This window comes from Chenopodium album, chromosome 2 (assembly GCF_948465745.1).
Source record: "Chenopodium album chromosome 2, dcCheAlbu1.1, whole genome shotgun sequence".
In the NCBI taxonomy this organism is placed as follows: domain Eukaryota; kingdom Viridiplantae; phylum Streptophyta; class Magnoliopsida; order Caryophyllales; family Amaranthaceae; genus Chenopodium; species Chenopodium album.
In genome coordinates, this window is record NC_137835.1 from 8,344,499 (window position 1) to 8,487,467 (window position 142,969).

Below are 142,969 nucleotides of genomic sequence, written 5' to 3' on the forward strand. Positions count from 1 at the left end.
TATAAATTTATTCCATCGGCATTAATTAAAACTCTATAACTTTAATTAAAAAAAAAAAAAAAAAACTCTTCATATGTATAACCTCAGCTCCCAATTTAATTCCATAACTTTAATTATCTATCATAATGTTTAATTTTCATCAAATACTCTAGTATTGTTTAACATTAATCCTTTTTATTAATTTTGATCAAACTTAATAATAAATTTATGATGTATCGGGGCATCATCCGGGCCAATAACTAGCTCAATATAAAACTCCTTCTCTTGTCTTTCTATACTTCCCTACACTTCTTTTGTCTTTCACAATTCTCTTTTCACCTTCAATTTTCAATTTTTCAGCAAATTACTTGCACAAGCACAACGTGAATAGACTGGAAATAGATTTAAACATTTGGAAGATTTGCAAAATCACAATGAAATTCATCATCCCAACAACAATCAAAGGCGTCAGCGTCGGCGTAGTCGTAATCACTGATTTTTCAAATGTTGTGTAAGTTAATATTTTGAGATTACTGTTGCATTTGTTGTGCTTCCTAATATTACTGTATTCTTGAGATTGCTATAATCTTATGATTTGTAATTATATGAAATTTCAATTATAATTGTATAATATAATGTATGATTGTTTTTCCAGGAATATTTCTGGGTCATCTTTGAAGGGAATTATTGCCCCTGAACTTGTTAGGGTTGGTGAGTAAGATGTATCAAATATGTATTGATTGATAAGATAATTATGAGTAAGATGAATGCAAGATAAGTAGATTTAAATTGGACACACAATAGTTAACGTGGGAAAAATTATCAAACGACGAGCATCGAAAAATAATCCACGAGAGTACCTTGAAAGAGAACTCTCATTATAGGAACTCACGATGGAGTAATACAGAGTAGGAATAGTGGATTAGGGAGATTGAATGTATGTAGAAACTCCGATCATAATATTATCTTAGATAGTGATATTTGTAGGTAAATTCTCTATAAGCATGGAGGGACACTCATAGAATGTATAGTATGAGAGTATCAGAATATTAAAGATATGTAGGTGGATACATATTCCAAATGATGCCCAACACTTTATATTTATAGGTGATGTAGGGAGGTGGAGGAAATGTGAAATTTTCTATACACAAGCTCTTCAAATTGTCCACATAAATCTAGAACTTTCTTAAGCATTCATTGCTCCTAGATCCTTCCACCAAGCTCCTTCAATTTCTCGATTATTTTGGAATTTTCTAGAAACCTTGACATCAATGTAATGAGTTGGGCTATGGAATTTGGGCCACACTAACCCAACCATTGGGTTTACTGAATTTCTTGCAAGAACTGTATGTTATTTGTTTGATAATTTTTCTATTGAATTTGCTTTTGATGAATTTGCTTTTGATGAACTTGGGAATCTATATGAATTATGAATTAATTTCATTTTCAGAACTCTTTATGGTAATCATTTGATTGGGATAATACCTAAAGAAATCGGGTTATTGAACAATCTTACTGTGTTGGATCTTGGGGCAAATCAGTTACCTGGGACGATTCCTCACGAGCTAGGAAATATGAGTAGCATTAAGAAGATGTATGAAATTATTTGGTGTCATTACTTGTAGTTTGTTGTGTTTTGGTTTGATTTTGTTTCTAAGTTTAGCCCTTTGTCATAAGCAGTAATCTACAGTCAAAATGACTGACTGGAATGCTACCTCATGATCTTGGAGACTTGAAGTCTCTTCAGGAGCTTCACTTGGACAGAAATAAGCTCCAAGGAACTGTGCCTGGTGCTGCCACTGCGGAGTTTAATCCCAACATGTGCAGAGTGCAAGTGTCGTTCACACAACGCAAATTTTACCATTAATTTTCCTGAGAAAACTATGGCTTGGCAAATAATGTCTATAAATACTACTTAGTTGCTTAGTGTGAAAAACAAAACTTGCACTTCTTGGCTATGACTGAAGAAGCATATGTCACTAACAGTTAATCTAACTGATTTCTAGAAGTTGTGATAATGATGATTAGGTATTATAGGGACTCTTGGGATAGCCCCTTATTATCTTAAACATTAATCAGTGGGGAATGTTGATTATTGAATCTTCTTGCATGTATGACTTTCAATAGTTCAGTGATGCTATCATAACAATCTATCATCTCTGAAAGCGGAAGCTTCTACATGCATGTACGGTGTAACCCAAGTGTCCTAGCACATACAATCTATCATCTCTGAAATTAATTCCTAAAATAAATCTAACATATACAATCTATCAACTCTAAAAGAAATTCCTAAAATAATTTTATTTATAATATGTTAGTTGTGAGACTTGTGTGATAAGGTACACCATCTTAATTTTTCTAAAAAAAAAAAAAAAAAAGGTGTTAAATACCACCATCGATCAAAATCGCCAACGTCTAGCGTGAATGGACAACCATGCCCTTAGTACTTCACCATTATCTTCCATCTTGCCACTGCACCAATCACTAACACCTTACCACCTTGATCGGCAACAACCACCACCACCCTAACCGGTAACAACCACCACCAACCTGACGAGTGATGAGCACCACCATGCACCCTGATCGGCAACAACCACCACCACCCTAACCAGTAACAACCACCACCAACCGGACCAGTGATGAGCACCACCATGCACCCTGTTCGGCAACAACCACCACTACCACACTAACTAGCAACAACAATTACTACAACCCTGACCGGCGACGACCACCACCATCACCCTGACCGGTGATCCACCACTTTCCCTTGCTAACGGGAAGGTGATGATTTTTTTTTTATTTTTTATTTTAGGCAACCGCGGTAACCGGAGGTCAAAACCTTGTTGGTTTTTGATAAAAGTAGTTAATATAAGTACATATTATTATTACGTAATATGACAAAAGTATTATTATTATTATTATTATTATTATTATTATTATTATTATTATTATTATTATTATTATTATTATTATTATTATTATTATTATTATTATTATTATTATTATAATATTTTTAAGAAAATATACTTTCTATAATTAGTAGTACTATTAATTTCCAATTTTATATAGTAATTAAATCAACATTTTGTCATGCATATTTTTTCTTTTGCCTATTTTACTTTGAATTTCTTCTGAAAAATATGGCTCAAGGAACACTTAAAGTTGTTCTTATAAATGCCAAAGGTCTTGAAAATTCTGATTATCTCAGTAAGTTGTGATTATCGATCTCTATCACATACCGCGTGATTATGCATAAAATCTATTCTTCATTTATGTATGTTTTTAACGATGGACTAATACGCAGATAAGATGGATCCCTATGTGATCCTGAGTTACGGAGGCCGGAAGCAAAATAGCAAAATTGCATCAGGTAATCTAGATCTTCATAAACAGGTTAATTATCTTTATTTCGACTTAAGAAAATCATCATTTATTCAACGATCAGAATGTAGATTAATTGAGTAACCTTTTATCAATTGTAATTTGTAGACGAGATTTGATCTAAACTTTTGGATAACACTTGGAGGCAAAATTCAACTAAACTAGCTAGCATCCGCACCTTTCATTTATTATATATAGTTTATATAATATTATCGATGTATGCATGCATGCAGGACAAGGATCTGAACCAGAATGGAATCAAACATTTACATTCGATGTGAATCATTCTGGTGGTTCAGATCTTACCTTAAAAATTTTGGACAGTGATTATGGTACAGAGGATGATTGTGTTGGAGAAGCTAGGTAAGTTTCGAAAATGTCTGATTTTTGGTTTAGTTTACGCCAAATAACTCATTGTTATGAGGCTTTCTAGATCAATAGGACTAATTTAACTACATTAACTTTGTAACGGAAGTATACCACTAGAACCAGTCTTACAAGAAGGCAGTGTTCCAACAGCATCATACAATGTCGTCAAAGGTCAAGAATTTCGCGGACAGATCAAACTCAGCCTCTTCTTCACCCACAAGGTGATAAACAATCTTCTGTAATTCTTCTAATCAAAGATGTCGAATGAGTTGTTAGGAGTTTATTGGTGTAATAATATTGTTAATCCTCTGTTCATCCATAACCAGGCTCACGATCACAGGGTAGCAGCACAAGAAGAAAGCTATGGTGGATGGGGAGACTCTCATTAGGCTGAGAAAAATTGTTCTTAGATATTTGCATTTTTTTTAAGAATGTAATTCGGTACTTCCAGTTGTTCTGAATGTCTTCTCAAAATAAAGAACCCAGTAGAAGGCAGCTATATAATAAGACATTTTGGAAATGATAAAAATAAAATATTATTCTCAATCCAACAGTTGAAGCAGCAGAAGATGATAAAACATTTATGTTACAGATGCAGCTGCAATACAATTTTAGTCAACAAAAATAATAGTAATACTAAAATGACGACATACATGAGCTAAGACATGGTAATGCAATGAAGAACCTCATAATCGGATGTGTACCATACTACCATATACATACAAAGACTTGACTTGTAGCAATGCCGAGTTAAAACAGAGGCATTATCGATCTGAAATGAAACAGAATCTTTTTAGAATGATAGCAGGCCGTGAATCAGCAGCATTCATTGCTCTTCCGATTCATCATAAACAAATACAAGGTTAGGGATATTACAAATGGTTAGAACTTAACCTAGTTGAAACCTTTGGGTAAGATACACTGTAACTATATATTACAAAAAAAAAATTACAACAGACACCTACAGAGCAACTATGATTACCATTAATTCTTAACCTGCTTGATTTCTGGCGAGCCAAATCCATTGGAATTTGGGATGTTGACGTCTTCAGGTAACTGGGGTACTTTTTTTGTTTCGTCACTTTTGCAGACGCTAGGTGCACATACATCAGGAAGACACTGATTGTTATCATTGTCTTCTGAAGTGCGGAGTTGATGTTGGATATAATCCTGGATAGCCAAATTATCATCAAATGGTATTGCGCCTGTAAGAGTTTTAAATGCAAATTCCAGGCATGAATCTGACCACAAGGGTGGTGGAAAGCAGTATTCAGGTTGAGGCCGTCCAATTTCTTTCTCAACGCTGGCCAGTTTCTCTTCAACGATTGGTCGCTCACTAGAGGTGTTCTCAACCTTGCTCCCATGTAAAGAAACCGGTGGATGCTCAAATGATTGCTGTATCTTAGCTGAAGACACTTCGACTTTCATACTTTCAGAGAAGCCTGGTGGAGCCTCCTCCAGCTGCAGATCACTGAGATCAACCAGAAGGGTTTCTTTTGCTAATATATTCCTGTCAATCTGGTTTGATGCTTCTTCATGAACAGCTGCAAGCACACTTTCTGAATCAACATTAAGTGGATAATGATTTTGTTCTTCAGATGTGAAGTCATCAATCTTAATCAATGTTTCTTCTTCAGTTGTAAGCAGAGTTTCTGAATTAACATCCATTGTACAATGCTTTTCTTCTTGAGATGGCAAGTCATCAATTGTGTTTGTTGGTTCCCCGTGTGTTGTGAGTATACTAACTGCATTAGCCACAACTGTCTGATGCTCTTCTTCTTCAGATACAAGCACATTTTGCTTATCAACATCATGGCACTTCTCCTGTAGCCCATCTGGGACCGATTCCAAACTAGGGATGGGTTTAGTTCTGGAGGGCTTTCTGCTTGTGGCCCGAAGAGTATGCTCAATGGGTATTGAGTGGAATACTACTTTAGCTTCAACACCAGCAAGTCGCTTGGAGGATCGGGAAGGCGCACTCACCAATTTCCTGGCACTTGTTTTCCTTTTGCTGGTTGAAGCTTTCCCATTACTACAGTCTTGAACAGCAAGAGGTATTTGGTTCTCCTCTGGCAATAAGTCCCTTGGAGCAGGAGACTCACTCTTTTCAAGAGTCGAAACTTCTGAACCATCATCTTGGACTTCTGATGGGGCATGTTTGGTCACACTTACAGATTCTTTGGTTCCAGAAAGCTTTTCCATTAATGGTTTGGCCACCAACTCTTGGGATTTGCTGGGTGATATGGGTGACAATTTACTCTGCTTAAGACTAGAAGCTCCAGCAGAGGCAGGTTTGCCTCTGGAGGATAACCTTCTGCTTTTCCTGCCTTCAACTTTTTTATCACCTGAATCTTCAGGAAGTTCTTGGATACTGTTGCTACTTGATTCACCGGGAAAGAGCATATTTCTGGTCCTCCTCTTTGGCGTTTCTTCAAGCTCACTTGATGTCTGATAATAGCAACCCCCAACAAATCGAGATGTCAGAACAATGAAAATTTGAAAACCCATATAAAACAGATCAGAACATAAAGCTCTCAGATAAACATTATTACTCGGCCTATTTATTTGTCAAGCTTCCATTTCTGAACAGCCTAAAATATTAGTCATGATTCAAAAAACAACACAGAAAAACATTTAGAATGTCACAGATCTAAATGATGATAAGGTCAAAGTGAAAGAAAAGGTGGAGACATCCTATTTGAGTAATTCAACATTTGCTTATTATTCTTCATTCCTTTAATTTAAATAGTAGTAGAAACAGGAAGTATCCACAAAAGTAGCCAGCATATATACAAAATAACCAGAATGACTTATAGTCTGTTTCCAGTGAAGGTGAAACATTCAACATACATTATCACCAGATATTAATGAGCTCAAAAGTGACTTATTAAGCTGACAAAGCTGGGGTATTTTTCCCCATAAGTTTCGTTACCACCAAGTCTTGTGAAGTGGGGGTATTAGAAATTTACAAGGGAAAAAAGATGTTTGGGGTGGAACATTGAAATGTAAGAGCTTATGAAGAAGCTAGCCTCTGTAATGAACATAACATCAAGCTAACATCTTATCCTGCTAAATGAACCAATGCAAGCAAACTCAGACATCCATGATCCTCATCCTGGATGTGCCTCCATCATGTATGAATCTACAGTCACTCATCTCAGTCTCCTATTTCATATGTGAATCTCCAGTTACTCATCAAGTCATCATCCTTGGTTTTAAAAAGTGCGCCTCGCTCCCAGGCTCTGGGAAATGGGCTTTAGCTAGGCGAGGCTCAGTCACCTACGGAAGGCCCGCGCCTCCTGCGCCTCAAAGCGCCTTTGGTAAGGCACACCTTTGCACCTCAAGGAAAATAACTAAGATTTAAGTTATAAATTGAAGAGTGATGGACATTTTTTCAAATTCAGACTATCTTAGCTTTACATATATCATTTATTTAATTTATTATGTATCTTTTTAATTGGTATTAAGTACAATCAAAGTAAAATATAGTTTGAAATAAATATATAAATACATGCGCCTTGCATACAAAAGGCGCGAGGCGTAACTGCCAGGACCATTTGCGCCTTGGTGCGCCTTGCGCCTTTTAAACTAAGTCATTATCTCAGTATTAATTAATTTCTGCAGGAAAAGTCAAGTGACGTATGCCAATTTTTGCATTTAAATGGGATAATTTCAAAAAATCCAAAACAGATGCTTTAACTGTTATCATCTAGCTTTGGGTAATCTCTATTATATACTCATTCGTTTAAGTTTTGTAACTGCAGAAGGATTTATACTTATCTCCAGTGTCCTAATTTTTTTTTTTAAAAGAAAAAAAAAAAAAAAAAAAAAAAAATCTGACTAGGTCTGTTATTAAGACTCACAACATACATAGATCTAAAAAGTGCATGGCCAATCATCACTAGCTAAACAACGCACAATGCAGATAAATCTTGTTCTATTGCTCTCCACTAATTGGTGAAACTAGTGGGCATTAATTTATATCAGAATAATATTGGTGTATGTGTCAGGAGGAGAGGTGGAATGGGTATAGTGAGAATGAAAGATGTTGGATGCATTGTAAATTTTACAATATCAAAACAAGGACAAAGGGCTCTGAGAGAAACTTCATTGATAATGTAATAAACATGTGCCAAATCAATACCTTACCACTTATGTTAAAACTAGTTTCTCTGTTTCAAAAAAAAAAAAAAAAACTGTTTCTCTCGTAATAAATTCAAACAGGTAGAGTTAATACAAGATCAGTAAAAATACTTTCAAAAGTTTAGTCAGATTCCAAAATGTTCAGATTAGCAGAAATGGAAAATAAATAAATAAATAAATAAAATAACTGGGATGAGAAATTGCTAAATATGATCTTTCAGAGAACTAGTGGAGGTGGTTGTGTGTTAGAGAGAAAGCATGTACATGTATGTATGTGTATTCTGGTTCTAAACCTTTTTCCATGATCTGCGCAGGTAATGGACAGTGAGCTTCAAGTGATGATTTCAAAACAACAAATCTCAGTACAAATGCATAACATTACTGACAGTGCCATCAAGTATGACACAAAAATATCCAAGAAGTCAGATGCAAGTGACACACAACATGAAGAAACAACTATCATATGGACATCGGCAACCTCATACTCCTAATTCCTTAATAACAAATGAGCCACGCATTCAAGAACCTTTCTTTTTGGGGGGGAGGGAGAGGAGGTAAAAGTATAAAGGACAGCAAACATTTATTTAAAACAGCAGAAAGGAAGTTGCAGTAATATCGGCAATATCAGAGGAGACTTACAGATGTCTTTCCATTTGCAGAATCTTCTCCAACAATGCTTCCAGTTTTCCTCTGATATGCATGCCTGCTAATCTCTCCAGTCTCCACATAACGTAAAACTTCTAACTTGGAGCGGAAGACCAGTCTACTGGCAGGATCATATAAGAACTGCAACAATTTCAATACATCCCCAGGCAATTTCATTAGAAATTAACAGTTCACAAGAAACATAATTTGAATAACATGTGTTATAAATAATGAGTTGAATAAGGATGGTATATATCACATTGATTTATACATCCCCAGGCAAATGCCTTTGAAGTCAAAAGGGAATCTATTTACCGGATCTCTCCTGACTACTTTATTTCCAAGCATCTTGATTCTCGTTTCCTTTATCCATCCAGACGGCAAATCTTCATCCACAGTTCTCTCTGTTACAACCTATAAAATTATCCAAGAACACAGCTATGGAATAGTTAAAAAATGCTCACAAACCATAACAGTTGCAGGCAGATGCCCCAAAATAAATGCAAGCAAGGCAAACCTTTAGATTTCCTGAAGAAAGACTCTTCCGAATACGTGTTTTTGAAATCTGCGACACCTTTGGCTCCAAATTGGATTTGCGAGCACTTACTGGATCAACTGACCTCTACAAAGATAATGCATTTATGTAAGTACCTCTGAGGCAAAGCACAGTTGAATGTTTCTTAGCACACAGAGTACAAAAGGCGCTTTTTAAAGATTTAAATATGCATACATTACTCCATAATAACCGTGATTTCAAAGCAAAAATTCGACATTTTTAAAAAAACAGCTATATCCTTTGAAGAGCCACATAAAACCTAAGAGGCTCTGGAGAGTTGTTTATGGGGAGAAAAGAAGATATATAGCATGTTTTCTGGCAGATACACACATTTTCAATCCAAATTCCTAATCAAATTTATGGTACTACAGAACACATGGAACCCAAAGTCCTACACAATAGTAAAGCTACAATATAGTATACCACAACAAATTCAAATAACATTGCAAGACTGAAACATGGGAGAAAGAATTTATATAGCAAGTTGCCCTGCAACTTTCATACATTTCTTAATTTTTTTTATTCAAGGTCCTTAAAATTTGTTTTTACATAGGGAATGCATGCAATGACAGTTATTCGGATTGTAACACAATAATAAAGCTGCAATACGTCATAATACGCAATATCAAATGAAACAAACCTTGTTGGAAGAGTGCCTGCTCCTTTTTCTGTCCTTCTGTTTAGATGTTCCACCAATGCATTGTTTACTTTTAAGATATCGCAATACCTCCGGCTTTGAATAAAATGTTGATCCAGTTGAAGGGTCGATATAACACTGTAAAGAGCTTTAAAGGTCAATAAGTTTCCCGTGACTTAAAAGATGAAAAGCTAACCAAAACTATATCAGTCCTCTTCTAGTTTTCTTGATTTACATATCACTAATAAGTAACTCAGCATCAAACAACCCCTTCAAGCAAGAGCCAGGCAAAGAGTAAAAGGTCCGTATTTAATTTTATTACAGGTGTGGAAACCTCTCAACAAGTAGTCATCAATATAGGTATAAGAACCTGTTAGATACTGATGAAGGGTGTCTCCATCGACTTTCCACACTTAATAGTTTTAAGAGGCAAGATGCAGAAAAGTGACGAGTAATAAAGTTGAAAGTTCAAAAAAAGCCACATAGCTTCATCACTTTAGAATCTTAAATAATAGGTACAGTACTTATATACATATGGAAGATTTGTTAATTTTAAAAGAGAGGAAGAAAAAGGTTTTGTAAAACTGGAGAGGACACACTTCCAACATAGCAGGTAGTTTCAGCTGCACAGCCATAGAAGCATCAACATAAGAGCAATCATAAGAGCATGAGAATACAATTCTAGATTCTTTCATATCCAACATACGAATAATCATGGCATATCGTAGGATATCTTATCATAGGATTCCTATACATGCATTAAGTTTCCAGAATCCAGAACACAAATTTTCTGAAGACAAATCTATAAATCACTGCTGATTAACAAAAGAAACAAACTTTAGATTCAGCTTCTATAATAACAAGTATAGTACCTTATACTCGGTTCCTTCTCTGACACCACTCTTCCGGATTCTCCTTTCTAAGTCCCAACCGGTGGGTAACCAGTCGAAATCATTTTCTTCAACACGCTAAACATGACATCAATCAATTAAACACAGTGCAAAGGCAAAAGCACACATGAAACTGATGATTATGAAACTCACCTGCATTTGTAACTCTCCAGATTTCTTATTAGCGTGCTCAATAACAGGCTGAGGCTTTTCATTGCTGACACATCCATCTCTAATGTATCGAAGCAAAGACGGTTTTGAATAGAACTTTTGACGAGTCTTTGAATTAATGAAGTACTGTATTTCAGACAACATGACTAACCTTAGCAAAGTGTAGTAGGTCAACATTAACACATACACAATATATATAACTATGAAATCAGAAACTTTTGTGTCTTTGATTTGAATTACTAATATTCGTGCACGCTTGATTGCAGTAACATGCTTCACAATAAATATAATTAATGCAAAGTTATTGTGTCTTTTACAGCCTTAATGGAAAGAGAACTGCCTACAGTGAATTTGAGAACTTAGATTGAATGACAAATAATAAGTATGCGAGCAAACATACATATATTTCAAAAAATTTCCAGCGACTTTTATTACTCAGAGGAAAAGAAACAAAAGATAAGCAAAGGAGGTGTGCTCACTTGAAAACTTCTAGCTGTATTGGCCGTAGTTTACCATACTTTTTATTAACAGATTGAATAGCTCATATGTTAAAGAGATATAAAACAAATATGAAATTTTGGTACTCTGTAACATGTTTTGGCAATTAGAAACCACATAAAAAGACAATTGTGCAAACTATTTACATATGAATACTAGATTTTTCACATTGAATCACTAAACAAGTGGAAATTAGTAATTTTCACAAACTTGGTTTTAAAATTAACCTAATATACTTCTTACTCACATGTTTTTCCCTCTCCTTTTTATCCTATTACCACTCTTTTAAACCCCTTGTTAATTTTATTTGTATACTCTTTCTGTTTCTCATTTTACAAGCTTGTTTTCCCAACTTTTATTCAATTCAAGGACTCCATGTTTCTTAACAAGCACCCATGAACGGTTCAAAACATCAATTTCCATGATTTCTACCATTGACCCATTCCAACATTTCCTCTTCTACCCTCAAGACTTCCAAACAGCTCTAAACGATACGAACATGGTACCACCACTTAGCCAGCAAGTGGCTAGCAAAAACCTCAAATCTCTCTCTACAAAGACAGCTGATGTCCATTTACAGCCCGGATTACTCTTATTCAACCTTACGACCCGCCCGCCGCACTATCCTCCAAAAATATATCATTGAAACCGGGAACTGAACTAGCTCAAATTCATTCCAAGTTCCCAAACAATCAAATACTTTATTGAATTTCTTCATATAGCTCTATAAACTATAGATCATGTAGTTAAGATGCAAAAATCATAAAACTGATTAACAAACTCAGTCATAGCTAAATTCTGATATCTTGCATGTAAATCAAATCTCAACAACTTCCTCGAAATCATCAAATACTTGATTTCAACTATCAATCACTCAATCAATAAAAACCAAAAAAGGGGGAAAACAACCCTAAATAATAACAAATCAAAAACCCTAATTGAACAAAGAAAAAACAAATTAAAAGAATTATAAAAACAAACCTTAACCTTGCGGCCATTTTTGGACTTGACAACGACCTTCCAACCAGGAGGAGGCCAGTCGGATTTGTTCTTCGACGCCATTGAAAGATCTTCAAGCTGATTTCTCTCTCCTACTGTAATTGATTTATGATTTTGTTTTTTTTTTTTTCCTGGATTTGTGAGACTGTTTGAGTAGGAGGAGAGAGAAAAACTAAATAAACAAAAACAGGGGAAATTTGGAAAATTACAATATAACGGAAAATTCGGAGTGTGTAAAAATAAATACTCGTAAGATATGGAGTAGTGGATAAAGTGAAGGAGGTCAATAAAAGACAGCAAAATTGTCCACGTGTACTTGGGATTTACTTGCCCTTTTTCGAGCATCAACTTTGTTTACCTTAGTGTACTTGTTACGAGTATTTCTTTGCTTTGTGGATCTATGCATAGATTTGGCAACTTTGAATTGCCATTTCTCAGCTTTCTTTCCACTTCCTCTAGAGTCAAGAGCTACACTCGAGTCGGGTCATTTAAAACTACGTGTCTTTGTTGATTGTGTTTAAGATTTTGTGTTGTGATAAGTTGGGCTTGTGATAACATTTTTATAAATGGGGTTTAAATTTGATGTATATACCGTGTCGTGTTAGCACCTCTCCATTTGCTAGAATTGACTAAGACGACTTCTTATGCTCATACAAAATTTGAAAATAATTTTCATGTTGGCAATACATGGGAAAGTGGAAAATGGTTTGATTTGGCACGAGTCTCCTACTAGCCCAGCACAACATTAGTGGCACAACAATGGGTCATGAATTGTGTATGGACATCATTTTCAAAATTTGACTAGACATCAAGCGTGATCATGACAAGTTAGCCCACAATTCAGCCCATTTATATCTAAGTAACTTATAAAAATTGTAAATCAATTAAGAGAGCTCACTAGTACACTATGATTCGACATTTGAGCTGGATCCGTACATACAAGGCTCCATATGAACCATATTTAAAAGATCAACCTAAGTGGATGAGTCTAGCGTATGACAACTTTTAATATAATTAGCATGAGCATTTGGGATGAGCATGATGCATCGTCCTACATGACTCAACCTATGATCAACTCTATTAGTTATCAATCTTATTAATCATTTCGTCAAAACAAATTCACCAATTTATACAACCCTCTTCTTCCAATTCAAATTTGAATAGGTCAAACCTAAATCTACATTATAAACCTGGGTTTGGTCCTAAATTCCTAATCAAACCCGACCTAGATCCGATTAATGACCATCCTACTCCCAAATGTACGATGTAAGAGATTTTTTTTCCTTTTATATTAAAAGATGACCAAAATGCTAAACATGAGGAGGATTAATAAGGCGCCAAAGCTATGGCAGTTTACAGTCCACTCGTTAATCTTCAAGCTCACAACCTCCATTGTTACTCCTCCTTCGCTCTTGCAATGCCATGCCTCTCCCTTCCATATTTCTCTCTCAACTCTTACTGTCAGTAACATTCTCTCTCCTCATCTTTATTCCTGCAATTTATTTCTTTAATTTGTATTAATAATCTATCATAATCTAAAATTTCTGTCAATTTATTAAGAATATAAAATTGATCATAAAATTCTACATTTGATAATACTTGGCCAAATATTGAATTTGAATTTGAAACTATTATTTGAGAATTATTCTTGTGTAAAAATATTAGGGTTGATGTTAAAATTGATTCCAATTTCAGCTCTAGAAATGAAGTATTGGGGTGGAAGAAGAAAAAGCGGTGTTTGTTTGGCTTCTTCATCACAGAATTCAAGTAATGATGTTGTACGAAAAAGGTGGGTTTGTTTCCCTAATTCTTAGCTTGTCATCTTAGTTTAAAATTTCAAGAAAAGTTGTTCTATTAATCTTAATTTAGTGATTGCATGGTAAATTGGATTATTTTCTAGTATAAAATGCTATGTATTGATTTATTGATGCAATGTACTTAATTTCTGATAAGAAATTGTAATTCTCCTAAAAATAAATTTATACAGGACAAATTAGTTTTGGTAAATTAGATTTTCCCTTGTTTGGATTGTGACTAAAATTTCATATTTATTCCGTTTTGTGTAAAAGAGTGAGCAAGCATAGTAGCATTGGTAGAATTTGATGACTTGATCTGGATTTGATTAGAGGAAACGAGGAAGAATAAAAGAGGAAATCAGTGGAGTAAAGGAGGTAAAAGAATGAGAGGTGAAGGGACTGAGAGAAAGAAGGGTGAGTTCTTGGAAAAAATCGCGGCTTTCTTTTATTTAAATTTTAGGAAAACATTTTTCACTCTTCGGATAAGAATTTTTTTACTGAATTTCCTATCGCTGTGTAAGGAAATTCAGAAATCATTTTCTCCAAGATCACTCCCTGTCCAACCAAATGTACCTTGCCTTAAATCTTTTCAAGTGTATTCAATTTTTAAAAGATTAAGGGCAACTCAAGTTGAAGTCTTGCATGCTATGATTTTCATTAAATTGGATATGTTGAAATTGCTTCCATTCTTCCATTTTGTCATCATGTCTTGCAACTCACTCAATTCAATAATGGGTTGATCTATCAAGGCATATAGCGAAGGCTAAATATAGACTATGTAGTCTGCTGTGTGAAAGTCAGTCCAGATCGAAAAACATGTTAGAAAAATCATGATCAACCTGATATGGAAAATGTAAATGAGGTTATCATGTTAGAAAAATCATGATCAACCTGATATGGAAAATGTAAATGAGGTTATTGACAAAAAAGATTTGTCGAATTCATAGGTCATTTTATTTGGCAAAAATATAGTGAGATTAGGGGCTAGAAAAAAGCTGTAAGAAATCAACCTTTTCTTCAGTTGTGTTGGCTGAACCAATGAGTAGTGTGCTTTTGGTTTGCAAACCTTGGTCCGTAAGAGATATTATTTCCAATTTATGGACTTTGTGTCTCCATTTTTCTATTGCAGGAAAGTTGTGGAACATTTATGTTTACTGAGAGCAAAAGAAGAATTATCTGATGAGCAAGAGAAAGATATGTTGGACAACCTTTATACGTCTCAGTATCATATGGCTGGCATAGTGGCAATATCTCTAGGTAAATAAACATTTAAACATTATAGGGACTACATGCTTACAGGTTTGTGCTTTGTTTCAGAATTAACTATCCTTATGGTTGATTTTTTTTTTTTTTTTTTTTTTTAAATAATAAAAATTGGGTCTGCTTTATTGTACTGCCCTCATCTTTTGCTCTCTATGTTTTTTTCTTGCTTTTTGTCCAGTTTCATTTTATCACTATTTCTCTCTTCCAATTTTTGTGGACGGTTCCTTATGATGATTCATGACAGTTGTACCCCAAATATCTTAAAACTAAGCCTTTGTTGTATTTGCTTTAGTGTACACAATCATTTTTTAAAAATTTATCATCAATTTTTTTAGCCTTCTGGTTTTTTTGTATCCCAACTGATGAATTGGGACTGTGATCAGTTGCTTCTATTTCCTTGTTCTTGCTTTGCCAAAGTATATGATAGCATTCCTATGAGGAAATCAGTACATTCTGATAGACCAGCTTATAGCAGATTGAATTTTGTTTTCTAGCTTGTTTGAAGCTTACAACTTGCCTCTACATCTTCTTATTTACTCCCCAAGAAACAGTATTCTACCTAGACAAATCATCAATTTCATTTTATATGGTTGATAGATAAACGTGAAACATATCATAGTTGGTTTATGCTAGTTGTATGACTTCTTGAAGTTATACTATTGATTCCTGTAGGACGGACCTCAGATCAGAATTCTGAAAATTATAGCCATGGTGTATTCATGCGTTTCCAGAGGAAGGAAGACCTTGCAAAATTTTATGAGAATCCTTTGTATTTGCGTGTTCTCAAGGAGCATGTTACACCTTTCTGTCATGTATGCTCTGCAATGTAAATTTCAAAGCTTATTTATTCCAACTTACCTTAACTTTATTTAAGCTGTCCTTTTACTTCTGGTTAGATTTACTGAGGTATTTACTGCTACTTAAAAGTTATTGTTACATTTTTACAGGATTTGCTATATGTGGATTTTGAAGCTGAAGTAGAAGATGATATCCTGGCCATTTTTCGGAAAGGAGAGGTTGGAATTTTGTGCCACCTACTATTAGTTGGCTATATAAGTAATGCACCAGTTTGAAATACTGGTCTCTGATGTTAATTCCCTTCTTTATATTTTGATAATTGAAGTTGTTTAGATTGACTATTGTGGCTTAGAAGGATACATAAAGCCAACTCTGATTCAACAATCTTATGTGATTGATAGTCTTGATGGCTATTTGAGTTTGGCAAAATCTTTTATGCTACTGTAGGGGTGACTTGTTGCAATTTCTAGGGGAATAACTTTTTGATGTATCAAAATAAACTAGTGCATAGTCATATGACTCATGCAGGTTGTATCAATAGAAAGATCGTTAAGATGAAAGAGGAAACGTGAAGGAGAAGGAGTAAAATCACTTCATAGTAGGTGATGAAATAGGATAGAGAAATAAAAAATGAACAACTACTAATGATCATTACTCCTCTTTAACTTTTTTTCAAAAAAATAGGATATAGTAGAAATGACATTACCTTGGTCCTTGGGGTTTTTATTTTTTATTTTATTATTATTTTTTTAATAGACTAGGCAAATCTGAGTCTGTAACATTCTCTCCTAAGACTTGCTCTTATCTTCAAGATGGTCACTAAACTGACTTATATCGTCCTGGGTAACAGGAGTTTAATTCCGGAGTGGAGTTTGTGATTCTGATTAAGTTTCATGAGAGTGCCTTAGATGGACCAGCAGAAGATGTGTTGACTTCTCTTGCAAACTTGGCCTTTGAATTTCCCTCCTTGATCGTCCAGTCTACTCAAGGTATACTTCAAACCTAATGCATTCCTCTGAGGGAACATGGAATCTTTTTCTGGAATCCAATATACCAAAGATTTTCAACAGGAAATGCTTCCTTGATATCAGATATAGACTCTCTCTTTTACAAACTCACAAACATATATAGTAATTTTTTATGTGCTTGCTTACCTTTCAGCTTTTTTTCTCAGGTAGTAATTTTAATTCTGAAAGCAAAGACTACACTCATGCAATAGTGATACGATTCCGCTCTGGTGAGTTTTCTCCACGGGTTATGTTATTCTGAATTATTAATGTTGGAGCTGACTTTTGATGTTATTTTGCAGTTGAAGCTCAGAGGATCTTTATGGAGAGTTCAGAGTATAAACATGTAAGACTATTTATCAATAATCAATATTGTTTAGTATGCAAATATCTGACTGGTGGAATGTAGTCTTCCAAGTTGATCTCTGTGGAACTCTTTGTGTTAATCAGTTTGTAAGATGGCTTCCTCCATTCTAGTGAAGTGAAAGCCAGACACTTTCAGAAGATCAATTTTTCATGAAGATGTTCTGTTTTGTTTGAATTCTTTCTTGCTAACCTTAGGATTCCCTTATAATCTTATTGATGGCCAAATGGACCTACTCTATGATGATTTACGTGATGGTTTTAATTTTCTAAAAATAGTAGTAAAAAAAAGTGAAAATTAGCTAAGCATGATACTAGAATTAAGCAGATATTATGACTTTCAGTATTTTCTTCTACTTCTACATTAAACTTTGTTCAACAATGACAGGTTATTATAGTACAGTGCAGTAACTTATCACCATTTTTTTTTTGTTGCAAACTATGGATTAGCAGTTGTGGGAATCAAAATTGCTGCCAATCAGCCAGAATACTCTTTCTTTCCATTTTCTCGTGGACCCAGTTGGCACTGAACTCATGTAGGGCAGCTGAATGTGCATTCTGATTATAGATGAAGGCATACTAATTCTGGTAATGGCAACTTCATATATCTGATCAGTTATCAATATATTCACTTGAAACCAGTTCTTTTATTTATTTATATATTTTTCTCTAGTGTTCATGGCTTCAGGCGGTTCTCCATAGCCCACATTTTGACACTTTCACTTGTGTCTTTTCAGTATGATTCGAAGATTTGAAAAAATATTTTCCTCATTCTGATGTGTCTCTCTGGCCTACGTAAGCTGGAAATCTTATCTTTTGCTTAAATGACTACTGACTTATTATCTGGAGCTTCATATTCGTGATTGGTTGGCTCTGAATAGCTACGTGTTGAATTTTTGCAGGTTTTTTCTTCATTAGAGTGATGATGTTTAACCTACTTCATTGCCGAATTTGGAAAGATACCCGGTGAATAATAGTTAAGTACATTCTAATCAGTCTCTTTTGAAGTTTCGTAATTGGAAAAAAGGGAATATGAAATAAGTTGCTGTCTTTGGTGGGTATAATACACAGGAATTAGGCTTTTTAAACTGGGGTCCTTGTCCTGTTACACTATTTGATTAAATGGCTATCTTTTCAGTCACAATCTGGTTTACTGTTTGTTTGAAACTAGGAAAAGAATTTAATTGTAAGTTTACGGAGTATAACGCAGTGATTTCCATTCATAAAAAATACTCAGCCTTAGACAATTAGATCTTAGCGACTTTTCTTTTATTCCCTCTTTTTATCTTTTTTTTTAGTTATCTTTATTGAGTATAATAGTATATGACTAATTCAATGTGCAAACTTTGATTACATCCATTTATAGTTTTATACTATATCTTTTACTTTTGAAAATTTTGTAAATTGAGCCTACATATATTTACATGTACCAATAAATGAAAAGAAACCATTTATGTCTTAAAGATGTCTATATCACTGAGTCATCCTTTTATTTTTCTGCTAATATGCTAGACCCTGCAACTAGAGGTTAGACAGTAACGCTTCTACTGACTACGGTACGTAGTTGAACTTGTGACTTTGAGGTCAAGTCTTACTCCCCCCGGGCTCTTGGAAGAGGGATCTCCATTTCCTATCCCCCAGAACACCCCCCCTCCCCTCCCACCCCCCACTCAAAACCGTAGACAAAAACCGGTCTGAGGATTCCCCACATACGGTCCAGAACCAGGCCGCTTTTAAAGTAATATAGTAATGCTTCAACGGTTTTGCCAACTATGTTATTGAATGCAGGAAATGTTGGTATACTAAAAGGCGGCCCCTCTCCCTTGATCATTAACTGAAAAATTCAGTTATATATCATGTTGGTGTGCTTAAAAACCTGACTTTCTGCACACTACCTCCAATTTTTTAATTTTTAAAATTTTTTTTATAATGTAAAGAACTCACTAAAGTTGTCCATCTCTTGTACCTTCATCATCCTACATATAAATATTTTAGTATTATATTTGTCACTATTACATTATCAGCACCTCCACTTCCTCTCCCCATTCCCTCATTAAAATTATATTCTAAAAGGAATTGGTAAATCATAAGGAAAAAAACAACAGATATTTTATTATAAATGTATTCTCATAACTTTTTTGAGCTATAAATGATTGATTTGAAAAATTAAATTAAAATATAAATATAGAGAAATTTATACACAGGACAACTTTGCAGCAGATTTCTGTAGGATACAAAAAATCCAAAATCCTTTTAATGTAGTACAGTATAAGCTTGTAATAAATACAATACACTATGTATATGGATGTATACAGAAATAAAGAATAAAACAAAATCCATGCTACTGAACTATCTATGAAATAAGAGACGGAAAAAAAAAAAAAAAAGTATATCTAAACAGCTAACTTCTTGTTATAGCTAGAGCTGATCAATTATGGAGGGGATTCGGACCGCCTGGAACGGTTCGAAATGAATCCCAATAAACCTGTTCGTTGCTGTTGGATCCCTTGGGAGCATTTGTAAGGAACTGCCATGAAGCTTCAGAGCTTGGCTGCTGCGTCTGTGGTTGTTCATTGCTCTGATCCTTCAGTATTCGCCGGCAACTCGAAAGATGGAAAGAGAGAAAGATGATGAAGACTAGGATTGGAATCCTTGTAGTTGTATGAAGTCCCATGAAAGTTGTTGTGGTTTGAGTTAGCCTGGAAAAGATATGATGAAGTGCAAAAGAAGTTGGTTTGAGTTTTTAAAGAGTTTGCTAAAAAGAGGTGGTTATAAAAGGTTTATAATATAGTATGTGACATGAGACTTCCTGTTACAGAAGATAGGAGCCAAAATTCAATTAATACAGGTCTAAAATTACAAAACTACCCATCCCCATGTCACCAAATCAATTCTCATTATACATCGGCAAAGGGTAACACCGTCTTTTCACATCATTAGAGTGTTAATGTAAACAAGAACAACCCATTAGTCAAACTGAGAACCAAGAGTTGACTCTTGACATAATTAATAGGAGTAAGATTAATTAATTAATTAATCAACCTAATTAATATCGATTAGGTGGCACGTTATGCCGACACGCGGCAGAGTAATAACATGTCGTTGTACCATGCCGTATCACATGTATTTGCCGTCTAAATAGACTGTACAGACGGCGTATTAATCGTTGACAATACCACTTGTAATAAGTTTTTATAAACTTCTTTTTCTTAGTGTTTTACCATCATGTTCATGTTAGTGCTCACATCTTCAAAGTTTTCATCATAGTTTATAGATTTGGTTTTTGACGGATAATAAAGGTAAGGAAAAGCCGGTGCTTACCATTTTATAAGTTTCATAGTTTGGGAACAATCTTCATGCGGTTGGCAAAACATGTCTATCGACTATTCATGCCAAATTTTCATTGTTTTTGGCTCCTTAAGTTCACATGTGTGTGAATGTAGATAGGAGAGAGAATTGTTATTATTATAGGTAAATCGGATCTAGAGCTTACTAGACTCTGAGTTATTAGTGTACTCGAGTACTCGATACCTGAGTCCAAGTTGACGGGTTTGGGATGCTCCCTAATCCTTACCAATACTGATGTAAATACATACAAGAGTCTTAGTTAAGTTGGATCAACTTCTTTACCAGCTTTTATGGTAGCTATCGTAGAAGAAATATTCCGTGAATAATTTTATTTCATTTTTATCATCTAATTAATATTGTCAATTTTTTATAAATGTAAATTTTATATTAATCATTAATTATAATTATTGCTAGTAATATGTGATGATATCGTAATTATAATTTTAACACAAATTTAGTAATTACTTTAGGGTTGCCAATAGCAAAATATGACCATAAAATTTTATCGATACTTAATTGTTTGAAAGAGAATTATTTTCTCCCGTACACCCTTGTGTACTCCATTTCTTGAGAGCATAATACATTGGTGGGAACATATGTGGAATACGGTTTACCCCTTTTTTCTCTCTTTTTTTTGACAATATCTTAAACTATTATGGTCTTACACTCTAACATAAACGAATAATTTAATCAAATAACATTTTCATAATATATAATATACTACATACTTCGTATTAGGTTAATAATGATTCCCAATTATAATGGAAGATACAAAAATAAGTTTATTAAAAAAATGATGACAGATTTCAAGCTCAAGACTAGAATACAATATCTTAAAACATAAGGTAACAAAATATGAAGCATGTTTTCATGACATTTTCTTTTGCGTCACCAATGAAAAAAGTCAAATGGTATTCTTAATTAATTTCTAGTTATCGTAATTAAGATTAGACTTTCAATTAAATACAGGTATGATTATCAAATCATAAGAGTTTAAGTCTTGCAAGTTTAAGCAATTTGAATGAAGCCAAAATAAAATAAGGAAATATTTAACCAACCAAAGTAAACTAGTCAAATATTGTAATTCAAGCACGTATCTCTTGTTTAATTATGTATGTCGGATCAACCTTTGTCCTTTTAAACCGCGTGATTATTTGATTAAGTTTACTACTAATTTGAACTAGTTTGTTAATTAATACCACAATTATTTCATGCATTATTACTTGGCAATTAATGTGATTATGTGAAGAATTGTCAAGAATAGGCATTAATTAATTAAATTACATCCACATATGGATATAAAAATATACCATAAAAAATATTAATATCCAACCTAGTGTACATAAATAGGTGCGCTTAAGGGTTTTTTTTTTTCATTTGATGTTTTTTAAATGAACAAAATCATCATATAAGCAAAAGAAATACATAATATTAGGGCAACCCACCCTTGATACATCGGGTGCAAGTAAGAATTTTCAACTAGCTTGTCAAAAAAAAAAAAAAAAAAAAAAAAAAAAAAAAAAAAAAAAAAGGTAAGAAGAGAGAGAGAATTTTCAGCTAGTTTTTATGTTTTATTTTTAAAGACGCGAATTTTCAACTGGTCATTGAGCTAGCTAATCTAAAGCTTGAAATGTTGTTTATGAAAAAATTTCATATTTGAATATTTAAAATCAATATTCTTTTTTCATACCTAATTTAAGTAATACAAGTACTTCATATCATTTTTAAGGATTTGGATGACTAAATTAAATCTCTGTCTCCATAGACCATAGTCTAGCGCGGGTCCATTAGCACAATTGATGACAAATTGCAAAAAGAAACAAAATCAACTAACACACTGATTACTGAACAAAAGAGAGTTATTATGTCAATGCAATAGCTACCCTTATGTAAATAAAACAAGTCCTAGCCTTTGTATATTTATAGACTATATATAGTGATTGTAGTGCAACCATGGCATTTTTTTAATGCTACACAAAGCATGCCATACTAATGTCACAGGAAAATTTACTAATGAACAAAACCAAAAATGGACAAATGAGGAGAAATTTATTGGTTTAGTGCCAATGTGTACAATACATTACAATAAGACTTTGTTACAACCGTCTTCGATGCCCAAAAAGGGTAATATTGGAATTTGGATCATCCGAATAAAGAAGGGGGAAAGCGAAATTAATCTGATAACTTGATATTGAAATCTCAGAGATGGGCAAGAGCAACACATTTGACATAGACAATTAGACATAATGCAACAGTTACAAGAGATCAGATGAGTATGAGCATATGACATTTTAACTGAGCAATCAACTGAAGAATGTACAACTAACTATTCCGTATTAACTGCTGAACTTCCAAAAAAAATGTCTCCATTCAGAGCTCCTAAACGGACCTAAACTGGTAAAAGGGCCTAAAAGTGGCATATTTCATCTTCCTGTCATAGAGTTGTGCATACAATCAAAACCGTCGCCGCTGTCTTCTTTCTTTAGTTTGAGGATAAGGTTAATTTCCACTTCAATTGCAGCATGGGAGATTTTAGCCATTTGCATTAAGCTCAGCTTCCTTCTTGCTTACGTGCCTCCCCCGGCCAACTATCAGGCTGAGGAATTTGGCTTCTTCAGTTCCCTAGTTGTATTGAATATCTTTGACAGCACTTCCAGGCTTTAAAAAACTGAAGCAAGGTTATCCAAGTACTCTGAACATTGAAGTGTGCTATTTCCTTACACGAATTCCAGGAATATCTTTCAAACCCATTTTTACAACTGTTTTTCTGAAAAGTGCAGGAGGTTTCTCCAACCCAATTGACTCGCAAAATTGGTTTGCCCAATTCACGAGTGAGGTCTTATCCCTGCCTGTTTCCCTAAGAGAATTATAGTAACCAAGCCAAGCATGGTACGCAGCTTCTTTCACACTAGTATCAATCTTTGCCATTGAATCCACCATCTGCAAGATGAAAATAACCCAAATGAGAATTGTAGTACTATTTCATATCCAAAAGAATAATGAAAAACCAATGTGAAAAATACCCAAATGAGAATTGTAGTAATAATTCGATTCCAAAAATGATGTAAAACCGATGTGAACGAAACCGGAGTGAGAATTGTATTACCCATCTTTCTTTTTTCTTATTCCCCCTCTCCTTCAGGATCAAGACTTCAAGATTATTCTCGACTTTAAAACCGAATTTTTAACACAGGCCTCACCAAAAAAATGATAGCAAACAAAGGACCACCTTAATCCACAAGGAAATAACGCTTGTATTATATGTGACTCTCTTTCTTCCTCTATTTTTTTAAGCACTTTCAGTTTTCCATTGGAAGTTTCCTGTTTACATTCCCCTTCTTTATAACAAGGCACTCAGTCCTTTTTCTCCACAAATGATTTCTTTCAAAATGGCTTTAGGAACCATATTTTTGCATTATATTTGGCCCAGAAACATACACTACTTGGATATAACAATAAAGTCAATAACCTTCTATTCACTTCATGACAATATTGCCTTCATCTAGCCTAGTGCCCCACCTCCCTCCTTGTATATAGGTTTTATATGTATATATGCAGTAGCAAGCACCACACACAACATAAGGCAAAGAGACTCAAACAAGTTCATATTATGTTTATCTTTGTTACTAATGATGGTTGGATCTGGTTAAACAAGTGAAAATGGAAAATGGTATATTCTATGGACTGATTTGCATAATTATATTGTGGGCTCATGAGTATGGGATAGGTTATTTAGAATCATACATATTATTGGGAAAATATATGTTGAAAATTACCTTGTTTTTTTTACTCCTATTTATGACTTTATGAGCTAGTATCTTGTATTTTGCTAATAGCACCTGAATAGACGTATTATTAAGTTAAGACCTCATCACCGAATTCTACGGAAAAAAAGTCAAGCTTACAATACATGTTCCATTTGTTTTGGTTAATAAATTAAAAAAAAAAAATCAGCAAAAGAACTATGACTCAGCGTGTGTGAAGAGGGTGAGAGGCTGGAAAATGGAATAGCAACAACACAAAAGGGGGGGAGGGGGGGGGGGGTTTGCACTTGTAAATTCTTAAACCTATTCCTATCAATTCCCCAAACAAGGAATGGACAATATTTTTCAGAAGCCACTCCCACAGATTCAACGCCACAAGGCCCACAACAAGCTAATTATTTCACCCCCCCCCCCCCCCCCCCCAAATTAAAAATTTATTTTTAAAAAAAAAGGGTACTAGTTCACAAAAAGAGTGACTAGTTTGACTACTTGACTAGTAAGGCATTTTTTTGATAAATTTCCTAACTAATATTTTATTATTACTTTTATTACTATAAAGTTTCTATACTGTTAGTCTAATCAACTTGTATAAGGGCTTCTTGCAATAAATTGTGGAGTTGAATTATATGAGAAATTGAGAATAATAATTTGAGTATAATTTGCTTGCGAAATTTAGAAGTGATCCACAAACCTTTATACGTAGTATTTAATACGGGAATGAACTAAATTATTGTGTGGTTACTCAGATTAAGAGTATTCTGAGAGCATCCCATCAATGAGCATTTTTTTTTTGCTGATGAGCAAAAATGGTAGAAGATGTTCCCCATCAATGAGCATATTGAAAAATGCTCATGAGCAAAATGAAAATTGCTCATAGGATGAGCATTTTTTAAGATGAATAGTAATCATGTGGGGTCCACAATGCAAGTAAAAAAAGAATTAAAAATAATATAGTAGAGAGAATATAAGAGGGTATTAGTAAAAGTAAGAGAGAAGATGTACTAGAGAGAGAATGGGGAAGAATTTTTTTTTTTGATCATTGGTGGGATAAAAATATGATCACAAAAATGCTCATGGGTTGAAAAAGAGAGAAACTGGGTAGAGAGAGAATGAGGAAACCAATTTTTGCTCATTGTTGGGAATGCTCTGAGGAAGTCAAAATCCTAATCAAGAGCGTAAGTTTAATAAGTTCTCTATCTTAATCCTATTAGGAACAGCAGAGAGTCAACATGAATATGCCCAGAATTCATAAACCAGAGAATTATTTTCCACATATGTAATACTCCGTACTCAGATTAAGAGTATTCTGAGGAAGTAAAACTCCTAATCAAGAGCGTAAGTTTAATAAGTTCTCCATCTTAATCCAATCAAGAACAGCAGAGAGTCAACATGAATATGCAGAATACCAGAATTCATAAACCAGAGAATTATTTTCCACATATGTATTTACCTCTTGGTCAAAGCTTAATAGTAGTATTTATGTATTGCAGCAGAATACTACAAGAAAGAAATAAAACCTTTGATCTTGCATATTGGTCAACATGTGGTGCAGAAGACCTTTCAACAGGCAAGTCCTTTATGTCTTCCAAGAAATATTCTTCCCATGGAGCAAGCAGCAAAATGCCTTCACCATCTTTTCCTTCACGACCAGTCCTCCCAAGGCGATGTACATATTGCTCCCTATCAGAGGGAGATCCAACCTGGAAATATCCACATCTTCATATATAATAGTTGCAAAGTTGGGATACAAAATAATAATCTACTCAAAGGCCTATCTGCCCAAAAGTACATGCTAATTTTATCGACCATATATCGGAGAAGGCTTTTTACTAGTCTAAACTGGTCAAAGATTCCAGATTCTGACAAGGTCAAGATACATGTTGAGTTCCTAAGCTGACCCGACTTGGTAGCTTAAATTGAGCCTAACCTGGAAATATTGGGTTAAGGTTGAGATTTCCAAAGAGGTAATTTCATAGAGGGCACAAAGGACTGCTTATTATATAGTATAGCAATAATCGATTTTTATATTTAGTAAATTGAGGTGAGGCAATTTTAAAGAGGTGGAGCAGACGCACACTATAAAGCACAGAAAAATCCATATTGCCTTAGTGCACGTTATATTTTGGTCATTAGTCAATAGACTAAATCTATAAAAAAAAGCTTATATGAAACTTTAAAAAGAATAGAAGTGGCTATATACAATATACCTGAATAACCAAAGTAACATCAGGATAGTTTATTCCTCTAGCAGATACATCAGATGAAATTAAAATCAGACGTTTTGATTGTTTAAACTCTTCAACTGTACGAGTTCGGTAAAGTTGAGGCTTTCTTGAATGCAATTCCCTAACATTTAAACGCATTTCACGGAAGAGAAGGTACATAAGTGAAGTCACCATTCCAGTCGTACAGAAAACGATAACCTGGAAGCAAGTTCAGCACTCCATCACACATCAGAAACAGGTTGCATATGTACAGTGTACTGATCAAATTCAGAAAAGCAGAACACCTCCTTACCTTGTAGTCTGGCATTTCTGCAATATGGTCCTTCAAAAGTTGGTATACTACATGAAAATGCACATCATGGGGAGCTATTATATAAGTCTGCTTCACCTACATAAAGCACTCATCTATAATAAATAGATAAACCCTTCCCTAGTTCCCTTACAGCAATTGCTAAATTTTAAAAATAGCACAATGATGTTTATCATATTAATACTCAATCAAACCAATTGGCATTAACTTCAAAAATTGAGAAGATAGCAATAAACTAATTTAATCACATGCATGTTGGCCTCAAATGAAATTATGGTGCACCAATGAAAGATAGCAATAAACCTCAGCTGTCAAACAATCCCTCCACTAGGTTGTATACAGGCATTCATGGAAAAGAAACATCAATTTCTAATCCAGTATTGAAGGGAACCAATCCTACACAATACACATGGATGCATCCGTGCACAGTTTAGGAGAGGTCAAGGACACGATGTGGTGAAAACAATGAGAATATAGTTATTGCGGTATACTTGTAAGAGGGCAAACATCAAGGATGAGTAAGTGAGGTGGGGATTTAAATTCTGTAGGCCAGCCAAACATTAGTGGAAGAAAAAATCTCCCCTTCCCGACCAAAAAAATTAGAATTCAGGGGTTCTCATTTCCTTTCCCCTAGGTGTAAAAGTGACTAACATGCAAACTTTCAACTTGGAGTCTCTGACACAATTTTGAGCAAAACCTAATGAAACTAGGATGCTGTGCAATAAGGTTTAAGTAAAGCCTTTGCAAAAGAACACAATATCAAACCAAAAATTTTCCAAGAAAAGCTTTCCCACACTTTCAGCAGTTTAAATTATAAAGTACAACAAAATGATAAATAAGCACATCATCTGAGTGGAGAACGATGACTTACATACACAGTTGCTATCACAAACGAGCAGTTCATTGAATATATTTATATCAAAGTGCCAGCAAAGTACCTTAGAACTGGAATCTGGACTACCTGCATCCACAGTGTTGATAAAAGCATGCTCCCGTTTAAGAACAAGCTGAGAAATTCGACGGACCTGAAAATAAAGATATTATCAAGACCGGCAGTTGTGCAAACAAAAAAAGCTATGAACACCTTGTTTTATTAATTGTTATTTTAAACCAAAACACTGGTATAAGCAGGAGCAATAAAAAAAATCACCTCTTTTGGCACTGTTGCAGAAAACAACAGAGACTGTCGTCGACGAGGTAAACAATCAACAATTTTCTCCATGTCCTTGCGAAACCCAAGATTTAGCAGATGATCAGCTTCGTCTAGTACAAGCATTTTAAGTCCCATTAATCTTGTAGACAAGCCTGATTTGGTCTCAATGTGATCAAGTAATCTACCAGGAGTAGCAACCAAAATCTGCAAGGTTTAAGTTTGGAAAGTCAGTAAAAATTGTCAGAGGAATATGCAAAGAAGACTTGCTTGACACACTACAGAACAATAGAATGGCTTTACAGATATCTTATTGGCCTGTTATATATCTGCTACCAAAAAAAGAAAAAAAAAAAACAAATTAGACCAAATGATGCACCTGGCAAGGATCCAATTCCAGGCGTTTCTGGTCATCTTTGAAACGTGTACCACCAACTAGCATTTGGACACCCAAACCATCATGATTCTTCAGCAAAACCCTTGTTTCTGCAGCAATCTGACTAGCAAGTTCTCTCGTAGGGCAAAGAATAAGAACATATATAGGAGGCACACGCTTAGCTTTGTCACTATGCATAGCTTTCAAAACTGTTTCAATTGCAGGAAGCTGTTTTTATTTAACAAGGACACTGCAGTAAAGCATTGTATAAAAAGAGAACTATATAACCCCAAAAGAAAGAGATAACAATTGTATACCAGAAAAGCGGTGGTTTTTCCTGTCCCAGCTCTAGATTTGACTAAAGCATCCTTACCTACAAGAGAAAACATGACAGTCAAAATAATGGAATATAAGACCTTAATAAAAGTAATACAGACATCTACCCACCACTCCTCAATACAATTAAACCAATGCCTCTAACGGCTCTAATAGTCTAAGAATAGACCAGGGCAGGAAGATTTGGCTGAAATCAATCCAAGAGATGGCAGAGCTCAGGCACAGCAAGTCCCTCGGTTATCTTACATTGAACACACACACACATTGGCAATTGCAGAAGCAAGAACGTAAACAGAAGTTTGACAGTAACTTACCCTCAAGATAAGCAGACAGTGTATCTTCTTGAACCCTAGTCATCACATCATAGCCAGCAGCAGTTAATGCCTTAATTGTCAAGGGTGAAATGCCACAGTCCTCAAATCTGAAACAACAATATATAGCTTATAAGATACAGCTTAAAAATTATATAGTACATCAATTGAAGTTCTTAAAGTCATAACGTATCAGCAGCAAAAAAACAAACAGCATCAATTTAACCAATGCGAGGCAGCTAAGGATATAATTATCAAGCAGAATAATCAAATAACAATGCACCCATCCACCTTCTTCAGCTATCCTTAAGCAACTAAAGACTCCCATACTATCTCAGATTATCATATCCAACTTCTATATGGCCATTTAAGACATCTAAAAATTATACTACATTTAGTCAATACAAGCAATTACACCATCTAACAGTAGTTTATAAATTCTCTAACTAATAAGCAGCAATTGTCAACATAAGCACACGAATAAAAAGGCAATAACAAATACTTAACATATCAATAATAACAATTGACAAACACCTTGCATAATATCATCAACAAAATAACAATCCCACCTCTTTCCAGAGGCAACAAACTCATCCTGATCGGTCACCTCTTGAATTTCTTCCATCCGCTTCCTCTCAATGATCTCCTGTTTAATCTCATAAATTTTCTCACCCAAATCACCTTCTTCATCTTCTTGCTCAGCATACTCCTCCAACTCCTTCACAATCCGCCTTTTCGTCACCTTCACATCATACTTTCCTAAAGTTGCATTCCCCATAAACCCCCTCACACATTTCACATCACCCTTTCCTCCCTCCTCCCCACTCCCCAGTTCATTCCCTTCCAAAACAAACCGCGGCCAGCTCGCATTACTACTCAACCTCCCATAATCTTCCTCATCATCTTCACTCGATGAACTTCCCTTTATATGTTTATAAAACTTCTTCACTTTCCTCTTCACATTTCCAGAGTAATTCCTCATTTGCTGCAAATTACCCTTAAACCCCATCAAATTACCTTCACAAAAACCCCTCATTTGCTGCAAATTACCCCTAAAACCCATCAAACTACCAATACCATCATCATTAATCTGACTACAAAAAACCCTCATTTGCTGCAAATTACCCTTAAACCCCGTCAAATTCCCTTTACAAAACCCTCTCATTTGCTGCAAATTACCCCTAAAACCCATCAAACTATCAATACCATCATCATTAATCTGACTACAAAACCCCCTCTTTTGCTGAAAATTACCATCATTAACAAACTTCCTGAGATCAATACCCGGATCATTCGGCTTACTCGGTCCGGCCCGGGAGGACGAATGTACCGGGCCATCATCATCATTCCACAAATCCTCGGCACCCGGTTTCATGAACCGATCAGCAAGAGCCTTGATATGCTCCTGGGGTGACATGGGGGAATGGGACGGGCCTTCGGGCTTCTCCGGCAAGCCCGAGACGGAGGCCCGGATTTGGGAACGAAGACGAGCTTGGTAAAGCTGCTTTTCATGGTCAATAAGGCGCTTCTCTTTCTGGGAAGCTTTCTTCTCATGGAGGCGCTTCCATTGCCATTTGTTGAGCCCGCCTGGGAAGGTTCGAGGCCCGCCGCCCATGGGTCGGGCCCAGAGGAGAGAGAAGGGTGGGCGGTTTCGGAAGGTTCTGGATGATTCTCGGATGATTACGGTGGTTATCATGGTGGTTTTTTTTTTTGTTGGAAAAATAAGGGTTTAGGGTTTTAGCGGGAGACAAAATGAGGAGAGAGAGTTGACTGAAGTGAGTGAGGGGTTTGAGACTTATGGCTTGTTCTCTTACCTTGAAATTTAGTTTATTTCAGTTCAGTTCACCTCAGTTCCGCTTCTAATTTTCTTCTCTTATAAAATATTCATTTCAGTTCAGTTCAGTTCCTAATTTCCTTCTCTTATAAAATATTCAGTTCAGTTCAGCTCAGCTCAACTCAGTTCAATTTAGTTCAGTTCAGCTGAGTTCAGTCGATGAGAACAGGCCCTTTTTCTTATCGACTGAAATCAACTGAACTGAGCTGAACCGAACTGAACTGAACCGAAATGAACTTATTAATTAGTGATTTTTAACTACGGATTAGTGATTTTTGATTATTTATTATTATACATATATGTATATACAAATATACACATTAAAATATTTAAGAAGAATATACTATTATTATTATTTATTGATTATTTATTATTATACATATATGTATATACAAATATACACATTAAAATATTTAAGAAGAATATACTATTATTATTATTATTATTATTATTATTATTATTATTATTATTATTATTATTATTATTATTATTATTTATTGATTATTATTATTATTATTATTATTATTATTATTTATTGATTATTATTATTATTATTATTATTATTATTATTATTTATTGATTATTATTATTATTATTATTATTATTTATTGATTATTATTATTATTATTATTATTATTATTATTATTTATTATTATTATTTATTGATTATTATTATTATTATTATTTATTATTATTATTATTTATTGATTATTATTTTTATTATTATTATTTATTTATTTATTATTGTTGTTATTATTTATTGATTATAATAATAATAATAAAAATTATTATTATTATTATTATTATTATTATTATTATTATTATTATTATTATTATTATTATTATTATTATTATTATCGTCGTTGTAATAAGAGCTTAAAAGAATGAAATTTGGCTTTATATCATTAACAATATTATTAAACATGAACTGAACTGAACTGAACTAAATTGTACTGAACTGAACTGGACTGAATTAAACTGAACTGAGCTGAGCTGAGCCGAGCCGAGCTGAACTGAACTGAGCTGAACTGAACTGAACTGAGCTGAACTGAACTGAACCGAGCTAAACTGAACTGAGCTGAACTAAACTGAATTTCAACGTATGAGAACAGGCCCTTAGACTTCATCGAGGAAGCCTTGATTAACCATCAAATGGTAAAATGGTAAATAAAACAACATAAATGTCCAATCATCATGACATTTTCGTAAATATATTAACAATAGTGGGACTTATATTTAATAAAAAGTTGCTGATTAGTACTTGTCATTTGATAAACAATTTTGTTTATCATATTAATAAACTTATATTTTCTCGAGTCCATCCGTCTGAGATAAATCACTTGTGTATCAAGGGGTAATAATGTTTTTCCATCATTTTATTTGGGGTAGCAGTATAATTTAGGTTGAACTTGGATGAAACGGTCGCTTACCCGGTTGTTTGTAAAATCTAACGACGTGTACCCATTAATTCAATTCTAATCCTATCTGACGTCATTCCATGGTTATGGTTTGGCAAGTGCTCTATGAAGATGAGTGAGTCGATTTGCGTGCTTAATGAGTGATTAGATGAGATGCAGGAGTGATGGATACACTAACACATGTCAGCTAATTGGAGATAAACCAATGAATCAATAATCAATAACTACTACCTCTGGAACATACAAAATTCATTACAATAATAATTTAACTTAATTAACATAAATTTTCTCACCAAATTCAATTCACCTAAAACTCCTCCGCACCACCTTCAAAGTCACCGGCCACCACCACCTTCAACGTTGCGTGCTCTCTCTCTCTCTCTCTCTCTCTCTCTCCGGCGCTCTTGTTCTCTGTCTCCATATCCGACCCTCTCTCTCTCTCTCTCTCTCTCTCTCTCTCTCTCTCTCTCTCTCTCTCTCTCTCTCTCTCTTCTTCTCTTAATCAAAGCTTTAGATTTGATGGTTTAGGTGAAAGTTTGATAGTACACAAGGGTGCACCTGCTGAGTTGGCAGGAGTAATTCAGTTAATTGTGAATTACAGGAATTAAAAAAAAAAAAAATTGAAGACAGTTTAATATCACATGGATTTTGATGATTTGTTGCCGAATTTATAGCTTTCAGTTTTTGGTAATTTTTATTAACTGATATTTTTCAAAAAAGATTTAGAGAGAGAAAATCATAAAGATCCTGAACTTTTTAGTGGGAGAAAATTATAGAGAGAATTTTGATAATCGATCAATTGAATTCCTTGTAGAAGAAGTTAATAATGGTTTATCAATCTGAATTTCGCCATGATTCTAATGCTAGATTTGTCGATGATGCAAATGATGATGATATCAAAGATGAAGGTGAAGTCGAGGGTATCGTAAACCTCAATGAAGGTGAATTGTTTAATCAATTATACTTTGCATTTGTTAATCCTTAATTTTGATTATTACATTTAGTTATTATTACTAATTTTAATTTTATTATCGAATTACATCATATTTTTAATTTTACAGTAATTTGTGTAAGGTTGAAGATGAAGTTCTTTTAATTACTATTTAGATATATTCTTTTATTTTTGTTATTATATGTCATTGTTGCCGAAATCAATGTTGATTTTATTTAATAATGCATGTGCATTTGTTAATTATATATGTACTTTATTTTTAATACTTTGTATATACTTTTCTTGAAATGGAATGTTCTTTTTTTGAAACGTCATGTACTTTTGTTGTACTCTGTTTTGTATTTTTCTGTAATTAATGTGACGTTATCAATGTGCATTTAATAAAGAACATTACAATTATATTAAAGAACATACTATACATATAAAAGAACATCATGTTATTATGTAAGAACATCATCTTAATATATATGTATTTTGATCTCCTATTTCAGGTTTTACCGAGGCAACTGAATCAGAATTATTTGATAAAAAAGTCAAGTCTGATGAAGAGGCTTATGATTTGTATAATAGTGATGCATTTAAACATGGTTTTGGTATACGTAAAGATAGGTTAAATCGTAGAGATGACAAAGATAGGACACTTAGGCAACGTTTTTGGTGTGTTCTTTTGCTGGCTTTAAGCAAGAGAAGAAGCCTACTGAACAACCAAAAGTTTACCAAAAGAGGAATTTCCGCATAGGTTGCAAGGCTCATATACAATTTGATGTTGATAAGGATTCGGGTTTGTATGTAGTGGTCAATCACACTATGGTTCATAATCATAGTAAGGTTCCTGTTTTTAAGAGACATTTGATTAGGTCTCATAGGAAGGTAATGATACATTTTTAAAATGATTGGACATTGCTTTAAACGTTTTTTAAAAACATGTTCTTTAATTCGCATTATATGTTCTTTTTTAAATACATGATGTTCTTTTTTCAAGCAATGTGTTTTTTGTATACAGGTTACTAATGAGCAAGTTGTGATGCTCAGTAGTTTGACTGAGAGTAGTATACCTGTTGCTGATGCAGTGCGTGTTTTAAAGCATCAAGCTGGTGGAGAGGCAAATCTTTCATTTCTCTGTAGGAATGCGTATGGTGCTTTATCTCAACATAAGAAAATGAAGTTTGATGGATGTGATGCAAAGTGGTTGCTAAGCTATTTTAAGGAGAGGAAATCCAGTGAGTATGACTTTTATTATGACTTTGATGTTGATGAAAAAGGTCATTTGCAATATTTCTTCTTCCGTGATAATAGAATGAAGGTAGATTATGATGCTTTTGGAGGTTTATTAGTCCATGATACAACGTATCGTACAAACAAATATGGTATGATTTGTGGACCGTTTGTTGGCATGAATCATCATAACAATAATGTCATGTTTGGTATTGGCTTCTTGATCAATGAAAAATGGGAGTCGTTGGAGTGGTTGTTCAATACTTTTTTGAAATCCATGGGTGGCAAACATCCTGTGACAATAATGACTAATCAAGCTCAAGCAATGGCTAAAGCAATTAAGGTTGTCTTTCCAAATTCCTGGCATCGATTATTGATAGGCCGTCGTCGAGCCTACCAAAGATAAAAACCTAACTTGGTCTCTCTAATGGGTAGAAAGGGCAAGTAAGGGTCGATCCCACAAGGACTAAGGGGAGCACTAACAAGTATCGATTTGTGATAAGTTAAGTCAAGTCTTTTTGGGTTTTGAGTTATAATGAAAAACTACAAACAATAATAAAAAGGATCTTAAGAAGGTATCCACCAATTAATTAAGTCATTCACAAACTAAAATTTAACATACAAAACATAGCAATTTGGGGATAAATTAGGGGAAGTCATCTAAGGCACCCAACTACTCTCTCAAGCTAGAGGGATTACTTGAGTTATGAATACAACCTACTCTCGTGGTTACAAAGCATAAAACAAGTGTTAAAGCATTATCACGATGACATAAACATTCCCTTGACTGGAAATTCCTATTCTCATGGCATTTCAAGTCAATTAAGCATAAGGGAGCTAACTCAAGTTCATCTCTCGATCCTTCGTTGAGAAAGCTTATATAAATAGTTCTAGCAATGGCCACTTACTAGAACTAACAATGAAACCACTTAAACTTAACTAATTAACATCCCACATTAGCTAAATCAACACATGCAAACAAGTATTTGTGAATTCATCAATGGTTTCAACCATCCCAAGTAAATAAACTACTCACAAAACATTATAAATTCCAAAACTAAGGGAGTTAACAACTGAGAACATGAATTCAAACACTAATCTATCATAAACAAGTAATTAAACTAGAAAAGATGCAAAAATAAGCAATTAAAGCAATAAAATAAGAGAGAGAGTAAGAAATTCTCATTGATATTGCAAGAAATAATCAAATCTTCAAGTCTCCTTCCTTCAATTCTTCATATTCCAAGCATTCAACAAGTTTTTCTCACTTTCTCTCTCTAGAAAATGAGAGTTTCTCTCTCTAAAAACCCTAAACTAAGATAAAACTACTCTAAGAAGATCCCCCCTTTGCAAATGAAGCCAGAGAGGTATTATATAACCCCCAAGTAAAAGGACGGAGAACACGAGGAAACGACCCGTCTACAGGTCGGCACGGACGTGCCAAAGGTTGCACGGACGTGCAGACGTGTTAAAATACGACCATTAGCTACTGCCTGACCTTGCACGGACGTGCTTCATTTGGCACGGACGTGCAGTGACTTGCACGGACGTGCCACTTATTGGCACGGACGTGCAGCTCTTTTCTAGCGAAACAGCTTATTTTCGGAAGGTCATAACTTCTTCGTTACTCATCGGAATAAGGCATGTGACCAGTCGTTGAAAAACTCTTGAGATGAACTTTAATCTACAATTTGAATCACTTCAAAATGTTGAGTGGAACAAAAGTTATGGTCAGTTGAAGTTGACCTTAGTGCAAAAATCATTCCAAAACTTTCCAAAAGCTTTTCATTTCTCTTTAAGGCACTCATCCTTCTTCCTTAATTGCTCTATCAACCAAGCTTTCTCTTCTCCTTGTTCACTCATGCTTGATCACGTCCATATATAGTGCTAAAAATAGTTGCATTACATCAAAAACACAAACAACCCGTGAAGCATGGATGGTACAAAATTTGTATAAAAATAGGATAAATAATGAACTTTGATGTCGAATAATCACGAAAACAAGGTTCAAAAGTACCCTAAAATCATACCAAATAACAAGTTATCAATTATGTACGTGGCATATTGGGGAGAATGCAAAGAAAAATATCAAAGACTTGGAGCAATGGAAGGTTTTAACGATTTGTTTGATATTGTTTTGAAGTATACATATACTATTCAAGAATTCGAGCACTATTGGGCAAGGTAACACTATGAATTACTTATATTTAATATTTGTTATTTAAATATTTTACTGCTTCAATATTCTTTAATTTGTTAGATGATGTTCTTTATTTTCATGTTTTATGTTCTTTTATACTCCCTCCGTTTTTAAATACTTGCTCCACTTTCCTTTTCCGGCCGTTTTTAAATACTTGCTCCATTTCCTTTAATGGAAAACCTTTACAATATTTAATTCATTTCTCACACTTAGTGGACACTGGACCCAACATAATACTCTCTCCTCCTATTCTTCCACTACTTTTGCTTTTTACAATTTTTTATTTTCTCATATACCCCACTACCTCCATATTTTATTACTTTCTCCAATTTCTCTTAAAACTCCGCGCATGGAGAAATGGAGCAAGTATTTAAAAACGGAGGGAGTAATATATTTGATGTTATTCTCAAATATACACAATGTGCTGGATTAAAATAGACAGATGTTCTTTTCTATTATATGTGATATTCTTTTCACTTAGTATAATGTTTTTTATTTTCATGTTTAGTGTTCTTTTATAATATATTTGATGTTCTTCTCAAGTATACACAATGTGCTGGATTAAAATAGACAGATGTTCTTTTCTACTATATGTGACATTCTTTGCACTTAGTATAATGTTCTTTTATTTTTACAGGAAAATGTACAAATGCACATATAATAAATGGTTGCAAAATCTATATAATATCAGAGAGATGTGGTGTCCTGCATATTCCAAAGATTATTTTAGTGGCGGTGTTACGTCATCTCAGAGGAGTGAAACTACGAACAAATCAGTTTCCTGTCGACTACATGCCACTCATGGTCTCTGTGATTTTTACACTACTTTTATTGATCGAGGTTGTTGATGAGTGGAGGAGTAGAGAAGGTAGTAATGATTATGATAGTATGACTGTAAATCGTCATTTAGTTTGGGCAGATATTGGATTGTTGGAGCATGCTAGGAAGATTTATACTATTCAAATATATTTACATTTTGAAGACAATTTTGTCAATGATGTTCCTTGCACGGCCAAGGTAATAGGATTTCAACCTCCTCTTTATGAATATCATGTTGGGCATCCAAAAAAGGATTTGATCATGCATACTGTTGCATTCGATGAATCAACAGTTACAGTTGATTTTACTTGCAAATATTTTGGTGAGGTAGGCTTGTTGTGCAAGCACTCACTTCGTGTCTTACACTTAAACAACATTACTTATATCCCGAAGAGATACATTTGCAAGGGATGGACAAAAGCTACTATGTGCACTAGAGTTGATGACAATGATGTGGCTGAAATGGGTGTCACTCCTTGTAGTGTATGGAGATTGTATCATATTCGTACATTTATCACACTTGTAGATCGGGCACAGAATGACTTGAGTGCTCGAGCAGTCATTGAGGAAGCAATTGAAGAATGCACTGCTAGGATTAAACTCTTAATGGGAGAAGATAAAGATGTGTCACTTGAGTCGTCATAAACGGTTGAACAAGATATTACTCAAGATAAAGGTGATGACAGTCTATTAGAACCACCAGTAATTTTTGAGGATTTGGCTGAAGATCATGGAGGCCCTGTAAAAGAACATGGAGGCCTTGAAAAAGAACATGGAGGCATTGATAAAGAACACGCAGTTGAGGTTGATGTTAAGGATCCTATTCAGAAAAGAAAAAAAGGTCAAAAGAATATTAGGTGGAAAAGCACACAGGAAAAGATTTCCAACAAGCTAAAAGGTCAAAATAAAGTCATGGAAAAAGAAAAACGCAAAGGGTGTTTCAAAGATGAAACAAAAAGCACAGAATACGATTAAGGTATATATTGTTCTTTATTATATTATATTACATTCTTTTATGGTTACACCTTGTTCTTTCATTGTATACACATTGTTCTTTTACTTGAATTTTTTTTTTTTTTTTTTTTGGAAGGATCTCCTCCCTGTACCAGATGGAAATATTCTGGCACATTCCAATGAATTTGGAGGTTCTTTGGAGTTTTTTGAGCCTGATGACTATTTTGGAGTGAATATTATAAGTTCACCAATTAGAGAATAAATGATATGTACTATTTAGGCCTTGTTTGATTCACCTTAATTTGGCTAAACTGAAATTATTTTTACTGAACTGAACTTATTTTTACTGAACTGAACTTAATTTTATTGAACTGAAATTATTTTTACTGAACTTAAATTATTTTTACTGAACTGAAATTATTTTTACTGATTTTCTATTATAATTCTTCTTTAAGAAAACTGAATTTTATTGAACTGAACTTATTTTTATTGAACTGAAATTAATTTTACTGAACTGAACTTATTTTTACTGAACTGAAATTATTTTTACTTAATATTATTTTTTTTAAGGTGAAGAGAAAAGGGTCTTAGTCTACGTAAACAATTTTTTTTTTTTTTTTTTTTCATATTTGTCCTTATAATTTTTTTTTTTATAAGATCTTATAAATGAGAACACTGTATTTCAGATTAATTTTTTTTTAACAAGACATATTTTGCATATAAATGGTGATAACTGTAGTTTATAAAAACACATATTTTGCATTTTTTTTTTTTTTTGAATAGACATATTTTGCAAAATAATTAAAAAGAATATTGCACTTATAAAAAAGAACAACAGATGATTATGGAACAGCTCAAATTCATATCTTTCTTTTCATCAATCTTAACCAAGTAAATAATCCCAGATATTAAATCTCCTTTTCAAAATGTACCTAAAAAATCACGGACCACCAAATGTTACTACATGCTGCTTATTCCTCATATGAGTATCATAAACACCATAGTTACCGTTATTTCCATAGGTTTCAGAATCAGCAACATCGACAACAGTATAGGTTTCGTCCACCACGACAAAATCTTTACAATAAGAATTAACCAGCAAAGCAGGAGCAAATTCAGGATAAGAACCAGCTCCCATTTCAGGAGGTGGCAGAGTTGCTATTGAGCTTATTTCTCCTCCACATGCAGCATAAGTTGCTGGCGCATTCAGGCCTTGAAAGATCCTCTGTGGCCAAAACCCTAGCGCAACTGGATGTGTAGCTCCCACTTCAAGCCACCAATCTCCAGAAGGCTTCTCCTATTGCATATGGTTGGAATATGGCAATTAGAAAATTACAAATTCTTTAAAACTGAAATCAGAAAAGGAACAAAGAGTTTTCACATTGAACACCAATAATGCAGCCTGTTTCTTACCATACAATTACAAAGTGTTTTAATTTGGAAATTCACCTGATAAACAAAGAACTTGTTTATGTAAACTTTTTCTCCCTTTTTTGATATTGGGTGCAAGGCAAAGTCTATAGGGATATCTGATCTGACAATGACAAACCCGCATTCAGAACTGAAACAGCGTAAATCACCTGCCTGTGGAAATGTTTATAGAATAATTTAGCAATTTGGACAATGAATTCTTTAATGTCAGCATACTTTTCTTCATGCCATTATAATCTATTAATCTATAGAGTGGACTTTGTTAACATACTCCTACAGAATCTTTTTCTGTCAACAAGTGACTTCTCGTCATTTGAATAAAAAAATTTGATTAGTTATGTCAGCCCTGACTTACAACTGCATATATAAAGAACCTTGTCCGGTTGTCTTTGTACTTGGATGGATTAACCTGGGAAACAAGCAAAAGGAAAAAAACAGCTCCTGTAATTTCTGCAATACAAATAAACAAGAAGATTCACCTCTTTTTTCTTCTGCTAGATGGTGCAAGCAGATGTCCTCCTTAACCAGCTAAGTAAAAGCTTCAAAAGGAAATGTATAACAAATAACAAACAATTTAATGCAAAATCAGATCACTTACCGTCCACCCAGCAATTATGGTATCACTACCACCCCTGAGAATGATTTCCGCTGAACTGTACTGGGATGGTAGAGCTCTTGGGTTATAAACACTAAAAACACCACCAACTCCATAATAACTCTTCGAAGGATTGCTTTTTGTTTGACCAAGTGCATACTAAATCACAAAGTACAATACAAAACAGATAAATTTCCACATCCAACAAGGTGAAGGAAAAATCCCATGCTAATTAAGCATAAAAGAACACAAAAGATCAAGCAAAAGAAAAAACAGGACCATATAGTAATTTCCATCTAGTTGTTTAAATATTTGGCATACCCTTGCCTAAAAAAGCATGATAGATTTATAGTTATAAAAAAGTTTAAAGTTTAAACAATAGCATTATACTGTAAAAATAGTAATCATATTAAGGGAATAAAGTTACAGAAGAAGTAAAATAAAACGTGGACGGACAATTTTCATTTTCTGGGTGATATAGAGGAGGAAGGGGTGTAAAAATTCTTGTAAACCTCTGTGAAAAGACCTAGACACACTTGAACACTATGCAGATGATATGCATATTTGGATAGAAATGAGTAGTGATCAATTGATTGATTTCCCTATATTTCAGCTTTAAACTTACAACAGTTCCAGATATGTATTCAGTTCCACGATTGGGGTTCACTCCTTCCACAGACTGGTGTGGAAGCACATTGGTTTGTGAAAGGTCATCATTTTCATTAACTCTTCTAATGGGAACTGTCCCTGGAGGGCAGCCTCCATCCTTTAACAGGAACACGTCAGTTGGTCTTTCATTCATCATCAAAGAGATATTGCTGTTTTGGATCTGTTTAGGCCTAGCAGTAGGCTTCGTCTGCACAAATATAATATGGAGAAGTCAATAGAAAATTGAATATGGAGGAAGTGGGACAGCAGCAACTAAGATAGAAAAGCACCTGCGGGTGGTAAGTATGATTTTTTAAGACAGGATGATTGAATGCTGGCTGCTTGTAAAAATCTATACAGTCATATATATCCCCGCACACAGTCTGTACACCATCCAGCTAAAATAAATGACAGTTATCTAAAGAATGAGACGCCTTAACCAAGTTTTATAGAAATAAGTGCAAAACTTCCACCTTAATTGTCTTTACAGCAGATTCTGATCCACTTTTCCTCGAAAATTCAAGAGAAGCAGCCTCAAAACTTGACAGAAGGAAACATATCAAAAGAACGTACTTGTATATAGCTTTCAAAATCATCTTTGAAGCTGAATTATATGGAAACAAAAATTGTTAGAAAGAAAACAAAAATAATAAATTAAGACAAACGAAACAGAACAATTTTGCTGCTTCTCCTGACACTCTTTCTAGAACCCTGGCATTCTGCTAATTTTGTAGCTGAGACTTCTATGAGGATATTTGATAAAAGTAGATTGAAAAAATTCACCAAAATATGAAAGAATACGTTATACGTACATTGGTGGGGCAAAAGATAATTCTACATATGAAACATATCTGAGCTTTCTATAGAGAATGTCATTTTAATTACATTTATTTTCTATAGGAACATATAATAAGAAACTTGACTATTAATCATACATCCAAAACTTCAGCAACATAAGTAACAGAAGAATATATGACAACCCAAATGATGGAAACAAAAATGACACAAGAGTAAGAGGGAATCACTAATAGAGTAGTGAGGCAATTACACAAACATGCTGTTTGATTAATTTCAGATCAAGTACAATACAACGAGATAAATAACAATGCAAGTAACAATACTAGCATCACCAATGATATTTGCAGTACAGCAGGGGAAAGAAGCACATACCAGTTAACGATGAGATCCAACCTACAATTCTCAATAGCGAATGAGAGAGTGAAAGTTGTAGCCAAGGTTTGCAAATTGGGATAAAGTATAAGGCAATCGAATTGGAAAAGCACAAATATATGAAACAATTCAAAGCATCTAGGCATATTCCATGGTATATACAAAAGCCCTAGATCCTCAATAAGGAAGAGATCTTACTGTTTAGTCAATGAAATATTGAAAATTAGGATACAAAAGATAACAGGTAGATACAATGTAGCTCAAATGTGTTTCATTCATGCCAGATTCTCAAGAGAAGAAAAAAAAAATGCAATTGTAGAGATGTATTCAGCACTCTTAGAGTCTTAAAAAACAACAAATGGCATATACTCCCCCCATCACAAACAAATAAACTTCACATTACTCTCTTTCCTTTTAAGTAAAAGCTAATGGTATAAAAATAAAAAATAAAAAAGCCCCCTTGCATCACTCCATTATATCAGTTATATATATCTTTCAATATCATAACATTTTATCTTTTTTTATTGTTGTTATCTCTCTCCACCTACTTCCAATAATGTTATTAACATTCAATAACAATTCTTTAGACCTATAAGAAAGTAAATCCATAATCTCAATGTAAGCTCAAAATGCTCTCCATACTATGCTCACCTTGCCTATGCAAGCCAAGAAAAATGTTGCACACTTGCACTTATCTACGATGGTATAGTTATTCAATAAACTAAATCCCATTTCCTACAGATAACAACAGAAAGAAGGAGCTGCAAATGCCCAGCAGAAAGCGTTATATCAATCCAGGATAGTTGTCAAAGCTAAAACATGAATAATGAAATCATGATGTAATGAAACCTGATAATTCAATTTATTGTTTATAAAACAATTTCAACGACTTTCCAACTATCTGGAACATCTGTTTATCAAAATACCAATGTAAATGTATTAAGCTTACTTGAAAGCACAAAGCAAATTAATAATTTATGTCACCGATAGCTAGGCAATACAGGTACCTAAAGGAACTTGTCACCAAAATAAATTAGCAAAATATCTGGCGAATTGTGACTAAGAAACAGCTTCTTTTTTTCTCCAGCTGTAAAAAAAATTGCAAGATTTACTGAATTTTTTCTTCCTGGTATGTCTTAAGGTCACATATTGTGACAGAGAAACGATCTCTAGATTATCTTTTAGAAGCATAGCTCCATAGCTTTTATTCCTGTATTCCATAATCAAGGTATTATGACTTAGCAATAAGGTAGTCAACAGCCATATAGTAAGTCCCTACTAGGAAAAATGATGCCAAACCACTCCGAGCCATCCTCGCAGAAATACCCCGGAATAGAAGATTGCGATCTGACGGATGCATCCCAGAAAATCTCTCAAACCAATTCCCAGGCCGGCTCCATTTTAGATACTTCCTCTCCTTAGCCAGATACTTGGGTAGCACAATGCACTGAGAACGGGTTCTTGAGGTATCAAAACCATGAGAAGCAGCAGCAGCCATTGACCCAGAAAACCCAGCTGACAGGCTAACAACTAAAGGAGACAAAGGGCCAATTTCATCATTTGTTTCCGGAGGAGGATCCATCCCAACAGCCTTCCAATCAAGCATTGCTAGATGCAGAAATTGCCAGCTGCCAAAAAAAACGCCACCAAAAATAGAATCACGTGCTATACCTGTTCGAAGGCCTCTCCAAAGGGAACGCCATCCTTCTAATCTGACAATGTCTTGCGGCCGTCTAACATCAGTGACATCAGGTGGCTTACCAGAGCCAGTCATCATCCATGGATAATTTTTCAAGGCCTCGGCCATGTTATGATTTTTTGAAGATAAAACAGATAACAAGTTGACAGTACGATCCAATGCCAAACTATTGGGAATATATCCAGGTAGTAACCTTGACATCATGGGAGCTGCAGCAGATTTTGTAGCTGCATTACTTGTGCTAGGTATAGGAATAGCTGCAGCAACCTGTTTCCGAAGCTTTATCATTTCAAATGGAGAGTTCAGGCAAGACTCTAAGGCCCCAGATATCATTCCCGATAAAAGGGCTTCAGAAACATAAACATAGTTATCAATCCGACCATCTTTATAAAAGGCTGTCAAAAATTCATGGACCCCAAATCGAGCACCCAGACCTGCAATTCTTCCCACAGTTAGCCAACCAATACCGCTGTACAGACCTGGATATCCCGATACAGATTTAACCCTTTCCAAAACCTGAGTGGCAGTTAACTTCTTGCTGGAACTAGCACCAACTTGGATGAGAGTTTTGACAGTGTCCAGAGGATAAGATAGAGCAGTGCCTATTGCCACAGAACCTGAAGCAGCAAGAAGATGGCTTGCAAATACCGGGTTCTTTAGTAATTCCTCCATCGCATAATCCTATTAATTACTACAACTAGGTCCGAGAGAGCAAAAAAACACAATGAAGAGCAAGAATATGACTGCCAAAATTTTGCTAAAGCTTACTTCCCCATAGCTTACTTTTCCTTAAAAATTCAAGACAACTCAAAATTACTCGATTTACTGAAGAAGAATATTGAATCAGATCATCAAACCCCACATTCCTGCAATAAGCATAGGAGCAGATGCTTCAGACATCGTAAAACAAAAGCATTAAAAACCCATAGAAAATTGGTAAATACAAAAAAATTTCATATTTAACCACCAATGAACTTCATGCAAACATATAGCTTCCTACAACAAAAGCAAACAATCACATCAAATACTCAACCAAACGTCGATTCTCTTGGGCATTTCATCGAACAGTAAATATGCATGAAATTGGCAACATCAATAAACCCATATAAAATTAGTAAAGGAGCAAAATTTAACAATCAAATACCAACAAATTAATGAAAATAACGAATCACAAAAATGGGTAAAGCAGGAACAAAATTAGCAAATTAACAATGAACATCAAGCATAAAGATATTCCATTAATGAGTAAAAAAACAAGAAGAAGGTGGAAGATCATTAAACCTGACAAAATGTATTACCACAAGACACTGAAAGGTGATGCTTGGGAAGAACTTTTGAATCGGGGATATTGGAGTAAATGTGTGCTACTGGGGTTTTAGGGGTTTTAGCATAAATGCAGAAATTTAGGAAGAAAGGAGAAGTGTTGGCTTGTTTTTGCTCAGGTTCGAAATTGGGATCTGAATCTGTAAGTATGCTGTAGAGGACCACAGCCTGTGGCAGACTTAGGCAATAGGGTCATGTTTAAGTCGGGTTAATTCGAATTTAGTGCGCGTTTAGGCGGTTTTGATTTTTGGTTTGATATCGTCATTAATGCAAATAATCCCAATTTATATCATTTTACCTTATGTTGTCTAGACAGTTTTAGTAATACTTGTTAATATGCTAACCAGCTCAATCAAGGCTAGTTCATGTAGAGGTGTCAAAAACACAGCCGACTCGATCCAAAACCGATCCGAAAAATATCCGATTCAGATTAAGACTCGCGTGGACATAACAATTTAGTATGACTTAACTTTAAAAATAGACCCTACCCGATCCGACCATATCAGACTCGATCCGATTATCCGAATTGACACCCTTAAGTTCATGCGAGCTTGAATTGATTTGAGAGTTTAATAAGTCAAGTTTGAATTATTCTTAGTCCAACTCTCAAGTAATGAACAAAAGAGAGACAACTCAAACAAGTGTTACAAGAGACATGATTGAATTATCGTGTGGATGCCAATTAGCTTATTAGGTTAAAGTGATAGGGGGTTGTGCCCAAAACCTGAGATCGAATCTCATTTACAACATTGTTCTTCTATCTGTTAGATTGTTTCAATTCGGTTTTACTAATTTGGCCAAAATCAATTCAATTCAAGTTGGAGATTCTATCCGAGTAAATTTGAGTCAGGCCAAAAATTTTCAAGTAAGGGTTGCAAATCTTGTAATGACAAACTGACAATCCTTTGTATATATGGGCCCTAAGTGAAACATTAGATAGTGGTCCTTAAAAAATGTACATATATATCCAATGTCCTAGTAGTGTTTTGAGTTCGAGTCTCTTTTGAATTTTGAAGAGTTAAAATCTTATACGTGGTCCACTATTGATGAAAATCATAACAATAAGGTCAATAACATCACTAAGCAATTTAGTGAAAATTTTTAATTATAAGAGACAATATGTAGTTTATTTAAAAAAATTCATATGAGGCATAAAACCAAAGAAAGGAAGCACAACAGAAAGCGAATATAAAAGAACAAGCGAAAAAAAAAAGACTAAACGTGGTAAAGTCATGCCCCTTGTATCCTCCTCTAAAATAAACATTACTCCGTATTAATCTAATATATATATAAATAAAGTAGGCATTTTTCGGGAGCATTTGACGCGCCACATAAGAAAAGGTATTATTTTGTCCAATGAAAAATTAGATTAATAATTTATTTTAGAATTAAAAAATTTACTCGCCACCTAAGCAAAAGTGACGAATAAAATTTAAGAATTTTGAAACATAGGTAAAAACAACGAATAGTGAATAATTAAAATTTAAATTACTTTTAAAAACCAATAGTTATCTTCTCTAAAAGAAACAATGTTGTAAAAGTCTTATTATAATAATGTACTCATCGAGACGAATAAAACTAAATCTCATATGACTAATTTCCAATAATATTTTATAGTTAAACAATTATAAATGAGACTAACATTTTAAACAGAACGAGTATATTAAATAAACGCATAGGCAAAAGACTTATTTTGATCAATTAAAAAACGAGATTTGTCATTTCAGTTTTGAATTAAAAATTTAAATTGTCACATAAGCAAAATTAGTGAATAAGGTCTGGGATTTTAAATTCAAGCGTCAGTGCGTCACATAAAATAAATAAAACAACAAAAGATAACTTTAGTGTTAAAATTAAAAAAAGTATCTTATGATATTAGGAATTTTATCCATATAACTAATGAATGATCTTCATAAATATACACAATTTTAAATTAAATAAAATAATTACTAGAACCGTACATCGCACGGGCTTAAATCTAATAAATTCTAATTGAGAGTCATGAAAAACCCTGCAATTGGCCAACCAATCCGCCGCTCGATTTCCTCCTCAAAATACACCCCATCTCAAATTAAAAACATAAACTAACTTTACAAATATATCCTTATCATAATCTTATACTTCTATTAGATCTTATCATAGTTTGACAGTACAAGTGTACAACTTCTTTCCAAATGCAGTATAGATAAATAGATAATGTGTGTCAAAAAAAAAAAAAAAAAAAAAAAAAAAAAAAAAAGATAATGGCTTAATTCAAGATAGTGGGATCATAATGTTTCATAGCTAACGTATTCATCTTGACTAAATATTTGCACCCTTTCCCTAAATAATAATATAGCATATATATATACAGCATATGAAAAAGAGAACACCACATTGAACAATGAATTACTAAACACATAATCGATGCCCAAAAGAACAAAGGCGAAAGAATAATACAGTGATGGCTGGAAAATTTTACGACCAAAGTTTAATAGCCATTGAAATACTAATATCAATCTTGATCTTTAATCTTAGTAAATTAGTCATTTCTCCCAATTTTTCCCCCTAAATTTTAATGGTTAGAGTATTTTGAATGAGTCAATATTAGTAATATACTGCGCGAGAACAATAATACATTAAATGAAAAGATTTCTCTTATCCAAGTTCTTCACTAATCTTCAAATATACTGCTTGATTGTGTTCTTGTTCAATCCCCGTAACTGATCACTGTCTTTTCGTCAAGCTTTCGAGCAACTAGAGGCAGCATTTCGCCTTGCACAGCATCCCACAAAGTACACTATTGACTGATACAAGAAAAAGTGGAAGCAAGAAATGAGAAAAAAAAAAAGTAGACAATTTGTTTCCAAGTCCTTTATGATGATGATGCATGCATGTTTATGATTGGAGAACAAGAACTTATATATTATGTACACAGGCTAATATTGAGCTATAGAAAACATATACGAGTATATTCATTAAGTGTCTAGTATTTGACTTCTATATCTTACCAAAACAACGAAAAGGACCACGTTGAATATTGCAACCACCCTCCACTCAGTTTTCATGTACTGAGCAACTCCTGCCCTGAAAAAGTACAAGCAAAAGCATTATAATTAACAAACAAATCGAGTTATAATAGAAAAGGATATGCAAGTCCTTTAAGGCGAATTACACTTACTTGCAGGAATCACAATTGTAACATCTAATGGTCTTCTTGTTCTTGTACAACTTGCAATCTTTGTTAGAACTAGCCGGATGATAGCTCAGATCATAGTATGAAGCATTGACAGCAGGATAGTCACACCTAACAGGTGATAGAAAACAGGCTTTTAAAACGCTAGGCTAAAGCAGTGTCACAGACATCCCTCACATCTATTGCAATTGAGTACTTGGTTAATGATGCTTTACAATACACAAAAGCAACAAGAAATAGCCCAACAAACACACAATGAACAATTAAAAGTTCCAACGACTGAGTTCAGCTTCCAGCGAGTCCCAAGTAATACAGGTCAAAGATATAAAGAACAAAGCAAGTAATTTCAATTTGAAACAATGTTCAATAATTGTAGCCACTAAAAATGGAGAGGGAAAAATTAAATATTTGCTTCTGAAATTTTGACTACCAACTAAACGAGAGTATTAGAAACTTACTCAGATGGTGGCCTGCAACAACCAGCCTCGATAGGAGTCAGTTTTGCTGCTTTATACTTCTTCAAAGTCTGTACTGGATACAAAAAGATTATTGTAAACACAATAGTTATTTGTGAATACCCCATTCCAAAAGATCACATTTATTTTATATTTGTCAGTGCCAAGAAAAAACCCCTTCTTTCCAAACTCCCTCTGATACAAAGTTACATTTTACATTTGGCCCCATTTGGGTTAAAGCTTGATAATTTTGGGTGTTGACTTTTCAAATGATGTACTGATTAACATAATCATCTCAACAATACGTTCACAGAAAATATGTATATGCTTTACTTCAGCATAAAAACTAATAATAATCCAGCCAAACTGAGACATGCTAATATATGGATTTTGGACTATCACTGTTAGTCGGTTTTTTATATAAAACACAGATTCAATTAAGAGCAATAAAGCTCACTAAAGTTGTATGGTTTATCACAAACCTAAGTCATGTGTCAATTGGCAATGATTTACTATATAGTGTGAATTATAAATTCGAAATCAGAAATCCAAAATGATCAAAAAGCTTCCTAGGAAAACCCAAGTATATATTACTCCGTACTTAGGATTAGTAGATGTCAACTAGTTTAGACAATTGAAGTCTTAGAGGTGTAACAAAGCCCTGGGATCAAAATCACTTTGTGGCTCCCTAGTCAATCAATCAATCAATCAATCAAAGCCTTAATCCCAAAAGTGGGGTCGGCTAACATGAACCAAATTTGATTATTCCGTGTAGTCATCAACATAAATCTTTCTCCTCCATCCCTTACGATCCAAAACTTCATCCTCACGTAAATCCATGCACTTCATATCCTTCCTCACTCCTTCCAACCAAGTCATCTTTGGTCTCCCTCTTCCTCGTTTAATCCCTCCATGGTCCCACTCTTCCACTCTTCGCACCGGTGCACCCTCGGGTCTCCGTCTTACATGTCCAAACCAACGCAGACGATTTTCCCTTAATTTATCTACAATGCCCGCCACACCTACTTTCTTGCGAATAACCTCATTTCTGATTCTATCTCTTAAAGTGTTTCCACACATCCACCTTAACATGCGCATTTCCGTAACCTCCATCTTTTTAATATGCTCTTTCTTAGAAGCCCAACATTCTGTACCATAGAGCAACACTGGTCTTATGGCAGTCCTGTAGAATTTTCCCTTCAACTTTAAGGGAATGCTGCGGTCGCATAACACTCCCGTGGCCGCTCTCCATTTAAGCCACCCTGACTTAATCCTGTGGGTCACGTCTTGATCAATGTCACCATTCTTCTGGATGATCGACCCTAGGTACTTAAAACATTCACTCATGGTCAAATCCTTTCCATCCAAACTCACCACTTCATTGCTTGTCCCCCTCTGAGTGCCAAAACGACATACCAAATATTCAGTCTTACTCCGACTTAGCTTAAACCCTCTAGATTCCAACCTTTGCCTCCATTGCTCCAACTTGGCATTAACCCCATCCTTAGTCTCATCCACCAAAACGATATCATCTGCGAACAGCATACACCATGGAACCTCATCTTGAATTGGTCTAGTTAATTCATCTAGAACCGTTGCAAAAAGAAAAGGGCTTAATGCAGACCCTTGATGCAATCCGATTGTAATAGGGAAATCTTTTGTCAACCCTCCGCATGTCCTCACATTTGTTGACACATCCCGATACATATCCTTAACTAGGTCTACATACCTTCGTGGGATACCTTTCTTCAACATTGCCCACCAAAGTATCTCTCTTGGCACCTTGTCATATGCCTTCTCTAAATCAATAAAGACCATATGAAGATCTTTCTTCTTTACCCTATAAAACTCCATCATTTGTCTTATCAAATGGATTGCCTCCATAGTAGATCTCCCAGGCATAAAACCAAATTGGTTATCTGAAATGCTTGTGCATGCCCTCAACCTTTGTTCAATCACCCTTTCCCACAACTTCATAGTATGGCTCATAAGCTTAATTCCTCGATAGTTAGAACAATCTTGAGCGTCTCCTTTGTTTTTATAAACCGGGACCAAGGTGCTCTTCCTCCAATCTTGTGGGATCCTTGTAGCCGTCCATATCTTGTTGAAAAGGTTTGTTAACCAATCAATACCAATCTTACCCAAACACCTCCACACCTCTATCGGTACCCCATCAGGGCCAACCGCCTTCTTAGGTTTCATCTTCCTCAGTGCAATCTCCACCTCTACTCTCCTAATCCTTCGCACATACTCCATGTTGATTTCTTCATCACTCATAGAGGTATCTCCTATCACAACTCCAATACTTCCATTAAATAATTCATCGAAGTACCCCTTCCACCTGTCCTTGATGCCCTCCTCTTGCACTAGGACCATTTGGTTCTTATCTTTGACACACTTCACCATGCCAATATCCTTCCTTGCCTCTTGTCTTCTCTTTGCCATCTTATAAATGATCCTTTCTCCCTCCTTGGAATCAAGCTTTTCATAAACCTCCTGATATGCCTTTTCTTTTGCTTGGCGAACAGCTGCCTTTGCCTTACTCTTAGCCTCCTTATACGCTGCAAAGGTTTCATCACTCCTACATTTTCCTAAGGCTTGATAGCATTCCCTTTTTTGCTTAATTACTGCTTTCACCTCTTCATTCCACCACGAAGTATCTCTCTGTACCGAAGTTCTTCCCCTTACTTCCCCTAAGACCTCTTTGGCCACTCTTAGGAAACAGTTCTTCATTCGTAACCAAGTCATGTCCGGATCCACCTCTCCATCCCAATCCGCTTCTTCAATTACCTTTTCTGTAAAAACCTTAGCTTTTGCATCCCTTAGGGTCCACCATCTTATCCTTGGTTCTTCTTGTCTAACTTTTTTCTTCGCCTTCTCTTTCAGACGAATAGTCATTACCAATAGCCGGTGTTGGGTGACCACACTCTCCCCTGGGATAACCTTACAGTTTATGCAACTTTGTCTATCTATGCTCCTTGTGAGCAGGAAGTCTATTTGAGTTGCATTTGCTCCATTCCGAAAAGTTATCAAGTGTGAATCCCTCTTCTTAAACCAAGTATTAGCCAAAATTAAATCATATGATTGGGCAAAATCCATAATAGCTTCACCACCGGCGTCCCTCTGCCCATACCCAAAGCCTCCATAATCTCATTGCCTATTTTAATTTTTTTACTATCACAGTTGACTTTCCTTCCAGATCTTCCCATCACACTAGAATTTGTTTTTTTAAAATTTATAAAGATCCAAAAAGAAATCAAGTTGATCACTTCAGCCAAGGTCATCCACATTAACCTTTTCACCAACCTACCAAGCCACCAACTACCCATGGATCAAGTGAAGATTCTAAGAAGACCTATAGGGCTTGGTAAGGACGTCTTATAACAAGAAAAAAAAAAGAGGTAACAACAATAGTAGTTTTGTCTGTACGAAGACTGCTATCACACATAGGAAGGAGCTAAAGTGATAAATCATGATGAATTAATGAAGGGTTCACCTTCACCACTTCCATGTCTGTACATCCAATAAAACAAGCGTCCTCATTTTCTTTTAATAAAATTAAAGTTTAATTAACCCCGTCCAAAGGAACTATCCAAACACTAAGGACTAAAAAAGCACAATCATAACACACCAATTTGTTACCATTCGCAACAAGTTACAATTTCTGACATCAAGTGGACATACAAGGAAAGATTAACATCTGGCATGAGTTCAAAACTTCCAAGTATCATTAACCAGCTAAATTGAGCTGATCAATTAAAAGTTTTCAACTACAATGCACCAAGAATGACATTATAGCAATAATACATCTACAGTTACTACAAAGACTCAATCAATCAAAGCCTTAGTCCATAAGTGGGGTCGGCTACATGACTACAAATACTCAAAACAAACAAATTCTCACCACATTAACTATAGTGCTAACAGTCTAGCACAAAGCTACCATCAACCCTTGTAATGCCTAACTTAAGCTAATTCAAGAAACAAATAATTACACTTGGAAGAAAAAAACTTACGCCAATACGGTGAAGATCAAAATGGCGATGAGTATCAAGCATAACAGTGTCAAATACTAAAAAAAGAACAAAGGTCAAGGAAACCTCATAACAGCAAAATCAATGGAATGAACCCTATTCATTCATTAAGAATTCAAGACAAAGGATACAATCCATAATAAGATTGAGTTGTTCTTCCATGCTCCCACTAACCCAATTAATGATCTGTAAGCCAAAAAGGATATTAAATTCATCATCAAATATACCCAAATATGCATTTTTTAATAAAAAAATAAAATTAAATTAAGAAATTAACAAGGGTTTACACTACAAGTATGATAGCACCAAGGCCTAAAACAGGAAAAGTGAGAGATTTTCTGCAACCATCAGTATGACTGCTCATCCATATTCCGAATCCAATTACTCCCAAAGCTATAAGCTGCATCACATCACATAATCACAATTTAAGCAAACCCCATTTCACAAATTAGCATTGAATTAACACCCAAAAGTAGAAAATTAACCAGATTCAAAACAAACCCATTTCCCAAAAATAGAAACCCATATCAAATAACCAACATTAAAAGCACCCTAAAACAAAAAATTCAACCTATGAAACACATACAGAAATACTCCCTAGTCACTACTCGGTCAGGCTTAATTGTTACCGTGGTTAGAAAGTTGATCCATTTAATGACAAAGGTGCTAGTTCCTGCACCTTCAGAACCCATCTTCTCTGAAACAGAAGAGAGAGAGGAAATGGAAAGAAGCCGTTGAGTTAATTAAATTAAGTTGAATAGAAGAGATTAGAATAGAATATGAGATGGGTCCAAAAAAAAATAATTTTTTTCAACTTGTTTTCTTGTTGTTTGATGGCGCTTGCATTGTACTGCAAGTAGAAGTTTCAACTTTCAAGTTTGTATCTTGGAGTTGGAACTTAGAAGGAACAACAAAGGAGGTATGTTAAGGAATTTGGAAGTATTGTTAGGGGTATTTTAGTCATTATGGTGATAGCGGGAATATAGGTGCATCTACAATCTAGATGTGTTTTTGTTACAATTACAATCAGGGTAAGTCCAATTTTTAAATGTCTTCACTTAAATCTTGCTAATGAATGCTCTTAGGTGTTGGATATGAATTTAAAATATTGTCTAAAATAATATTAATTTGGGAAAGCATGATAAAATTACGCGTCGATCAGTGTAATTAATGTTCATTTTAATTTAATCTTTCTACTTTTAGCTAGCTTATCCAACGCCTCCAGGACATTTGTTAGCTTTTACCTTTTTTATATACGGAGTACTCCGTATTTTATTTGATCTATTTAACCATGTTGCCTTTTATATGTTTGTTTCAATGTATATTTTTGTAATACAGAGTAATAATGTGTAAATACGGAGTAATAATCGATAAATGAGCTTAAAAAACATCAAATTATAAATGAGCTTAAAAATCAAATTATACAACTAAAAGAAAGTGAGTCTCATGTGAAAAGAAAAAAAAAAAAAAAAAACCGAAAGTCTATAAAAAAAACGCATCAGTGGTGGAACAAAATTATTTTAACAAAAAATATCGTACAGTACAATATATAGAATCAAAATCAACTAATTTAACCAATCTAGAGCTGGGAAAAAAACTTTAGGTTAGTGTTATTAACTAAGTTCCCAACAAAAGCGCTTAAAAATAAGGAAAGAAAAAAAAAATCAGGGTCAAAAAAGCAAGAAGATTTGCTTAAATTTCGGTGCAAATTTCGAAAATTGACAAACCAATAAAAAATCAACTTTTTGTTTTTTTTTTTTTTTTTTTTTTTTTGTAAGTAATAAAAAATCAACTAATTTAACTAATCTAGTCTAGAGCTGAAAAAAAAGTAATGTAGTCAACAAGAACATAAAGTTTCTCGATACAAGGACGAATAGGAACGGTGACCCATTTAATATTCTACGGTAAATTTCAAAGATTAAAAGGAAGAAACAAACACCACGCAAAAGTTAAGTATTTAAATAAGGGTAATGTTATATGTAGCTTTAACAGCTATATATAAGCATTAAATATATTCTTGAAAATTGTATAAAATTATGAATTTAAGACAAAAACACGCGTAAATAAGTGTTTATATTTTGATGATTTCTTAACTTTTTACGATTTTCAAGTGTAAATTTAATGCTTATATGTAGCCATAAGGGCTAAAAATGAATACTATTAAATTCAGAGAAAAAAAGTGACAAATTATGAACAAACATGGATTCTTTTAGCATAGGGGCACATTATTATTTTTTTTATTATTTTTTAAAGATAAATATGAAAATGGAAAATGTAAGAGGATCCTTACATGATAAATTTTGAATTTTAAAAACATTTTCAATAGTTATAGTTGGAGGGACTTGCTTGCTCTTTTTAAAGTTTCTTGCTACTAGCATCTTCAAAGGATGAAGAATATTATTCCGTACGTAGCAAATTATATCAGAAAAGATTTAACATACATACAGCAATTTAGTAGCCATTGGGATACAAATAATTGAATGCTGATTTCCCTAAAAATTGCTTAATTGTAAATTAATTCTCTATTTGCTTAGGGCTTGTTTGGCATTGTTTTTTGTTTTCAGTTTCTAGTTTTTTTGAAAACCAAAAACCAAAAACAGGAAACAAGAAAAAGGTGTTTTCACTTTTCTGTTGTCTTTCAAAATTATCATGATTTTAATAATTTTGACTAATTTTTGATTCATTATATGATATATATGATATGATTTCAAAAAACTAAAAAACAGAAAACCGTAGTGATGCCAAACGAACCCTTAGGTTTTAAATTTTAATCCCACAATATTGTCCACGTAAGATTTGTATAAGCTTTGTTTGTGTCTATACTTATAAAACCGCAATCGATGTTTGTGTCACTTATTAAGATGTTGTATCTTATCACACAAGTCTCACAACTAACAAATCTCAAATAAGATTATTTTAGGAATTTCTTTTTTTTTTTTTTTTTTTTTTTTTGAAAAAATTATTTTAGGAATTTCTAATAGAGTTGATAGATTTTTCATATAAAGAAAACATACAAAATCATGTTACATAGAATTATTTTAGGAATTAATTTCAAAGATGATAGATTGTACGTGTTAGGGTTCTCGAGTTACATGCACGTAGAACCTTCCGCTTCGAATATTAGGAAAGTCTTGGATAACAAAGAACTATACTCCGTAATTTTTATTTGGTGCTAACATAATTAACTATATGATAATCCGTAGATTTTTTTTTTGTTTTTTGGTAAGTAACTATATGATAGAATTAGTTCATATCATATAACTTTACTTAATTAGATTAAATTACAATAATTTTAAGAAGTTACCACCGCCCTAGATTGTATTACCGACCCAAAAGCTATATAATACATGTACATACATTTTAGTTTCACATAACTTCAATTCATAGCATAAGATCTTTTTTATTTGTAACAATTATCCATATTATTTCATTGCAACCATAATTTCTCACCATAATATGGAAGTTCATCCTACCCTCTCTCAATCTTCTCAACAATTTTCAAGCATGGAAGTTAATCATGAATGTACTTCGGAAGTCGTAGAGCTAGCAAGAATAACTGTGGACATCTTAAGAAAGTTAACCAATTGGGGCGAATACTCCAAGTACCATGGCTTGGATTCCAAGGAAGGGGACAAACTCATGGACACCCTAGCCAAGACCAAAGGCCGCCTAGCCGAGGTGGCTAGGAGAAGGGCAACACGGTGTTTGATGAGACATACCTTGAGTTTATGCACATTGAGGCCAAGATAATGGTGAAAGAGTTGCCGGTTGATCCACGTGAAACGGTGATGAAAGACACGGTGGTTTTGGAAGAAGATAGAGGAGAAGTTTGTGGTGTTTGTCAAGAGGAATTTGAAGTTGGAGAAACGGTTTCGGGAACTACATGCATGCATAAGTTTCATGGGAGTTGCTTGTGGATGTGGTTGTATGATCATGAGACTTGTCCTTTGTGTAGGTTTATTATTTTGCCTTAGAATTATTACTTGAAGTTTAATTTGGTGTATTGATTTAGACCGATTGTGAATTATTGATGTTGCAAAATTGCAAATCCAATGTAATAAGATTTGATTTTTGTAATTTGTTAGAGTAGTAGTATTTATTACAAGTATAATAACAAAGTTAGATAGATATTGAGCATATTGTATGTATGTAATACTCTAATGCGTATGCTTCTTGATGAATCTTGGTTTAATAAAGATGTTTATTTTGATAAATCTTTAGAAACCAATTATTAGGGTTTCTTTATTTGTTTTTTTTTTATTTTTATTTTTAGATCAGGGCTGTTCCTTAAATTTGTGTCTAATTGAGGAGTTTTGAGATAGGTCACAAAATTAATATGTTAAATAAAAAAAATAATATGGAGTACAAAATTTAGGAGACTTGAGATGCAAGCAATACAAAAATTGAGGATAAGATTTTTCCTCAATAATTAGGAAAAAAAAAATCAAAAAAGAAAAATTAAGGGGCTGGCCTTGTGTGGGGTGAGAATAATGGAAAAGGGGTGGCCGAGAATAATGGAGGGCGAAGGGGTTGGCTTTGGGTATGTGGGTTGCGTAAAATATTTGGAGTAGGTTAGTAATTTAGGATATTAGGGTTAAAATAAGCCCAAAATCATAAATGATTTGCCATTTAATGAAACAAGGACAATGTATAGAGTTTTTTTTTTTTTTTTTTTTTTTTTTTTTTTTTTTTTTGACAAAAAAGGACAATGTATAGAGTTAATTACATTAAAAGTGTCACTAAAAACTATGGTCTAAAAAAGTTTGTTTCCAAACAATATTCTATGTAGTAGAATACTAGAATTACATACGTGCAAAAGTTTCATGGGTTTTGCTTGTTTATGACAAGAGTAGTTATTTACCAAGCCGCTTGGTATAGTGAAAAGGAAAGCACCTTCCAACCATGAAATTGGAGGTTCAATCCCCACTAGTGACAATTTAGGGGAGTGAGATTCCATTATCTTCCTGCACTCTTCCAAACTGTCTAGCCCGCTAACCCAGACCGAGAGACCTGTGAGAGGTTCCGACCCAATAGGACCCTTCCCCTTACCAACCCAAAAAAAAATATAGAGTATCTATTTTGCTATAGAAGTGAAAGTGGTTTTTTTTGGGACAAAGTTACACACTAAAGAAAAAAAAAAAATCTTGAAGTCACTGATCGAGAAAAAAAAAACACTTGAAGTCACTGATCGAGTATGGATGGAGGAATTTATATTGAGCTTAGAGTATGGATGGAGGAATTCCCAATTGAAGTCACTGATCTTGTAATGGCAGATTGCCTAGTTGAAGCTTAATAAAATTTCTTTGCTTCCTGTCAAAAAAGGAAAAAAAAAATACTAAAAAAGGAAACAAAGTAGCTGACACTTCATTCGTGATTATATTACGGAATATAAAAAAAAAACCTATATAAAAAACATTCTTTATTTACATTCGTGATTACCGAATATAATTTCAATGGATGATGGTTTCTGTTGATTGGTATTGTTCGTATAGTTGGTACAGCCTTACAGGTAATATAAGATCCTATAGCAGATTAGCATGTACTCGTAGATAGTATAAGAACCAAATTATCCCAATCCCAACTAAAATTTTACAATTAACAAATAAACAAAAAGGTTAGGGAGCCCCAAATTAAGAGAAGAGATGAAAGCATATAGAATCGCCGATTGTGGAAGGAGAGAATGTACAAATTGGAGGTAGAGGCTGATCAAAATCATATCTCAACTCTATTTGTGCAATTGAGAATCGCCGATTTCATCTCTTCTTTATCCAGTGACGCTTGAACCATTAACTACAAATTTCAGGGAGAGAGAATTAACATAGTTGCAATCAATGAATCAACAGAGCACAAATTTATCAAAAAAAAAAAAAAAAAGATTATTGATACTAGTCATGGAAAATCTTAGAATGACAATCATTTTATTATAAGAAGCTAAGATAAGATATAAGATGCCACATAAAAAATTGGAGCAACTTCCGAAAATTGACATAATTTTCAGAAACTAACGATAAATGAGGCAGGCAACCCTTAAAAAGTGTTTACGTGCCAAGCAATGAGCCTAAATCACCTGTAGGAGGCATATTTCAGTGGACCAAACATGAAACTAACAACTATCTGATCCCAGCTAAAAGGATGGAACTGCCACACCCAGGGAGCAACAAGATTACGAGAGTCTGATGTTAAGAGAAACACTACATAGCAACAAGTTTGAACATTAATTACCTCCTGTACTTTGTTTCCAGATCGAGCTAGTAGCTTGTACTCGTTTTCGAACATAGATGCCATATAAACCTGAAAAGAAGAGTAGATGGAGTCATGGAGATATAAGACCACGAGAGTGATTGATAGCAAAAGCTTACTCAAGAAGACAAAATTGTGGACTTAGATAAAATGTCCCCTTTTTTGAAGGGCTTGATAAATACATACTACCTCCGTTACAAGTTATGTGCAACGATTTGACATAAAGCAGAGAGGGAAAATGTCTAATCGTTGCACATAACCTGTAACGGAGGTAGTAAATAAATTGTCCCAGGAATTTTGAAGATTTTAAGAGCACAAAAATTGGAGCATTTGCCTTTTCTGACAGTGCACATAACTAATCTTCCTCTAAATGACATATTGACATTACATACTATTCGACGGACATTTGATATGTTTACCTCTTGTGAGAGTGCACAAGACTATTTTTTACTACAAATGATGAATCCACAAACAGCAACTTATATATTGATGACATTTAATTCCCCAAACAAAAAAGATGCAATGAAGTACTCAGTAAGAAACAAAGAAAATAAATATGTAGCAGCACTATGTTTAATGTAAACTACTTAAGTCCTCAAGGCCCTAACACTATCATGGTAAATAGCTGCACATATGGCTCAAGGACCTTCACTCTAAGATCTCATTTTAAGTGACTGGCAAATGATCACATATTTAATTCATAGAAATGTGATTTATGTGAAAGACGCCTATTACAATTGAGATAAATATTGACACCTCATTGAGCTCACCTGAAATGTGGGTGCCAAACCAGGACTCAAGAAATACCGGCCCTTGGTGACTTTCTGAACACCATCAATTGCTTGCAGTTCTTTAAAAAGTAAATCCACCTCAGCCCACTGGTTAATAAATTCAAGAAAATAATGTTAAAGTTCGACCATGACCAAACTAAATGCCCATAAACACTTAAGCTGTGAATCAATAATTCAATAAAAGGCAATAATTAACTTCAGCATTATGCCACAAAATATGCATATTACATCCATCTTGATTCTACAAGGGTTTAAGGATTTATGTTGATGACAAAATAATTTCCCTAAGCAACTGCAATTTATGAAATTAACTTAGCCAAGATTAGTAAGTTATAAATTCTGTTAATGACTTATGGCTTCCTTCTCTACAAAGAATTTTAACTAGACAAGCTCAAACAAAACAATATTAACACTTTTCAGGATATACTACAGGACTAGTCCAATAACCAGCTTTTTAAGACAAGTACTCAATTATGAAAAGCATTTTTTGACATGTGGGTAAGACTATGGATTCCCGAGAAGCTAAGGATATGGAGATATTTGCAATATGGCAGCACAAATTGGCAAAATTAAGGTAAAACATGAAGACACAAACCTCTGAGTCAATTTCTGCAGCATTTGATCCCCCACTGCAGCCATTATTTCCAACTATGCATTCTAATGCCTCATTCAGAGGATCTGGCTGCCTCAAGAAAATACAAGATAAGATCTGAGCAACAAGCAATTAGCCTAAAACAGAATAGCAATAAGAGAGCATGCTTACTGTTATCTCCTTTAGGGACAAGAAAATGCGCTCGAGTTGAAAATCTAATTGAAAAACTTTAGCCTCCACAATCTGCAACCAAAAGCAGCCTCTTCAGGCCTCAACAACAACAACAACAACAAATGCCAAGCAGAAAATTTGATTTAAATTGGGATTTTGTCTACATTAAACAATTTATTCTCAGTTGGAATTTGCTCATTTAGACAGGAAGCCCCAAGTAGGCTACTAGCTATGCAAATTGCTAAAATAGCTGTTTCTCGAGTTTGTAGAATACTAGAATCTCTACAGGTTGAAGCATGAGTTTTCAAAATCCAGATTACATGGTATGCCTTATATACATTAACATGCATTTTTTATTATAAAAGGCAAGCCTCCTTACCTGGCCAATCTTAAGGTATGATGCAGGGTCTAGTGTGCCATCCCATGTTACTTCTGTCTGATGTATTAAAGCAGGTACTCCTTCAACCTAAAAAGCTCATCTCATTACCAGAACATTGATTAAATGATTCCTCAGAATATTTATCTACACAAAATAAGTTATTCCATACCTCAACAAAGATACCAAAATAAGTTATCTTCTTTATGCAGCATTTCACAACATCTCCCACACTAAGCTTTGCCTACATTCAAAATGTACAGTAAATACATTAAAATTTAGTTTTAAGAGAAAAAGGTTGGCAATCAATCATTAATCATTTTATTACAAATCTATGTACAAAGCGTATATCCTTTTCTAGGACCATATGCTTAAATCATCTCTATTTTGCAACAAAAATTCCTGCACATAGAAATTTATGACTGCTACCCTCTATTAAGCGAATTTAATATCCTGTCTTATTACAAAAAAAAAAAAAAGAGTACTTCTTGCCATGGAGGTGAGAACATCTGAACATGTATGCAACCTTATTTCAAGCAAGAAGAGATTGTTTCCCAAAAGAGGCACACAGAAAAATATGAAGTAATTGTTGTAAAAAGGATAAAGGTAGTAATAAAGGGGTAACAGCAGGTGTTATAGCCAAAAAATAAAAGCAATGTACCACATGAAGTCTTAGCAGAGAGTAATCAACAGATTCAACACAATCCAACATTACATAGTGTGTAATTATTAAACAGACTGCTATACTGTGCCGTCAAAACATTACTTGCTCCCAAGGCCAACAAAGGCTCCTGGGAGGTCACCTGATCAAGTAATACTAGCCAAGCATATCAAATTTCAGAGTTTGCATGAAAGCAATCACAGTTGCTTTCTTGTCCTGCAGTCTGACAAAATTTCATACTAGCCGTTGGAACACAGTTCATCTTTTCTGCCCACTAAGGGTATACTTGGATTAAGGTCAATACATTATGGGGATGATATAAGTCATTAAGTCAAACTAAGATAATGAAGGTGATAAGCAATTAAGTCAAACTAAGATAGGGAATATGTTAGTATGAAGGGAAAGGAAGAAAGATAGAAATGATTACCCTGATATTGGGTATAGCACTTACCCACCTCCAACCTAAGATAGCTATTACAAAAGAGGGTAATAGTTTCCCCCTCTCTCCTTTCTTGTTGCACTTTTATTACTTCATCTTCCTTACAAACAACCTCTTCTCACCTTTATTTTTGTCTTTGAGTTTAACTACACCATCACGCATTATTTTCAATCTAAGCATGCCCTAAGGGAAGCATAGGATCCTCTATCACAGATGAAAGACCTAATAGAGTTTATAAGGTTGCTAATTATTCAATGCAGCCCATCTTCATTAATTGAGCTGGTCTCTTTACTAACATTATACAGACAGCCTATAGCTCGAAAGTTGAAAGTATGATGTCTACTGGGCTACATGAAGACACATAAGCTGTCAAAGAATATTATGAATAGTTTGCACTTCACTTTACAAGTACAACTAGTCAACTACTTCATGGCTAGAGTCACTCTTGCTATTATGTCATCTCCACAATGGCTGGGTTATCCTAGGCTCCTAGCTAATTTGCATAATGATCCTCTAACCTTATCAGAAAACCCTTTCCCCCACCCTACAAGTACACCAAAATACAGTCTGTAATATGACATTCTATGACCTTATTCAGAAGATAACAGCACACAGTATCTGTAGCTGATAGATTCATCCCATTTAACTATTTAAGATCCACAATATGTACTAATCTGCAACACCACAACAGGTGAAGATGATAAAACTATAAATCAATTTAACTGCTGGGGGAGGCGGGTGTTTTGCACTAAGTCAAAAGGCTAAGATAGTAACATAAGATAAATGCAATCATAGATCTTCTCATTATATAAAATTAGCTTGCATGAATATCACACCTACCATAGGAAAGCCCATATATATGGTACCCTAAAGGAACTTCCCTAATCACAGTTTGAATTAATATCTAGGTCACTGATGTCAAAACGTAGTTTTTAAACACATGAACATTTGATCTGCTGTAAAGGAAATAAGGTTGCGTTAACAAAATGAAAGAGCCAAATGCATATTCATATATACAAGGAAGATGGAAAAGCTCACTACCATGAGGCTTCTTTTTTTCTCAACTGTTTCTTCCTTTTCCTTTGGCCTCATAGAAAATATAAGCTTCCTGGACTTCCTATCAGCCAACATGACATTGACTCTGATATGCTGCAAAGATGCAATACATTATAAATACTAGATTTTCATGAATCTAAGCATATGCACAGAAAAATGCTGAGTTCATGGTAATTTGATCAAACCTGACCAATATATGATGACAAATAGTGGATCTTCTCTTGGTCATATATTTTCAAAAGATCTTCCAGTTCCATATCAGCAGTAATTTCAAGTTTTTCTTTTTCTTTATGACTGGCTTCTAGAACTGGTGAGGACTCAAGAGAACTGGTCTTTTTAAAAACATCATCATTTCCTATAATGCCTAAATGTTGCCTGTACTTGGATGGATCTAAACCATTTCTTCTCAACCATGACTCAAAAGCTAAGAACTTCCACTTTGCTGCCAGGTTTCGATATGGCAAAAATCCTATTAACGACCCATACGATACCTGAAAGAGGAGCCAATACATGTAAGATAAAAACATATATAGAAAACAAGGAAGAACGAATTTGTAAGCTTCAGTCAAATCCATACCACAAATCCTCTTGGACTGCAATTAATTAATTCCACATCCACCTTATCTCCAAGATTAAAATGATGCTCCAATTGTGTCCAAGCAGTCTCTTCCGTGGCCTACAAGAGCATAGAGGATCAGATCTACCCCCATTAATAGGGGTTAATTATAACCAGTGGAACATAAGAGATCTAACCTTCAGAGGCTGTGGCTGAGACAATTCTTCCTGGACACCTTTAACATCGAACCTTTCAGGATATGCATGAACCGTGCTCTCTTGAATTGGGTAGGATGATGTTTCTTTTACAGATTGGTCTAATCTATTATTTAAAACCCTATTAGCATATTAAACTTGCTAAGGTTAAGAAACATGTGGAAAGTAACCGAAATTATATACCTTTTTGGTTTTCCTCGTAGAGCAGAATCAACAAAGAACTGAGAGGCAGTCTCTGTTACACCTGAGGATTTACTCACCCCGTCTCCATTCCCTGAATTTCCAGCATCAGTCTGCTCAAGGTTCTGAATTCCTTGAAAATAAATACTTACAAGCATTAATAGCTAGTCTTCGGCAAATACCTTCAACCTAGAATAGAATGCAAAATCAAAGGAAATGCATTATGTACCAATCGAGGAGATCTCTCCCGGTCCATCTTGCTTTGAAATCAATTCGCCTCCAAATTCTAGAAACGTTTCAGTATAATCCTCTAGCATATCGTCCATTCCATTAGGCATAGAATTGCTTCCAATCCCTTCAGTACCCTGGGGCACCATGGCTTGGGGTTTCTCCAATAGCATTTCTTCACCAAACCTAGTCAAGCTTTGACCTTCATCATCCATATTAGACTCAAATTTGTTTGCTGATTTGTTCAGAAGTCCACCATACACTGATCCATCTCTTGAACCATTTTCATTTATACCGCCATCCTCATTCGCCTCACTCATGTTAGGCTTCTTTAACAATGTCATCCCACTAAAACTCTCCCTCACTGGTTCTGTCCTCATTGACAATGTCAAATTCGGCTTAATCTTCAACCTCGATGAATTATACATTTCATCGTCTTCCTCATTATATACGCTTGGTTTTCGTAATATAACATTCGGAACATTAGACTTACTAACACTACTCATCGTACTTCTAATCGACTCACTTGGCCTCTTTATCTCAGGCAAATTAGAATCATCCTCACTATTCGTTTTATTTCTAATCGACTCACTTGGCCTCTTTATCTCAGGCAAATTAAAATCATCCTCACCACTCGTTTTATTTCTAATCAACTCACTTGGCCTCTTTATCTCAGGCAAATTAGAATTAACCTCACCACCTCCTACAACAATCCCTTTCTTTGGTACTGGTTTGACCAAATTCAACCCATTGGAAACTTTTTTCGACCCAAGCTTCTCTGGCACATCAAATGGAACCTCTTTCACTTCCACTATTTTCCCTTTGTTTCTATAAAAATCCTTCTCAATTTCGACATAAGATGCATCCGGGTTTAATTTCCTTCCCTTTATCTAAATCACCAACCACATAAACAAAAATTCAAGCAAATTAACCAGCAGAAAACCCATATAAATACAAATTTACTCTAACTAAATATTTCAATCAAAACATATCAGAAAACCCATAATCATGTCCATGCAACAAATTCAATAAGCAGTAAAACACATAAATTACAGCAAAAATATGAAGCAAAACTCAATATTATGAAGTTCATACAAAAATTGCAGAAAAGGGAGTGTAGATAAGGTTGAGAATTGACCTTAGCTAAAGTAAGTTTAGGGTCTTCTCCCAACATTTTTCCAAATTTAAGCTCCATTAAGTCCCATTGATTGAGCTTTTTATCATCAGTAGGGTCATTTTTAGAGGCAGAAACTGAGAATTTCTTAGGGTTAGTAAGAGTGAAGGATACCCTTTTAGTAGAAGAAGGTAGAAGAGGAGAGAGAAAGGGGCGAGAAAACGATGGAGTTGGCGTTGAAGAGAGAGAAAGTTTTTCCATAGTTGAGATAAACTTAGATAATGTTGATGAAGTAGAAGAAGGTGTTGCAGAAGAAGAAGAACATTTGAAAAATTGTTAATTAAGCCCAGAAAATTGTTGAAGGGGAATAAAAGGAACGGCTAGAGAAGGGAGGGAGTATGTTTATCCGCCAATTTGGAGACGTGGCGCCTTATGATTTGCACTTCTTAGAACAAGATCTTTTTCTACTCCCTCCGTCCCAAAAAGAACGACCCATTTGGCCAAAATTTTGTCCCAAAAAGAATGACCCATTTGCATTAAAACACCACCAATTTACAACAATATTTGTGCAAAATTAGCTTCCCCATATAAAAATTTCATTTTCCATGTTATTTTATTACTTTCTCTCTCTATTTTTTTACAAACCCCATGTAAATTTATCTTTCCAATATACTTTTACTTTTTTTTACTTAACTTCCTTAATACCCGCGTAATCAACCCAAATGGGTCGTTCTTTTTGGGACGGAGGGAGTACAATCTTAGAGTTTCATGTCATGGTACTTGATCAAGACAGGCCCGACCCGTTGACCCGTCCCAATTTCAGGCGAGCTATGGAAATTTTAAAAAAAGCCCAAATATGAGTTGAGCCTGACCCGTCTTGATTTTTTAAACGGCCTATGGACAAGCTTTTTTGACTCGGCCTAAAAAGCCCACTAAGTCCAAATATAATTTACGAGTTTGGACAAGAAGTATATACATTAGGGGTGTTCAAATCCGGGTACCCGGGTTTTCGGGTAGGTACCCGGGTTTTCGGGCCGAAAACCCGGGTACCCGGAGTTTTGGGTACTTGTCAATTTGTCCCATGTCCCGACCCGAATATCTTGGGTACCCGGGTTCCGGGTACCCGAATTATTCGGGTCGGGACATAGGGTACCCGGATCTTTTTTTTGATAAAAAAAGTCATGAAATGAAAATAATCCAGTAGAAAAACATATCAAAGACAATAATAATCTTGTTGTCAAAAAAAAAAAAAAAAGACAGTAATAATCTTCATCCATAATTTCTTATCAGTATAATTGAATAAAAATAAGTTATACAACCCCAACAATATCAAATCTATTGATGAATAATTGAGTATACTAATCCAACACAATGAAAATTAATTTACTACTAATTGAATTGTAAAACACTAAAACCCATATTAAATTGGGTAAACATATTCATCCCTAATTAACAAGTATACTCCATGAGTAACTTACTTACTTGTGGGTCACTTTCCACAATGGTGAGCTAACTCACGAAGAGGAGAGAGTGTGTTGTGAGTTACTACTAACTCACCACTGTCATGCTAGAGCACCCACAATGGTGGGGTGGCTCACAATTTTCTCTTCCCTACTTTTCCCCCTCCACATCATATTCTACTATCTTGAGTCACCTTCTTAAGTCACTCCCTTTATTTTTCCTACAATGGTGAGTAACCCAACCATTCTCTCTCCTACTTTTATCAATACTCCACCATGTTTTGTCTCTCTTACCAATGAAGTTTATGTTTAATTATTCTTCTAATAAACATATTAGTCGAACTAATAATGACATCTATAAGTTCTTGAATTTGTCATTAATTTAGTTTACGTAATAATTATCAAAGTATTCGTAATAATGACATGATTAATTTAAATATTATTAAAAAAAAATATTGAAGACTTAACTATTATTACTCATAAAATAACAATATCACATTTAATTCATAGACGGAATTGAAAAGAACACGGGAAAACATAACAATGAAAAAAAATAACATTACATAAGAAAATAATTATCCGACTACTTGATATCGTCACTCATTACCAAAACGACTCCATACGTGCTCAACCAAGTCTTTTTTCAATGACACATGAGTCTCCCTGTCTCGGACATTATTTCTATTTGCCATGTAACCCGCTAAACTGAGATTACGTAGTCGTCCTTCTCTCACAGTGAATGGTTGGTTAATATATTGGTTTGAAGATCCGACTATATTTTGAGGTTGATCAGCGATAAATTCATATGCATCATAATGCAAATAAATCTCTCGCTCATCTTCAACAATCATATTATGCATGATAATGCATGCCATTATAATTTTCCATAGGATTTCTGTAGACCATGCGAGAGTTGGTTGTCGTATTATTGCGAATCGAGCTTGTAACACTCCGAAGGCACGCTCAACATCTTTGCGATAACTTTCTTGCTTCCTCGTAAATAATCTTTGCTTAGCAGTTTGTGGAAGCTTGATGGCTGGGATAAATGCTGCCCATTTTGGATATATACCATCTGTAAGGTAGCATCCCATATTGTATCTATTTCCTTTCACATTAAAACTCACCTCTGGGGCTCGACCTTCACAAATATCATCGAACATTGGCGACGTTGGAGGACATTTATATCATTTAGTGAACCAGGTGTGCCAAAAAAAGCATGCCATATCCACAAGTCTTTGGAAGCAACAACTTCTAAAATTATGGTCGCAGTTTTACTTCTTCCTTGGTACATTCCTTTCCATGCACGTGGACAATTTTTCCACTCCCAGTGCATGCAGTCAATGCTCCCCAACATACCGGGGAATCCACGAACATTACTTTCACAAAGAAGTCACTCTACATCTGAAGGTGTTGCCCTCCTCAGGTACTCTTGTCCAAATTTAGAGATAACCCCTTCAACAAAGTGTTGGAGACAATCTCTTGATGTACTTGCCTCGATTTTGAGGTATTCATCAACTGCATCGGCTGCTGTACCATAAGCCAACATCCTCATTGCCGCAGTGCATTTTTGAAAAGCCGAAGCACCAAGTCTTCCAGTGGCATCAGGCCTTTGTCGAAAGTATTCGTTACTTTCGCTTAGCTCCTCAACAATGCGCGTGAAAACGTGTTTACGCATGCAAAATCTTCGACGAAAACATATCGTCATTATAAAAGTGGTTTGGGACTGAAGTAGTCGTTATATAACCGTGTATCAGCATCTTCACGATCTCTTGGTACGTACCACCTTTGCTTCTCAGGACCGGGAGTGAATGGGACCTGAAAAGTAGAGGTGACAAGGGGGACAACAGCTGAATTGATCACTTCCTCAATTAATTCCTCTTCCTTACGCCTCTGAGTAATTGATTCGTGCCACTCAACATAGTCGTTCACCATATAATCGAAAATGCCATAACTTGATGAACTAGATGAATTTGAATCATAATTCATTCTTCGGTATATATGGTAAGAGTAGTGTTTAGTGTGAGGCTGTTTTTGTGAGGAAGGGTATTTTTGGTTGTGTGTTGAACTACAAAGTGAATAGGCCTTATATAGAAATTTGTAAATGATTTTAAAACAATTACAGATGAGATAATGTATGGGCACAAAAAAGTAGAAGATGAGATTTCTGATAAGGTTTTCAGATTTCTATCCAATTACAAAAAAAAGAATGTATTGGCACACAACTCTAGATGATGAGATGTTCAGATCATTCTGATCATATATCCTGATTTCTATCCAATTACGAATTATTATATAGGCACGCAACTCTAGAAGATGAGATTTCTGATAAGGTTTGCATATTTTCATCCAACTGCAAACCAATGTTTGTGCCCATATCTCTAGAAGATGAGATTAAAGAGAATGACTTCAATTATATTTAAATAGCATTAATTAAAACAAGTTTTACATATGCTTAGAAAACAATTGTTAAATCATACCAAATGAACGACAACATAAATTAAGGCAAACATTGAAGAAGCTTAAACTAACTTAAAATAATATTAAACTAACAACATGAATAACTAGCCTAAAAGGTGGCTGAACTCCTTTATCAATTTCTGAAATAGTTGTTGGTCATCCGCAGAGAGGTTTGGTTTTGCAAGTAGAACACTAAATAACTTGAACCTCTTTTCCTCCTCTTTCCTCTTTTTCTTCTCAACATCTCGCTCTTTTTGATAATCCAACATTTGTTGCGCTACATCAGCGCGCTTCTCATCAACACTTTTGTATTGCTCCTTCATCACATTCATCTCTGATAGAGCTTGAGTAAACGAATCTAAACTACTAATTCCGGAACTAGCTACATATTTACCTTTTCTTTTTGCCTTTTTCACCCCATCTGGACGTCCACGCCGACCTACTTCCGTTGGAGTATCTGGTTCTGATCTTTTGGAGCTATCACTTTCACTAGTATTCGGCACTTGCTTGTTTGTTGGCCTCCATTTATCAGATTTTTTTAACACATCCCATATACTGATTAAAGTGAACCGGGCTCCGTTACATGATGCACTATACATTTCTTGAGCTTCAGTCATGACATTGTAAGTGTTGGTACCACTTGCATTTCTACGTTGTGCCGCAGCATAGCACCCAACCCATAGGTTCACATCTTTGTTTATTATTCTACCCCTACGACATTTCATAGCTCTCAAGGTTCTGCGGCGGATAGTGGAAGAATTGTCTTTCCTGGCTTGCTCATACAAATCATATATGGATTTCCACATCATAGCCAATCACTGATCAGTTGCTGTCTCCGGATCTTCAATCGCACATTCTATCCAAGCTGAGACAAGTGTGTCGTCTTCTTGTGCACCCCACTTTGCATTTGACGAGGTGGTGTCATCGTCATTTTCATCATCATTGGCATTTCTTTCAGGAGGAGTTTTGTTGCTACTTCCATCTCCCCCGGGAGTTGTTGGACTATTCTCCACTTGGTTCCAACGTGTTGAGACACTGGGAACATTAAACCAGAAGAAAAATTTTGGGGAATTTGATTCATGAATTGTTGTTGGAATTGGTTAGAAAATTGTTGTTGAAACTGGTTAGGAAACTGTTGATTAAGATTTATAATTGGTCGGTTAGGAATGTTATAATATAACATTCTTTGAACATTTTGATTAGCAAGACCATTTGGATCAAAGTGGAGATTAACTTGAAAATTTGGAGAATTGGAACTAATTTGGTAATTTGGATTATTTGGGTTATTTGGGTTTTGTGGGGAGTAGAAATTATTTCCTTGATTATTTGGAATATTAGGATCCATAATTAGGACTACTATTATTTTTTTGGGTTTAGATAATATATAACTTAGCTTTTGTGGGTTAGTAGAGGGATGGTAAAAAATTTAAGTGTGAATAACATAAGTAATTTGGTCTCTTTTTATAGGCAAAAATATAAGAAAGCCGTTGGATTTTTTTATTTTTTTTTAAATTCAGAGCAGATTTTTTTTTATTACCGTTGAAAGTTTTTTAAGAGATAAAAATTACTTGAAAAAAAATAAGCTCCAACAGCTATAAAATCAATGGCTACAATTAAATCAAGACAAAAGTAAGTGGACACTTGGCGAAAATATGGTGGACCGCGTCCTCCCTGACGCGCGTCAGAAATTTCAGTTTTTTTTTTTTATTTTATTTTTAAAACAGTCAAAACGATACCGTTTTCAACAATAACTGGCAAAAAAAAAAATGAAACGCAACGTTCTTTTTTCGCGTGGGCCGAGACATTTGGTGACTTGCCAGAGAGGGCATCCCCATCAAATGGGTAACTCATGAGTCACCTCTTACAATGGTGAGGTAGCTCAAATGGAGGAGAGAGAGAGTTGTGGGGAGGATGCTCCCTACCATTGTGGGTGCTAAGGAATCTATCACTTTTCATACCTTAGAGCAAACACAACAATTTAACCACAACCTTTTGGTTATTACTTCTTTTATTAATTTCTCTATCTTCCACCTCACCTATAACCATTTTTATACCCATTTAATAATCAATGTATCCCAATAATTAACCACAACTTTTTGGTTATAAATTTTCTCTCTTACTTTTACCCAATCATACCACACAATCCCTCTCTTTCTCTCTCCTAATTTTACCTAACCCCACCAAGGACAAATATTAAAAGCAAAAAGTAGTATTATTTTAATCTATAACCAATGTTAATAACCGGTTATTGTTGTAACCTGGTTACTACACTTTTTCCACAAAATTTTCTCTCTCCTTATTTTTTTTACTATATTTCCACTTTCTCTCTCATAATAACAAAGCAATGTGGTTATCCAGTGGGTATGCTCTTAGAGCATGTACAACGGTGAGTCAGTACCCTCCTCAGAACTATCTCTCACTTTTTTTGAGTTAGCTGACCATTGAAATATCTGACTCATTACTTACTCACAGTATGAGGTAGCAACGTCTGAAGCGGCACTGAGTAAGCGTGAGTTGCTGACTTTCTAAACCAAAGAATCTGATTTTTTTTTAGGTCCAATTATCACATGACACTTGTCATGAATATTGCAAGTTGTGTTTGATGTTTGCTATTTGTGTTTGATGTTTTCTGTAGAATGCAACGACTATATTAATTTTTAACAGTTAGTATTGCTATAATGCTCCAACGGTAGTTTCTCACTTCATTTAAACATATTTCCAAAAAATAATTTCACCAACGGTATAATTATAATTTTATCTATAAATAGAGCCTAGTATTGATATAGTTTCTCACCCTTAAAATTTCACTCTTCTTTTTTTCATTATAAAAATAATTTGTGATTATGGATCTTAATAATCCTAATTACGGAAGTGGTTCCTCTCAAAATAATCCAAATAACCAATCTTCCAATTCTCCAAATTTTCAAAGTAATTTTCATTTTGATCCAAATAACCCTTATAATCCAAATGCTCAAAGGATGTTATTTTATAACATTCCTAACCAACCAACGCATCCAAACCAACAATTTGTACAACAATTCCCAAATCAATTTCCAAACCAAAATTACACCCAACAATTCTCAAACCAATTTTTAAACCAAAATTTGCAACAAATTCCCCAAAATTATCCTTCTGGTTTTATGTTCCCAATGTCGCAAGTAAATGGTGTGAACCAAATAATTCAAAACAGTCCAGCAACTCCCGAGGGAGAAAGAAGCAGTAACTTAACCCCACCCGATGATCCTAGGGTTCAACAACAAGCCAATGATGATGCTGATGGTGTTGGTGATGATGATGTTGTTCAAGGTCCCCACGGGAGCAACACTAATGTAAGGGCAGAAAAATGGGGTGCAAAAGAAGATGATGCCCTCGTTTCGGCTTGGGTAGAGTGTGCAGTTGAAGATCCAGAGACGGCAACTGATCAAAGTTTGGCGGTAATGTGGAGGAACATAAAATCCCTTTATGATCAAGCTAGAGAAGAAAATCCATCCACCATGCGCCCTAGAACTTTAAGATCTATTAAAAGTCGGTGGGCAAGAATAAATAAAGATGTGAGTATATGGGTTGGTTGCTATAGTGAAGCAAAAAAAAGATATATGAGTGGTACCAACACTCATGATGAAATGACCGAAGCTCATGAAATATATAGAGGAACATGTAATGGTTCACGCTTTGGTTTAATTGGTTGTTGGGAGATGTTGAGAGAGTTAGACAAATGGAAGCCAATAGACCTGGATTTACCTTCTAGTGATGGTGGCAATTCGAAAAGATCAGAGCCAGATACTCCAACTGATGAAGGTCCAAAAACTCATACTTGTCGCCGTCGTCCTGACGGGGTGAAAGCATCTAAAAGAAAAGGTAAATCTGTTTTCAATTCTGGAATTCAAATTGGGGGTAGTTCTGAAATTAAAAATTTAGAGTCGTTTACTCAAGCCCTATTAGAGATGAATGTAATGAAAGGTCAACACAAAGATGTTGATGAAAGGCGAATTGATGTAGCAGAACGTATGCTAGAGTATCAGAAGGAGCGAGATGCCATCAAAGCTCGGAAGAAACAAGAAGAAAAAAGGTTCAAGCTATTTAGTGTCCTTCTTGCAAAACCAATTCTATCTGAAGAAGAAAAAGAAATATATCTAAAATTAAAGCAAGAATTTGCACATCTTCTAGGCTAGTTTAAATATCAATTAAGGTAGTCAAACTACATGTGTATTATTCTAGTTTTAATTGATGTAATGTATGTTACTTATGTTGCTTTAACAATTTCCTTTGTAATATTTTGTTGTTTTTTCTTAATGCATTGAAGTAAATGTTTTAATAAATATAATTGCTCTTTGTTTATTACCCAATAAATTATATCTTGTAAATAATAATAATATAAAATTAGCTCAATAATGAGAAATGTTGTAAAATATGACCGACATGCAATGCTACATTGAAATGTCACATGTTGACAAGAAATCTGTAAGCAATAATATCAGAGAATCTCATCTTTTACTGTTTTGTGTACCCATACATTGAATTGTCATACAAAAGAAATCTACAAACCTTATCAGAAATGTAATCTTTTTGAGTTGTTTATCCATTCAACGAATTACCAATGTAGAAAATCTGTAAACCTTATCGAAAATCATATCTCATATATCTACAAACCTTATCAGAAATAGTCATTTTTTTTGAATTATTTTAGAAGTTATAAATAAGGGGATACACTTCATATTTCAATACATAAATATAAGTATTATTTCTAAAAAAACAAAATTCTCTCTTCCTCTTTACAAAAAAATATTACAAAATGAACTCTGATTCAAATTCTTCTAGTTCATCTAGTTCAGGGTTATTTGATTACATGGTGAACGACTATGTAAAGTGGCATGAATCAATTACCCAAAGGCAAAAAGAAGATGAATTGATCGAGGAAGCGATCAATACAACTGTTGTTCCCTTTGTAACATCAACTTATCAGGTCCCATTCACTCTTGAACCTACGTACCAAAGGTGGTATGTACCAAGAGATCGAGAATATGCTGATATTCAGTTATATAATGATTACTTTAGTCCCCAACCATTGTACCCTGCTAATATGTTTCGTCGACGGTTTCGCATGCGTAAGAATGTGTTCACACGCATTGTTAATCAACTAAGCGAAAGTGATGTTTACTTTCAACAAAGGCCGGATGCCACCGGAAGACTAGGTGCATCCCCCCTCCAAAAATGCACTGCAGCAATTCGAATGTTAGCATACGGTACATCTGCCGATGCAGTTGACGAGTATCTTAAAATCGCATCAAGTACTGCAAGAGAAGGTCTGGCTCACTTTGTTGAAGGGGTTGTAGCTCAATTTGGACCAGAGTACTTGAGGAGGGCAAATATTATGGATACTGAACGACTCCTCCGTGAAAGTTATGCTCGTGGATTTCCTGGTATGATTGGCAGCATTGATTGCATGCATTGGGAGTGGAAAAATTGTCCGCGTGCATGGAAAGGAATGTATCAAGGTAGAAGTAAAACAACAACGGTGATCTTGGAGGCTGTTGCTTCGCAAGACTTGTGGATATGGCACGCTTTTTTTGGAACCCCGGGTTCTTGTAATGATATAAATGTCCTCCAACGGTCACCGGTGTTCTCTGATATATGTGAGGGAAAAGCTCCAGAGGTTACCTTCAATGTCAACGGAAATACATACAATATGGGTTACTATCTTATAGACGGTATCTATCCGAAATGGGCAACATTTATCCCAGCAATCAAACATCCACAAACTGGTAAGCACAAATTATTTACCAAGAAGCAAGAGAGTTATCGAAAGGACGTTGAACGTGCCTTTGGAGTGTTACAAGCTCGATTTGCAATAATACGTCAACCAAGTCTAGCATGGTCGACCGAAATTTTATGGAAAATTGTAATGGCTTGTATTATCATGCACAATATGATTGTTGAAGATGAGCGAGATGGATATTTGCATTATGATGCAACTGAATTTATCAATGACCAACCCCAAAATGTAGCTGAATCATCAACTAGTAACAACAACCAACCATTTACTGTGAGAAGTGGACGATTGGATAGGCTCAATCTAAATGGTTATATGAAAAATAGAAATAATGTTCGTGATGGGGAGACCCATATTGCACTAAAGAATGACTTGGTTGAACATATATGGGGACGTTTCGGCAACGAATGAAGAGATGACAAAAGTCGCTGTTAATGAATATTGTATTTTAAATTTTAATGGATGTCTTTGCTAAATAAACTATGTTATTTATATATTGTATTATTTTTGTACTTTTTATTTCAAAAATTAGAAAAAAAAATTGTTTCAATTTACATACATAAGTGATTATTAATATTGTACTATTTATAATGACTATTAATATTGCACTAAAGAATGTCTAACTTTTTTTAATTAATTATGTAAGTTCAAAAATTACAAATAAATAATAGAGATTAATACATGTTTTAAAAAATATAAAATAAAACAAGAGTGAGAAAGAGAAAATGATGGGGTAGTTAGGAGAGAGAATGGTGAGTAACCTCACCATTGTAGATAAATAAATAAGGTGACTCACACTAGTAGCTTATGATAGTGGAAGGTGAGGTGGAAGATGATTTGGAAAAAAAATAAATAAAAAAGATAGTTGAAAGTGAGGTGGATAATGGTGAGTAACCTCACCAATGCTCATGCTCTAAATAAGGTGACTCACACTAGTAGCTTATGATAGTGGAAGGTGAGGTGGAAGATGATTTGGAAAAAAAATAAATAAAAAGATAGTTGAAAGTGAGGTGGATAATGGTGAGTAACCTCACCAATGCTCATGCTCTTAGAGCACCCACATTGGTGGGCTAGCTCACCATTTTCTCTTTCTTACTTTTTTACTTTACATCATCTCCACATCATTTCCCACTATGATGAGTTACCATTGTAAGTCACTCTTCTAATTTTTCTACAATGGTGAGTTACCCCATAATTCTCTCTCCTACTTTATCAATACCCCACCAATTATTAATATTATTATTTATGTTTTAATTATAGTGATTTAATGTTAACAAATTCAACTCTTTTAATTATTAAAGTAGTCACTACAGTACTTAATTTGATAATATAATTAATAGAAAAAAGGTAAAAATTTACTTGTGAAAAAATATGTCAATATTGCCATATTGGACTCTATTTATAAAAAAAAATTATGACAAACTCAACGATAATTTTTTTTTTTTTTTTTGAAAAGCAATGTAGATTTTTTTTATTAACGTTATAAGATATTTCACCCTTTTAAATCTATACAAAATTTTGGCAAATAATGCATAACGGCTACATTTATTCAAGTGTCATTGTAGTGTACTGACACAAAGTAAACAATTAGGTAATTTTATGCAAAACGTTGTCGTTTCACACAACAAAAAAGCAAAAAAAAATTAACAAAAAAGCAAAAAAAAAATTAAAATAATGAAATTCTTGCACACGGTCCAATGTTGTCAGTTACCTGGAAGAGAAAAGTGCCTCATGGGGTGAGTTACTCACAAGTCCCCCAAAGTATGAGAGAGAGTGTTGTGGGGAGGTTAGTGAGTTACCCATTGTGGGGAGGTTAGAGCACCCACAATGGTGGGGTGGCTCACAATTTTCTCTTCCCTACTTTTTCCCTCCACATCATATTCCACTATCTTGAGTCACCCTCTTGAGTCACTCCTTTTATTTTTCCTACAATGGTGAGTAACCCCACCATTCTCTCTCCTACTTTTATCAATACCTCACCATATTTTGTCTCTCCTACCAATGGAGTTTATGTTTAATTGTTCTTCTAATAAACATGTTAGTCAAAGTAATGACATCTATAAGTTCTTGAATTTGTCATTAATTTAGTTTGCGTAATAATTATTTGTAATAATATCAAAGTATTCGTAATAACGGCATGATTAATTTAAATATTATTATAAAAATATATTGAAAACTTAACTATTATTACTCGTAAAATAATAATATCACATTTAATTCATAGACGGAACTGAAAAGAACACGGGAAAACATAACAATGAAAAAAAAACATTACATAAGAAAATAATTATCCGACTACTTGATATCGTCATTCATTTATTTGGGTTATTTGGGTTATGTGGGGAGTAGAAATTATTTCCTTGATTATTAGGAATATTAGGATCCATAATTAGGACTACTATTATTTTTTTGGGTTTAGTTAATATATAACTTAGCTTTTGTGGGTTAGTAGAGGGATGGTAAAAAATTTAAGTGTGAATAACATATGCAATATTGGTCTCTTTTTATAGGCAAAAATATAAGAAAGCCGTTGGTAAATTTTTTTTTTTTAAAATTCAGAGCAGATTTTTTTTATTACCGTTGAAAGTTTTTTAAGAGATAAAACTTACTTGAAAATATAACCTCCAACAGCCATAAAATCAATGGCTACAATTAAATCAAGACAAAAGCAAGTGGACATTTGGCGTAAAACTGGTGGACCGCGTCCTCCTGACGCGCGTCAGAAATTTCAGTTTTTTTTTTTTAAAAAAAAATAGTCAAAACGGTACCATTTTTTAACAAAAACTGGAAAAAAAAAATGAAACGCAACACTCTTCACGTGGGCCGAGGCATTTGGTGACTTGCCAGAGATGGCATCCCCATCAAATGGGTAACCCATGAGTCACCTCCTACAATGGTGAGGTAGCTCAAATGGAGGAGAGAGAGAGAGTTGTGGGGAGGGTGCTACTTACCATTGTGGCTGCTCTTAGAATACTCGATGCACTTTTTTTTTCTTTTTATGCCAGAATACTATAGGCGACATTTTTGGTAGTTGGATGATTTTGCAGTGACTTTGCAATTACAACTACTCTTTCAACTTTGATGTACGTCCGCTCCACTCTTTGTAGTTACAATTTCTATCACTACCTTCTGATCTTCATGTTTAAATTGCTCTTCTTTCATTTATGCTCCATCAACTAACCATTACTCTAAAGTAATTTCAAGATGTAAGATTCCCCACAGGCCACAGCTCATGCAATGATGTGGTCTCGACTTGATGTCTCTGTTTGTGTTGGTGATTCCATAATAATCAACAAGTGATTGCTCCTTACTACTGGTTGATATAAAAATCATCTGCTCGCACAACAATTTGTAGTCAGATGATATATGGAATAGGGCTGGCAATCCCTGAGCCGACCCGATAGCCCGATTTGAATCCGCCCCGAAGTTACTGAGAGAAACCCGAATCCGAACCCGAACAACTTGAATTCGACCCGATTTGACCCTAAATTCATAATAATATTAAGTTTTACACTATTTTTTATAGTTTCTAAACATAACCCGAAATCTGACCCGAACCCGACCTACTGACCCGAATTGCCACCCATGATGTGGAAGCCAGAGCTACCATTAAATATATGGGATGATTTCTCTTAAATAATCAATTACTCTCTCCATTATCTCATCTTAGATTTGACATTTATCATGACACGTAGTTTTAGATGATAAGTTGTTGTTTGGTTATCAATTGTTATATTAATGCAAAAGTAAATTTAAAAGGAGATATTGGTGTCTTATATATAGTCCGCATTAAAGAGTAGAAATGATATATAGGAGATGGTAGAATAATTTTTTAAAATTGAAAATTGCAAAGTATTGGACTCCTACTTTTTGGGTATGACTTATGAGAGATGTTCAATTTAATAATAGAGTTTTTCCAAAATTAAAAAAATAATTAAAAAAAAAAAGTATATAAACCAATGTGGGACAATTAAAAAAGGAAAGTGTCAAGACTAATTTGAGACAATTAAGGGAGTAATGAATGGATGGAGATATCATATGGAGATGGTGTATTTGTTTAAACAAATGACATTTACGTGAACTGCAAATTGTTCAACTACTAATAGAATTTGTACATGGTTAAGTGTTTGCCTTGCATAAAAATAAGTGTGTAGTAAATATTGTAGATTTGATGAGATGATTATAAATAACTTTTTGATAAATATGAGATAATTGGATCAAAATCTTAAATACAAAGTATATATATTTGTTGAAGTAACATAATTACTAAGTTTATCATACATCCACAAACATATGACATTTGTGGGTACAAATTATACGAAGAACCATTGAAAAGGAATAATAAATAAATTTATTAACTCACTTAAAATTGAACCACATTGAAATTCTTACAACTTACAAAAATACATCTTCTTCCAAATCAAAATATAGCCACAAACTCAAAATTAAAGTACACCTCAATGTCGTTCCAATTCAACAAGGTGATGTTTCACATCCTCTAAGTAAAGAAGTTGTAATACAGCCTCCTATAATGCATAATCCTCAATCAAGTGCAAATTAAAGAACATGATTTTTGTTCTTTAACTCAAATGAAAATTTTGTTTAAAAACTAAGCGCCTAATTTAAGATCTAATAATAACCTCGCGTTACATATGATCTATATAGGTTCAATATAGGAATATGAAATTGCAAAAGCAAACAAAGAGGTTGCATTTGAGGCATACGGTAACAAATCACTACTCTTCTTGTGATGATTCTTTCTCTTTTCCTTGTGCTACTTCAAGTTCCGAAGTTGTATATTGCTTATCTTCTTCTAAAGATGGAGGAGCAAAATTATTTTTCTTCATTGAAATAGAATTTTTGAGGTAGTTATATGATCCCTTTTCCTTAAATAGTTGGGCAAAGTGAGGTTTGCAATACAAATATCCATCTAGAGCAGCATAATTTGACGCAGAAAGGAAGCAACCTCCTTTTGCACACCTAAAGCATGACTTGTGGTAATTTTCTCCCTCTACAACAATCTATAATATATATGTTGTCATTGAATAAACAAGAATTAGTGAACTCGTGCTATTATAAGACTAAAAATTGTTAAGTATAACATATATATTTGCTAACCTTCTCAAGGGGGTATGCAGTTTTCTTACAAGTAGCACATTTGTCTTGGGTCCCAGAAAACATTGATGAAAGCTTGCTAGAAGACTTGCTCTAAAATCACAAACAAGCAAAAAATTTAGATTTTTTTTTATCATAACATACATCATTTTATTAATTTGATGATCACAATATGAGAAGCTTACCAATTCAGGTTTTGCGGCTGTTGTTATACAAGCAAAAACAAAAAAAATGTGTCAGACTATATGCATATACAAGCATATAAATTTTAGAAAACTTATTTCTACAAGAACAACATAATATATGTATAAGAGTTTGTAGAGAAAAAGATTACATGATTGAGACTTATTATTGGAATAAGTGCCGTTTTTCTTAAAATGTTGCTCAAAATGTGGCATACAATATAGATTTCCATCCAATGATGAAAATCTACCGGTCTGTAAAATAAATAATGATGAATTGATAAGTTGTAGTAGATGTACCCAAACTTAAAATGTCATATAGCCCAATATAGGTATCTTGTATATATCATGATTACCTTATCTTGATCATATACATGAGGTTTATGGTGTACTTTGTATAAGAAACATTTAAAATTAAACCTTAATTGATATACGCACTTACCATGAGCCTCCCATTGCAATGGCTGCATTTGAAACAAGTTTTGTGATAAAGAACCCCATCAGCTGTTACCATATCGACCACATACACCGTTTTGTCACATGCCTTACATTTGTCGAGGGTTCCTGTAAACACCATTTTATTTAATCTTCCTCTTCCTCCTCGTAAGATATAATTGGATTATCTTCGAATGAGGAATGTGGAAGAAATATGTTCACAATAATTGTATTCAATGGAAACACTTTGATTATCTTAGACAAAATATTGAGATATAAAAACAAACTAAGTTGATGTAAAAACTAGAGGCCACAAAATCAAACATTGATGTATGGACATTACCCACTTGATCTACCGTATTTTGAGGAGATATAGATATATTTAGAAGATGAATTGTTGCTTGATTAGCTTATGGAAGATAAAGTTAGGAAGACACTAATTTGACCAAATATATTGAAATGTATTAATTATACTTCAAGCTTAACCGTTAATTTAAGATAGTAGAGTATATATCTAGATGAAAACGTACTAAACCAATATAAACTTAATAGTGTCTTGTAAATTCTTATATTATTATTGTCCATAGAAGGTATTGGTTTCCTTTTAGCATCATGCATGTAATCACATATTAAATTACTATGAATAATAAGATGCATATTACCAATTTATCACAATCGGTATAAAATACTTTGAAATCCAATAATTAAAATTAAACAGTGTGACCTTAAGATATTTGATCTATAATATTTTAACAATCTTGTTGTATTTGTTATATTTCTTTCAAAAAAAAAAAGACATTTTTTTTATATTAATCAAATCAGATCCTAAACCTTACAATCCCTTATCATTATTTGCACACCATTTTCTGAAGTCACACCCCTCATATCTATCGACTTCCAATCTTAAAGCAGAAAGGTGCCAACTGAGCCTCGCCTCTTTGCAGAAGACCAACATATGCAGAGTATCCTCCCTTTTTTCCCACATATTGCACACATATCATCAGTTATTATACCCCTGGACATCAGATTAGCACGGGAAGCCACCCCATTACTAATAGCCCTCCACGCAAAATTTTTAGCCTTTGGAGGAACATCTACATTCCACACTAACTTCCAATCAAACTCCTCATTGCCCCTAGAAGAGGTTGCCTTCTCACGCTCTCCCTGCAAAGTCAACATCTTATACGAGCTCTTGACTGTATATCTCCCATCTTTCGAAAAGTGCTAAACCCACCTATCCTTCCTATCAAAAATAGGAATCGGGATTGCACAGATAGCTTCAACCTCCCTGGCAGAAAAAAGAGTGTTTAGTGTCTGCAAATTCCAACTCCTCTCCACCCAAAGATCACGCACTGGAACAGTCTCCTCATTTTCAATTATACGTTCTGGCAGCAATTTAAAGTTTGGGAGACTAGGTATCCACGGGCCACTTCTTATGTCAATCGGGGCACCATCACCAATCAACTTCCTTGCACCCAACTCAATCACATCTCTAGCACCAAGGATTGAGCGCCAAGTATAGCTCATATTTGGAACATTTTTTTGCCTCGAGGAAAGATGACTTGGGGAAATATTTTCCTTTAAGCACTTTTGTCATCAAGGAGTCCTCATTAGTCATAATTCTCCAAGCTTGCTTGGCCAAGAGAGCTCTATTAAAATTCCTCATATTTCGAAACCCAAGACCTCCATGAGACTTAGGAGCATACAATTTTTCCCACGCCACCCAACTCATTCTCCTTTCATCCTTCTTTTGTCCCCCAAAAAAATTCCTACATAATTTTTCAATCTCATCAAGGATACTCACCGGAAGCAAAAAACATTGCATAGCATAAGTGGGAATAGCTTGAGAAATAGACTTAATAAGAACTTCACGGCCAGCTTGAGACAAAAAATTTTCCATCCAACCTTTCCATTTTTTCCAGACTCGATCTTGAATAATTTGGAAAATCTGTTTCTTAGAACCCCCAATGTAGGTCGGAAGCCCAAGATATTTGTCATGCCCATCGACAGCCTTAAAAGATTTTAATCTGAAGAATATTTTTCCGTTCCTGCTCAATATTTCGGCTAAATGACACCTCATATTTTTCCATGTTCAGTTTCTGACCAGAAGCTACTTCATAGGTAGAAAGAATTTCCAGCACATTCTCCACTTCCTCCTCATTCGCACGCACAAATAGGAGACTATCATCCGCAAAAAATAGATGAGAGATAGGATCGACATTCGTACCAATTTTTATCCCATGAATAAGACTTTTACTTTCAGCATCTCTCAAAAGGGCCGACAAGCCTTCAGCACACATAATAAAAAGGAAAGGGGAGAGAGGATCCCCCCTGTCGAAGACCCCTACTAGGCTTAAAAATCCTTGACGGCTGACCATTTACAAACACATCAAAAGAGGCAGAGCTGACACATTTCATCAACATGTTCACAAAAATAGTCGGTAAACCCAACTTAAGCATCATATTCTACAAAAAACCCCATTCAACTCTATCATAAGCCTTGCTCATGTCAAGTTAAGACCCAAGTAGCCCTTTTTCCCAGTTTTCTTCTTCCGAAGGTAGTGAAAACACTCATAGGCAACCAAAATATTATCTGTGATCAACCTTCCCGGAACAAAGCCACTCTGCGACTCATGAATAATAAAGGGAAGGACCTTTTTCAGCCTATTTGCCAAAACCTTTGTAACAATTTTATACAAAATATTACAAAGACTTATAGGTCTATAATCAACAAGAGACTCACAAATTTTCTTTTATGGAATTAGGACAGTATGAGTCTGATTAATAGAACCTATATCACCATCATTATTCAAAATATCCAAGACTTTCTCAATCACATCATTTCCTACCACATCCCAAAATTTCTGAAAAAATATTGCAGACATACCATCAGGGCCCGGGGCCTTAGTTGGATGCATTTGAAACAAGGCAGTACGGACTTCCTCCGCAATAAAAGGGGCAGCAAGTGAGCAATGTTGACTCTCTGTAACCTTTGACTCCACTTTCTCGATCACAGCCTCCATGTCAGTGAGGGAACTAGTGGCAAAAAGCTCCTCAAAATAAGACACCAAGACTTCAGTAATCTCTTCTTCATCACTATATTCTGTGCCCGCCTCATTCTTAATGGAGTTAATGTTATTTCTTGCTGCTCGTTGCTTCGCTTTTGTGTGAAAAAAAGTCGTGTTTTTGTCACCATTTTTCAACCAATCTTGTCGGCTCCTTTGTCTCCAATAAGCTTCTTCCCTACTCTCTGATTCATCCATATGGTCATCGAGGGCCCTCATTTGAGCAATGATATCATCAGATTGGTATTCACTCATCAAGCATTTCATGTGAGCTCTACAATCAGCCATCTCTTTTGCAAAGTCACCAAATTTTTCTTTACTCCACTTACCAAGCCGGTTAGAAGTGCAAGCAATTTTCGATACAATGTCACCACCTGCCTCCCAAGCATTAGCAATAATTTCTGCACAATTCTCGTCTCTAAGCCACATCTCTTCAAAACGATACATCTTTTTTTCTTTTTTTTCTTCGGAATATTTATCGCCTCTTCTATGCACAAAAGAATCAGGAGATGGTCAGACCTTCTCTTCGAGAGATGAGTAACAAACGACCCCGGGAACAATTCCTTCCATGCTTGATTTGCCAAAAACCTATCCAACCTCTCCTGTATATTATGCTTTCCCCCCCCCCCATTATTTGTCCACATAAAATCGTGCCCAAGATATCCCATGTCAAGAAACTGACAATGATCCACCGCCCTTCTAAAGATGTCTGCCTCTTCCACTCTAAAGTTCCCTCCTCCTTGCTTCTCACTTGACATTAACATGAGATTAAAATCTCCCCCACAAAGCCATGGTAAATCATAAGAATCTGCCATGCCCTCCAAAAGAAGGACAGTTTTATATTTCTAATCCTCTTCGGGAAAACCATATACACCCGTGAAACGCCACCCCCCCTCTATCAAGCAATCAACAATAACATCAATATGATTATGAGAATATGACATTACATCAATATCCACCTCATCCTTCCATAACAACATTAGACCCCACTTCTTTTTCTCCCCTCACCCTCACATTCTACTACAAAGGCACTCGGGAAATTTAATTTATTTTTTATTTTTTCATCTTCATGTTTTTTCAAACGGGTTTCCGAAAGGAAAACCAAACGGGGGCTTTCAAGAAACACTACACGTTTCAAGGCATTCACTGCAAAGATGCTCCCCAAACTTCTACAGCTCCACGAGAGGATGTAGCTCATTGATCACCAAGAGCCCATTGTGTGGGGCCCGCCACATATTCAGTTGAGAGGTCTAGAGCTCTACGTTTATTACCATCAGCACTATCAATCATCATCGAGGTATCATCCAAATTATCCGCCTCTGCACCCTTTCTTTTCTTTCCTGTATGTTTCTCATCACTAGTCAGGCCTCGGTTTTTATCTTTATGATACCTTTTCCAACTTTTCTTACTCCCTTCCCCATCAATGCTACTTGTTTTTATTGCCCCATTATTCTGTTCCTGATTTCCTTCTGTCACCACGCCACTACCAAATAAGAAAATCTCATTGCTAGTGTTGTCTTCCCCATTATTCTGTTGCAGCATAGGGCTCGTCACATCCTTGTTGGTCACAATAGGATCATCCTCATTGTGCATAGGTTTTGGTTCATCAACATATTTTGTAGCATCAATCTCCACTCTTCCCAATTTTCTGACCATCTCCATCACCTCCACTCTACTAACACCTCCCTCTAAAGTCTATTTTAGTTTTGTTATGAAAAGGGTTTTAGAAGAGGTTCCTTTCTCACTACTTCCTCCCTCACTCTTACTCTCCAAGTTTGTTTTCCAAGGTGAGGCCTTTAGCCACACCCCATATGAAGTAACTTATCCTCCATCACTCTTATTCTCATCATAGTCTTTCATACACTAGTAGAAAAACAGTAAAGGGCACCCCTATATTTCCACCGGTTCAAGGCAAACCGGTGGCAAAAAGGCTAAGATTGAAGCAGCTGTTAACCGGGCTAGACATATGGCACCGGTTCAATTTTGAACCAGTGCCAAAAGATGTTAAAAAAAAAATACCGGTTCATCACATAACCCTAAATAGCTGATTATCACTCCGCATCTTTCATTCCCTCTGATCTCCTTCTCTCTCCTCTCTCCCTTCTCTCTCCTCCTCTCCCTTTTCTCTCCTCTCATCTCCCTTATTGATCTTCATCTCCCATATTCAATCTCCTCTCTCTCTTCAATCTTCTTTCATCTCCTCTCCTTAGCTTCTTCGATCTCCTCTCTTTCTTCGATCTTCACCACCACAAATTCGACCACCGCCACAAAGCCCACCACCGCCACATCACCACTGCCGCAAAGCCGCCACCACCACCACAAAGGTCGACCACCGCCACAAAGCCCACCAACATCAACATCAACAACAATTTCTGGGTATAATCCTTCGAGGTTAGGGTTTATTTTTTGGGTTTAATTCGATGTTAATCGAGTTTGTTGGATTTAAATTTGGGTTTGATTTTGGATTTAAATCGATTTTTCTGGGTTTATTTAATTGATTATTGGATTTTAATTTGAGTTTTGTCAATTTTTCTGGGTATAATTATCCGAATTTAATCGGTTTTGTATTTTAATTCGATTTTTCTCGTTTTTTCTGGGTTTAATTAATCGATTTTTCTGGGTACATGCATGTGTCTTTTGGGGTTTTTTTTTATTATTATTTTTGAGTTTTCTGGGTGTTTTTAAAAAAGAAAATTCGGGGATTTTGTATTTTTTTTCAATTTTTCTTATAATTTTGAGTTTCTGGGTTTTTTTTATTTTTATTTTTTTATTTTCAGTTCGTGAGTATTTTTGGGGTTTTTTCTTTTTTTTTTTTGGGGGGGGGGGGGTTTGGGTTTATTTTCTTGCTTTTAATTTCGTGATTTCTGGGTTTAATTTTCGTAATTTTAGTTTATTGTGAGTTTTTTATTAATCCGGTGTTTTAATTGATGCAGATGAAGAATCAAAGTGTTGATTTTGGAATTTTGATTTCAATGTTGTAATTTTTTTTTTTTCGTTCGATGTGTAATTTTTTTTTCTTCGATGTTGTAATTTTTTTTTTGGATTTTGATGTTGTAATTTATTTTATTTTTTTGTATTGTAAAATAACAATTTAATCATCAATATATTTCTGATTATATTTCGTATTCAAGCTTGTTATATGTTTCTGATTATATTTTGATCAATATATCTCTGATTGTATGTGTGGATAAAGCAAAATAAAAAAAAAATAATAAAAAAAACATGAATTGGCACCGGTTTCCAATTAACTTTAATTCCCAACAAAAAAAAAATAATAGTTATGGCACCGGTTTGAACCGGTGGCAAAAGGGGGGGGGGGTCATTGGCACCCCCCACATTGACACCGGTTCAAACCGGTGCCTTAGGCCGGGTTTGAACCGGTGCCATTTGCTATTTTTCTACTAGTGATACCATGCCCCATTCTCCCACAACAAAAGTAAAATAATGGATGTCGTTCATATTTCACCTCAAAGCACTCTTCTATACCACCTCTCATCTTCAATCTAATGTCCTTTACAAGGGGCTTGCGGACGTCAACGAGAACACGGATGCGAATTGACTTATCAATTCCCATTCTTGCAGAAGAATCCATTTTAACAAAAACACCAATTTTGTTGCCAATTTTCTCCACATTACTCATATTAAATCTACCCTTAAGAGGTAAATTATAGACCCTAATCCACATCGGCAGATGAACGAGTTGAATGTCCGAGGGTTTGATTGAGTTTGCGGTTTCCCCAAAGAAGAAGGGCATGTTTGTCAAAATGCCAAGGTTGTTCATCGATGACTCTTTGTTTATCTTTCCAATGCTGAAATTGGAACATAAACATATTTTTTCCAATGTTACTTATCTCCACTCTATGCTTCGGTTGCCAAACCCCTTTCATGGTCGCAATAAACGCATTGTTATTGATATTACGATTTGTCTAGATTTTCCCAACTAGAGCCAATTCAATTCAGGCATCATCATCTTCTCCTCCATCAATCTCCTATTCGATTGCTTCCTCCAAAACATCTTCATTTTCCCCAATTAAGGGTTTGTCCCCATGATCAACATTCTGCCCAACCACTATTGTGCTATTGTCTTCCGCCATTAAAAGAGAGAAAAAGAAATTTGAAAAAAAATCCAGAAATTAGTCCACAACTCGATAGAGAATCGAGATTGAGCCTTGAAAATCAAAGGAAACCCTAGCAAGAGAACTACGGGCTTATTTGGCATCATTTTTGGTTTTTAGTTTTCTGTTTTTTTGAAAACCAAAACCAAAAACAGGAAACAACAAAAATGTGTTTCCACTTTTCTGTTGTCAGTTTTCAAAATAATCATGTTTTTAATAAGTTTAAATAATTTTTGATTCATTTTGGGACATATATCACATACTTTTAAAAAACAAAAAACCTAAAAACAGAAAACCGCAGCAATGCCAAGCGAACCCTATTCCATCCATAAATCGATTTTCTTCCCTATGAGTTCGAGTTTCAATAAGAATGCTAGTTCTTACTGTTCATATGTTATGATGAGTTCGAGTTTCAATAAGAATGCTAGTTCACCCTGTTCATATGTTATGATATGAATATACCACACCAATTCCTTATGTATGGATGATGAGATTCCATTGATACAGAGCCAATTCCAATAAACTTATTGGAGGGTCCCATTGGCGTGCATCCAGTAGGAATTGAACCTACGAATTCGCCAATTATGAGTTGGGCGCTTTAACCATTCAGCCATGGATGCTTAGCGGGGATCCTCGTACATGGTGAATAACCAAATTCCAATTGAAATGAAATCTTTAGGATAAATTAATGCAATTTACCCTCCCAAGGAAAACCTAGAGGGAACTCCTTCCGTATAAAAAATTATTACTTTTAGATTAAAATATCACCTTGATGATATATTTCAGTGTTATTGGAAGTAAACCATATTTTAGAATAAGACGTATTAAATTGTTTAGAACGTGTTTGATTGAACTAAAATAACTTAAGTATGAGTGATATGATACTTTCGCAATTTTTTTTATAAAAATAATATTTAATTATTAGCATTTATACAAATAGCTGAATGGATTTTATATGACCCACCTTTCTTGTCATCGCATTTTACACCATGTTTATTTTCAATTACTACGACATCTCTTGGCAACCGAACTCGGAACGAGCTGCATGCCTGCATCGACTCCGGCGCCGGTGCGAGCACCAAAACCACCTCGCATAAATTTAAATGACATTGCAATGCACTCTCTTTATAAACGCATTTACAATTGGATCTATAATAGTGGTTGGGATCTAATAAGTCAATCTTTGCTACACTACGTCATACTTGCACAGTTATCGTCGGTTCTTGGAAATTTTCTTCCTTTTCTGTGTTCACTTGTATGTTCTCTAGACAATTTTGGACTGGTTGAATAGCAAATTTTCTATGATCAGTTAGGATAATCTGCAATGACTCGTTAGAAAGATATTCATCATAATTGGTAATTCATTTGATAATTTACTATTCTTTCTTAATTTGCAGGTGTCACATTATCATTATCCTTAGGTACGTTTCTTGATGATGAAATTAAAGGTGAAATCTCGAATTTTTATTAGAAATTCTACGTATTAATTTAATATTTTATCATCGTTTTAGACATACATAATCTTCCTTGATTATTTTGTCGAACCTTTGAAATTTATATTTTTTTTTTGTTTTTTTTTTGTTTTTTTTAATATGTATTTGTTGTGAAAAATAGTAGTTTTGGTTGCATTTAAAACCCAATAATGGTAAAAACCACAAGATTAGTATTCCAAAACTTTCACTATCATTTAATAGTAGGATTACAATATGACTTTACCCAAATTGGATGAATAACAAAATTTTCTCTCAAAGTACAATTGTGGAACACTCACTAACTTTAGATTAATAAAGATGATCTCAAACTCCTCATTTTAATCTAAGAGAGGTTTTCCTCTCAATGCTTGTTGTGGAATGACTTGTATATCAAGCTCCTCTAAGGTTCTCTTATTTATAGATGTCCAAAGCTAATCAAGAATCTTCCACACTAATGTAGAGAATTACAATCAATCATCAATCAATAACATAATACTAAAATAGACACCAGGAATGACACGTGTCAATTTTTGGTTTTGTTTTTTCCCTCCAAAACCGCACCTCCATTTTTAACAAAAACTATTTTATATTTGGAAAATTTGTATAATACAACTATTATAATATTATTCCAAATCTCATATATAATCTTTTTATAAAATGTATTTTATGTTCTTAATTTTTTCATATACATTTACCTAAAATATTATTCTAACTCTTTTAATTACTGAAAAGTGTGCCACTAGCGAAATAAGCCCTAGAAAGATAAGAAGTTTTAAAAAAGTTCTCCTTAGTTTTAAAAAAGTTCCATCCCAATGTAATCTCATAAGTTCAATAATGCACTAGGCAATCCTAATGTACTAGATACCCCTTGGCCCTTGCAATCGACCATTTGAAGTTTTATTTTAGATCATTGTCAATTTTGTTCATAATCAATTAAATTGATGTTTTATGTCAGTAGAATTTCTAAAACTTTGAAATGGATGATAAGTGTGAGCCGATGGTCATGGTAGTTTGGGAAGAAGCAAAGGGAAAATCAGAGGTTTTTAAGAGGTCACTTGAGGGGCAATGTCTGAAAATTAGGTCAACAATCAAATTTTTTGTTCAAAAATCCAAATTCCCAAATTTTTATTATATTTACTTTCAAGATCTTAATTTTTTATTATTGTTTTTTTGTTTTTTTTTTTAAATTTTAAAGAACATTTACATTCCTCACAAAAGACCATTCTAACAAGTTTTCCACATAAAGTACTCATAAAATACCAATGTATAAGAACATAACTCATTTATATTCATGTATGCAACATTGATCGATTGAGGTAGATAAACCAGATAAAACAAGACAAAACCCTCTCGTCACAACTCACAAGCTCAGAACAATTAAAGAAGTTCTCTCACAAGAGGTCTACATTAAAAGGTCATTTCTAACATATCTTCTTAAAAAAAAAAGGGAAATTTAGTCAAAATCTGTTTGTCACAAGTCATGTCTACTCAATGAAATTAGGCGAACAGATAAAACTTGACAAAACCCTCTCGTCACAAGTCACAAGACTCACAACTCACAAGAAGAAAGCAATCATCCAGTAAAAAAAGTATACGCAGTGAACTACTAAAGTCCCACAACACCCACTCCCTCTTAGGCTCTTACTCCCTCCTAAAGAATGTTCCATTTTCATTTCTTCTTAGATCCAAAATAATACTCCATCAAAATTCTTCGTTCAAAATAAAAATCACTCACTACTACACTCTCTTTCTCTCTCATCGTTTACTCTTCCTTTGACCTTCATTACTCCAGATTCCGATGAACCACAACTCTCGTCCGAGGTTTCCGCCGGGGATCGGCAACGGTCGCGGCGGTTATGTGCAGCAAAACCCTAATTTTCAAAATAGGCCGCCGTATCACCACCAACAACCGCAGCAGCAACCTCAGTATGTGCCGCGCAACGCGCCGCCGCAGAATCAGCATCAGTATCAACAGCAGCAGCAGCAACAAGTGCAACAACAGCAGCAACAGCAACAGCAGCAGCAGTGGATGATGAGACGTCCTGCTAATTCTGCTACTGATGGTGGTTCTAATCAGTCTTCTGTTAATCAAGTTGAGAAATCTATGCAAACTGCTTCTTCTGGTGTGGATTCTAGGTATTGTTTTTTTATCCCAATTTTAGGGTTTTTTGTTTGATTGTTTTGTGATTTTTGATGTTTTTGGAATTTATATGATATTGTGTAACTGTTGAATGAGGGATTGTGATTGTGGTTACTTTTAATTGATTTAGTCTCTTATGGAGTAGAATTGGAGAGTAAGATTTGGGTTTTTTCAGACTTTGAAATTTGGAGTTGTAAGTAGTGGAGCGTTTATTCAGGAGACACTTTGCGATTATTGATTCAATTTTGGTGTTTTGGAAATTAGAATAAGAGTGAAGATCTGTTTTAGGGCATTTGATTTGGTTTTAGAGTGGAGACCTGATTGAGGACCTTTTGAATCAAGTAGATGTTTGATTTGTCTTGTGACCGAGTACTGCTTGCAAAAAACACCCTTTATGTTGCCTGGATTCTTGGTTCTCGCTTTGTTTACCTTGTTTGTAGCTGGATAGGATGACTCAGGTAAGCTGTGACATTGTGAAGCAGGTAAAATTGGATGGAAGTTTGGTTTCTTAAAAGAGATGGGAATTCTCCTTACGACAACTATTCTTTGCCAGAGTACAAGTATCTGCAGGTCCTATCATGATTGACTCTTGGCTTCTTTGATTACATTCCGATTTTTACCCTCTCAGCCTCTCATCATTAATGGATGGATAAGTCATTTGTAGGTTGTCAGTGTATTTGTGCTGAATTGTTATAATATTGGGGTTCGCTTGCTCTGACTATTTCAAATGGGATAATCGACATAATTATTATAAGATGAGCATCTTAAAGTATATGTTCATTTTGATGGCCGTATTTAGAATTTTAAATGAAGTTCTTTGTTTTTATAGTACATTAGTACTTGAGAGTGGATGGAGTTATGCTTTAGGTGGATAATGTGGGGGTTTGGTGCTTGAGGACTAGATTGAGATCTTGGCATTTGGTTGTTATACTTATGATAATCTACCATTTACGATTTGTAATGCTACATCCCATGTCCAAAACACGCCTAGGTGGCTATTTTCTCATTTATGTTATAGACTACAATCTTGAGACTAATAGGTGAATGGTGAACAAAATTTCAAATTTGATTTGGTATGAAGGTACTCTATATTACCATGATCCTACATTCCCAAATGCTATCTAAATCCTCATTTAACCAGCATGTTTGTGGCAGTGTTAGTGTAGACTCTAGAGATATAGTTTGGGTGTACAGTTCCTATGTAAAGTTGTTCATTTGTGTACAGGCTAACAGGCTATTAAATATTAATGGTATAGTCCATGCTTTGTGGTACATGGTACAATGGTTTACTTCTAGACTAATTTTACCAAATCAGGTAGTAAATTGTGTTGTTTTACCAATTCCACTTACTAAACCATACCATGACTTAGGTTACCTTTAATGAACATAACTCATGGGGCATTTATGTAAATTAATTGTGAAGTGATAGACTTGAGTTTATAAGAGTTAGTGAGGCAATATTTTGTTGAAGTTAAGTTATATGGGCAATTATTATGGTATTTTATTGAAAAAGGTGATAAGAAAGTAGATGATGGGGATCAAACTAGGATATTAAATAGTAAAAATAATGGGTTCTTTCTTATATAAGAAAGTGAGTGAGTAGAATTTTGTAATATTTGTTTGCTTTAAGTTGATGATTTTGGAATTTTATAGCCATATTGTATTATATAGAGACAAATTGAAGAGAGAAAAACTAAGAACTTACCGCCATTGCTCATTGGAAATAATTGTCATAAACAACTAGTTGGTGATTACAACTGTTCAATTTCTATCTAAAAAGGCTTATTTTAGTAGAGCTTGTTTTATAAGTTTTATGCAAAGTAGGAGGATGCTAAAGGTAAGGAAAATAATAGGCTAAATCAAGGGTTCATAAGGATTTGAAATTTATAAGATATCTAGGAGGAGACAAATGATGACCAAGGACTTTTATAACATGAGGTGCTAAAGAGTAAGAACCAAAGAATTCTTGTTTTGAGTAGTGAAGGGAATCTTTTGGTGAGCTATGTTATAGAGTAGTAGGTGTTATTGCAGACTTTTCATTTGAGAATCAAGAAGTTGGAATTGCATGGAAGGATTAAAATTTATAGGTAGAGAAAATTTTGAAAAAAAATTAGGATAAGGAAAGCATTTGTGCTGGATGTTATTCTTATTGAGGTTTGGAGAAGCCTAGGGAAGGGTTTGGTTAATCCACATTCATGCCTATTTAAGAACAAAATAGATAGGAATAAAGCTTACGTCATACCATGAAATTGTGGGAAAGAGTGTTTAACATTGATCGAGTAAATATACTAACATTATAATAAATTAGTTTGGGTTTATGTCGAGACAATATGAATAGTAGTTGTCCATTTGCAGAGGCAAATAATGGAGTATTATAGGGAAAGTAAGAAGGATTTGCACCTTTATTTATTTATCTTATTTAGATAAGGCATATGACAAAAAATCAAGAGGGGCTTTGGTGGGTAATGATGTAGGAAAGAGTATCACGCAAGTATGGGCCTAGTTGATGGTATATATCGTGATGTGAAAACATTTGGTAGTGGAGCAACAAAATATTTCCCTATTACGATCAGTTTACGCTAAAAACTACCCTAAGCTCTTCCTCTTTGCAATAGTTTTAGACATAATAAGGTTTATCTAAAATGAGATACTATGGTGTTTGTTTTTTGTGGATGATATTGTGTTGGTTGTGATGAGACTAGAGTTATGGTTGATGGTTAGCTAGAGTGTTAGGATACAAAGGCTGTAGTCTTGAGGTTTACTCTAAGTAGGAGTTATTAGTTCCTGATTGATAACTGGCCTGCTGGAGTTGTTAGTTTTGGGCTTTTGGCCAATGATGTTATAGTGCCTTGCCAATGCAGAAAGCCGATGTCCATCCTTCAACTTGGTAGGAAGCTAATATCCCATTGCACTTCTGAAGCTCCTTGGCAAATTTCCCAATATCATTACTCCCATAGCATTATATGTATCTTTGTGGAGAAATTTGGAAATAGATAGGTAAATACGTCAAAAAAAAAAAAAATCGTTACTTTCAATTTGGGTGGGAGGGGGAGAGGGGGAAAAGTAGAATGATATTTTTGGTCAAAGTTCATCTTTTAAATGAACTTTGAAAACATTGTGAGCTTAATCAAAGTCTTTATATTCAATATGGTTGTATACTCCGCTCCTCTCCCCTCTGAAGTATATTCCAAGCTTTTAGTTAGCTGTGAAACTAATAAGGTTCAAATCTGTTTTTTTCTTTCAAACATATATGAGTTGTCTTCATCTTGTCTGCCACATGTTTTTTTAACTTTATGTGCTTCCCACCACCCATACCCCAAAATATGGTGTTGTGGTGCAGGTATGACACTTTGTGTTAATCCAAGGTCATTGTTGTTTTCATTTTTGAGAGCAGACATATCATAAATATCTCATAACATGCTGATGGAAATCGTAAGAAATATATTATTAGACTTGTATGGCAAACTGCTTACAATATGTTCCCTTAATTTGGAATCAATTTTCACATTATTCTTGTCCCTCTTAATTAAAGATTGTTAGGAAATAAGGGTGTAATTGTGTTTGATTACTGTGGAACAAGTTAATGAAAAATAGGAACGAGAAAAGCAATAAAGAAGATAAACAAAGAACACAAGAATTTAGGTGGTTCAGTCAAATTAGACCTACATTCACAGATGGGAAATTCGAGAGCTTCTTCACTGTAATGGAGAAAAACGAGAGAATAATATAAGGAGTCTTAAATCTTAATGGCTTTATAAGGTGTGATCCAATTGATTAACTAAAGGGTTTTTTTTATAGCATAAGAAAACCATGTTAAAACTCAAAATTGTTCTCCTAGTATACTCAACAGCCGTCATAGAAGTAATATAGTTTTAGGAAATATTCCATTAACCACGTAAGCTTAAAATCCAAACTAAAAACTGATTGACGTGCCTCTTTTTGGCACAGGCGTCCCTTTCGAGTCAGCATCGTCTGTTCTTTGTAGAATGACCTTAACTTTCTCGTTTCTTTATCTAAATTGAGCATATGACCTATCCTTGGAAGTTCTTCCAAACAAGCTATGACCTTTAACTTGAATCACCTCAAAATTACTTATAGTTTGAGAGATATCCGCTTTCAAAGTCAGCTCTACTATATTTTAAGTCGCAAATTAACAAGGATATACCATGAATTTACTAAAAAACCCTTTATATTGGTTTTCTCATCCTCATCGTCTATCTTACTCTACTTTAGTGAGGTATGATGAGAATTCTAACCATGAATTATCTATGATTTTGTAAGCATGGCAATTTTTTTTTTTAATACATCCCAAAGTAACATACTTATTTCCAAACAAAAGGAGTAATTTTTTTTTATTTTATATAATACTTAGTTTATAAAGCGTGCCTAGGCATAATGGTATTAGCGCTGTAAGGCATGAAAGTTGGCACCCTAGCTATGTTTGCTGCAAAGACCTACTAATGGTGTGCACCTATGCGCTTCTTTCTAGGCTGCCATGTGACTTTGCATGGGTCAGATTTACTTCGATTCTAGAGGAGAGAGAAACCCCACATTCCCCAATTCTGTTCAAAGAACCCTAGCTATCGGTCACATGGCCTTTTTCACCTTATTATCAGAATTTTGTTTGTAGACTTATTTAATAGAAACTATTTTTTTTTTATTAAAAAAAAATTGTGCCGCACCTAAAGAAGGCATGCTCCTTCACCTCATGCCTTTAAAAACTAAGATATAATGAATGAGTGTTTTCAGATGAATTAGTGGTCAAACTTGAATCAGGAAAAAATAATAAAGGCTTATTTTGGAATGCAGGGAGTGTAATTCGTGTCTTGTTTGCCAGATCAATGAGATTGCTACTGTTTTATAGTTATGGATGTCAAAAGTAATTGATATATAAATATCATGTACTTGTGTTTCTTTAATACGATTCTAATTATGAAGGTTGTTGTGATGTGATTTAATATTGCCTTTGGTTCAGTTCCCAAGATTGGAAGGCAAACCTTAAGCTTCCACCTGCTGATACCCGTTACATGACAGAGGTACGGCATATATACTTGCCAATTTATGCTTGTTTCACATCAGTTACACATTGGTGTCTGCATATTGCTTCCCCAGGATAACTGTAGCTGGCTAAACAAGAATTGTAGATTGCCAAATTTTTGATTTTGAGGAGTTGTGGTTGCAAGAAAAAAAAAAAAAAATCAAGACTGAATTGTTAAACCTAAAAAATTATTTCCTGACTTTCAGGATTTTATATTAGAATAAGGTGATGTAAGTTCAATTTTTTTTTAATCGAAAAAAAAAATCTTAACAAATATAAAACAAGGTGGACCAGAACTGAAAGAGTCTTGTAACTGGTGGACTTGTAAGTAGCCTTGAGAAAAATTATTTAGCAAGTTATCTTTTTTTGTGACAAGTTTGAAAATGGCCTTGACGCATGTAGAAAATTATACCTAGTTATTTGCAAGTCAAGTAGCTTGCCAGCTTGGAGTCGTGTAGCCTTTTTAAAAACAGAAAGTCTTCCTATTATATTGATTAAGATTTTTGCTTTGCACAATCATTTTAAACAGTAGACGGATGAAAGAAGTGCAGGAGATGAAATCATGAGGGCACGATTAAGATTCTAAGAACCTAAAATAGCTTTTATTTATTTATTTTTTTTTTTAATGATAGAGTCTCTAACATTTCACGCATTTCAAAAAAAAGCCCCCTCATCTTAGGGTGAAGTCTGTAGCTTTAGTAATTGATTGCGTTGCAGCGGGAATTGAACACTTAATTCATTTTGATGCTGTCATACACTTATACGTGCTATCTTTTGTTACATCCACTTTTCTTGAAATTTCTTAATGTTACCAAAAGACAATCTTTCATGATTAATTCCAGTATTATATAATGCTTTCTCCGTTATAAGTTAGTTGACGCAGTTCACTTAGGCACGTTTGTCTATGCTTAACTTCAAATAACATTATCTTCAATTATGTACAACCAAAAATTATACAAATTTGATGTTTGTAAAATATATGTTCAGACTGTTCAAACATGACCCTTTACAACTATGTGTGTTTTTGGGAAAATTCACATAATGATGTCAAAGTAACTTGTATGAATAGTAGTGAAAGTCAAAATGTGTTAACTAAATTGTAATGAAGGAAATATAAGAATTGGGATAAATGGGAAGGAAAAGGTGAGTTAGGGAAAACAGGCTTATGGCTTTGGAATTTGGAGTAGTGACACTGCCACCCTTGGTAAATTACATGAATTCTGTTTTCTTCTTCGGAAAGCAATAATGCACTAACAACATTGAAAGAAGTTATATTATAAAGGTACTTGGTGTTGTTGGGGGAAGTCGAGACATTATGAGCTTGTGATGTGGGTAGTGTATCTAGGCACGGTTGTTTGTGAATTCCTATAGAGTTTTGGAAGTGGGAAAGTATTGGCGCATAGGACTTATTTGTTTTGAAACAAATAGGAATAAAAACAAATAGGAATTTTAAGTTGTAAATGCTAACATGAGTATAAAGTACCGTTGAAGGAATTTTAAGTTGTAAATACTAACATGAGTATAAAGTACCGTTAAATAGGTAAATAGTATCATTAAATGCTGTAGTGGTATAATTATTTTTCTAATAGTACAAAAAAGTATGTAAATTGTACGTCAAATGTTCTACCACTGTGAGATTTAATAGTACTAATAAGCAACCTATACTCTAATGGTATATATACATGCATAATGCATTACTGTACACAAAAAGTACCACTATAATCATTAAAAATACCTTTATGAATGTCAAATTACTAATTTACCCTCCTATGTGTTTCCAAAACACATAGAAGCTATGCGCCAAGATGATAGGTAGGTTGATATTCTGTTTTGCTCATGTAAGAATTTCGCAAAAAGTGTGGCTTTATATGCATCCCTATGTGTTATTATATAATCATGCTCCCTCTGTTTAGCCTCATTTTGCATACGTATAAGTATATATTATGCAGTAAGACATATGGATGCAATTACATTGAATCCCTACTTGATGTAGCCACGAATACTTGGTAAAAGTTAAGGCTGTTGTATCTCTATTTAATGTTATGAATCTTATGATTATACTTCGTAGTCCAAACATTTATTGAAAAATAAAATCTTTGATGGATTCTGATTTTTACTGAATTTTATCTCTAAGAGGCTCTCATAAAATGCTACTTGCTGGTTGATTGTAAGCTGATGTATAATTCACCCTGGATCAGGATGTCACTGCTACAAAAGGAAATGAATTCGAGGATTATTTCTTGAAACGTGAGCTACTCATGGGTATATATGAAAAGGGATTTGAACGTCCTTCCCCAATCCAGGAGGAAAGTATCCCGATTGCGTTAACAGGAAGTGATATTCTTGCCAGAGCTAAAAATGGAACTGGAAAAACAGCTGCATTTTGCATCCCTGCTCTGGAAAAAATAGACCAAGACAACAATGTAATTCAAGGTGATAACCAGTATTAATTATTCCAGCATCTGCCCATTTGGGTAGCCTAACTAAGCTTTATTAGTTTCTGACTTTATAAAAATAAATTATTCTAGCATCTAAGCATCGCTGCCTCAGCTGCATATTCTATTGATAATTACTTGTCTAGTAGCTCAATGGGTGTCCTGGTTGTTCACTGCAGCTGTTATACTCGTTCCCACTAGAGAGTTGGCCCTTCAAACATCACAGGTATGCAAAGAGCTTGGCAAGCATCTAAAGATCCAAGTTATGGTCACAACAGGAGGGACTAGTTTGAAGGATGATATTATGCGTTTGTATCAACCAGTGCATTTGCTGGTTGGAACACCAGGAAGAATACTAGATCTTGCAAAGAGGGGCATATGCGTTCTAAAAGACTGCTCCATGCTTGTAATGGATGAGGTATTTCCATATTTGCCTGAATATTTAGTGTTGATTCCTTCCACTTTGTTCATTCTGCAAGTCCTTGCCAAATGCACTCTCTGCCCAGACCTATCATCATTTTGAAGTATATAAATTCATGTTAATCTTAACATGCTAACCTTAGTAAAGTTTTTATTTTATGAAGCACGGAAATCCTGGGGCAGGTGTTTTTTTAGCTCCATTTGCATTCCCCTTGATGTTTCCAGAATGTTCCAGGCACTCAAAATGTGTACAATACTAAATTTAGGGTGGCATACAGCTCATTTCTGGTTGTTGGAAGTTGAAACGTCTAATAGTGATATTATGAGGACATTTTGAGACAGAATTGTAGCTCATGCATGGGTCTTATTTGTTTTATTATTATTCTTAGAAATGTCTTAAGAAAAAATAGTAGTTGCATTAATTTCCTGAGCAATCCCTCAGGACCATGAAGAAGAATCCTTGCCCTCACTCACTCTATTTTTGTCAGTTTGTTGGCTCTCTGTTAACATTTCTGGCCCGGGCTTCCCCAGAAAGGTTCTTCCGGCAAAATTAGAGTCAGTTGTCTGGTCAAAGTTTGTCTCAGGCAACTTTCTTATTTTCTTTGTCTTCGTATTCATTATCCTGTCAGTTACCATATTTGTGAATGACCAGTGAGGCAAAATGTTAGGAAGAAGGGATGGGGGACTGGGGAGAGCAGTTGATACTTGATATAGGGATGGCAATGGCCAATGGGTCTAGTTTACTATCCTAATTTAAGGGTATGGGTCTAGGTTCAAATTTTGAGATTTGACCATTCAATCACCCACCCTTAGTGCAACTGTGGACTGATGTTTTGTGTGGCTGCTGGCCCATTTAGGGTTTTTTTTTTTTTTTTGCGCATTTTATGTAATGAAAAAAAAAAAAATAGGCAATAAGGTTCTATAAAAAATAGTATGTGAAGGATCCATATCGGATCCTAGACCTTGGCCATACCCTATTATACCCTATGGGTCCAAGTAAGGGTTTTAGTTATTTAGAGCCCATGGGTCAGTGTAGGGTATGACTATACATAAAAAAAATAAAAAAAATATAGGGATTGAGTTTATTGTGCAGGTGTTATCGAACCCGCCCAAACCTTACCCATTGTCATCTCTAATATGATGAGTAACTTTGCAGAGGTGGTGGTGTTGGGTATTTAATATTTATTTAGTAAAAGATTAATGTGGGTTTTTTTATGGTTATTTTATTCTTTTTAATATATTATTTATTTTTGTATTTTCTTGTTTAGTTTTAAGGTAAGAATTTGTTTGTCCTTCTAGAGAAAAAGAATTGTTTTGTTTTTTCATAAAAGCAGCCCATGTATTTTTCTTAAAATGAATATTTCAAAATATATTGACTGATCATTTTCGACGCTATATTGCATTATTGATCTTGAGCGAATTCACTTTAAAGCTTTTTGAAGTTGAGTATCAAATGCTAAGCTATTCTGATTAGATGTGGATTTATCTGATGCTCCATGCTTCTTTTCTCTTCAGGCCGACAAACTTTTATCCCCTGAATTTCAACCATCCGTGGAGCAGTTGATTCGTTTTCTTCCTGGAAACAGGCAGGTTTTGATGTTTTCGGCTACTTTTCCCGTCACTGTCAAGGATTTCAAAGATAGATTCTTGCAAAAGCCATACGTAATCAACCTTATGGACGAGCTTACTCTCAAAGGTATTACACAATTTTATGCTTTTGTGGAAGAAAGACAGAAGCTCCATTGCCTGAACACGCTTTTCTCGAAGGTTTGTCCTTGTTCTATGTGCTAGTGTGTTTCTACTGTTTTTGCTTCATGTCTGAAGGCTCTCTGATATCGTTATGGGTTTGCTTTTCAGCTGCAAATAAACCAATCCATTATTTTTTGCAATTCTGTGAATCGCGTGGAATTATTGGCCAAGAAAATTACAGAGCTTGGTTATTCTTGCTTTTACATCCATGCTAAGATGCTCCAGGACCATCGAAATAGAGTATTTCATGATTTTCGCAATGGTGCCTGCAGGAACCTTGTCTGCACAGGTAATAGAAAACATGTGATCCTAATGTCATAAACAAGCCTTTCAATTGGTTTCTGGAGCTTTCTCCTTTTTCCTTGATAATTGGATGATTGTGTTTGGGCTATAGTACTAGGTTGGGTGACCATGGGAGTTCTTCGTTTTGCATATCCTCTGCTCCACTAACCCTGTATTAGTTAGTTGGAAGTGTTGTAAGATACTCTTTAATGATTAATTGATTTGTGTGATTTGGTCAGGATATTGTTTGTTTGTTTATGTTTATGTTTTTATTTTATTTTTTGTTTTTTATTTTTTCTATGGGCTATAATGCTATATACCTGAAGGACAAGGATGGTCTCTTAGTTTGGTGGACATAGAACTAGAGTGATGTCTAAGCAGTTGTGCTACTACCTTTCCTCTATCGCTTTCTTTGTAAGTGCTTGCAAGTATTCATTGGTTGTCATATTACGCATGGACCAGTGCTTGATTGGTTTCTCTTGAGAATAACAACCGTGCCCTATAATTCTATGTGCAAGGATATTGGAAAAGCATAATGATGATTCTTCCTCATATCCTATACGAGTGGAAACATACCTACTAATTATATCAAATGATTTAACCATAGTGGCATAGTGACAACTTGAAAAATAGAGCTACTTCATCATCACGTTCTAATTCATTTCGAGGGATATCAGATGTGACTGCTTATAGGCAATAGTATATATCCTCTTTTGGATATGTTAACACAAACTCTTCATTGCTTTCTGTAGGACTGGTGGGATCCTTTACTTTTAGTGCTGTGCTGATTAGTACTACTAGAATCATGTTTTTTGATCTTGTTGGATATTAGGGTGCGAGGATGTTGTTGATAATAGGTGTTTATATGTGGGATTGGAAGGGGCTACATGGATTTGCAATTTGATTTTGTTAGAAGTGAGGTAGAGCTAGACCTCTTAAGAGCAACTCTAACAGTGTAAAATTAGGACTAGCTTGCAATTTATGAAACTAATAAATAATTAGCTTAACCATTGGAATTGCATTACCAAATTAGCTGGGCAAAGCTATTTGCTTAGCTAAGCTAATTAGCTTAGCAAATTGTGGGAATTAAAAAAAATTAAATAAATAAAAAAAATTATTGAAAATTAGCTTAACCATTGTGGGATTAATTAGCTACAAGGTAGATTAGCTTTGCAATCCTAGGTGGTATGGCAAGCTAATTTCACAATTAGCTTACCATTAGAGTTGCTCTAACATTTGATGAAGATGCTGTCCTGCTTGGTGTTGTTTGTTTCGAGGGTGACTTGTCTTGACCGCATCGGAATTGGAAATTACTTCTTCCGTTTTTTATTAGATGCATCACTTTCTAAATATGGAAGTTTCAATTTAGATGCATCACTTTCCCCTTAAGTTAATAAATTCTTTCTATCTCTCTCCCATCACATGGTCCTCTATTTTTCTTTACCTAGGAGTCAGCAATTACAAAAGTGGTGCAACTAAATAAAAACGGAGGAAGTCTGTGTTTGGCCCCTTCTGCTTTGCAATGGGTCTTAATGCCTAGACAATAGTCATTTATACTATCTCTTTGATTTTTAGTCCTTCAATGCTTTGCTCAAAAGCTTTTCTTGATTTGTACAAAGATTTTATGCTTGTGATGGAAAGTAGTTTCCTCTGAAGTTTCCTTTAATCACTGCATCATCTTGTTGGATTGTTTGTGGTAACCCTGAATATGCTGCTCAAGTTTATGAATGGTCTTGCTATTGACAGCCACCTGACACTGTTACTGCTGTTGTAAAGTAATCATCTCTGGTTTTCTTTCTTCCCCTTTCTTTGTTTTCCCACTCTTTTGGCTCATCAATGATAAGTGTAGGGTTGTTCTTCTCCCGGAATCTTACCCTTTTTTCCCAACTCCCACTTTCATCTGTTTGGTCATTGACGGTGTTACCCAATACCCCCCACCCAATTGCAGAACACTTTTGCTCTACTCTACAATAATTTGGTAGCAAACGAACTGCATTCCGCGATATCAGCATATTCCCAATTGCAGATTAGGTAACACTTGTCTCCGTAGAAGAGTAAGGCAAAAGTGTCGTGGAAGACCACAGTATCAGAAGCAGCAATGGGAAGCAACAGTAGCAGTAGTGGCAACAGAGGGGTCTTTTAATGGTAGAAAGTGTTGTAGGTAGGTGCAAGTGTGCAACTACCACCACAGATTATAGTAGAGCTGTAGAGTAGAGGAGGTAAAGTGTATGAGAGAAAGTTGATCATGAGAGAATTCTCGAAATTTAGTCCTTACCTTTGTGTCTTGCGGGAGCCAAATCTTGTCCAAATAAAAGGTTTGGTAAGAAGTTTTATACTAAATGAAATTATTACTGTTATCCCTCCGCTGCACCCCCCCCCCCCCCCACCCCCCATCTCCCCTCTTCCTGGTTTTGTTCTTTCTCCCCTCTTCCTGGTTTTGTTCTCTCTCCTTGTTGATGTTTGTTAGATTTATTGGTAGTATGGAAAAGGAAGGAGTTGCACAAGGCATATTACTACTACTAATCAAACTCTCCTGCTCAGTTCATTTGTTTTTGGAAAACCCTGCCGTCATTTTTAAGGGTAAATTGAAAACAAAAAGCAGTTAACTCAGGGATACCATGGGCAATCCTAGAACCTCAGATTTGTTTCGGCTATTCATTCAAACTTTAGGGTTGCTGTACATAATTTAAACACTTTTTTAGTAAAGTATGGCTACACAGCCTTTTATAACTAGAGAAACAAGTGTTCTACTGGTCAATTGGTAATTGAAGAGTGGAAGTGCGTCATATACTAGATTTTGTTATTATTAATGATTATTCTTTTCTTTGCATCTGTTAATTACACTTGCATTAATATCCATAATTTCTTACTAATACTTTGCTTCTGTGGCAAAGTTTCAAATTACATGCTGGATTGCTCTTTTTCCTATGAGTATGTAGGATAGCTTCTCTATATTTCTGATTTTTGGCACTAGTAGGTGTTATGTGCTGACAGCTAGTGTTCTTGTTTGGCCTTTTTCAGATTTGTTTACAAGGGGTATAGACATTCAAGCAGTAAATGTTGTAATCAATTTTGATTTCCCAAAAAACTCAGAAACCTATCTGCACAGAGTATGTTAGGTTCTTTCTTTTAATTTTGGTCTGATGTATGTTTTATTATTCTCCCCTGGAATGTACTTAATGTCTATCTGCTATACAGGTTGGTCGTTCTGGAAGATATGGGCACCTTGGATTGGCTGTCAACCTAATCACATATGAGGATCGCTTTAACTTGTATGTTTTGTGAATTGACATTCACAGGGAGTGCCAACAATTAAATGTTAAGCAAAATTCTTTTTTTTTTTTCAGGTACAAGATTGAACAAGAGCTTGGCACCGAAATCAAGCAAATTCCTCCGCACATAGATCAGGGTATCTACTGCCGATAACAAATTGTTCTCTGGTGAGTTAGTGGGACAATAATCCACGTATGGTTTTTGTGGCTCCAAGTTTTTGTCTTTTCTTGTATGTTTAAATGTTTTTTGACTATTGTCTTTTTCATTTTTATAGCCCACATCCCTTATTTTAAAAAAAAAATCAGTGTGTTGGGGGGTGGAGGGGGAGGTGTTTTTTCGTGTTTGTATACGTTCAAAATGAATTCTGTGAGAGAGTAGCTACAGGTGTGAAGCTACTTTTGTTGAGGTAGTATTTTGCATGAATTCTGACACAGTTTGAGAGAAAGGGTTTTGGCATCAATGGTTTGACTTTTTTTTTTTTTTTTTCAGGATAGTACTTTTTATTTTTCCAAAAAGTACGAGACTGATTTGACTTCTGAACATACTTGAGTTATTGTGGTTTCTGAGGTGTTGTCCTCGTAATCACATTTTACTTGAGAGTTGAACTTTTTCATTGCAAGGATGTGTGCAACTGCCCCCCCACCCCCCATAATACAATATTGTTTCTCTATGCTGAATATCTTAGTGGTGTGATCTGATGTGATTGCATTACTGCTGATTAAAATTGTTTGTTTGGGATTGTGAATTGAATGGGTTATGAATTTGTGATTCCTTCTGAGAGTCTGTAGTTTAGGCCTTTAGGGTGCTTCCAATGATAGAGATTGCCATCTCCTGCTATTCTTGCGACTGGTTTTTAGTCTGTAGCTTGCTAACACTTGAAGATTCAAGAAAGTAACAATCAGAAGTTGTAGTTGCAAATAACAGCAATTTTTTTTTTTTTTTTTTTTAAATTTTTTTTTATTGTTTCCCTCGACTCACCTTTGTCTGTATTTACGTATGGCTGAGGTCCTCCTTTCCCTTTTTAGTGATTTCTCCATAGATCTTCCCTTCCTCTGCATGGGCTTGTTTCTTCTAATTGGCTCTGTGTGGAAATAACTTGCTTCTTCCTCAAAATATTTCGCCGGTCAATGCCACCCTTACTCCTGTTGCTCTTCTGGACCATACTCCCTCTACTCCTGTCAGTATGTAGGGACCAATTTCTTGTTTGCTCCTGTTGAGTACTCTGTTTGATACCCACACTTGTCAAAATTGAAGTTGAAGTAGTTTCTTCTTTATATCAGATGAACTTTGTTTCTTTTCGATATTCAAAATTGTAAGGAGTATATTGTTTGAAAATCAGTTTTGCAGTTAATTTGTAGATAAATTGAAACGAAAGTGAATCTTCCCTTATGGGATGAAAGATATCTTGCTATATACATCCTCCAAGAATTCAAGTTTGGGATTTTATTAAAACTAGATATGAACATGTGATGATTGTGATCATAAAACATCTGGTCTGATGTAAACTAGCTTTGCTGCTTGAGCTAATTTGAGTTTAATTGGATCAAATGACGCAAGAGATTAAGTTGTATCTAGAGTTTGATTAAACCATAAAGGTGTTTTTGGAATGAAGTTTATCAGAAATTATTAAGCTACAATAGCCTTTTTTTTTTTTTTTTTTTGTTGCAGTTAGCACTTATAATTATGTAAATTGGGCATATGTTGCCCAGACTTGGACTTGGGTGTCGTGTCAGATACGGTGTTGGATCCTCTTATACTCTAGATTTTATAAAATCATAGAAGGCAACTATATATTTGGGTGTAGTTTTGAACTGTTGAGGATCCAAGTTGCGTCATCTTACGTACAGCAGGGCGTTGAAGACAGTAGCAACATAGGTTGGGTCATATCTCATTGTAAGTAGTTCAATATTAAATAGAACAAGCACCCCCCCCCCCCCCCCCCCTTCTCTTCCTCCTCCCACTGCCCCTCCCCTCTTTCCTCCTCCCACTGTCTGTTCCTCCCCCGTGTGTGTGTGCACACTCAAATACACACAATTAGCCTCTGCCTCTTTGTTAGAAATGTCAAAGTTGGCAGTCTTGATGAGCACATTTCAATGGAAAAATGTATTTTCACATGCAAACTATGTTAGAAATTTAGCTGGATTTGCTGTGGATGGTTGGTTAAATGGATCAGTGTGTTCCTTCTTCCTTTTGCCTTTCTATATTGATTTTAAGTTTATCCATTGTAATTTCTCTCTGCAAGGGTGGACTGATGTTTGAGCATATTTCTGGTTCAAGGATCAATACAGAGGATGGAGAAGAAGCTAGCAACACTTTTTTAAGAGGCAGCTGAAGACCTGTGCTGATTTGTGAGATGATATTGAGGGGGTTGTCCATTAGACTTCCCTGAAATTGATGAAGCCCGACTGCTTGAAGACGCATGTTTGACAATTCACATATCCTAGCAGTGAAAAGGTTTCTGTAACTTCCTGTTTTTTTTTTCATATTCTTTATTCGCATTTAACTTTAGGCGTCAACTTTCCAAAAAGAAAAAGAAAAAAAAAAGAAAAAAATAATAAAAACCAAAAAAAAAAGGTAGGCATCAACAGCTTTAAACTTAGTTACATGTAGAGGGCTTTTAAATCTTGTACTTTTTATTTTTAATCCTTTTAGAGTTTAGACTGTGTATTCATCGTGTTGTTGCACATTAACTGTAAGGAGGTGGAATGTTACGTGATAGATGTTAAATTCCAGCAAACCACCAGAATCTGCTTCCATGTTCTGAGTGGAAGATGTTACTCTGCTGCATCAACCCTCTATATTGTGGTTTTTGTCCTCAAATTGCGCTTTGCCGTTGCAGCTTTTTTTTTTTTTTTTTTTTTGAAACCTTCAGCATATTCTCATTCGTTGTCATCGACAGCGATATAACTTTAGGGTCTTACTCGAGAAATGTGTGTCATGACTCATGATCGTCAAATTCATCACTGGTCGGTTCTCTCAACGGTCTATCTGTCTGTCATGGAGATGCCTTTGATCAGCAACGATACCACGCTTCTTAGATTGGAGCATGTTTTCGTCATTCTCTTAACAAGACAGTTATAAAGATGATGGAGGATGTCACCACATTCTTAATGTTTTGTGGAATATAAACTCTTTAAGTTAGCTGTCCAACTAAAAGGTACGAGTAATACCTCAAATGACAGCAAGCATAAGAAGAAACCAAAGATATTAAGAATTCTAGTTAGCACATGGGAAGTTGGAAGTTGTAGCCCTACCAACTTGGGTATGAATTGTCTGTCTTTAAGGGCAATTTTCAATAGTTGCAAAATTAATTTTGGACCTTTTATCATAATTTTCCAAAATGTTTTTATGATGAACGTTTTGCATGCAGTACAAGTGAGGTCAAATATATGCGAGATTGTGACCTTGTAGGATTTTTGTTTAAAGAAACAGGATTTTTAAAAAAATTTATTTTTGACAAAAAATTTGTTAATGATGAATTAGTGATAAATAAATTCTGGATTAGTTAGTCAAAGTATTTTGTTGACTAAATCGTAGAGAGCTAGTTTGTGCGTGACATGATTTAGGATGGATCATTGTCTATTGAAACAAACCAGCCTTATTTGAGGAAATGTAATGATGTCGTGTAATACTCTTGAGGCTTATCTGATTTGTAACACTTGTAAAGGAATTGGCAAGAGAATGATCATTAATACTACTGCTACATTATAAGCTAATCTTTATGTTAGGGCTATAGTGTAGAGAAGAGTCGATCCTAGGTCTTCGGTACTATGCTTGAAGTTAATTAAGATAGTTGACATTCATTCATAATGTTTCATTTGTGACGTATAACAAATTGATTTTATTTAAAGTCAATGATTTGACATGTAATAATACACTTCCTTCGTTATTTTTATTTGTAACAGTTAAACTTCTGCATTATTCACTTACTACTTTCGTTAACTTTTAGTTACAACTTTAGAATATTTTATATTTCACAAATAATACCTAAAGTTGCAACTAAAAGTTAACTGAGGTAGTACTTTACTTGGACTAAATTTGATGATTAATACTGTAGCTAAGAAGAAGAAAAAAAGTCATTTTATAAGATTTGCATCAATTAGTACTATTATAGTACGGAGTATGAGGTTTTATTGATTGATTTTTTAAATACGAAGTATATTTTTATTAACTCATGATTAAAAATATTAGAGGAATAAAATGTATTGACTCGTGAAATAAAATGTGAAACAACTTAAAACAGTTTAAAGAAATATCTAGGGAGTTTTCTTAATTTCTTTTATTGTTTGTGTTTGTCTTAAACTCAGTTAGTAAAAGTTGAAAGTTAGGGCAGTTTTTGGATGATGGGAGAAAAATTAGGAGAAGGTTAACCCTACCTCTAATGATATTGTTGGCACAACATTTGTTTTAAGTATGTCGGCAAAACATATCAAAATTTACACCCTTTCAATTTTTCACTTTTTCCCTAAAAAATTGACAGGAATATCACTTAGTAGTTGGTACCTGTTTTTTTCAAAAATGGGGCCTGAACTTCAGCCCCACCCTTCTTTAAAAATTGAAAAAAAAAATTAAAAACAATAAAAATAAAAGTGAAAATAATAAACTAAGATGATCAAAATTACCCATAATAATGTGCAAACAGTCACACTGAGCATAATTTACTGATAAGTAATTAACCACACCAGACAAAATTTTCACTGTACACATTGACAAACCAAATTCAGACACCCAAACAATTGAAACAAAAAAAAAAAAAAACTTATAAAAATAAATAAATTACACAATTACTTTTAATTTTTTTTTTTTTTTGTACTAGAATTAATTAATAAACCAGCAACTAAAAGCAGCCAAGAAATTTCTTTGGTACATGGCCAGTAACGCGGAATTTAGCAGCACATTCTTCTGCTTTAAGCAGCTCTTCTCCTTTATGGGCTTCAATCATTGCTCTCTTTTCTTCTGCTAATTTGTGCACTTCTGCCACCTTATTCTTCATTTTTTCTGCATACTCTGCCTTCTTTTTCTCCAATTTTTCCTGTTTCATTACACACGAGTTTCACTATTACTCCTTCCGTCCCAGAATATTAATAATGATACGACTAAAGGGTGCGGATATAATGTGACTATCATCAATTCATCAGTTATTCCTGTTTCATTACAGGATTATCACGAATACTCCTTCCGTCTCATATAATAATACGACTAAAAAGTGTTAGAGGAAAAAGGTTTTGACATAATGTGACTGTTATTTTCAGACCGTCCAAGTGTTTCAGAACTCGAAGTATTATCAATACATGTAAAGGTAAGATTTGAAGTACCTCCATATGTCTGAGTTCAGCTTCTAATGTAGCTTTCTTGCTCTTTTCCCAGGCTTCTACGTCTGACAGCTTTTTGCATGCCCTGTACATTAAAAACCCAGCAAATTAGTCATTTTTGTCAAAGCATATAAATTCTGGCAACTCCACTTTCATAAGCTAAGATTACTTCAAATATGATTAACAATTCACATAAAGTTGACAACTTCACAAAACTTGCAACTAAAGGATGATAAGTACAACTATACAACTATACAAGTTGTCAATAAAATTCATCAAACTATTGCTTAGGAGATCATCTATAATCTTAATACTCGTATCGATTTTCTAAAATGTGTTGTTCATGACCACTTGTTAAGTTTCATCATACTCCGTATTTTAAATTTAGGATATTTCTATAGTAGATAAACCGTAATAACTATCCATGGACACTCGTTAGAAAAACCGTTCTATAATAATTAATACAAAGTATATAACTATATGAATCACCCTCCAACAGTCCAACTGATGTACTAGAAGTATGGAGGTTATAATAAAACTAGTAAACAAAATTATGGTTAGCAGATACAATTAAAAAAAAAGTACATACTTGTTTTCTGCCTTGGATTTTTCACTTTCTTCCCATGCTTTGACAAGGGCCAATTTCTTGTCTTCTTCAACCTTTGCCATCACAACATCTGAATTTTGCAAAGATTAATAATAATTCAGTTTATTTTAATTTTAACCAAAAATACAGAATTATTTTTTGTAACCTAAAATTTAAAAGAGTAATAATAAATAAAAATATTTTTAAAAAAAAAAATGGTAAAATACCTCTGTCAATTGAACCTCCTGAAGGTTTTTTCTCAGGTGCTGGAGCTGGTGGAGGTGTTACTACTGGTACAATAGCCTCTGCCATAATTACAAAAATTAATCACTTATTAACACCAAAATTACTTCATATTATCAACAAAAAAAAACAAAAAAAAAACAAAGAAATCAATTAATTAAATAAAACTAGGGGCTAAAGCTTGGAAACTACAAAATTCTTCAAATTAAAAGAACTTTAGGCTAAAATAAGTAAGCATTTAAACCAAAATAACTAACATTTAATATCACTTCAAATTAAGCAAAAATGAGTAATCAATTAAACAAAGGCTAAATATTGTAAGAAAACTAAACTAAACTAATTCAAACCTCACAAAATTTTCACTAAAATTAACAAAAAAATTAATCAATGGCTAAATACTGTAAGAAAATTAAACTAAACTAATCCAAACCTCACAATTTTTTCACTAAAATTAACAAAAAAATTAATCAATGAAAACAAATTATGGGTTAGAGAAGAAATTTTACTTTCATCAGCAGGAGGAGGCTTGGAGTCAGAATCTTTGTGATCAGAAACAACAGGAATCACACTCTTTTCTTCACTAACATCTTTTGATGTTTCTTCAACAGTTTGTGTTTTCACTTCTTCTACTTTCTTTTGTTCTTCTTCACCCATTTTTTCTGTTATTTTTGGTTACAAAAATTATGAATTTTTTTGGTTGAAAATTGAAGAAAAAACCAGAAAGAAATGAAATGAGAGTGGTAGGAGAGAAAGAGAAACAGAGGAGATGATAAAGAGAGGTGGAGGGCAGGTTGAAATTATAGGAGTTTATAATAATAATTTATTGTATGATGTGCCAGGAGAGCATATCAAAGATACAGCTGATATTTACCAAACTATTTTTATTTTTATTTCTAAAATTATTAAAATTTCATCATTTTTTATTATAAAAATTATTATTTTGTTCTGTTGTGTTGTGTTGTGTGTAGGTATGAGTTGTGTTAGATACTGTATCAAAAATAGCATGAAGACTTGTACTATTTGTTATAGGTTTGTTATGGTTTGTTCTACAGAATCTTGACTTTCATGGAAATAATCTTCTTTTAATGGTAACCCCAACTAGGACTTCTAGGAAGATTTTGGGGTGGTCAGATGGAGTTATATACACCCGGGTGTACGATATACCCAAGGGTATTTGTTTGTTTATTTGATGATAAAATGAGCAATAATCATCGAAATGAGCAAAAAATACTTTTGGGTGTACCTTACACCCGGGTGTATAAAATAATTTCTAGGTCAGGTGACAACTGACAAATAAGTTGTTTTGTTTGGGTATGATGGTTGTTTTCTGAGTAAGACTCTTCGATTTGAGTATTTGTTGACTTTGTTTTTAAGCTTGTGCAAAAATATATCGATTTTAACCATGGTCATTTATAAATTGCATTGCCACAGTTTTAACATAATAATAGTACATACTATACATTATATATCTATACTACCTCCGTTACAGGTTATGTGCAACGATTAGACATTTTTCCTCTCTACTTTATGTCAAATCGTTGCACATAACTTGTAACGGAGGTAGTATATACCACTTTCTAAAATTTAAATTAACTAAACTAATTTTTATCTGCACTTGAGAAATTATGTAACTCTTCTAATTGTAATATTAGAGTACTACTTTATAATTTAAAATCGTTAGTACTCTATCTTTAGTAAGGTGCGTTCTATTCACCTAAAGTTATTTAAACTTAATTTATCAAATATGACCATACCTATTTATCCTTAACTTTCATCTTATTGTTTATACATAATTGAACTTGATCAGCTTTAATTAGATATAACTAACCCAAAAACATACTATTATCGGGTGAATAGAACCCACACATACATAGTTAATTAGTTACCTAATTTACGTTATACAAAGTGTATTAGGGATTAGGAGGATAAGTATTTGGGTAAATAAAATTCGACACAGTAAACCTCAATTGCATGCTTACCTTTCTCTCCAAAAGAAAATAGGGAAAAAATTAAAAAAAAAAAAAAAAAAAAGCATGTCGGCCCTATATATTATACATCAATGCTTGTAAAATGTGAAAGATATAAAATTCAGAAATGTGTCCCTCATATTATTTCAATATTTTTTTTTCTTTAAAAAAAATAAAGGGGAAAAAGAGAAAGTAATGTAAATGTGTCCCATTGGATTCTATATCCAAAGAATAAGTTCACTTAAAGATTTTTATGAAAAAATAATCATCAAAAATCGTATGTGGCCTGTCTTTGACCATATCCAAAGGCCCAAATTAGTAGGCCCCATTTATGGGTGGCGAATGACCTCTTTCTACTTTACACTCTACTCTATTATGTCCACATAATTAATTGAGTAATTAAGAGAACTAATTATAGATTCACTAGCTAATTACTGTAGTTGCTTTTTTGAGTTGTTGATATTCCTATAATTTTTCTCCATTTATTTGGCCACCTAAAAAAAGCTCTTTAAGGATTCTTCTTTTCACTTGGAAAGTACTGGAATAGCTTACTTTCTTCTTGTTGATAAAGATGGCACGACTAAAATGCAATAAATTAACCTATAGCTTGGCTACTTTAAGAGCGAAATTAATGTATACTCTATTTGTTTTACTTTTAGGGCCTGTTCTGTTCCGTTGAAATTCAGTTCAGTTCAGTTCAGTTCAGTTCAGCTCAGTTCAGTTCAGTTCAGTTCAGCTCAGCTCAGCTCTTAATTTATGTCTAATGATATTGCTAATGATATAAAACCAAATTTCATTCTTTTAAACTCTTATTACAACGACGACAACAACAAAAACAACAACAACAACAACAACAACAATAATAATAATAATAATAATAATAATAATAATAATAATAATAATAATAATAATAATAATAATATATTATTATTATTATTATTATTATTATTATTATTATTATTATTATTATTATTATTAACAATAACAATAATAATAATAATAATAACAATAATAATTGAAATAATAATACTAATAATAATAATCAATAAATAATAATAATAATAATCATAAATAATAATAATAATAATAATAATAATAATAATAATAACAATAATAATTGAAATAATAATACTAATAATAATAATCAATAAATAATAATAATAATCATAAATAATAATAATAATAATTAATAATAATAATAATAATAATAATAATAATAATAATAATAATAATAATAATAATAATAATAATAATAATAATATTGATACAATTCATTGTTCAAATGGTTCTATTTTTGTGATACATATTTCTAATGTTAATCTCATTGAGAAAATTAGAGTACTACACAACTTAAAATTTGTTTAAATGGGTTAGATACATGTAAGTGTTTTGTGTTCTTTTGTCCTAATACTATTTTATTTTTAAATTAAATAGTATATGTGTTTAAAATGTTTAGAGGTTTCAAGTTTTTAATATATTTTCCATACATTTTATAATATATTTTCCATACATTTTATAATTATAATTATATAGTATATTTTTCGTAAATATTTTAATATGTACATTTGTATATACACATATGTATAGTAATAAATAATCAATAAATAATCAAAGATCACTAATCCGTAGTTAAAAATCACTAATTAATAAGTTCAGTTCAGTTCAGTTCAGTTCAGTTCAGCTCAGTTCAGTTCAGTTCAGTTCAGTTCAGCTGAGTTCAGTCAATCGGAACAGACCCTTATTGATCACATTTTTATTTGAGATTAAGCTACTCTTTATATTTCGAAAGCTCTATTATTTACTTGATTTGTATAATTCTATAGATAATAATTGACTTTGATATTTGCTAGTAAAAACCAAGTTTTACTTATATATTTGTGTTTTTTTTTTTAAATAAAATAACATAGACACCAAATCATAAACATTAGAAAATGAACCCTAGTTCAAAATAGCCACAGCCAAATTGTGTGAGGAGGGGCGTGATATTGGATGTATCCAGTGGCGGATCCAGGATTTTCGAACTGGTGAGTCACCATCAATAACTGATCACTTGTTTCAATCCAAAAATTACATATATGTATATATAAAAAATATATTTCACCAAATGATTTCAATCAAAAAATAGGACATAAAAATCCATACTACAATAGTACTTAAAAATTCAATCTTACAAGTCGAAAGTACGTACTCCAAATAAATAACATGTTACAAACAAATAATACTATAAAATTATTACATTAAATTAACTTTATTGTACAAGAATTATTAAAAAATTATACGGAGTACACAAAAAAAAAAAAAAAATAGTGAGATAACTTAAGAGACCTGTTATTAAATATAACAGGTCTCTTTAATGAAAAAAAAGCAGCGCAACAAATATTCATATACAATGCCAGCAGAAAAGAGACATGTTATCTAAATAACCGGTCTCTTTGTTATTTTAAAAAATCTGACAAAGTGCTAGGCAGCAATAGCAGAAAAGAGACCGCCTATCTATAATAGGAGGTCTCTTTGATATTTTTTTTTAAAAAAAAAATCAATATTTTTTTTTTGCTGGTGAGTCACGTGACTCACCATGCACCTACATAGTTCCGCCCCTGGATGTATCAGCGTGCAATAAATACTTGTATAGTTGTATTGTTAATTATCATCGATGTTATGGCCTAGGCCAATTCTAATCATTGACAACTCTAATATTACTCTATTCTATTCAAATTTAGGGTTGTTTAACGGTCCAAGATCGGACCGGATCAAACCGATCCGGGCCAAAGACCGGACCAGTTAAGCTAGGATCGTACCCCAACCGAACAGAAAGATTAGGTCCAAAAGCCAGATCGAACCACTTTGGACCGATTTAAGCATTCTTTTTTATATAATAATTCTAAATTTTTAATAATTTTATGAAAAACTCGAAATAAGTAAAGGAAAAACTATAATGTAACGTCTTTTTTTGTATGTAAAAAAAAAAACTCATAAACTTAAATTTTTCTAAGCTTATTAAGTATAATGTTAACCATTATTTAAGGTTTCACGCAAATTTTTAATAAAAAAATCAGTACGATCCAAAACCCGTTTTTATAGGGTTTTGGGCCAGACCAGGCCGAAGATCAAAAAATTAAATTTCCGACCCAAAGATCGGACCCATTAATTCGATCTGGCTCGGTCCGAGGTGATCCGGTCCATTTTTTCGGTCTAGACCGATTTATGAGCAGCCCTAATCAAAGTATAAGACGTATTAAAATAAAAGTAATTCCATTATAGATCGTTTAACAATACTAAACTACAGAGAAAAAAAAAAAAAAAAAACCTTTTAACGCGTTATTACATAACTTTACAGCACCAATAAAACACAAATTTAAAAGGTTTATTATTTACTAGATTACTACTCAGTAAAATCAGTAGAACTACTGAGTTTTTGGATTCGTACAATCGAAGTAGATAATTTTGCTAATTTTGAAGAAACTAACAACCTCGGTGAAAAGGGTAACTGAGTAACTGCTCAAGTGAATCTTTAAATTCAATGTTCACCGACCATTTTGATTTCCTTAATACAAGGATGTTAGTCTTTCAATTAGTATAACACTTGTACCTCTCAGCCTTCAAAACTGCTTCCATTACTTTTTTGGTTGTCTTAGTTCATTGAATCATTAATAGGGTCACACACTCACGTAGAATGCCATTCAATTCTTTAACTCTATATGGAGTACTTGGTATCATACACAATTTTATGAAATTTTTTCGAGTTAATAACTAGGGTTTGTTTGTTGTCGTTAAGAATTAAGTAAGGTCCGGTTCTTTTCACCTTAATTTTGCTGAATTGAAATTATTTTTACTGAACTGAAATTATTTTTGCTGAACTTAAATTATTTTTATTGAACTTAAATTAATTTTACTGAATTGAAATTATTTTTTGCTGAACTGAAATTATTTTTACTGATTTTCTATTATAATTCTTCTTTAAGTAAACTGAATTTTACTGAACTGAACTCATTTTACTGAACTGAAATTATTTTTACTGAACTGAAATTAATTTTACTGAACTGAACTTATTTTTACTGAACAGAAATTATTTTTACTTAATATTATTTTTTAAAGGCGAAGAACAGGGCCTAAATGTGGAAAATAGTAAATGTGTGCTATCGGTTTTCAAAATTAACATACAACTTTCGTTACATATTAATTACAATTTTGAAATATTTTATATCGCTTGATCAAATGATCAATACTCAAAATGTAACGGTATATTTAAACTCGTTATACAATCTCGATCAGTACTCCGTAATTTTTTTTTGTCAAAAGAATATATTAATGATTATGATTTAACAAAATCTAGATTTTTTTTTTTTTTTTTTTTTTTTTTTTTTTGTGCTTAGGAAGCCACAAGGGCGGGTGATGAGACGATCCCAAGATCTCTTGGAACCGAGAGGGGAGCTCTAACCACTTGAGCTATCCCTCACTCTCTAAAATCTAGAAATTGTACTATACGGAGTACATAACAACCTAAACTTGTTTTTCTCAAAAAAAAAAAAAAAAAAATGTTTTTCTTAGCTGAATTTTTGTTTCTCATGTGATATGCATGAGCCCAAAGATCATTAATTTTTCCAGCCCAAAAGAACCTGGCTTCATATCCTTTATTGGCCCAAAGCGTTCATGTAGCCCATGTACAACTATATTGGACCGGGCCGAGTTTCACTATCCCTGCTAAGTTTTGTTGCACATTAGAGTTTGTAGTTTGTACGACTATTTTTTCTTTCTTTTTTTTTTTTTTTTTTGGGTAAAAAACTTTTCTTAAAGCATACCTACATTAATATAAAAATAAACAAGATCTTGTAACAAAAAAAAAAAAAAAAAAAAATTCACCCCTTAATCCTTTACGAGATCATAACTAGAGTTGGGCATGGGTCGTGTCAGACCGCGAGCGGCATGGGTAGTTTGGCCCAACACGACACGTGTCCGCCAATGGCACAACACGGCACGGTGACCAAGGAGTGGCCATGAGCCGTGCCGTGAACACGATTTCAAGAATCCGGCACAAGCACAGCACGCAGGCGGCGCGATAGTTTGGCCCGCCAGCATGGCACACCAAGCACGACCATAGAATAACATAAATAATAATAAATAACTATAATAATTAAAAGAACAATAATAATATAAGGGTAATGCTATACATAGCCCTTAGAGCTATATATAAGCATTAAAAACATTCTTGGAAATTGTATAAAATTAGGAATTCATGACAAAAACACGTGTAGATTAGTGTAATTAGTGTGAATTTGTCATGATTTTCTAAATTTAAACAGTTTTCAAGAGTATTTTTAATGCTTATATGCAACCTTAAGGGCTATGTATAACATTTTTCATAATGTACTAATAAAAAAAACATAAACATAAGGGCTTGTTTGACATTGTTTTTTGTTTTTAGTTTTTTTGAAAACAAAAAATCAAAAATAGGAAACAAGAAAAAGGTGTTTCCACTTTTTTGTTGTCAGTTTTCAATATTATCATGATTTTAATGGGGTTGTCTAATTTTTGTTTTATTATATGACATATATCATATGAGATTGAAAACCAAAAAACCAAAAAACAGAAAACCACAATAATGTCAAACGAACCCTAAATTAATAAAATTATTTAAATTGTATATCCATTTAAAAAGTTGTTAAAACAAATAAATATAAAATAAAAATATTATGGGTGGCCCGGTGCTTGACATGACACGCCACGCCACGCCAGACAGTGGGCCGTGTTGTGCCGTGGGTTGGGGTGTGCTAAATGGTGGCCCGGCACGACACACCAAAATGCAGGCACAACACGACACGAGCCACCACCAGACACGGCGAGGCACGGTCCGTGACGGCCAGCACGACCCGTTGTCCACCTCTAATCTTAACCATTTTCACATGAGAACTAGACCATATTTGTTATTCAACTTATTTTCCCTTTCATGCAAATCACAACCGTTTAAAAGAAAACTAGGTAATCAAATTGGCGATCATGAAAAATGTACTCCATAAGACCATGACTAACAAAAAATGTGACAAGAAAGAGAAATTTCCTTCATCATTGCAGGGCATGTATGCACCACGTTACATTTTGTCTTATTTAATTACACTTTCCTTTATTTTAACAATATAGCATGAAATTTCCTCCATTGTTATATGATTATATATGATTTCCATAAAAACCAGGTGTTAGACATACACTTTGCCAACAGAAATAAATTCACAACACTTTCGTTAATCTCGAGTACATTACATTACACCAAAAACCATGACTTTGCCTGTTTTGTAACCCACAGTTTCTTTTCATACACTATACACTCTAAACCCCCTTCTATTTATATGACTCATTTTTATTCCACCTTTATTCTCTTCATCAACTAATTACATATAATTTCCTTACTTTTTCATATCATTTGCCTAATTAATTAGGCATAAATTCTACGGTTGTGTAACTGTACAAATAGCTGCTGCTTAAATAATTTAATTAGTGAGTTAAGCAGATAAGCACATTGTACGTACTTTTTGTTACTACAAATAGGCAGTTAATACTTAGTTTTTTTCCAAGAAACTAAAGTATAATGGATGTGTTTATTCCGGAAGAATATGTGATTAAGAGAAGAATGGAGAGAAGGGCTGCGGCGGCAGCGGAGGGGTCGAGGTCGTGGTCGAGGTCAGGGAAGTGGTCAGAGACATCGTCGTCGTCGTCATCAAGTGGCAAACAAGTAGCTAATAATAATCAAGGTCAATCAATTTCATGGGTTGATCATCGTAGTGACAACTTCCTACATAGCTGTTGCTTCTAATTAAGTTAATTAGACTAGATATAGTAAATTAGCGAGCTCTTTTTTGTATTACCTAGTTGAGTGAAATAAATAATGTAATTATTACCGAGTTATATTTTACCACTAGACCATTACTAGCTACTGTTAAGAGTTAATTAATTTAGTCAAGGTGTGAATGTCCACACTCCAATTTCTTCATTGCATTTAATGTAGTAGCCAACTCTAATTGCCACCCTCTAAGGTTATAGCCCACAATGTAATAGTGGTTCTTACTACTATAAATAGCCATGTAATTTCACTTGTATGATGCACAAAAATATTACCAAGAGTAATACATAAAAGTAGTAATACTTCTCTTATTACCTTCTTCTCTTAATCCTCTAATTTCTATATATTTCATAACACGTTATCAGCACCATCTTCAATCAGGTATACTTATACCGATTATCCAATTTTTACAAAGATTCAATTTCCTTCACGAAATATATTTTGAGGAGTATGCTCTATAGTTGCCCATATGGGATCCTCTATACCAGAAACTCATAATATATTTCTCCACAAAATTACTCTATATAATTAGCCATGTTGATAAAAATGAGGATATCAATACATACCTTATTTATGATATTTAGTTTGGTAACTCTCATGCATGGTTATAGAAAGTAATATATAATTACTTTTGCATGTGGAAATATTTGTTGTATGCATGTTAATAAAGTAAATTTCATGGTCACACAAATCATGTTTATACTTACTTACTTGTGCATAATTACTAAAATGAAAAAAAAAATGATGCAGCCTTTATATTTATTTAATTTTTAGATTACACACTTTTATGTTTCTTTCAGTTTTCGAACCCTTGACCTCATGAATAGATTAGGGTTCTCGGACCACTACGGCTTGCATCCCAGTGTGATACTTATTTACGTTTGTAAATATTAATAGTTTGATTACAATTATTTTACCAGTCTACTAGAACATTGTATGATATTTTTACAGTAGTGTAAAGCTGAAACGGATAATTTACCCCCCTATAAAAGGCGGATTACACCCCCTTATTTCACCATACAAACCTTATCCCCTCCTTAAACTTTACCCAAATTATCTCCTCTTCTTCTTCCTCCATCTACACCGGTCACACACCATGTTCCCCGTCGACAACCGACAACCACCACACCCCTTTACCTTTGAAGAAGATTTAAGGAAATTAAAACTATATTTAGTTTTAATTATGGCCCTAGTAGTTTTATTAATGGCAATGATGATTTTCATCATTTTACATAAGTAGCGCTCGGTTTTTCGACAAAGGGAATTCATGCATGTAATCTCCGTAGTACTTCAAGTTTTTTTGTCTTCTAGGTAGATTATAAGTGCATTTTGTTATAATAAATGTTCCTTTTGTCTTATCATTAATGTATGTCATTAATATTATTATTATTATTGTTGTTGTTGTTGTTGTCGGTGATATAGTAATAGTAGTAGTATTTATTGTTATTGTTATTATTATCATTGTTATTGTTATATTTGTTGTTGTCGTTGTTTAACTAAAGTAATTATCATGTTTAATTTTAGCTTAACTTTATGTAAATCATAATAATAACCCAAGGGGGAGAAGCAAATATGTTTTAAATGGATTATTATTATGATTACAATTTGATTACTTTAATTATCACTTGCTTAATTGGCTTAATAATAATTACCTATTTGATTGTAGTTAAAATGGGAGACTTGATGAAAAGACAATTTGACGTATTAGACTTGTCCGGACATAATTATCTTGAATGGACAGTTGATGCCCAAATGAATTTAAAGGCTCAGGGATTGGAACATACAATCAAAGAAATTACCATCCCAGGAAGCGAAAAAGATGCCCCTGCTCAAATTAAAGTTCCAACTGATCAAGAGAAAGCAAAAGCTATAGTTCTCTTAAGGCATCATTTACATAACAGTTTGAAAACTGAGTATTTAATGGTGGAAAATCCCAGAGAACTATGGGATAGCTTGAAAGGAAGATATGACCACCATAAAAGGGTACTCCTTCCTTCAGCACAATTTGAGTGGACAAACCTGAGATTTCAGGACTTTAAATCTGTCAGTGATTATAATTCATCACTATATAAAATCGTATCAATATTGAGATATTGTGATCAACCAGTCACTGAAGTGCAAATGATAGAGAAAACACTCTCTACATTCCATGCTAACAACATTGTATTGCAACAGCAATACCGTGAAAGAGGCTTTGCAAAATATTCTGAGCTTATTTCTACATTATTGGTTGCTGAAAAGAATAATGATCTTCTGTTGAAGAATCACAACCTAAGACCAACTGGGTCTCAAGCATTCAATGAAACAAATGCTGTAGAAAGCTCAAATCCACCCGAGACAAATGTTGCTCATAGAGGTGGACGTGGAAAATATAATAATCGTGGCAGAGGTCGTGGAAATTTCCGTGGACGTGGTTATGGCCGTGGTAGAGGCCAATTTCCCCCTAGAAACAACACTCAAAGGGGGCATCAACAAGGAAACAAAAATCAAGCCACCACAAAAGGAAAAGACACATGTTATAGATGTGGCATGACTGGACATTGGGGACGTACTTGTCGTACGGCCAAACATCTGGTAGAACTATACCAGGCTTCCATTAAAGGGAAAGAAAAACATGCCGAAACAAATTATGTTAATGAAGAAAATGTCCCTGGAATTAGCCTTGATGTGTCTGATTTCCACATAGACAATGGTGAAGCTGGTGGTGAATTTATCTTTGGAAAGAATAATCATGTTTAGATAATTCATCAATTACTATGATATGTATTATGTTTTCATTATGTACTTTTCTTGTATGTTTTTTTTTCATGTTCAAGTTATGTACTTTTAATTTTTCATCATTAATAAAGTAAGTCCAGTTTAATTATCTTAAACTAATCTTATACTTATTATTTTATGAAGATATGGATCTGCCCGAAGTTGGTTCCAAATTTCAATGCCTTTTGGACAGTGGAACAACACACACTATTCTGAAGGATAGAAAATATTTTTTAAAGTTAAGATTGTTTCAAGCAAATGTTAATACCATTTCTGGGTCAGCCAAGCTAATAGAAGGTTCTGGAAAAGCTTGCATAATACTCCCAAATGGAACAAAATTAATCATTAATGACGCTTTATATTCGAGTAAATCTCGAAGAAATCTTATAAGTTTTAAAGATGTGCGTCAAAATGGTTTTCATTTAGAAACAATGATAGTGGATCAAAAGGAATATTTATGCTTCACGGCAGAAAAACATGGCAAGAAACATGTGTATGAGAAATTGCCAGCATATTCTTCAGGGTTATATCATATAGATATACGACCAGTTGAAATAAATTCGATATCTAACCAGAAGTTAGATAATAAGAATCTGCTAAATTTATGGCATGATCGTTTGGGTCATCCTGGTACAGGAATGATGCACAAGATTATAGCAAATTCAGTAGGACATTCAATTAGGAATGTTAAAATCCCTCGATCAGATGAATTAACATGCTCTGCATGTTCACTTGGCAAATTAATAATAAGGCCATCTATGAACAAAATTGCTACTGAATCTCCAACATTTTTAGAGAGGATTCAAGGAGACATTTGTGGACCAATTAATCCTGCATGTGGACCATTCCGATATTTTATGGTATTAATTGATGCCTCAACTCGATGGTCACATGTAAGTCTCTTATCCAGTAGAAATGTTGCTTTTGCAAAACTCCTTGCTCAAATTATTAAACTAAGAGCACAATTTCCAGACCATACAATAAAAAGAATAAGGCTTGACAATGCTGGGGAATTTACATCCCAAACATTTAATGATTATTGTATGTCGATTGGAATTGTTGTAGAACATCCAGTAGCTCATGTTCATACACAAAATGGACTTGCTGAGTCATTAATTAAGAGACTACAATTGATTGCAAGGCCATTATTGATGAGATCAAAATTGCCTTCATCTGCTTGGGGTCATGCCATAATACATGCGGCAACTCTAATTAGATTGAGACCAACTGCTTATCATAAGTTCTCACCACTACAATTAGTTTTTGGTCGAGAACCTAATGTCTCACATCTAAAAATTTTTGGTTGTGCGGTGTATGTTCCTATTGCTCCACCCCAACGAACAAAGATGGGTCCACAAAGAAGGCTGGGAATTTATGTTGGATTTGAATCACCCTCCATAATTAAATATCTTGAACCAATGACCGGTGATTTATTTACGGCCAGATTTGCCGACTGCCATTTCAATGAGACAGTATTCCCAGCCTTAGGGGGAGAGAAAGTGGACCCACGAAAAAAAAGAAATAGAAATCATTTGGAATGCAACACAATTGTCAATGTTTGATCCACGAACAAATATGTGTGAACAAGAAGTTCAGAAAATTGTTCATTTACAAAGCATGGCAAATCAGCTGCCTGATGCATTTATAGATGCAAAGAAAGTGACAAAATCACATATACCAGCTGAAAATGCCCCTGCACGAATTGAAATTCCATCTGGTGATAAGATCATTGAAAATGAATCTCTAGCACGCCGAAAGCGTGGAAGACCACTTGGTTCAAAAGACTCTAAACCAAGAAAATTAAAAAGACCTGATGAGATCAACAACATTCCCCTTACGGAAGGTCAAGAAAGACAAAGTACAGATGAGAATAGAGAAAAAGATGATAATCCGAAAGGGGATGAACAAGATGACCATGACATCGATAACAATGAAACTTCAATAAATTTTGTTTCTACCAGGAATTATTGGAATAGAAATGATGTTATCGTAAATGAAATATTTGCATATTCCATTGCAATTGAAATGGCATCTGACGAAAATGATAGTGAACCAAGAACAGTGGAAGAATGTCGTTGCAGGCATGATTGGCCAAAATGGAAAGAGGCAATGCAGACAGAGTTAAAGTCACTCGAAAAACGAGAAGTGTTTGGAAAAATAACCCTTACACCAGAAGGTGTAAAGCCAGTTGGATACAAGTGGGTATTTGTGAGAAAACGAAATGAGAAAAATGAAATTGTTAGATACAAGGCAAGACTTGTAGCCCAAGGTTTTTCTCAAATTCCAGGGATTGATTATGAGGAGACATATTCTCCCGTAGTTGATGCAACTACGTTAAGATTTCTGGTAAGCTTGACAGTCTCAGAAGGACTAAAGATGCGATTAATGGATGTAGTAACCGCATATTTATATGGGTCACTCGATACAGATATTTATATGAAAGTCCCAGATGGACTAAAATTACCAGAAAACCACAAGCCTAGACATTTACTTTCCATAAAATTAAAAAGGTCACTTTATGGATTGAAACAGTCTGGGAGGATGTGGTATAATCGTCTTAGTGAATACCTTATGAAAGAAGGGTTCAAGAATAATCAAATCAGTCCTTGTGTTTTCATTAAGAGATCACAATCAGGGTTTGCAATTGTTGCAGTTTATGTTGATGACTTGAATATCATTGGAACCCCAAATGAACTTGAAAGAACTGCAAAATACTTGATGAAAGAATTTGAGATGAAAGACCTTGGACAAACTAAATTTTGCCTTAGATTGCAAATTGAGCACTTAAATAATGGTATATTCGTCCATCAGTCTAACTACACCGAAAGAGTGTTAAAACGTTTTTTCATGGACAAAGCGACCCCAACAAACACCCCGATGATTGTTCGGTCTTTGACTATGAAATATGATCCATTTAGACCTCGAGAGGAAAACGAGGATGTCCTTGGTCCTGAAGTACCATATCTAAGTGCAATTAGGGCTCTAATGTATCTAGCTAACAATACTAGACCAGACATAGCTTTTTCTGTGAATTTGTTAGCCAGGTTTAGCAACGCACCAACGAAGAGACACTGGAAAGGAGTAAGACACTTACTACGATATCTACGAGGAACAAAAGATCTTGGTTTGTTTTATCAATCAAGGCAAGATGCCACCCTCATCGGATATGCAGATGCTGGATATCTATCAGACCCACAAAACGCCAAGTCACAAACTGGATATCTGTTCACCTATGGTGGAACTGCAATTTCTTGGAAATCAACAAAGCAAACCTTAACTGCGACATCATCAAATCATGCTGAGTTGATTGCCCTTTATGAAGCAGGACGTGAGTGTGTATGGCTAAGGTCAATGATCGGCAATATCCAAGAAGAATGTGGGATGAAAGAAGTAACTAAAAGTCCAACCATCATTTACGAAGACAATACTGCATGTATCGCACAAGTAACTGAAGGATATATTAAAGGTGACAGGACTAAACATATATCCCCAAAACTGTTCTTTACACACGATTTGCAGAAGGAAGAGAAGATAAATGTCCAACAGATCCAATCATCTGATAATCTTGCAGACTTGTTTACTAAGTCCCTACCTTCGAAGAGTGTTGAGCGGTTGGTCCACAAGATTGGGATGCGTCGTCTTCATAAACTATGTTAAAATCAGGGGGAGCATTATATGCACTGCACTCTTTTTCCCTTCGATCAGGTTTTTATCCCAATGGGTTTTTCCTGACAAGGTTTTTAATGAGGCAGTACACTAAAGCATATAGTAATATATTGTTGTACTCTTTTCCCTTAGCTATGGCTTTTATCCTAAAGGGTTTTACCTAGCAAGGTTTTAACGAGGCAACATATACCCTATTCTGTATGGACATTCAAGGGGGAGTGTTAAGAGTTAATTAATTTAGTCAAGGTGTGAATGTCCACACTCCAATTTCTTCATTGCATTTAATGTAGTAGCCAACTCTAATTGCCACCCTCTAAGGTTATAGCCCACAATGTAATAGTGGTTCTTACTACTATAAATAGCCATGTAATTTCACTTGTATGATGCACAAAAATATTACCAAGAGTAATACATAAAAGTAGTAATACTTCTCTTATTACCTTCTTCTCTTAATCCTCTAATTTCTATATATTTCATAACAGCTACATATTTTTTTTATTTTTTTACTTCATACAACAATGTTGTCCTGGGCTAGGGTTATTCATCCCAACTCTTACACTGAAGAAATAAGGAAGAGATGACTTTATTATAAGTTAATTCGCACTCTAATTACTTAATTAGTATGAGATTTTTTTAAGAAAGTGCCTAAAAATAAATTGTTGCAAACTAGGTTGGAAGCGGATACTATCATAGTCTCATAGATTGTATTTGTGCTAAACTGCTAGTGCTAGCTAATGCCCACAATCAAATAGTCACATAATCTCTGTTTATTTATTTATTTTTAACAAGTTAGAGTTGGATTTGCATATTTGTCGAGATATAACTTTGATCATTAATACTAATAATTAGAGGTTAGCGAAATTTATGAAAAAAAATAATTTATACTCCGTAAAAGTAAACATTATGACAAACTCAACTACTTACATATTATGTTATTATATTTATGAAAAAAAAAAATTAAATTATTATATGATTATATTTATGAAAAAAAAAAATTAAATTAATGATGATATATAAATAGTGGAAAATCTCAATTCTAATTAAAAAAAAAAAAAAAAAAAAAAAAAACGCAGAGAGTAAGATATAAGGAAATTTGGACATAAAAAATAAATTGTCACATAGATTTTCCATATATAACATAAAAGTTGTTGTTTTAATGCCTTGTAAGAAAACAAGTTGTATGATTAAATAAGCATGATTAATTTTAAAATTCTAGAATCCGACAACTTAATCATTAAAGTTTGTAATCGACTAATAGAGTAATAGGTGAGATCGAGTTTTGCACAAGCAAGCTATATATCGGGGCAAAGTGGCGCAACGTTGAGTATTTTTGAGATGTAAAAGAAGCATGAGGCTGGTTGCTCGGCTTGTGTAAGTATCAGGCGAACTCGCCACGTCTCTGGTTGCATGCCACTACGTCTGTTGTGTCATGTGGCTTCAAACTCTCATTCAAGAGTGCACTTGTATGTGGACTGTCATGTTTCTCGGTCATATTGTTTTTTCAACTGAACAGCTTAACTGAATTGAGAGAAGGAAATTAGGAACTGATCCTGAGCTGAGATGAACTGAACTAAAATTAAGTTGAACTGAGAGAGGGAAATTAGGAACTGATTCTGAGCTGAGTTGAGCTGAACTAAAATTAAGCTGAACTGAGAGAAGGAAATTAGCAACTTTGGAATATTTTATATCTCTCAAATAATACCCCAAAGTTGCAGATAATAATTAACGGAGGTAGTATATCTATATATATAATATAGATGTGGTGTAGTGTACATAGTTCATAATAAGTTCGAAAATCCCCAAAATTGCCACCTCATTATAAGAAGGTGAAGTATAACTGATACTAACTCCGTTCTTTATTACTTGATCCGCTTTGACTTTTACACTATTCACCACCTCTCCTTTGACCATATTTTGTGAATAATATGTAAGGAAAAATATATTCATGTATGATCTTTTTGGATTCGTCTCAATAAGTACTATCATAATTGTAGACACCCATTTGTGTCTCCCCAAAACCAAATCCAGTGATGAATACCTTTCACGTCGAACCATAATTGAATGAGGTGAAAGTGTGAAAAGTCTAGTGTTGCGGTTAGTTTTTGTTAAAATTCTATCTTTCTGTTTTCGAAAACCCACTCTATTTTATGAAAACGTCCATTCCAGTTTAGTTTGGTCCATGATAAGGGTCCAATAATGGTGTAGTTGGATGGGGCTTGCAAAGACCTTTCCAACGATATATTATAAGCCCAATTCCGATGGATAATGAGGAAGTTATGGCCAAAATACTAAACTGGGCCCAAACCGGATTTTACCTACGACCCAATGATCATGAGGAGGGTCCAAAGATTTAATCCTATTCCTAAACTAATTAGGATTGATTAGAATCTTCTATAAGTTTCTAAAATATCTTAATTATCCTTTTTTGAAAAGATAAGATTAAGGAATTTGATTTACATATAAACTTTCCTTTTTTAAAGTCCTAATTCTATTTGGATTTAAACATGTTCAAAGACAGTCAGATATTATTTTCGTGCCTCATATTTTTATCCAAATTTTATATGGTTGGATATATCTTTAAATTATCTTTCCAATGATATATTATAATAATAATTACGAGCTATAACGGAAAAGATATGAATAAGATATCAAACTCTATCCAAAACTGATACCATCTCACTATTTCGTTCATATCTTTTATTCTACAACATATTTTAATCTGATTTTAATTGGGTTAGAAAGTAGACTTCAATATCTTTCCAACGACATATTATATGCTTTATTTGGACTTCTGGATCAAAAGATATGATAAAAACAAAATCCACAAAAACTGTTGTCTACGAGTTTTATTTCGATTCGAATTTGGATTCTTTTCTCTTTTTTCCTATAAATAGAGGTCATATCTCCCCTTTTTCAATAACCAACTCTCATCAATATTTTCTTGATTATTCTCTCTCTTTCTCTTTTTCTAAACTAGCCTTTTCTCAAATACAAAATTCCGCATTCACAAGATCTAGAAACACCTAGCCGAATTCGAAGTTGCCTTCGCCTTAGACGTGAAAGGTTTTAATTTCTGAGGGCTTGGTCCCAAATCTCTCTTTCAATTATTTAATTTAATTGCTTTGATTATTATTTTCCTTGAAGTTACTAACGTGTGTATTTTGTTATTAGAAAGAGGTACGAGGCATCAAAGTAAGTACTTTAATTGATTTAATGATATTATGATGTAGAAATCATGTTTAGATTGTTATTATGATTCCTAGTATCATGTCTAGGGTAATTTTAATATTAAATATGATTGCTATGATGCCTCTTATTTTCTTCCTAATATTTATGATTGTTAGTATCATGTTAGGGCTAAAGACTTGATTTTTATTTCTTAGTGACATGCTAGGGTTTGTTATTAATCTTGTTAGTATCATGCCTAGGATCTTGCTATGCTTTAACATGATTATGATGATTATGATTATGATTAATATTATTGTTAATGATGTTGATTATTTATTATGTTGCTTGATATGCATATTATTTTATTCTTTATTGCTTGATCACCTTTTATGCATGTTAAAGGGAATTGGTACTTGTAATCATGCTTAATAAGATAATTAATAATCTTGTTTAGGGTTAATTGTGATTATAATTTCAAGTGATCGCCAATAATAGTATATTTGTGCATTATATTCAACCAACATAGATAAACAGGTTTAGGGTTAACCTATTGATTGTATGTTAGTCAGAAAGCGCACATGAATACGAGCAGAATAAAGTAGAGGCCTATTATTAGGGCAGGTTCAATCTCTTTTAGGTTGGATTTGTACCTTCATCCCCGAACCCTATTTTGGTTCATGACCTTATGGAGTTGACGATCTCTTGGATCGTTAAGGGGTGTAACCTTCACCTCGTGAACGGTTTACAAGTTCCTTAAAAACTTGTTGGCGACTCTTTTGCTCTATCTTCTTCCCTTTTGGACGCCACCGTACTTTAGTGTATGATCACAGTGGGGTTCAAGCTAGTGGGATTTTAAAGGCTTGAAATTATTCCCTACAATAATATATAACCTTTATAATTTTTACTTGTGGAGAATTTAAATTATTGATCGTTAAAGTTTTACATTGGCAAGCGTGATAAAAGAAACAGGTCAAGTAAAAAAGAACATAGGAAGTATGAAATAACAAGAAAACCAAGAAAAGAGGGGAGGGAATCAAGTAACAACAATTTCAAATAAAAAAAAAAAGATAAACCTATCTGAATAATCACCGAGATATATGAAATAGGGTTCTTAATCAAAGCTAACACAAAGTAAAGCTAGGAATAAGGTGTAACTTCAGAGATTACAAAGTAGCAATCACAAAGAAAGCAAATAATCACAAACATTATGGGTAGAGAGAGGAAATCTCAATGATTTCAATATTAAGCAAAATTTTATTCCAAAAGAAAGCTTAGCCCTATTTAAAGGCTATACAAATAAGCTCTAAAGTTCTTAAATTACACCCCTTGGATTACAAATGAGGGCCAAGATTAAAAGACTGCAAAAAGAAGCATAAAAAAAAGAAGTTGTCCGCTCGAAACAGAGCCTTGGGAGCGGCCTCTCTAAATGTTAGGAGCGGGCGCTACTCAGTATTGAAATTTCAAGTGATGCAAATAGGAACGGGCGCTCCATTGTGAGGAGCGGGCGCTCCTCCTTGGTGAGCGGGCGCTCCTCGTGACTGCCTGAACGACTCAACTTCAAACATTTATAACTTCTTCGTTTCTTGCTCAAATTTAGCATGTGACCAGTCTTTGGAAAGCTCTTGAACTCTACTTTAACTTCCAACTTGAATCACTTAAAAATTTCTTGTAATGAAGTAGATATGACTGAATCAAGTAATTACATCATACATTGATAAGTGTCTTTATTGGATAACACATGGAATCCTTGGAGCTTTATTCTAAGAAAACAAAACTTACTCAAGCTTGATGATAGTCAACCCCAAGAGGTGACCACCAAGGATTTAGCACTGCTACGTGTCACAACACGTGGCACGTCTTCAACTTCCTCTACCAAGTTCCATGCACATGCGTTAATAACAATGAATCTAGATAATAATGTAAGTGTTCCATCCAAACAGTGATTATTAGGTTACAAAACCCTTCTTTTTTCTTGATATGCCAAGTATATTTAGCCAATCTCCTCTTATGATTATGCGACGATATAGATAAAATAAGAAAACACTTACTAAGTTTGGAATCAGTAGAGGGCCATGATGATCTAGCTCGCTGATTATAATCATCACTTTGTGCATGTTAGTTGTGTTTAGTTTTTTTTATTGCTTTTTAGGTGTTATGGTTTGTACAATTCATTAGGAGTGGGAGTTTACATACAACGAAAAATAATGTATTGCTTTCTTAGTTGTTTTTAGTTGTTTTTGCTAGTGCATACTTGTGTCTATTTTTCATTTTTTTTTTACTTCGAACCGTGTGCAGATTTGGTTTGACTCTCTTGAGCTTCTTTTGATCTTAGTTATAATTCTAAAATTCAGTCGGTCTGTGCTATACATTGCTAACTACTTGACATTATGTGAATCAATTGAATGGTTTGTGGAAAGATTCGTTGTCCCATATCAAGTATAGCTAGCCAATTCTCTTGTTAGGTCACCTTACTCTGTGTTTGTGTGATTGATGCAATTTGTTATTGAAATGACTTTGGCTTGAGATTTATTAGTAAATTGATTATGATTCACGCATGCCGCACATGATAAAGGCCATGTTCTTTAGGTAACCTTCAGATGATATTTAGATACATTTGTTCTCTTTGCTCACCCATGTTGTTGCCTTGTCCATTTATTGATATATAGCTACATTACAAGCCACTTTAGCCCCATTGGTTACTATTCCCAAGTCTAGCTAGCTTGGGGAGCTTATTGATGTGGTGTTGTTGTTTGAGTGTCAAGCTTTAATTTATGCAAAATATGGTGGAATATATATTGAAAAAAAAAAAGAGTAACTTATCATACGCCCCTGCAAACATATCATTGAGCACCACATATGGCTTGACTACAAGCACACAAAACTTGAAATACAGGGGGTTAGAAAAGATAAAAGAAAAATAATCGGAAAAAGAAAAGTTAAAATAATAAGAAAAAGAATGTATACACCTTACCCCTGCTTGCCCCTTAGGCAATGTAGACCTTTTTGAATAATCATCAAGGTCCACATGACCAAGTGTATCATGAAATGGAGACCTTTTGAGGAAGTATGGAGGATTTGACATAGTGAATGAAGGAACTAGATCAAGCCTATGGGAAAACGAGATATCGAGGGGAGATGGGTTAGGCTTAACATAAATGTTTTTACCTTCAACTTCATCCTCATGAATAAGCTTGTCAACAAAATCTTCGACTACCAAAAGATCCAAAACCATTGGTTTTTCAACCAATGACTTCACGATAATTGGTTGTTCTTCCTTCTCCACTACCCCTATATCGTCACTCCAAAAATTTTCACCATCAGAATCATAAATAGATGGGAAATTATTCTCCTCTATTGTACTTTCATTTGATGGGGAGTAAATATCATGAGTCAAATTAGCGCTTTCCTCCACTGAAATACAATCCTCAAAACCAATATCATTATCATCATGTATCACCTGTTGGTTAGTATATTGTTGCACAACAAGTAATTCAATAGATTTTGAAATATGTTGAAAATCATGCATCAATTCATTAATCTCTTCATGCTGATAAACAATAAACTCATTCATCATATTAAAAAGTTCCCTACACTCCGATGAATTTGGTTGAGTATAATTATCCAGTTGAGGTTGGTAAGAGGTATTAAAATCAGGCATATAAGACTCACTAGGGTAATAAGAAATTTCACAGGAATTCATGCAATTATTATGTGAATTTTGATAATCAAATGATGTATCAAACATAGAAATATTAGCATTACAATACCCGAAATTATAACCATATTGCCCCTGATAATTAACACCATTCATTCCATACAAGCTATAATCATACCACTCCATGATAACACAATAAGAGTAAAACAAAAAAGAAAGTATATACAAAATAATAAAAAAATATATATATAAATATATACAAGTTTAGTTCAACCAAAAATAAAAGTCAAATCAAATTATGTCGTCTCCCCGGAAACGGCGCCAAAATTTGATAGGTTTTCTTAAACCTGTCAAAAATAAATTCCTAACAAAACCAACTAACAATGTAGTAGGGTAAGTAGGGTCGAATCCACAGAGAGATGGTTATTCAATCTAACTTCTAAGGTATGGAGAAACTAAACTATGTCACGAAATTGGGATAGAAAAATAGTCTAAATTAAAAGAGGGATAAAATAATTAATAAAAAGACCTAGGGTTATGGTTCACCATGTTTATAGTTCTTAATCTATCAAATATCAATAACAATTCAATCAATCAATAATCTAGAGCAATTGCTAAGCCTACGGTCGGGTCTTAACGCTCTCAATTCAACATATGTAGTTCGGTCGCTAACATAATCAGAATTGCTAATTGTAGGGAAGCCTCTAAAAGTAAGATCTTTCGATTCAAACTCTTATTAACATGAATTAATCAAACAATTGATCAGGTTGCAAGATTAACAATAAAACACTATCAATTAGAGAAATCAATAATCAAAATATTAAAATTATCAATCAAGATTCATAATATAAACATGGATTCCCAAACCCTAGAAATAAACTACTCTAGCATGAAATAAATAATTAAAACTAAATCTAAGGAATAAAACATAATTAAAAACAAGAAATAGAAATAAAGTACCTCAATGAATTGAAATAATAAACCCAAGAATCATCCATGGAAGAATCCATGGAGATGCCATGAGAAACTAGGGTTCGAGAGAAAACTAAAAAGAACGTAAAATAATAAAAGATATAAAAGGCATAAGGGAAAAATAATATCCTTGAGTATTTATATTATCCTAAAACTAATCTAAAAATAATTAAAGAAAAGAAGTAAGAAAATATAAATTACATAAGTTGTAATGTAATTGGATGATAGAATATGACGTGGCACGAATAAGATCGATAAATCAAGGGACGAGTGAAGATGTGTAGCGAGGAAGCCTCGTGGGCTGCCTTGGCTGCTCGGCAGAACCTGCGGCCGCAGGGTGGTGGCCGCGCCCTGGCAGTAGCAGCAGCGAGCATCGATTGGGCGCGGGGTATGCTTGCAGGCTACATGCTTGGATTGAAACGGCCGTAACTTCTGTTCTAGAAGGCTTCTTGGGGCGTGTGACCTATCATTGGAAAGCTCTTCAAGTCTAGTTTCCAATGCAACTTGAATCACTTAAATCCGATGCATATTAATCTCATACTAAGCTTCCACAAACACATATATCCTTCATTGAGCGACCACGATTCATCGACGTTTTTATCTTTTCATTGTCCGATTCTTCCAAAATCACTCCGAAAGCGTCCAAATAGCTATAGAAACTATCTGAAACATTAAGAAAACACAAACAAAGCGTAATAGAGCACAAAAAGGACAACTTATGCAATTTCGATCTAAAAGGGACTAAGAGACCTAAAATGCTACTATAAAAATAGCATAAACGTGCCTATAAAACCTATATAAATATGATTCATCACTCGCTCACATGCTTTAGGGATGCCGACCCTCAGAGAAACATTCAATTCAATATAACCAAGGTTTGCGGTGGTGGAAGAACAATGTCGACGTTGAGGCATGTGATAGAGTATAACCATTAGCTAAAGCTTTTGATTGAGACCTTGAATATGTTTTATACTCCATCAAGTTAACAGACCAACTCAACCAAAAGCTTAATTAAGTTAATTATTAAGGCTTGAAATATGTTTTTTTATATATACTCTTTCATGCCTTCTCACACGATAGCGCATAGGGCTTGAAGTGTGGATGCAACATGGGCGCTCCACTTAACCTGCGCGAAATATTCCACTTTGAAGGTAAGGGGTAGACAAGATTTGAACTCGTGACCTTTGAGTCACTTGGCTTTGATACCAAGTTAATGGTTGAGGCCCAGAAATATGATTTACACTCTATCAACATGGGTTAAGGTAATCATGATGATGGTCAAGGAAAGTTCCAAAGCTATCACACCAGATTCTTGAAAAAAGAAATTCCGTCGTAATAAGATTTTTCCGCCCTATTGGAGGTTTGTTGCCGGATTTGCTTGCCATTGTACTGTCCTTAAATTAGCTTAGCTTCCTTGATTAGGTTAGTTATAATTTATAAATCTTGTTAGTTTTTTTTTTTTTTTTTTTTTTTTTTTTTTAATAAAAAAATCTAGTATATTGATCTATCCTCAGGCATGGGAAATTTATGTACATGGACCTTAATAATTTCAAAAAAAGAACAAAATCACTTTATCTAGCAAACAATCTATTGGTCAATCCCGAAAGTATCAATTTTTTGAACAAACATCACGTACATTTATAGCTCTAAAAATAATAGACACGTATGCGATAAAAATCACATTTGGCCCACCATTTATTTCAAAGTTCTGCCTGATAAAAACAAGAAAAATTATTCAGGTGAGATTATGTATCCTCTGAGTTCCTAAAGTTTTGGAGTAACGGATATCTATAGAGTAATTTTGACAAAAAGATATGTACATTCAAAAAATCTATTGTCTGATTTGCTTTATCATTAAATAAAAATATCTCTACTTTTCATTTTCTACAATTAAAAGTAACAAGTATCTTTATAATCTACCGTAAGAGGTGGGGGAGTGATGCCCTGGCCTCATGAAATTAAAACACTTTTTAACCCCTATTAAAATATTGACCATTTTTATGTTTACACATAATTTTATCTTAATGATTGACAAAAATAATACATTTGACAAAATCACAGGAAAAAAACAACATAGTATCCAAATGATTTACTAATAATAATCCATATTTAGGTCATATATTAGAGAACTTAATGCATAACACATTTGTTTATATAATATAATCAACTATAATCAATTGTAAGGGACAGAGGTGTTAATGAGGGTAGGATTATATTATGCATGTATTCCATTATTATTAATAAAAAAAGTTATACCTATCACATAAGCATTAATTATTAATTATGGAGTAATTAATTATTAGTGAAGTTCGGGTTCTTTTTTTTTTTTTTTTTTTTTTGACATAGACTTAATTAGCTTAGTCCTACACTAATTAAAATACTTCACAAAATAAAATAATAAATTAAGGAAAAAGATATATGCAACCTTTATAATAAGCTAAAAAGTGGAAAGAATTGACAATAAATAAACATTTATTAATCGATTTACTCGTAAATTGTTAATAAATTCTCAACTCAATACTAAAAAAAGAAGTATATTAAATGCTTATATGCACATATTTCCTTGCACAAAAAAAAATGCACATATTCCTATAAATATATACCTCTATCACTTTGTTTTTGGTTCATAAAATTCTTATAAATATACACCTCTCTCTTTGTCTCAATTCGTTTTTTTTTTTTTTTTTTTTTTTTTTTTTTTTTTTTTTTTTTTGTTTTTTTATTTTTTGTCGAGTTTTATCACTTTCTTTTAAATGCAATAATTTTATAATTTAAAGATTATTGTTGTCGAAATTTAATTTTATTCCTCAAGATTGAATATTAGCTTTCAAGTCATTTTGAGTTTGTGAGATGAAAGATATTGGGTTACATTGTATTTTTTTCCTCATCATCGAAAATAATTTGTAAACAAAAGATAATTTCAGTTTGAAATTTGGCGGATCAAATGAAAGTTGGTAAATCTTTGGTTCGAATTAGACTCAATATTTCAAAACATGCAACCAAATTTGATTTTGGATTGGATTGAATTGGACTGGATTGGATTGGATTAGATTAGATAAGATTAGATTAGATTGGACTTTCATCCCAAACATACATAAAACTACTTTTCTTTTTACTATACTAGCTTATGACATCTAACGCACTCGATGCACGCATCATAGCTAGTTATATTCGAGAAGTATTTTTGGTTTGGCCTTATGTTTATGTGACTTATGTCATCACAACTTTATTTGTTGCAAGGATTAATAATGGGAGATACGTAGTAAATAAATATTTTTAATGTATAAATGTTCGCAGACATTTTTAAGAGTTAAAAAAATAACTAACATTAATGAGGAAAAATAAGAAGATAAACTCATTAAGGGTAATTTTTTTTTTCGACAAGAAGAAAGGATTTCAGTAATAAGGATAGTCAAACGATACTGACATGGGACAAATAATTACTAGAAAAATTAGGGCCTGTTCACATTTACTTAATTTCAGTTCAGTTCAGTTCAGCTCCAATTAGTTCAGTTCAGTTCAGCTCCAATCAGTTCAGCTCCAATCAGTTCAGTTTAGCTCAGTCCAGTTCAACTGTTAGGGACTGTTCAGTGTTCACATTTACTTAATTTTAGTTCAGTTCAGTTCAGTTCAGCTCTGATCAGTTCAGTTCAGTTCAACTCTTAATTTTCATCTCTCATAAAATATTCATTTCAGCTCAGTTCAGTTCAGTGTAGCTCCAACCAGTTCAGTTCAACTCCAATCAGTTCCGTTTAGTTCAAATCAGCTCATTTCAGTAAATGTGAATAGACCCTTAATTTCCCTCTCTTATAAAATATTCATTTCAGTTCAGTTTAGCTCCAATTAGTTCATTCAGTTCAGCTCCAATCAGTTCAGTCCAGTTCAGTTCATCTCAATTCATTAAATGTGAACATGCCCTTAGAATTCCAACACAAGTACATATCACCTTAGAACTAGATACATTGCAGATGCCATCAACAATTGCCTTTAAAAAAAAATCATCTGAAAAGGTAACACTAATGTGGCTTGAGGTCTACTAATGAATAGTTGTTTGAGTGAAAATACTCCTATAGTCTTCTAGATATTTTCGGAAATTATGAAACCCAAATCTTCAATATTCGGCAGACAAACACAAAAGAAATTAACCCTAATAGAATAATTACCATCTCAAAGATGGAATCCACATATATGTTGAAAGTAATTAAAAAGTTTTTTGGGGCTTACAACCGATAAGAACACTAATGGAAGCCCCTACAAAGATTCACAAAAGAGATGAAAGAGAAAGAGAAAGAGAAACAAAGAGAAGAGTGAAGGAAAACCTTTAAAAAAAAAAAAAACGGAAAAAATCTAGCAATAGAGGCTAGAAAAATCCTCCTAAGGGAAAGGGAAATCCTAGAGTGAACCTAATATTACTCGTTAAGTTGATAAAGTTTTTATTAAGGGTCGTAATTATCTCAACCCTATTTATAAAAATACTGTAAAAGAATTATATTTAAGGGTAAATATGTAAATAAACATTTTAAGGGGCATAATTATCTCAACACTATTCATAAGTGTTTAGTCATACTTTTAAAAATATTGAGGACACACCCATTTAATTCAGAATAATAATAATAACAACAATAATACTCCCTATGTATAAATTCCCACAAGTAACCCAACCAAAATAAAAAATAAAAAAAGCCTTTATTATGCTCACTTTTTTTTTTTTTTAATTAAAAAAAAAAATTATTTTGGTGATTTTACTCAACAATTACATGTAAGAGTAGGTCGAGAGAAAAATAATAAAGTGTGATATGTAGAAGTGGAGACCAAAGAGTAATATAAGACATTTTGTGGCTTAAATGTAGCATCTATACTAGTTTAGTAGTTTATTAAAAAATTAAAAATTAAAAGTTTATGTATCACATGTCACTCTCTTCTAATGCAAATATTTCTTCTCTATGTCAATCCTTCAATTTTTTCTAAAGAAAATCAATATTATCAATTGCTCCTCCATACAAGAGTATAATCGGATAGGCGCATGACTGTATTGTTATGAAAAATCAAAAATTAACCACCAATAAAATTTACCATGTTCTGTTTATTTTATTTTTACCAAAATGAAATTATTTTTGTTGAAATTAAATTATTTTTTGTTGAAATTAAATTATTTTTACTAATTAAACTTAAATTTTCTAATTCTCTATTTCATTTGTTTTTTGAATTTCTTGATGATTTATATTGATTAAACTTATACTTATTAAACTAAACTCATTTTTGTAGGGCCTAAATTATTTTTATTGAACTGAATAAAAATAATTTTAGTTCGTTATAACTAATTTCAGACCAGTAAAAATAATTTAAGCTCAACAAAATTAAATTTAGTTCAGTAAAATTAATTCTAGTGCAATACAAATAATATGAAGTAAACAAGACCTTACTCAACTACATATGGTAAAAATAACATGCATTATAAACATCTTTTCTTGGTAAAATAATACAAATTAAAGTAATAATTGAGCCATTGTTTATTCATTTCCAAACTTTTAAGGGTTTTTTATTATTATTATTTTTTTAATTTTTAAAATCATAAATAAAATAAAATCAAATCAAGCAATCACTTGTATAGTCATCAAACCCTTTGTTCTTCACTAGGCAAAGATTACCAAAAGTATTCTTTCAAAAAAAAAAAAAAAAAAAAAAAAAAAAAAAAAAAAAAAAGAACCAAAAATAACAATATGGAGCATCACTCATGACGACACTCATCAATAGCTATTAACTAAATAAAATTATCATAAACAAAAGGAAAAACAAAAACCTCTAATGATTTAATTTGTCCTTCAAATAATTACTCTGTACTTTATTTTTAGTTAGACTATGGCCTGTTTTTTTCAGTTCAATTTAGTTTAGGTCAAATAGGTTCAGTTCAGTTTAGTTCAGTTCAGTTCAATTCAGCTCATTTCAGTCAATCAGAACAGGCCCTACTCCCTCAATTTGTTTTGAAACCAAACTAAGGTTATTGTAAAAATGAGAATAATGAATGATTCATGACTGATTTTTCATTTTATAAAAAATAAAGCCCATTATAAAGATAAATTACATTTAAGAAGAAATTAAATCATTTGAGAGTATTATTAACTAAGCTTATACTGTCATATATTTAATTAGTCACATTTTTTTTTCTTTTAAAAAAGGGTGATTTATTAGTATCCTTAAAATATTTTTAAAAGGGAAATAAATCCGCTTACTTTTTTAGTCCTCACAACAAACTCACAAGACATTCACCAATACAGCTACACTCACACAAATTGTCCACTACTCACAAGACACACACATTTAAAAACCCAAAAGTTCCAACATTTTTACAAGCCCTTCATTTCTTTCTTTCAACAAACCAAAAAAATTTATCCTTCTCCATTTCAAGATGACTCCTTCCTCTCAACCCAAAAAAATGTCCCCCGTCCACCAATCTCCACCACCACCACCACCACCGCCGCCCACCACCACCGACGAAATCATGCCAATTATGTCATCCTCACCAACGTCGTCCCAAAAACCAACAAAACGTTACATGGTGCTACTAGTCTTAAACTATATGCTACTCTTTGTAGGCTCCTTGGCCTCCTCACTCTTAGCCAAATTTTATTTCATCCACAATGGCTCAAGCCGGTGGGTCTCGACTTGGGTCCAATGTGCCGGCTTTCCCTTCCTTATCATCCCTATAGTTCTCCCTTACATGTTTAAATTAAGCCCTAGAAAACCCTTCAAAAAATTCACCAAAAGATTAATTTTCCTCTCTATGATAATTGGAGTTTTATTTTTCCTAAACAATTTTTTAATTTCTTGGGGCACTTCTTATTTACCGGTTTCAACTTCTTCCTTACTTTTATCATCCCAACTCGTGTTCACATTAATCTTATCGTGCCTCATTGTTAAACAAAAAATCACCTTTAACAACTTAAATTGTGTGATTTTATTAACCATAAGTTCGGTTTTATTAGCTTTAATTTCGAGCCATGATCGTCCCGAGGGTGTAACGAAGCGCATGTATTTTATTGGCTATTTTTGTACCATTGGTGCCGGTTTGCTCTTCTCTCTTTATCTTCCTCTCATGGAGAAAATTTATAGGTACATTTTTTTATTTTTATTTTTTTTCATGTCGTCTTAATTTTATGATTTAATTACGTATACTCTTTAATTTGTTTGTGAATTTCTGCCTCCATTTCTTAGTACATAATAGTGCATTAATTGCATGCAAGATTGTTATCTTAGGAGAATTATTAGAGGGAAATTTTTTTTGGTAATTAAAATTATTATTGGGGCAATTATTATCATTATTGGAGCAATTAATATAATTTAGGTGACATTTGATATATTTTTTTTGTTTAATTTATTAATAACTTTTTTGCAATGAAAAAAAATTCTAACTATTTTTTATTTTTAAAAATATAGTCCCTTGTTTTTTAGATAGTCCCTAAAAATATAATCCCTTGTTGGTAACTCATAAATTCTCTATACATTTCTCAAAAAAAAAAATAAAAAATAAAAAAAAATCATTTTTTATTGTATCGTTACAAAACATGTGTTCTGTGACAAGGGTCAACATAAACTGTTTTGAAGTAACTGAAAGTTGGAATTAAATTTAAAATGAGTAAACAACTATAAAAAGCTAATGCTTTCTCCGTTTTTCAATAGATGTATCAGTTTGAAATTTTACATTGTTCATAAACTTTCTTTGACCCTATCTTTCTTAAATTATATACCCTGATACATATATATACATTGAGATGTAATCAATAACAATTAAAATAACAACATTATTTATCATTTCCTCAAAAAAAAAAAAATGACATTATTTATGATTGTATATATATTCATACATAAAAGTATTCAAAGTTAGTAAATAGTTAAATTGATGCATCTGTGAAGAAACGAAGGTTGTATAATTTTTTTTTAAAATACTCCGAATCTTTTAAAAATCCATTAATAACTATGTAGTATAAGAAGACAACCATAGTTCTCAATCCATATTTGACATTACGATGATGGATTAAAAGAATGCAATATATGTCTTTTAAAAACAATTGTAGTTGAATTTCTGAAGATCGCTTCTTGGCTTGATTTAATAATTGTGCTATCCACATCTTTTTTCCAACAATGTTATACGATCGAAACTAGAAAGAGAATGAAAGTGACAAAGCCATATTCCAATTATGGATAAATAAATTGCTTACATTTTTCTTTAAATCAATCCAATAATGGGTAATAAATTACATATGTTTTGTGTTTGTTCGTATTCCTTTTCAAGTTAATTAATCCATTTGAAAGTGAAAAAAAGTTTTTGGGAATTTGGATTTATTTGGATTTAGCAAATTTTCCTCGTAGGATAGTACCAATTTCGTCTACTTATATATTTTACCAAAACTCACGAAATGTCAGAAATTCCAAAAATAAATTAAAAAAACAAAGATTGGATTGACAAGCTAACTAGCTAAATGCCTAGATCAATTGAACACAGATCTTTACAAATTCACCTTTTACTTTTTATTGTTTTTTTTTTTTTTT

The 142,969-nt window shown here is 33.9% G+C and overlaps 14 protein-coding genes and 1 non-coding gene across 19 annotated transcripts in view; 5 read left to right on the top strand and 10 right to left on the bottom strand.

The window, feature by feature from the left end:
- The first annotated feature begins 3,119 nt into the window (after positions 1–3,119).
- Positions 3,120–4,118, top strand: LOC145567822 (elicitor-responsive protein 3-like). The gene is made up of 5 exons (XM_081627220.1): positions 3,120–3,186; positions 3,284–3,349; positions 3,594–3,723; positions 3,836–3,950; positions 4,056–4,118. The coding sequence occupies exons 1-5, from the start codon at positions 3,120–3,122 to the stop codon at positions 4,116–4,118; spliced, it is 441 nt and encodes a 146-aa protein (XP_081483346.1).
- Positions 4,119–4,249: 131 nt separating this feature from the next.
- LOC145582190 (uncharacterized) lies at positions 4,250–12,443 on the bottom strand. The gene is made up of 8 exons (XM_081639195.1): positions 12,251–12,443; positions 10,754–10,897; positions 10,583–10,678; positions 9,714–9,848; positions 9,035–9,139; positions 8,833–8,931; positions 8,512–8,658; positions 4,250–6,177 (listed from the first exon to the last, which is right to left on the bottom strand). The coding sequence occupies exons 1-8, from the start codon at positions 12,329–12,331 to the stop codon at positions 4,714–4,716; spliced, it is 2,271 nt and encodes a 756-aa protein (XP_081495321.1). The 5' UTR covers positions 12,332–12,443; the 3' UTR covers positions 4,250–4,713.
- Positions 12,444–13,582: 1,139 nt separating this feature from the next.
- On the top strand, positions 13,583–18,899 carry LOC145595203 (stress-response A/B barrel domain-containing protein UP3-like). Of its 2 annotated transcripts, none has more exons than XM_081651585.1 (11): positions 13,583–13,728; positions 13,964–14,057; positions 15,194–15,321; positions 16,000–16,139; positions 16,275–16,343; positions 16,976–17,114; positions 17,300–17,362; positions 17,435–17,478; positions 17,946–18,083; positions 18,233–18,290; positions 18,398–18,899. In XM_081651585.1, exons 1-9 carry the CDS (start codon positions 13,614–13,616, stop codon positions 18,033–18,035), a joined length of 882 nt encoding a protein of 293 aa, XP_081507711.1. In that variant the 5' UTR covers positions 13,583–13,613; the 3' UTR covers positions 18,036–18,083; positions 18,233–18,290; positions 18,398–18,899. The 2 variants fall into 2 exon arrangements, with proteins under 2 accessions (XP_081507711.1, XP_081507718.1); XM_081651592.1 differs by having other exon boundaries at positions 13,584–13,728; positions 17,949–18,083.
- Positions 18,900–22,873: 3,974 nt separating this feature from the next.
- On the bottom strand, positions 22,874–31,438 carry LOC145595218 (putative DEAD-box ATP-dependent RNA helicase 48). Its single transcript, XM_081651600.1, has 10 exons — positions 29,885–31,438; positions 29,319–29,425; positions 28,986–29,041; positions 28,672–28,896; positions 28,293–28,499; positions 28,081–28,167; positions 27,125–27,220; positions 26,815–27,030; positions 26,125–26,307; positions 22,874–23,783 (listed from the first exon to the last, which is right to left on the bottom strand). Exons 1-10 carry the CDS (start codon positions 31,009–31,011, stop codon positions 23,553–23,555), a joined length of 2,535 nt encoding a protein of 844 aa, XP_081507726.1. The 5' UTR covers positions 31,012–31,438; the 3' UTR covers positions 22,874–23,552.
- Positions 31,439–33,393: 1,955 nt separating this feature from the next.
- LOC145567829 (protein FAR1-RELATED SEQUENCE 5-like) lies at positions 33,394–38,728 on the top strand. Its single transcript, XM_081627231.1, has 7 exons — positions 33,394–33,508; positions 34,011–34,112; positions 34,205–34,389; positions 34,523–35,077; positions 36,897–36,918; positions 37,572–38,379; positions 38,440–38,728. Exons 1-7 carry the CDS (start codon positions 33,394–33,396, stop codon positions 38,726–38,728), a joined length of 2,076 nt encoding a protein of 691 aa, XP_081483357.1.
- LOC145582198 (protein neprosin-like) lies at positions 38,510–43,303 on the bottom strand. 2 transcript variants are annotated; one of them, XM_081639208.1, is made up of 9 exons: positions 42,552–43,303; positions 41,855–41,985; positions 41,672–41,764; positions 41,359–41,589; positions 40,737–40,892; positions 40,494–40,547; positions 40,157–40,291; positions 39,640–40,004; positions 38,510–38,573 (listed from the first exon to the last, which is right to left on the bottom strand). In XM_081639208.1, exons 2-8 carry the CDS (start codon positions 41,975–41,977, stop codon positions 39,648–39,650), a joined length of 1,149 nt encoding a protein of 382 aa, XP_081495334.1. In that variant the 5' UTR covers positions 41,978–41,985; positions 42,552–43,303; the 3' UTR covers positions 38,510–38,573; positions 39,640–39,647. The 2 variants fall into 2 exon arrangements, with proteins under 2 accessions (XP_081495334.1, XP_081495328.1); XM_081639202.1 differs by lacking the exon at positions 38,510–38,573 and having other exon boundaries at positions 39,452–40,004.
- A 68-nt stretch (positions 43,304–43,371) lies between these two features.
- On the bottom strand, positions 43,372–45,738 carry LOC145582212 (putative S-adenosylmethionine carrier 2, chloroplastic). Its single transcript, XM_081639219.1, has 2 exons — positions 45,532–45,738; positions 43,372–45,116 (listed from the first exon to the last, which is right to left on the bottom strand). Exon 2 carries the CDS (start codon positions 44,920–44,922, stop codon positions 43,783–43,785), a length of 1,140 nt encoding a protein of 379 aa, XP_081495345.1. The 5' UTR covers positions 44,923–45,116; positions 45,532–45,738; the 3' UTR covers positions 43,372–43,782.
- Positions 45,739–47,949: 2,211 nt separating this feature from the next.
- LOC145567837 (tetraspanin-10-like) lies at positions 47,950–54,122 on the bottom strand. Its single transcript, XM_081627243.1, has 9 exons — positions 53,867–54,122; positions 53,525–53,637; positions 53,369–53,423; positions 53,220–53,275; positions 52,700–52,716; positions 49,207–49,279; positions 48,734–48,859; positions 48,564–48,639; positions 47,950–48,359 (listed from the first exon to the last, which is right to left on the bottom strand). Exons 1-9 carry the CDS (start codon positions 53,927–53,929, stop codon positions 48,294–48,296), a joined length of 645 nt encoding a protein of 214 aa, XP_081483369.1. The 5' UTR covers positions 53,930–54,122; the 3' UTR covers positions 47,950–48,293.
- A 4,504-nt stretch (positions 54,123–58,626) lies between these two features.
- On the bottom strand, positions 58,627–66,203 carry LOC145595229 (uncharacterized). 2 transcript variants are annotated; one of them, XM_081651612.1, is made up of 14 exons: positions 65,881–66,198; positions 64,744–65,632; positions 64,518–64,647; positions 64,317–64,440; positions 64,141–64,239; positions 63,749–64,054; positions 63,549–63,656; positions 61,580–61,651; positions 61,411–61,497; positions 61,032–61,103; positions 60,864–60,950; positions 60,248–60,355; positions 59,460–59,528; positions 58,627–59,027 (listed from the first exon to the last, which is right to left on the bottom strand). In XM_081651612.1, exons 1-14 carry the CDS (start codon positions 66,115–66,117, stop codon positions 58,950–58,952), a joined length of 2,466 nt encoding a protein of 821 aa, XP_081507738.1. In that variant the 5' UTR covers positions 66,118–66,198; the 3' UTR covers positions 58,627–58,949. The 2 variants fall into 2 exon arrangements, 1 of the variants encoding a protein (XP_081507738.1); XR_014102928.1 differs by lacking the exons at positions 58,627–59,027; positions 59,460–59,528 and having other exon boundaries at positions 60,864–60,954; positions 65,881–66,203.
- A 1,709-nt stretch (positions 66,204–67,912) lies between these two features.
- LOC145567846 (uncharacterized) lies at positions 67,913–68,476 on the bottom strand. Its single transcript, XM_081627255.1, has one exon. It carries the CDS (start codon positions 68,474–68,476, stop codon positions 67,913–67,915), a length of 564 nt encoding a protein of 187 aa, XP_081483381.1.
- An 11,803-nt stretch (positions 68,477–80,279) lies between these two features.
- On the bottom strand, positions 80,280–81,417 carry LOC145567862 (LIM domain-containing protein WLIM2b-like). The gene is made up of 5 exons (XM_081627277.1): positions 81,283–81,417; positions 80,993–81,095; positions 80,844–80,860; positions 80,662–80,751; positions 80,280–80,564 (listed from the first exon to the last, which is right to left on the bottom strand). The coding sequence occupies exons 1-5, from the start codon at positions 81,415–81,417 to the stop codon at positions 80,280–80,282; spliced, it is 630 nt and encodes a 209-aa protein (XP_081483403.1).
- Positions 81,418–89,001: 7,584 nt separating this feature from the next.
- Positions 89,002–89,075, bottom strand: TRNAM-CAU (transfer RNA methionine (anticodon CAU)). The gene has a single exon. It is a non-coding gene; the product is annotated as a tRNA-Met (tRNA).
- A 2,413-nt stretch (positions 89,076–91,488) lies between these two features.
- On the top strand, positions 91,489–108,001 carry LOC145595241 (DEAD-box ATP-dependent RNA helicase 8-like). Of its 2 annotated transcripts, none has more exons than XM_081651634.1 (10): positions 91,489–92,063; positions 97,043–97,103; positions 99,304–99,538; positions 99,720–99,958; positions 101,476–101,727; positions 101,818–101,998; positions 105,013–105,101; positions 105,190–105,263; positions 105,339–105,431; positions 107,507–108,001. In XM_081651634.1, exons 1-9 carry the CDS (start codon positions 91,726–91,728, stop codon positions 105,415–105,417), a joined length of 1,548 nt encoding a protein of 515 aa, XP_081507760.1. In that variant the 5' UTR covers positions 91,489–91,725; the 3' UTR covers positions 105,418–105,431; positions 107,507–108,001. The 2 variants fall into 2 exon arrangements, with proteins under 2 accessions (XP_081507760.1, XP_081507753.1); XM_081651627.1 differs by having other exon boundaries at positions 107,542–108,001.
- A 1,894-nt stretch (positions 108,002–109,895) lies between these two features.
- LOC145595257 (remorin-like) lies at positions 109,896–112,215 on the bottom strand. The gene is made up of 5 exons (XM_081651646.1): positions 111,912–112,215; positions 111,390–111,467; positions 111,166–111,253; positions 110,580–110,661; positions 109,896–110,296 (listed from the first exon to the last, which is right to left on the bottom strand). The coding sequence occupies exons 1-5, from the start codon at positions 112,057–112,059 to the stop codon at positions 110,102–110,104; spliced, it is 591 nt and encodes a 196-aa protein (XP_081507772.1). The 5' UTR covers positions 112,060–112,215; the 3' UTR covers positions 109,896–110,101.
- A 28,575-nt stretch (positions 112,216–140,790) lies between these two features.
- The window catches only part of LOC145582221 (putative purine permease 4), a 3,663-nt gene continuing 1,484 nt past the window's right edge, over positions 140,791–142,969 (top strand). Inside the window, exon 1 of the mRNA XM_081639230.1 lies at positions 140,791–141,532. Within this exon, the coding sequence (XP_081495356.1) occupies positions 140,829–141,532 (704 nt within the window). The 5' untranslated portion in view covers positions 140,791–140,828. The remainder of the gene's footprint in view (positions 141,533–142,969) is intronic.

Excerpts from the sequence above, each read along its gene's own strand:
- LOC145595218 (XM_081651600.1), bottom strand. The coding sequence starts at position 31,011 with ATGATAACCACCGTAATCATCCGAGAATCATCCAGAACCTTCCGAAAC. Across the intron at positions 28,500-28,671 it reads TGGAATTGGATCCTTGCCAG|ATTTTGGTTGCTACTCCTGG; the intron begins GTGCATCATTTG and ends TAAACCTTGCAG. Across the intron at positions 27,221-28,080 it reads GTCCAGATTCCAGTTCTAAG|GTGAAGCAGACTTATATAAT; the intron begins GTACTTTGCTGG and ends TGCTTTATGTAG.
- LOC145567837 (XM_081627243.1), bottom strand. The coding sequence starts at position 53,929 with ATGGGTTCTGAAGGTGCAGGAACTAGCACCTTTGTCATTAAATGGATC. Across the intron at positions 48,860-49,206 it reads TGTTGCAGGCCACCATCTGA|GTGTGACTATCCTGCTGTCA; the intron begins GTAAGTTTCTAA and ends ATCACCTGTTAG. Across the intron at positions 48,640-48,733 it reads TACAATTGTGATTCCTGCAA|GGCAGGAGTTGCTCAGTACA; the intron begins GTAAGTGTAATT and ends GTACTTTTTCAG.
- LOC145595229 (XM_081651612.1), bottom strand. The coding sequence starts at position 66,117 with ATGGAAAAACTTTCTCTCTCTTCAACGCCAACTCCATCGTTTTCTCGC. Across the intron at positions 65,633-65,880 it reads CTAAACTTACTTTAGCTAAG|ATAAAGGGAAGGAAATTAAA; the intron begins GTCAATTCTCAA and ends TTGGTGATTTAG. Across the intron at positions 64,240-64,316 it reads CTCAGCCACAGCCTCTGAAG|GCCACGGAAGAGACTGCTTG; the intron begins GTTAGATCTCTT and ends ATGCTCTTGTAG.
- LOC145582212 (XM_081639219.1), bottom strand. The coding sequence starts at position 44,922 with ATGGAGGAATTACTAAAGAACCCGGTATTTGCAAGCCATCTTCTTGCT.
- LOC145595241 (XM_081651634.1), top strand. The coding sequence starts at position 91,726 with ATGAACCACAACTCTCGTCCGAGGTTTCCGCCGGGGATCGGCAACGGT. Across the intron at positions 92,064-97,042 it reads TCTTCTGGTGTGGATTCTAG|TTCCCAAGATTGGAAGGCAA; the intron begins GTATTGTTTTTT and ends CCTTTGGTTCAG. Across the intron at positions 105,102-105,189 it reads CAGAAACCTATCTGCACAGA|GTTGGTCGTTCTGGAAGATA; the intron begins GTATGTTAGGTT and ends TCTGCTATACAG.
- LOC145567829 (XM_081627231.1), top strand. The coding sequence starts at position 33,394 with ATGGTTTATCAATCTGAATTTCGCCATGATTCTAATGCTAGATTTGTC. Across the intron at positions 36,919-37,571 it reads TTCGAGCACTATTGGGCAAG|GAAAATGTACAAATGCACAT; the intron begins GTAACACTATGA and ends TTATTTTTACAG. Across the intron at positions 38,380-38,439 it reads ATGGGAGAAGATAAAGATGT|TCTATTAGAACCACCAGTAA; the intron begins GTCACTTGAGTC and ends AGGTGATGACAG.
- LOC145567862 (XM_081627277.1), bottom strand. The coding sequence starts at position 81,417 with ATGGTGTTTACAGGAACCCTCGACAAATGTAAGGCATGTGACAAAACG. Across the intron at positions 81,096-81,282 it reads ATTGCAATGGGAGGCTCATG|ACCGGTAGATTTTCATCATT; the intron begins GTAAGTGCGTAT and ends TTTATTTTACAG. Across the intron at positions 80,565-80,661 it reads CTGCATACCCCCTTGAGAAG|ATTGTTGTAGAGGGAGAAAA; the intron begins GTTAGCAAATAT and ends TATATATTATAG.
- LOC145582198 (XM_081639208.1), bottom strand. The coding sequence starts at position 41,977 with ATGATTTTGAAAGCTATATACAAGTACGTTCTTTTGATATGTTTCCTT. Across the intron at positions 40,893-41,358 it reads AATACATATCTGGAACTGTT|TATGCACTTGGTCAAACAAA; the intron begins GTAAGTTTAAAG and ends TTTGTGATTTAG. Across the intron at positions 40,292-40,493 it reads GGTTCTTTATATATGCAGTT|GCAGGTGATTTACGCTGTTT; the intron begins GTAAGTCAGGGC and ends ACATTTCCACAG.
- LOC145582190 (XM_081639195.1), bottom strand. The coding sequence starts at position 12,331 with ATGGCGTCGAAGAACAAATCCGACTGGCCTCCTCCTGGTTGGAAGGTC. Across the intron at positions 9,140-9,713 it reads GCAGGCACTCTTCCAACAAG|AGGTCAGTTGATCCAGTAAG; the intron begins GTTTGTTTCATT and ends TTATCTTTGTAG. Across the intron at positions 8,932-9,034 it reads TTTCTTCAGGAAATCTAAAG|GTTGTAACAGAGAGAACTGT; the intron begins GTTTGCCTTGCT and ends ATAATTTTATAG.
- LOC145595257 (XM_081651646.1), bottom strand. The coding sequence starts at position 112,059 with ATGGGTGAAGAAGAACAAAAGAAAGTAGAAGAAGTGAAAACACAAACT. Across the intron at positions 111,468-111,911 it reads GCCTCCTCCTGCTGATGAAA|AGGCTATTGTACCAGTAGTA; the intron begins GTAAAATTTCTT and ends TAATTATGGCAG. Across the intron at positions 111,254-111,389 it reads AGGAGGTTCAATTGACAGAG|ATGTTGTGATGGCAAAGGTT; the intron begins GTATTTTACCAT and ends TGCAAAATTCAG.
- LOC145567822 (XM_081627220.1), top strand. The coding sequence starts at position 3,120 with ATGGCTCAAGGAACACTTAAAGTTGTTCTTATAAATGCCAAAGGTCTT. Across the intron at positions 3,187-3,283 it reads TGAAAATTCTGATTATCTCA|ATAAGATGGATCCCTATGTG; the intron begins GTAAGTTGTGAT and ends ACTAATACGCAG. Across the intron at positions 3,951-4,055 it reads GCCTCTTCTTCACCCACAAG|GCTCACGATCACAGGGTAGC; the intron begins GTGATAAACAAT and ends ATCCATAACCAG.
- LOC145595203 (XM_081651585.1), top strand. The coding sequence starts at position 13,614 with ATGGCAGTTTACAGTCCACTCGTTAATCTTCAAGCTCACAACCTCCAT. Across the intron at positions 15,322-15,999 it reads CATAGTGGCAATATCTCTAG|GACGGACCTCAGATCAGAAT; the intron begins GTAAATAAACAT and ends TGATTCCTGTAG. Across the intron at positions 17,363-17,434 it reads AGTGATACGATTCCGCTCTG|TTGAAGCTCAGAGGATCTTT; the intron begins GTGAGTTTTCTC and ends GTTATTTTGCAG.
- LOC145567846 (XM_081627255.1), bottom strand. The coding sequence starts at position 68,476 with ATGTTCGATGATATTTGTGAAGGTCGAGCCCCAGAGGTGAGTTTTAAT.